This window comes from Phycodurus eques, chromosome 6, assembly GCF_024500275.1.
Source record: "Phycodurus eques isolate BA_2022a chromosome 6, UOR_Pequ_1.1, whole genome shotgun sequence".
Classification (NCBI taxonomy): domain Eukaryota; kingdom Metazoa; phylum Chordata; class Actinopteri; order Syngnathiformes; family Syngnathidae; genus Phycodurus; species Phycodurus eques.
This window is the reverse complement of record NC_084530.1, coordinates 5,174,064-5,308,791: the sequence shown is the minus strand read 5'-3', so window position 1 is coordinate 5,308,791 and position 134,728 is coordinate 5,174,064. Positions and strand designations below refer to the sequence as shown.

Sequence of the window (134,728 nt, the reverse complement as noted above, 5' to 3'; positions counted from 1 at the left end):
TTTTGGTCCTTGTTAACAGAAGCAAAGTCTTGGTTCCCAAACAAATGCCAAACGCCTACCTCAAACCTAAACAGATAGCTGAATTTTTCTAACATGATGATACATCTCAACTCCTGACTGAATGCTTGGATCCTGTGTTAACTGTTAAAGTAGTATTGATAATGGAACCTACCACTGTTCATTTGTCCAACCCAAAAGAACACAAATCTTTTGTGTGGTATGAAGCAATGGAGACTTCTTTATTATCTGTATTTTAGCAGCATGGTAACAGGCTAAGCCCAGTTGCTTATCTTTTAAGCTAAACTGTCAGGCGTATATTAATCATTCTAAATTTTTTTGGTACATCTAATGTATTGTCGTTTACTTGTTTTTCTGTTCCAAATTGTGCACATGTTCGGTCAATAAAATGTGTGTGATGTAGCCTTCACAACATGTTCCACGGTCTCTAATATTTTGGAGTTTGATTTGCACAATAGATTATAATCAAGAGAGTGATACGGTGGCAGGTGCACTTTGGCAGATGACATTAGACACTAGAATTGTGGATAAAGGTCCTATCTCACATGAGGGAAATGCTTGACACCACACAGATATCGGTTTCATCCACATGACTGTGATGTCACAATGTTACTCATAGAAGTGCAGTTAGCCGTTTGTGTTGCAGAGGGGAAAACTGTTGCTGCGTCAGGCAGCACAACCACACCATGGGCCGCCGTGCCCTGCCACTTGGATCCATGCCATTGCAAGAAAGTTCCACCGCTGACAGCACCCGTTTCTGGTGGAAACGAGCCCAGAAGTCATATGAGCTTTAGAAGAGAGCTTATCATCCGGCAAACTAGGATCCACTTTGTCCTTTCTAAATGCCGCTTTTCCCCAAACCCTTCCGATACACCTTTTGCCCTTTCAAGAATCGTTTGCCTGAAGGAATCTCTTACTATTTAGTAACCCGATCAACACAGACATGGGCGCAAGCCTCGTGCCACCTTTTCTGTAAAAGTGAGTACACAATACACATACATGCCCGTGACCAGCCTATATGTGCCAAAAATAGACCAACAATTGAACGTCAATCTCTATCCCCATATCCTCATGAACTCCTATGTGAAACAAAACAATACTATCACGAGATCCTTGTCTACAATGTCTACAACAGCAAATGCTTTTAGTATTACCTGTTTTCCACCTAACCGTAATCTAACTAGCCCGTCAAATATTCTACCCAATAAATACTCTAGCGGAATGGAATGAAATAAGAATTGTGCTTAATTTAGAAGGAAATGATGAGTTGGAAGCGGCGCCTGCGTCACTTCCGGGTTATCGTAATTTTAAATTACAACGTTATAAACCAAGATATTTGATATACATGTGGGGCACCACGTCCTATTTTTACAAGTTTAACTTGAGGCGAAATGACGACAAACCTTTTTAATCAGTCTCTTATCGGAAGGTGGCTACATTTTAGAAAGTTTGAGTTCTAGACTTTCTCAAGGTTTCGTTCCAAACCCAAACACACACATAATCAATGCAAGTGGTGAATTTTATTAGAAAATGTAATAATAAAAAGGGGTTTCTACAGGATAAAACACAGACAAACACAAACAAACAAGATACAGATGAACATTGGCGAAGGAAGGGATTTGTGACCTGAGATGAGCAGAATGGGTGTGTAGTGAATGGGTATAATTAATCAGAATCAGAATCAGAATCATCTTTATTTGCCAAGTATGTCCAAAACACACAAGGAATTTGTCTCCGGTAGTTGGAGCCGCTCTAGTACAACAAACAGTCAATTTACAGAACACTTTGGGGACATAAAGACATTGACAAAAAACAATTGTGCAAAAAGATGCAGAGTCCTCTAGCACTTAGAGCAGTTCGAACGACTAATATTGCAATAGTCCGGTGCAATGACCATTGTGCAAAGGGCGCTGAGACTTCAAGGAGTGTATGCGGTGACGAGTGACGAGTAGTGCGATCATCTGGGACAATGTTGGTTGTGCAAATGTTACAGATACTCCTCAATCAGTGTGCAAATGGAGCAGATGCTACTCTGGCATGAGTGGCCAGTATATGCAAATAGTGCAGCATGGCGAGACAACTACAGTGAGTGCACGAGTAATACATAATTGGCCCCACAGAAATGTGACAACGAACTCAAGTCAAAAAATTGCCAGCTTGTTGTAATGGAATTATAGGTTAGGTGTTAATATAATACTCAAATATGCACTAATCCGTACTTTTAGTAGACCGCAATGTTGGACTTAGGTGTCTGGAACACGTTTGAGGCAGGCGAGTCAGGCTCCCTGAGTGTTCGGCCGGCCCGGTCTGGACCGGGAACAGGTGGATTCGACGGAAGGGAGGAAGGAAAAAACAGAGGAAAAACAGGAGGCCAACGAGTTCCCAGGCAGGGCGTCTCTCGGGTGTCTCTGTTTACCAGACGTTCGGAGCGGTCGCGTTGCGTCCGCCTCCGTTCCCTCGGACTTTAGCTCGGGCCCCCAAGCAGGGTAGCTCGGAGCGCTTGCAGGAGGCTCTGCAGCCGGGGATCATCCGATGTGTCCTTGAGGTGGGCGTCCTGCCTTGGCCCGGTCATCGGCGAGTTGGTTGGGGTGACCAAAGGAAGACTTCTCCACCAAAACTCCCAAAAGCCTTTCCTCTGGTCAAAAAAGGGGGGGGGGGCGGGGGGCGAACCCTGCATTGTTCCACGCTCATCCTCTTTGTCATACCTGTAATGAATGTTTCAAATGTTGTGTGGTGTGGAGAACATTACATCTGGTTCAGTTAACAACATATTCGACATCAGACATTCCAGTTTGCAGCAATACAGTCACTAGTGGCGTTCATGTAAAGTTCTTAAAATATTAACTCCCAGTCGAGTCACAGACTGTCTTATGAACCCATGTCTGTAGTGTCATTCCGTCGCCCGTGGCTGTCGCTGTTGCCTGTTCCAACACCCAAGTGGCAGTACTCAACAGGTTGGAGGCGCCTTTGTTGGTGCAATCCTTCGACTGGAGGGGAGTTAATTAACTTAGCGTCCGTGGGAGAACTCGGCATCCTTGGGTTTCCGCTTTGAAGCGCCAGGCAGCCATGATTCACTAAGCGTCGGCATGGCAAAGCAAATGTCTTGTTGAAGATAGTTTATGGCGTTGATCCGTTTAGAGTCTGCGTGTGACTCTGGAGTTAACGTTTACCTCGACGGGGAACGGCGATAGCGCGAGACTGGTTTGCCCGGGTGGCATCTTTTGCGTAGCTTTCCGTTACATACCATTAAATCACGCAATAATGTGAATTGAATTTTATGTCAATTTAATATAAAAAGTAGTTTATTGTCATGAACACAAGTCTGCTAAAAGTGCTCCCACTACTGCTCTGTTAATCATAAGACCTTCCGGAGCACACACTGTATTATCCTTTCCAAACTTTTCTCTTCCATGCACGCAATAAAAAGACAAAAAGAATAGTCTTGCTTGCTCCCATTGTTTATTATGGTAATACAGTACACAAAATATTAGGCACAGCTTACCTTTATGAAGTCCCAACCTGTTTAAACTGACTAAAAATAGTGTTTGTAAATTACCTCTCTAATTGCTCTTCTGGAAAATTCATACTCAGCAACAGGAACAAAATGTATTTTGTGGTGTAACAATTACTTTCTCCGGCTTTGAAGGAAAAAAAAAAAATACTATAGGTTTATCTACCACGATAGGTGTGGATGCCATGATGTCCTTTCACCGCTTTTGTAAATTTGCAGTTGTGACTCAGCAAATTTGCTCATCAAATGACTTGTCTCATAAGTAAATAAGAACTAGTTCCAAAGGGGCAGGATAGGGATTACTTATAAAGATGACTTGAGTCTTTACTTATAACAACTACAAATTTGATTAATATTAATAAAAAAAAAATTTCATATACAGGTAGTTAAAAATCTATTTTATACCATTAACAATATTACAAACTCCTGGTAACATTATCATTAAATGTACAGTTTTGACTGAAAAATATGGAAACCTGACTGGCCTGTCAACAAACCGCCAAACCATCAATACCGTTGATGCTATCCTCTTGTTGGCGTGAACATGACAATGATGATGAAGCTGACTAAGTATTTATTTCCCCCCTCTGAAAACTCCTGCTATGCAGTTGCTGGCAGTTTTGTTATGAAAGTCTTTAGCACATGAATTCTTTAAACATGGATTGTCACCAATCCTGTTTCCAGGTGTCATGTGTCATCATCTACAAATGATGTAGAGTGTAGATGAATTTTTGCTTAGGGAAATCACATAAAGCTAGTAGGGCTAGTGAAAGTCAGCAGTTGACTTGTCAGTTGCCTTTCTGGATCAGAAAGTGAGGCTGCTGAGATGGACATTGCGTTCAGGGGAATGGAAAGACAGATTAAAGGTTTTGCTGTGAAAAGTATTTAACATTGCTGACTTTATCTGACCTCTGTATCTTCACATTCTTTGGTCTCTTATGTAATCATACATTTTCTGTACATTACATATATATATATATATATATATATATATATATATATATATATATATATATATATATATGTTGCTTGTATCAAACAAACAAACCACGCCTTAGAACGGTGTGCAGAACATACCAGTGGGAGAGATGTGAGATTTTTTTCTTGCCACATCCAGACTTCATTCCTTACATTTTGTCCATCAGTGCAGAAGACAAAGCAATACCTTTAAAACTACACAACAAAATGAAAAAAAAAAAAAAAAACACAAGGGAGTGTACAATGAGAGTAATTACACAATAATGTGTAATTAACTTCAGTAATTATTAAAACCCTTTCAATTCCATTTAGGACTGAGAAATAAAAAAAAAAAGTCAAGGCAATGAATTGTTGAATGAGTATTCCCAAGTGAGAGGAACTAATGGCTCCATTAATAGGTAGGTTTAATTTAATATGACCCACCATTTTCAGGAAAGATGAAGCATGCTGTGCTACATTATCGGGATAAGGTATATATATTTTTTACTGCTCCTTACAAGCAGTGAAGTAGCTGGGCAAAAACTGTTGGACCTGTCATGCGTTGATAGTTTGCTGAGTGCCTTAGGGTTACATACGCTCATAAAACAATTAAACGAGGCGTGTCACTGTCTCGCTACCATTGACTGTTATGTAGAATGCGGCTAGGCAAACAAGTCAGGACCAAGTTAGTTAAACAAGTATCAGCGTTTGCAGCAGGGCTGGTGATATTTCCATATTTTTTATATTGCATTGCATGTATGAAATGTGGTTTACAAACAAAGTTTGAATGATTGATTGACTGAATCAAAAAAAAAAGTGTACATTTTGTATGAAAATGAGAACCTGTGCTGTAAATTCACAGAAATGTTAGAATAAATTAGAAGCTAATACCTGCCTGGTCCCCAGACTGATCAGCAATCCAGGATGACACCCATTTACATTTACGAAAAAAAGTGTGAATCATGGCAAGTTTCCAAGACAGAAAGTATTTCATCCACTACAAGGGTCCCTGGCAGGTGTAATGACACTCTTTAAAGTCCTTCTGTTCTGATTGAGTACTGGAGCTTCTCTGCAAATGTTAGTTAGCATAAATTATGAGCCACTTCAGGTGTGGGATTATTATGTTTGTTTTGTGTAATGCAGTTAACAGCAATACAAAGAGAAGTTAACTGACTGGCCATGGAAAAAGGGCGATAGAGAATAACTAATTACACCAGTTTATCCAGTTTAGGAACAATCACGGTCGTCATCAATAAGATAATGGCGCTCCTGTTATCCAAGACAGTTAGAACACACCAGCACAAGCCAAACAAGTATGGTTGCTGGAACCTGATTTTTCACTTTGAGCACTACATGCTTGGGAATGAAATTTCCTAATGAATTTGTAAAATAGTTCAGAGAGAACATGTTTTAAGAGACACATCTCAGCATATAAAAGAAAACTTAAACTTTTTTGTGTTTTTTTTTTTTACATAGTGTAGTCAGTAATTAAATAAATAAATAGGATATAAAATGAATACAGTAAAAAAAGAAAATCTGATTTTAATAGCGTATGAGAGATTTACAACATTCCTGTTTCAAGAGAGATTGCAATTATTCTGAAATGACAGCCAATACAGTACAACGCTCTAAATACCTTCAGCAAAAAAAAAAAATGATTAACAACTTTTGCTTTTTAAAAAGCCTGCACAAAGTATGAACGAGCCTCTCCCAGATGCCGACAGCGGAGCTACATGACTTGCTGGGCCCCGCGTGGAATGTTGATCATTTTAAATAGTTTCGTATGACTTCAAATGCTCGCCTTCACATTCAAGTTACTCTTTAGCTTGGTCTTTTTCAAACTCGACTAAACCACTTTAACAGTTCATTTAGTTCATCTTGATAAAGACGATATCTTAAAATGTTTTTTCTAATATACTGCTAAATAAGAAACTACTACTATATTGGTGAGCGTGAAGCAAGCATAAATTCCTCCCATTTTGTGAACCATCACATGGTTATATCAGATATATCAATGAAGAATTCATATTTCACAGTATGTATGAATAAAATCCCGTACAATAAGGTTAAAATTCCGTTTTACGGTGGGCCAGGCTGGGAGTGGGAGATGTTGAATTGAAAGTCAGTGGGTGTCTCACGAGCCCAAACTCGTCGCCGACCGCTGCTCTCCGTGTGACACGCCCAGTGCAGAGTCACACGGAGAGCTTTGTCTCAACCCACCTGAAGCACCACCCCCCCCCCCCCCCCCCACATTGGAGCGGCCTATAAAATCCATTCTCTAGCTCGGCTCTAGACCATCTCCTCCTCGCCTTTCTTTGGCTTTGACACGTTTCAGGGAAGAACGCAGCCCGAGCATCTTCGTTCAGTAAGTCACCATGACGTCCTCAATCCGCACGGGACTGTCGGCATTGTCCCTGTCCTCTTTGCCAGTGTCCGGCTCCCGGCGGGCAATGAGCGTGTATGCCGGTTCCGGCGGTAAAAATGTGCAGGTGTCCTATGGCACCGGGCTCAGCTCGGGCATAGACTTGGGCTGGGCGTCTCTCGGCGCGGGTGTCATGGATGGAGGCAACTTCGCCTTAACTGGCAGCGAGAAAGTGACCATGCAGAACCTCAACGACCGTCTGGCCTCTTACCTGGACAAGGTGCGCTCCCTGGAGAATTCCAACGCCAAGTTGGAGCGTCAAATCCGCGAGTGGTACGACAAGCAGAGCCCGATACTGAGAGATTACTCCAAGTACGAGGTGATCGTCGCTGACCTCCGAAAAAAGGTGAGTGATGTCTGCACATTAAGGTATATTAAATCATGCGTAGTACGATTATGGTTGACTTTGTGCCCATGCTTTTTTTTTCTTTTTATGCCGTTTAAGATCAGTGATGCTGCTCAGATCAATGCCAGGTTGATGCTGCAGATTGACAATGCAAGACTGGCAGGAGAAGACTTCAGAATTAAGTGAGTGGGATGTATAATAATAATAATAATAATAACAGTTCTAAGTGACACCAGCCACTTCCTGAGTTCCACACACACACACACACACACACAAGTGACTGCATGAAATGCCTATACAGAGATAACGCTCGGTTTTGGTTGATTCTTACAGATCTTAAATTAACAATGTTAAGTGTGGTTGAAGTTGACAGTAGAACTTCACAGAGAACTGAGAGGAGGTTCTTGTGTTCCCACTCTCCTGTATTGCTCAAAAAGGTAAAGGAGATACGCCTTACTCTACTTATGAAGTCAAAATGATCAATGCAGCTCCTGCTTGAAAAAATAAAATGAAATAAAATAATTCTCATTTTATATTTTAGATGTACTAAATGAAGCGGTCAGAGAGTGTATTTAATCAGGGATGGTGTTTTGTCACACAGACATTAATTAAGGGTGGGAAAACTGGTCAAACTGGTTTTGATGGCGCTTCATCTTTTCTTTTGTTGGCAGTAATACCAATTCAGATCATGCCCCAACATCAGCTCCTCTGTGTTTTTATGACCAACAGGTTTGAGAATGAGCTGGCCGTACGCATGTCAGTGGAGGCAGACATTGCTGGACTGCGCAAAGTCATCGATGACCTGACTATGGCTCGCACAGACCTGGAGATGCAAGTGGAGGGCCTGAAGGAAGAGCTGGTCTACCTGAAGAGGAACCATGCTGAGGTAACACGTATACTCATAAAAACACCAAACGTATTCAGCACTCTTGATTGGACACACTATATCGTTGGGTCGTTTACTTTAGGTTGTTTTCTACAGGTAGTTTTAAGTGACCTATTTATTCATGGTCATAGCTACAGAGAGATCACATGAGACAGAGTCAGCTATTGACACAAGTCAATTATTTGCACTAATGCCTTCCAGAGACCCGTTTTGGAAACTAACAAGTCCTGAGGACCATCTACTGTGTCCATAAGTTGTGTACTTTATTGTGGTGATCCTAAGAAACCTTTATAGAGGAAATTATTATATATTCTAACAGTAACAGGAAGCTGTCATGCTCGTCTATTATTCTCGGTTACAAGGTGATCTACAGTATTTTTTTAACATGCAATAACATTTCATCGTCTCCTTGCAATGTGAGAAACACCTGAAGCTAAAATGTTCTCATGTTTGCACATTGACTGAAATAGCAAATGTGATGCAAAAAAGTATCTTAGTTAAACATACTGACATTTTTAAGTTGGCCCAGTTGGCACCTGGGTGAAATTCACTGTGTTTATAGTGCTACCAATTAATACCTCAAATGTAGAAATGAATATGATACAATGCAAAATAAAAGTGGTGTTATTTCCTATTGAAAAGCCTGTTTCATTTGAAACCAGATTTGCTCCTGCTCTTGTAGATCCAGTGCTTTGTTTTCCTGGTCTTTTACACCGACTGTGTGCTTCTTCCTGCAGGAGATGGCAGCATTGCGAAACCAAGTGAATTCCTGTGGTGTGAATGTAGAAGTGGATGCCAAACCCCAGGAGGACATGTCTAGGACCCTTGATGAGATCAGAAGACAGTATGACGGTATCACTGAAAAGAGCCGCCGTGATATGGACAACTGGTACAAGACTAAGGTCAGGAGAGCAAGATAAGCCATTGAACATTACAATGCCAGATGCCAAAATGGTTTCCAATAGTTTGAATAACTTTGCATCCCATCCACATCTTGCAGTTTGACGAATTGAACAAGCAAGTTGTAAGCAGCACGCAGACCCTTCAGACCTCCCGTACTGAAATTTCTGACCTCCAGAGACAATTACAGGCCCTGCAGATTGAACTCCAATCTCAGCTGAGCCTGGTAACAGCAGATCACACGTTTATTCTTATTTTAAAATCAAGATGTGACCACAACGTACTCTCAAATATCATATCTTGTTATATCTTGACAGAAAGCTGCAGTGGAGAGTCAGTTAGCAGAAACAGAATCCCGTTACAGCCTGCAGCTGAACCAGCTCCAGGCCATTATCAACACCCTGGAGAATGAGCTCAGCCAGATGAGGTTGGACATCGAGAGGCAGGCATCAGAATACCAGATGTTGCTTGACATCAAGACCAGGCTGGAGATGGAGATTGCTGAATACAGAAGATTGCTGGATGGAGAAGATGTAAAGTAAGAGAAAGACACTTGGCTTTTCTTAACTTAGCTCTGACAAAGAATAAGCATTGTGAATATTTTCTAAACTCCAGAAACCAAGCTGAAACTAATGATATTTTATACTTTTCTTACTTCCAGGACCATCCAAATTGTCAAAGAAATAAAACGTAAGCTGATGACACATCACAGTCAGTTAAGTTTTTTGTCAATATATATATATGTATATATATACATATATATATATATATATATCGGGTGATTGAAAAGTAACTCCCTATTTTTAAGTATTAATTAATTTCTTAACTGTAATTCTTACAAGAAATGAAGATGAGAATAAAGCGTATTGCATGGAGTTTTATTAAAATTCGATATGGGCGCCAGCATTAGCCACCAGTTTCTCAAGCCACCTGTGAACCGCATTAACTCATTTCACAAGGAACTCTTGTGGGATGGAAGACATAACTTCTTCGCCCTTCAACTTCTTCCAAAGTCGTTGGTTTGGTAGAATACACTTGCTCCTTTAATCATGGAACAAACACCAAACAATTTAGAAAAATATTACAACATATGAATCAATAAATATTTTAAAATAGGGAGTTACTTTTCAATCACCCTGTATATGTATAATATATACATACACACACACACACACATGGTGGTGTAAAAGAGTTTCCTAACTTCCTTACTTTTTTGCATGTTTTTCACACTTAAATGTTTCCCATCATCAAACTAATTTAAATATTACTCAAAGATGACACAAGTAAACACACAATGCAGTTTTTAAATTTTGTTTTTTATTATTAAGGGAGTTAAAAAAAATCCAAACCAACATGGCCCTGTGTGGTTAAAACATAACTTAACTGTGGTTTATCATAGCCGAGTTAAATGTATCTAGCCACACCCAAGCCTGATACTGCCACACCTATTCTCAATCAAGAAATCACTTAAACAGGACCTGCCTGACAATGTGAAGTAGACCAAAAGATCCTCAAAAGTTAGAGATCTGCTGAGCTATAAAGAAATTCAGGAGCAAATGAGAAAGAAAGTAATTGAGCTCTATCAGTGTGGAAAAGGCTATAAAGCCATTTCTAAAGCTTTGGGATTCCAGCGAACGAAAGTGAGAGCCATTATCCACAAATAGCGAAAACATGTATCAGCGGTGAACCTTCCTAGGAGTAGCTGGCTGACCAAAATTACCCCAAGAGCACAGTGATGATTCATCCAAGAGGTCACAAAAGACCCCACAACAACATCCAAAGATGTGGTTGTAGTGTGATGGTCTGGGGCTGTTTTGCTACTTCAGGACCTGGAAGACTTTCTGTGATAAATGGAACCATGAATTCTGATGTCTAGCAAAATACCCTGAAGGAGAATGTCCGGCCATCTGTTCGTGATCTCAAGCTGAAACGAACTTGGGTTCTGGGGCAGGACAATAATCCAAAACACACAAGCAAGTTTCACCTCTGAATGGCTGAAGGAAAACAAAATTAAGGCTTTGGAGTGGCCTAGTCAAAATCATGAGCTGAATCCTATTTAGATGCTGTGGCATGACCTTAAAAAGGCGGTTCATCCTTGAAGACCCTCCAATGTTGCTGAATTACAACAATTCTGCAAAGATGAGCGGGCCAAAATTCCTCCACAGCGGTGTAAGAGACTCACTGCAAGTTATGACAAACACTTAATTGCAGTTGTTGCTGCTAAGGGTGGCAATTATTTGGTTTGGAGCCAATCGCATTTTCACACGGGGCCATGTAGGTTTGAATTTTTTTCCCTCCCTTAATAATGAATACCTTCATTTAAAAACTGCATTTTGTTTACTTGGGATGTCTTTGACTAATATTTAAATTTGTTTGATGTCGAGAAACATAAGTGTGACAAATATGAAAAAAATTGGGGAGCAAACATTTTTTCAACGTGTGTGTGTGTGTTTGTGTGTGTATATATATATATATATATATATATATATATATATATATATATATATATATATATATATATATATATATATATATATTAGTATATTAATTCTTATTTTGAATCTCTCTTTAGCTCAACCAGTAATAACCCAGAGAAGGAAAGTTGTGATTGAGGAAATCGTTGATGGAAAAGTGGTGTCCCGCACAGAAGATGTGGACGTTGATTTCCACAAGTAGAAAGACCGGATCCCACCAGACATATGTCAAGTAATACATTTAAAAGTTATGTAACACCTATTATTGCTATTGGATTTCTTTGCGACATAATGTTGGTGTGTCATTTGAATATGTCAAAATTCACAAAAAAAAGTAATAGGAACAAAGAGATTATTGCAGATCACTGACTTGTCAAATGCCTTCTCTGTCAAATGCCAATAAAAAGATTTGTGCGAGAGTAAAATTGGCCGTGGCCCAATGGTTATGATCATTGCCTGCCACCGTGGGGGACTTAGGTTCAAGACCCCGACTGGACCATCTGCCAACATCCCCCGGACTCACGGCTGTGGTGTCCTTGAGCAAGACACTGATACCCCAAAATGCTCTCAGCTGCCCCCTGCTCCAGTGTCTTCCACTAACATGTGTATGGGTTAAATGCAGAGAACAAATTTTGTGCGCATGCATGTTCATGACAATAAAAGGTGATTCTATTCTATCAGAAAAAGGGTGTAGCCCAGCTCAACCTTCTGATGAGGTGGTTGTCAATCCAGGGTCTACCTTGCCTCTCACCCTAAAAAATAGGCTGGGAAAGCGTCCACCCCAACCCACTTATGCTTCATATTATACAAAATGGATATGTATAAGGCATAGCTAACATAAAACACAAATGTTTTTGGTTAGTATAAGAGGAAAAGAGCAAAAAAGTTCATAATACACAGATGGAGGAAACGGGCATCGCAAAGTCTAAAAAAATGTTTGTCGGGAGCGGGGGTGGGGGGGGTGGGGGGTCGTATTATTTTAGCCCCAAATTTCATTGTCAATGAGGGAGGAGGAGGGGGGGGTTCTTTGTGGCGTTTTTAGGGGGGCTAGGAAAATGAACCTTTGACCTTAACGTACCAAATATTTTTGGGGTGGCTTGAGAAGATTTTGAAGCCCCCCCTAAAATAGGCCTAACGACACCACTGGGAGGAACTATGTCTGCTTTACAGTGCACCATAAATCATTCTAGTGTTAATAACTCAACTCTCATCTCAACTTTATTTATGTTATTATTTTATTTTTTATTTATTTTATTTTATTATTCATTATGATATATATTATTTTTATTATTATATATATTATTTAACTTTTACAACAGCCACAGCTGTAACAAAGCGCTGTACACAATCCATTAAAAATAAATACATAAATAAATAAATAGACAATTTACTTTTCCAATCAAAGTAAAATATGACTCCCTTCAAATTGGCAATTCGCGTATAGGACGTGCAGAAATGTATTCCCTTTCACAAATTGTCTGAAGCTGTTAATAGAAGAGAGAGGAGCCAGATTGAAATCTCCATTAACCAGTATGAGGGTGCAGGCATCATAGATGCCGCAATCACAGTGGCGCGCAAAAGGATTTGTTGCTGGCCGGGCCACACAATGCTTTGGTGAAGGCCCTGAAAAGCAATTGTCAACGAGGTTGGGGGTGCGGATAGCAATTTTACATCCTCGAATGACAGGTGGAGGGGATTCTCCCCCAGGTGGATGTACGGTGCCACCGCCCACTCTGCCCCCCCACCACACCTTTGCACAGCAGTGTGTATGACGTCACTCACATTTACTCCAAGCTGACTTTGAAACTAAATAAGCAACTGTAGTTTCCTAACAGCTAATAGTTCGTTTGTGGCCGAGTAACATGTACAGAAAGATTGGTTCTATTTTCCTGTCCCATTTACCGTATTTTCACGACCATAAGGTGCACCATATTAAAAGGCGCAGTCTCAGTTACGGGGTCTATTTCTGTATTTAACACATACATAAGGAGCACCGTATTATTGGGCACACGCATGGTAAAACATACGCTAGCTTAAACCATATGGTAGCATGCATGCACCCTAAACCATACGCTAGCATGCATGCTAGCGTATGTTTTTAAAAACGCAGTGGGAGCAAAACTGAGTTCGGTTGTACTTTATTGAAGAATTTAACAATGTACTCACGTTATTTTTTGATCAATTCTCATCCACAAATCCATCAAAGTCCTCATCTTCCGTATCCGAAATGAACAGCTGGGCAACTGCGAAGCTCGTTTTCCTGCTTCCTCCACTTGCAAACCATGGATTCGTTGATCTTGAATTCTCTCGCGGCTGCTCGATTCTCATGTTCCTCCGCATAACTGATAGCTTGCAGTTTAAATTGTGCTTCGTAAGTGTGTCTCTTCGTAGGTGCCATTTTCGGGGGTCCGTATCCAAACCGTTGTTTTGCACAATGCACATACCGGCACTATATACCTACTGGGGGCGTGCCTTTAGCGTCCTCTTTCACGTGCACCCTCCCCCCTTTAACGTCCGCATGCTGTCCTCAGTCACGTCCGCCTTTCCTCTATATAAGTAGCGTGTCGGCAAGAAATGCTCCCAGTCAGTCAAGCGGCGCGCGCATCGAAGTCACACAACAACATTTACAGATTTTGGAACTCGGTGCACACATAAGAAGCGCCGCATTATAAGGCGCCCCGTCCATTTTGGAGGAAATTTAAGACTTTTAAGTGCGCCTTATGGTCGTGAAAATACGGTCGTTGTCTCTCTTGCTTAACTTTACATGGTAGTGCCACTTTGTAACTCATTTTACTACTGCGACCATGTGTTACAACCTCAATGAGGACCCTGTTTGTGAAGAAACCATATAAACCTGAGGCATGACATTACACAGTTGAGCTTGTCTTTGAGATCATGAACACATTTCTGCAAACATTTGCCTTTTCATCGCTTTGGCAAGGGCTTAGCAGTCCATGTATCCATGTTTCTTCATTTTTTTAGGCTTGCGTCTGTACTTTTTGATCGTTTTATTCTTCTTGCTAATGAGTGGTATGCATCTTCCAGTTGAGCATCTGTCCTTTTTATAATCTTCACTCCTGCTCTCTGGAGTTTATTGCTGATATCACTAACAATCTCTTAAGTGTCTCATATAGATATTTTGAGTCCAAATGCCTTTAGTCTACAGCGAAAAATATAAGGAATTGGTCTCACCATTCCAATACTTTTGGAGGTGGGTGTAACTTGGAGTGAGATATTGCTTTACATATAAATGTACAGCATTTTTTGTTAACATAATTGTGGCAACAGTGCACAATAGTGCTAGTAAAAATATAATTTTGCTCATTATCTCTTGTTACTATAACGGCAAGCAGATCAAGATTGTCTGAGCGGGAGTTCCTAACAATACGGTTAAGCTTTTGCTTCCCAAAGAAAAATGGCAGCAGCTCAGTTTGAAGTCGCACCAATGAACATCAAAATGTTATAGGAAAGGCGATTTGTTGATAGCTACAGTGCAACACTTCAAAGTTATTAGCTACGTAGTTTTAAAAGATTTTGCCTATACTCTTTAAAAATTACAGGTATTTCATGAAGAGTAGTTTAAATTGTTAGGCTACAGGTATAACCATTCATTTTGATACTTGGGTGAAAGTCCTACGCAGTCAATGAGTGCCTGAAGTCTGTAGTAAGTAGACATCAGTCTCTGAATCTATAGTATACCATTGTTAACAGATGGTTTTGTGAATGTGAATACAGGTTTACAACTCGTAACATAGTCAGAAAACATTTGAAAAAAGCATTCCATGTCCTGGATTACGGATTTTTTTTGCACGTCAACTTGAAAGACAAAAGTAAGTAGACGGAAATGGACAACTCAAGCTCCAAATCACACAAGGCATCAAATATAATGGAGGCATTGTTATGGTAAGGGTATGCTTGACTGCTCATGGAACAGGAGCCCATGTTTAAACTAGACGACGCACCTCAGAGAGGTAATAATTATTGTCCAAGGGCTCCAGACTACATAATGACATTGAATGTAAATTATTAATATTTTTTAAAATTACATCAATATTTACAAATATGGGTGGCACTGTGGGCAGTAGCGCAGCTGGCTTGTATGTTGTATGGCACCCTATGCAATGCCCCTAAATGCTCCCCCCTTCCCATCAAAGGGGGGAGAAGTGGATGCTGACGGTACATCTGCGATCAACACCGGGCCAACTACACATTTTAAATCATTCCGTATTCTGTCAACGGTGGCGGGGGGCGGCCAATCGTGTACCATGTGTACTTAGATTTGAATGGAATGTTCGAAGACTGGAGCGGTTCGCAAAGTGTGAAGCGGCTGGCATGAAAGTCAGCACCTCCAAATCTGAAGCCATGGTCTAGTCAGAAAAGGTTAGAGTGCCCTCTCTGGGTCGAGGAGGAGCTCCTGCTCCAAATGGAGGAGTTCAATTATCCTGGGGTCTTGTTCACAAGTGACACAAGAATGGAGTGGGAGATCGACAGGCGGATCAGTGCAGCGTCTGCATTGATGCGGACTCTGTATTGGTCTGTCGTTGTAAAGGAGGAACTGAGCCAAAGGGCAAAGCTGTCGATTTACCTGTGGATCTACAGTATGTTCCTGTCCTCACCTAAGGCCACAAGCTGTGAATCGTGACCGAAAGAACATGATCGTGGATACAGGCGGCCGAAATGAGTTTCCGCCGTAGGGTCTCTAAGCTCTCCCTTAGAGATAGGGTGAGAACCCCGGTCATCTGGCAGGGGCTCAGAGTCAAGCCGGTGCGCCTCCGCATCGAGAAAAACCAGATACGGTGGCTCGGGCATCTGGTTAAGATTCCCCCTGGAAGCCTCCCTGGTGAGGCGTTCTGGGCACGTCCCACCGGAAGGAGGCCTCTGCGACAACCCAGGACATACTGCAAAGAGTTTTTCTCTCTGCTGACCGGGGAACGACTCGGGATCTCCCTGGATCTCCTCCTCTTTGAATGCCACTGCCCCAAAGTCAGCTGGAATGGGCTCCAGCACACCTGCGACCCTAGCGAGGGAAAGCTGTACAAAGAATGACTGGATGGAGGGATTTACAATTGTGTCAAGTGCTTCTAAGTACTTCTATACTCTATAATACTTCTAAGGTTATAAAAATGGATGTACTCTGCATAACTGTCGTAAAATCGTATGGTATTTAGAGATCATGGTGGACATTCTGAGCTATTTTTAGATTTGGATTTTTAGACAATTTCTCTATTCATTTTATGTACAGTATGTCCTGTTCTTACCGAAATGCAGTGTTCCAATTTGCGCACTAGATGCCACTATATTCTAAGTGAATCACAAGGTAATTCCAGATGAAATAACCCACCAATGAAATGTGAGATTACATTTAATTGAAATTGAGACATTTGCCTTGTTTTTATCGATAGTGTTTACAAAACACATTGAAGTCTGTCGTTCTCCGATAGTTTTACTCACCTTTACTTTACTTTTGCTGCGTTCCGTTGCAGAGTCTTCAATCAACCTAGCACGCATGTTTTGGGGGATTTTTGGGAGCAAACCGGAGTACCCGGAGAAACCCCACGCAGGCACGGGGAGAACATGCAAACTCTACAAATTAACTTAAAGTGAATAAAACACAACTTTTCTCTTGCAAAACGATTTTCTAATACTGTAAGAATACAGTATACTGTACACACATTTCAGTCATATTACCCCCCCCCCCCCCCCCCCCCCACACACACACATATTTTATAGTCCCCAACTGTGCATCTGTTATCTAAATTTAGAAAACTTCCCAACACTTCTGATAAATTTGATTCCAAGGTACCGGTATAGGACTTCTTAAAATACCTATTAACCTACTGGAGTCACCTGCCTCTAAATTAAATTGATGTATTGAATTAAAATCATTCCTCAATATGCTAGCATTTAAAAATGATTTAGTTTATATATATATATATATATATATATATAAATTCCGCTCCGTTGGGCTGATGTTCCCTAGTCACGACCGATATGATGACAAAATAATGCACCACGGGAAGTTGACGTCATCGCGGGTCCAGCCACTTCTCGATGACGTCAATTTTACAAGCCTGGGCGTCACAGCGAGCCACGACATCAGCAGGAGAAAGCATTACCTCATCCCGAAAGCGAGGATGTGATCTGGCATCCATTTATTTCCACTGGAACTGCGCGTGGAGACTTGCAGGGATTATTTGGGCAAAAAAACAAACAAACAAACAAACAGTTCTTTGTCTGTAACTTGTGACGATTGGGTCGCTTAATAGCTGCTTCATTGATGTCCAACCTTGTTGAGAATATGCTGTCCTTGGTGTTGGGATGTCTTTGGGGGTGGACGAGTTCGTGTTAGGGGTTGAACGTGAAGCAAGGGACTGTGCGTAATATATGTGCGTGGGTGTTAAGTAGTCACGTCAAAAGACAGTCTGCAGATAGGGAGACATAGGCAGAGAGAGAGAGAGAGAGAGAGAGAGAGAGAGAGAGAGAGAGAGAACGATGATGACGATGACTCCGCCAAATATACCACACTAACATCCAGAAGCTCCACTTGAGAAAAGACGGCGGAGGCATCCAAAGGACGCGTCTCCTCCTCGGCCTTGATGGACTCTCTGTGAACCCGGGAAGTGGAGGTGTGCAGGTGGGGCTGGGCAAAAAAAAAAAAAAAAAAGCACAACCCGGGGGTTCCCGCGACGATGACCGGCTTGCAGTATTCGCCGCCGCCGCCGCCATGTCCGTGGAGCGTTTCTTGAGGTGTGGCTGAGAAAACGTCCGAAACGACACGACGAGGAAGACGAGGAGAAGGAGGAGGAGGAGGAGGAGGAGGAGGAGGTGGTGGCGGCGGTGGAGTGCTGGTGGAAAAGATGTCCGCCTCGGTGGGGCCACGGAGCGGCCCTCGCCCACCCGCGGTGCCGCCATCCATGCCGGACCTTCCGGACTTGAGCCATCTCACCGAGGAGGAGCGGGAAATCATCATGGCAGTGATGGCTCGCCAAAAGGAAGAAGAGGAGAAAGAACAAGCCATGTTAAAGTAAGAGCATCCCTTTCATCGCAACTTAATGCTGTGTCCACATCCACTGAGTTTACCAAGCTAATGTTTGCGAGTAACCCTCCCACCCTTTGCCTGTTTCATCCAGCCTCCAGTACATACAGTCAGTGTTATTATATATATATATATATATATATATATATATATATATATATATATATATATATTCCCCCATGGAGTATTACATAGGGGATGTGTTCTGCATGCTCTAAATATGCAGTCCGTCTGTGTTGAGGCACCATTGTAGCAACAGCTCTGATCAGTCACGTGTTTGCAGATACTATAGTGTGACAGCTCCACTGCCTGGATCGATACATGAAAACAACACGATGCCAGTGCCAGTTTGAGATGACCTTAAATCATCATCAGCAACCCATTACCATTTACATAGTTGGATCGAAAAACAGGGCGTGACACTGGTGGGGTTGCTGATGAATCATAGCATCATCCATTTTTTTTTTTTTTTTTATCAATGGGGACTGCACCCCGTGCTTCACTTTACAAATCCTAATTTCCCTCTAATCCGTACGTTATGTAGACTTTTATTTGTAAAACGTGGAGGTATCCTGTTTGACAATCACGGCAATAACATAACATTAAAACCCGTCGCATCATAGCGCTGCAAAAAAAAAAAAAAAAAAAAAAAAAAAAAGAAGAAGGGGTTTAAAACCCACCAGACGTTGGATGGGCCGTGTGCACGACCATTTGTGCTGCTCTCAGCGCAGAGAAGGAGATGGGGTGTGGTTTGGTATATTAGCAGGCCTAAACTGCCTGGACGCGGCACAGATTAGAGATGAGATGTGGTTTTTGTGAGCTTTGGAAATGCTGTCGGCATTGATGAAATGGACATTTGTCGTCCGCCTGTCACCTGCAGAAGGTTTGTCAGGTAGCTTGTAGCTCAGATTGATACTTGCTATAAACTATGAACCAGAGAAGGAGCATGATGGGAAATTATATGGATCTCAGAAGACGATATAATTCACCATGGCACCGACTATCTGTTCAAGTTTTTGATGTTAAAATGCTGTTTAATGAGGCTAGTAGTCTTACTTCCTAACACTACAGACATTGATAACACACTGTATTTGATAGCAGAACTACAGGCACAACACATGAAGAACCTAATCAAGAGTGATGCCATTGCAGGCCTACAGCATCTCAGCACTCTGGGTTGTTTCAATTCTAATGGCTGTTTTCATTTCCTGGCTGCAGCCGTAAGGGCAGAAAGCTGCTTTAAGCCCCTTGAGAGGAAGTTATGTATTTAATGTTCCGTGAGGCAAAGTTCAGGTTCCGTCAATAATGGCTTTGTTCATCTGGGAAATCATTGAGTAGATCAGCCATGCAAAAGAATTATGATTTAACCAAACATACAGCAAACCTTCGTTATTTTCTGTGCGGTACTCTATAATGTTGCTGTATGCTAACAGGACTCAAGTTGCCTCGAATGCCTCACGCCTCTAATGAAAAATCACAATCCAACAGTCATACAAGCTCACCACTGTAATACAAGATAAGAACATACCCTAACATAGAAAGTCTTAATTTCAACGTCAATTGACATGCAGCATGAGGATTAATGCTTGTGGCTGGGTGGTGAGTCTCTTCACATTAACAGGAAATACTGTTCATTTCGACCGAAAATATCTGCAAATTTTTCTGAAAAATTGTCGACAATAATATAGCCTTTTGCAGTATTTCACATATTGAACAGTCAGATGTTCTCTTTGCTTCAAATGTGAAAAACGTAAGTCAAACAATAAAAAAAGACAAAGATAAATAATCAAAACAAGATACCACAGGAGTAACTACAATGAACAAAAAAAAAGAAGAAAAGTCCAAATAATATTTAAATAATTTCTTAGGACAGATCAGATCAGACTTGACAGTTACACAAGGTTGCATTACATAGTTCTGTAAGATACAGACACAGCAATTAAAACAAACAAAACAAACAAAACAAAAAAATATATATATATATATATATATATATAACAAAACGTCATGTAGCCAAGCAAGCTAGTGCTAGCACTAACGGTTGTACCGGCGTTCTGTCGAATCATGATTTCGGTGTGTGTGTGTGAAGTAATTCAATAACAATCAAGTAATTTAATTACAGTGAGTTAGCACCCATTATTTCTGTCATGTTGTAATGTTGGTTTGACCTGACTGATTAGAATACGGCACGGGGGCCGACTGGTTAGAGCGTCTGTTCAGTTCTGAGGACCGGGGTTCAATCCCCGGCCCCGCCTGTGTGGAGTTTGCATGTTCTCCCCGTGCCTGCGTGGGTTTTCCGGGCACTCCGGTTTCCTCCCACAATCCAAAAACATGCATGCTAGGTTAATTGAAGACTCTAAATTGCCCCTAGGTGTGAATGTGAGTGTGAATGGTTGTTTGTTTGTATGTGCCCTGCGATTGGCTGGCAACCAGTTCAGGGTGTACCCCGCCTCCTGCCCGATGATAGCTGGGATAGGCTCCAGCACGCCCGCGACCCTAGTGAGGAGAAGCGGCTCAGAAAAAGGATGGATGGATGGATGATTAGAATACATGACCTGACAAGATATTTTTGAAGAAACTCAGTATACAGTACGCAAGTACATACAGTAAATGAACAAGTCATTTAAATAGACACATTGCTCCATCTTGTGATCGGATCGGTGATATGTTATCGTTTTTTTTAAACTCTGATCGACCCCAAAAATCCTGATCGTGTAAAGCCTAGTAAAAATCAAAATAAAATAAAGACTTGCTAGGTTTATATCCTAATTACTAATCTTGTTTCTTCTAAATATGTAATGAACTGATTCTGCATTTTAAATACTACTGTCGCCCGAACAATAATCTCACTGTTGAAAGCAAGTTTCCTTTTGTCAGTGTTCTTCTTTCTTTTACATAAGTCCTACATTTCATCAGTTATGAAGGACCAAGTGTGCCAAAATTGAATAGATACATTATTGAACAAATAATCAAATGTGTCATGTTTAATTATTTCAGTATTTATTTCTTCCACGGGATTGACAGTGAATTAGTTAAATAAATATTGAAATAAATACAAATTTAAATCAGTGAATATAAATTGAAATAATAAATAAAAATGTAAATTAATATCTAAAATTTAAATTAATATCTCAAATTTAAATTAATTAAATTGAATAACTGAAATATTACATATTTTATGACACATTTAATATTTTTTAAAATTATGTATTCATTTAATAGATTTTGGCACTCTTGGTCCGCCATAATCAGCACATCAGATTCAAATGAACACAAGTTGATTTGTTTCGTATTTATGACAACGCGACTCCCCCAAAATGTTATTATAACGCTATGTATTGTTCTTTTTTGTAATACAATTTTTCAATATTTCTCTACAGCTATATGCAAAATATACAGAGAAATGTGTTTATTTTAACATATTTTTACCGTAAAATGTACATTTGGGGAATGATTGACTAATTTACAAAATTAGTCGTGGGCTGCTGGAGCCTATCCCGTGTATCTTCGGGTGGGAGGTGGGGTACACCCCGACCCGGTTGCCAGCCAATCGCAGGGCACATAGAAACAAACAACCATTCACACTCACATTCACACCTACGGGAAATTTAGAGTCTTCAATCAACCTACCATGCATGTTTTTGGGATGTGGGAGGAAACCGGAGTGCCTGGAGAAAACCCACCCAGGCACGGGGAGAACATGCAAACTCCACACTGGCGGGGCCTGGATTTGAACCCCGGTCCCCAGAACTGTGAGGCAGATGTGCTAACCAGTCGTCCACTGTGCCAATTTACAAAATATTAATGTACATTTTTAATTTGTAATGTTTTTCTGTTCAGTATTTTTCCTGTCATGATTTTACAGCATTTCGTTGTTTTTTACAGCGTAGTCACAAATGTAATTAGTTGAAACATGCCACCAAGTGGAAAGAAAATACTGTCTGTCCTGTCACCCAGTTCCAGTCCTATCTTTCTCAAAAACTGCCATGAAGAGAAAGGTTGATGACGAGCACAGTCAATTTCAGAAGAAGCGGAAGATGGAATGTTTTTTTTTTCGTTTAGTACAAGGCAACCCCAACGTGTCTTATATGCACAGAGAAAGTTGCGGTGCTCAGACATCATTACGCAACTAGACATGCTGAAGAGTATGCAAAATACCAGGGAGATGAGAAAGAGGACCAGGTTACCAATCTTGTTCCTGTTCTGAATAACTGTACATGTTCTGAACTGTTATTAATAAAAATTGAAAAGATTTGATTAGTTTTACGATTTTTGAATAAGTGAAACCCTTTTTTGTGGAAAACCTTAAGTGGCCCAGACTCACCCGGACTCTATCTTCAGCGGCCCCCAGATAAGTGGAGCTAGAGACCCCGGGTCTAAATTGTTGCCATCATAAAACCTTTATTTACTGTACACATAATGTTTTAATTAACATTTACACAATGATTATTTACCATCTACTGTAAGTATAATCAGACCTTAACCGTCCATCCATCCATCCATCCATTTTCCGTACCGCTTATCCTCACTCGGGTTGCGAGTGTGCTGGCGTCTGTCTCAGCTATCTCTGGGCGAGAGGCGGGGTACACCCTGAACTGGTCGCCAGCCAATCGCAGGGCACATATAGACAAACAATCATTCACACTCACATTCACACCTACAGGCAATTTAGAGTCCTCAATCAACCTACCATGCATGTTTTGGAATTAGGGGAGGAAAGCAGAATACCTGGAGAAAGCCCAGGCAGGCACGGGGAGAACATGCTAACTCCGCACTGGGGAAGCCGGATTTGAACCTGGGTCTTCAGAACTGTGAGGCAGATGTCCTAGACCTGAACCGGTGTAATATAATTACCGGTAATTGTTTATAAACTCAATGATACTTTTACATCTTTCTCAAACATACCAGTCAGTGAAAAAAAAACTTTCGAGTGTCTATATAACCGGGGTCTTGAAATCCTGGATAAAAACCAATTAGACACCATGACTGCCATGTCGTAAACAACCACAATACCTAAAGTTTTAGTCATTTTATTAAGTTTCATAATGTAAAGTATATTTTTAAATGCTTAAATGGGCTAGCTCCCCCACCTTTTAGGGCATATACAGGGATCTCGTTTGATTTGTGTCCAGCGTCTGAGACGCACAAAAAATTAGCAGGGAGGCATAAAGTAAGATCAATTTGCATCAACATGGGTGCACATTATTCACGAGAAATTATGGTAATCCTCTTTAAACAATGATAAACCTCACATCACTTATGCACTTCACCCATCTCATTTTTTTTTACCTGTAATTGTCAGATAGTAACTTAAGGGCATATTTACAGTATCATATTCATTTTGGTCATACTTCAAATTGTATGCCATTTGGAGCATTTGTAATTTTGAATACCAGCTTTCACTATTTTTCCTTGACTTCTGATTTTAAAACGTGTTATTCATCAATTATCCATCCATTTTCTGAGCCGCTTCTCCTCACTAGGGTCGCGGGAGTGCTGGAGCCTATCCCAGCTGTCATCGGGCAGGAGGCGGGGTACACCCTGAACTGGTTGCCAGCCAATCGCAGGGCACATACAAACAGACAACCATTCGCACTTCACAGTCATGCCTACGGGCAATTTAGAGTCTCCAATTCATGCATGTTTTTGGGATCTGGGAGGAAACCGGAGTGCCCGGAGAAAACCCACGCAGGCACGGGGAGAACATGCAAACCCCACACAGTCGGGGCCGGGGATTGAACCCGGGTCCTCAGAACTGTGAGGCTGACGCTCTAACCAGTCGTCCACCGTTTCATCAATTAGTTTTATACAAATATTTGAATGCAGTGGCCTTCATGTAATAATGTATGAATGATTAAAAGTTACAGATACATTTTTAGGGTTTAACAGTCATAAACATCCCTCTGCTGTAATTCTGGTGTTGCCTGCATATGAGTTTGACACCTTGCTCTTAACATACAGTGTAAGTTTGTAAGTTGTTCTATCACTTTGTGCTTGCCTGCGGTACATCTTAGAGTTGAATAACTCCCATAACGTTTGGTGACTCATGCATGATGTTTTGCTCAATATTGTTAACTTGAGGTGCCTATGAGTAAGATTAAGAGTGAGGACTTTCTCTCTTTTTCTAAAGCGAGCTCTCCACTGAACAAGTTGCTCATCAATGATTTATGGTGACAAACAAGAAAAAAAGATAACGTAGACAAGATTGTTGCAGCTGCACACACATAGCTGATACAAAAATAACTTGACCAATGATCTCAAGGTGACATGTAAGGTAATGCACAAACCCGTTTTAATGTTTAAAGGGTTACAATGAATACAAAAAGTTCATCTTACATCTTTTACAATAAAACCATACACGTTAGTTTGGATGCTGCAGGCCGATCAAGAGTTGGGGGGGATACATGTGTCCAAAAAGCTTCGCTGCATATCTTTTTCATTGTGTGTTATGGTTGTTGTCTTCACCCTGTCTCGTACACACCTGCTCCTGAGAGCATCTTCCCCACCTGTGCCTTGTTTACCCTAATTACCCCATGCATTAAAACTCAGGCCTCATTTTTTCTGGTCGCCAGTTCGTTGTACCTTGTTGTCACTTTCCAGCATTCTTTATTTCCACGTCGTTGACTCATAGTAAGCCTAGACCCTGTTTTGATTATTGACCTCGCCTTTTGCCTATCGTTTTTGGATACCGTTGCCTTTGAGGATTGCCCGTCTGTGTACCGACCGCTACCTGTTTATTAAACTACTCTTTTTTTGACACTGTCCATTGTATTGGAGTTGTACATTTTGGGTCCTGTCCATTGTTCCGTTCATGACAATCTTTGCTTGACGTTAGCTGGCAACAAACTTGTATATTGTGATAAGTCTCCACAAAAACTAGGTGAGGATGTGTCTTTCTTATGTTAATTCATTCATTCATTTTCTGCACCGCTTATCCTCACTAGGGTTGTGGGTGTGCTGGAGCCTATCCCACCTATCTTTGGGCAAGAGGCGTGGCACACCCTGAACTGGTCGCCAGCCAATCGCAGGGCACATATAAACAAACAACCATTCGCACTCACATTCACACCTATGGCCAATTTAGAGTTTTAAATTAACCTAGCCTGCATGTTTTTGCACGGATGGGGGAGGAAACCACGGGGAGAACATGCAAACTCCACACAGGTGAGGCCGGATTTCAACCTGGGTCCTCAGAACTGTGACGCAGATGTGCAAACCAGTCGCCTACTGTGCCGACCAGTCATAACATGTGTTGCTTGTTACCTGCCATGGAGGTGCTCAGGCGAGGATTAGAGTGTACACCAGGATGAACTCCCGGACTTTTTTTTTTTCACCTCCCAACTTCCTCGCTGCTCCGCCAGTACCCTCCACCCCTGGTACATGTACACATTCGCATCCTCGAGTACGACCCAGCAAATCGACGGGCGACTTTTTTTATGAGTGGTTCAGGACTGTGTGTTAGCCGCTAGCTATCTAGCCACAGCACGTACTGTGCTGGCTCATGCAGCACAAGCAAGCATTCCCATATTTCTTACCCTTTCTGAGCAGCCGGTAAAGCAGAGAGTAATGTACGTGGACGCATTGGTCGTTTAACCAGCTCGGAGCTGTTAAAACAACAATGACAAAAAAATAACAATTTACGTGAGACCTTTTTATACTGAGACAGATATAATGACATTATCAAAAAGCTTTATCACGTCTGGTCGGTTAAGTCCAAATCGGTACCTTCGCTCAAATTTAAACCTTATACGAATTATACCATTTCTACCCCTAGCTCTAGCTCACCCTTGACCTTAAGGTAGATAGGCGGTGTAGAAAATGGATGGATTAAATAAATAATTATTTATAATTCTTTGTATTATACTCATAAACCTATTATCATCTGTCATGCTGTAGGCAGTATATAGTATTTGTAGCTCCCTTCCCTCTGGGCAGCAATGTCCAGTCAGGTGGCAGCTTTACCTGAGACTGAAACAGTTGTTGGTGATAAAGGTGTACTTCTACTGGACATTATCTGTGATGACTTAAACTTCAAATCTGGAAAGTTATTTTTTGTTCCTTAATTTGTTGTGGTCAGGCCTGAAAAGCGCACATCTGGACTTTTCGTGATAGTTCTCAGGCATACCGCACACTTTTGCCCATGTACAATACTCATACACAGTACCTCTGAAATCCCCCAGTTAGGCTGTGTTCACACTGCAGGTATATTCCTCTTTTTTTTTTGCCCAATGTGACATGCAGCTACATGTTCTTTTGTCATGTCAATGCGAACAGTACAATTCCTTTTTCCCCCCCCATATCCAACCCAGGCCTCTTTCACATGTGGATATTAAGCAACAACAACAATTTAGCAAATTTGAATCATGATCACGATTTTGGCTGCCATGATTAAATGAGCCTGATTGTTAGCAATTTTTTACTTTTAAAATGCGGGCACTGTTGCATATGAAAACAGCTTCATTTGCAGCAGTGTCCACAACCCAGTCAGCCAGCCACCAGGGGGCGAACGTATGGGTAAGGCTTTGTTAAGGGCCGGACCGCGTTCCATGGCCAACTGCAAAATAAAAGCGGAAAATGGCATCGATGTCCAATGTAGTAATATATAAACCCTAACATGAAGAATAATTGTGACTAGGTGAAAAACTGTTTGCCCCCTACTTACTTTTTTGCATCTTTGTCACACTTTGTTTCCCATAATCAAACAAATTTAAATATGAGTCAAAGACAACACAAGTAAACACAAAATACAGTTTTATATGAAGGTTTTCATTATTAAGGGAGAAAAAAAATCCAAACCTACAGGGCCCTGTGTGAAAATGTGATTGGCTCCAAACCTAATAACTGGTTGGGCTACCCTTAGCAGCAACAACTGCAATCAAGCGTTTGCAATAACTTGCAATGAGTCTCTTTCAGCACTGTGGAGGAATTTTGCCCCACTCATCTTTGCAAAATTGCTGTAATTCAGCCACATTGGAGGGTTTTTGTGCATGAACCACCTTTTTAAGGTCATGCCACAGCATTTTAATAGGATTCAGGTTAGGACTTTGAAAAGGTCACTCCAAAGTCTTCATTTTGCTTTTCTTCAGCCATTCAGAGGTGGACTTGCTGGTGTGTTTTAGATCATTGTCCTGCTGTAGAACCCAAGTTCTTTTCAAACCAGAGAGTATTTTCTCATGAGCCCAAATGTTCCTTTTGCTGAGCAGTAGTTTTCGTCTCGAACTCTCCCATGCAGGCCATTTTTCCCCACTCTCTTTCTTATAGTGGAGTCAGTTCTTTGGATGTTGTTGTGGAGTCTTATGTGACCTCTTGGTTGAGTAATCGCTGCGCTTATGGGGTATTTTGGTCAACCGGCCACTCATGGGAAGGGTCACCATTGTTCTATTTTTTCGCTATATATATATAGTGTAGAAGCTGATCAGAGATCATCTTCTGTAATACTTGACATGACTGGGAGAAGACTAATTGGGCTATAGTTACTCATCTCATCAGGATTCCCAGATTTAAGAAGGTAAGTAGGAGGATGAATCAAAATACTTTTTTAAAATTTTTTTTAAAACAAGGTGTCCATGTTATATAGATTCTCAGAGAAGGTGGACCTCAATTCTACTTACAATTCTGTCATGTAGCCATGTCTCACATTGACATAAAAAAATCAAGATTGGAGTCAGTTACCAAAGTTCATATTTCGTCATATTTGAAAACCTAATTAACTAACTACAAACGAAACTTCTAATATTTAAATGTCCTCCAAATATACCTTTCAGTTTCACAGTTTCATCCCAAACAACTTTATCGTGATTGACAGTCTGGCAAAATTGGCAGTTGTCTCTGTTTAAGTGTGTGTAGTTCTTTTTAGTCTTATTTTATCAGAGCCGTTCTGAGGACGTTTGTGACTCACGGTGACCGCCACATTTTCCAAGCAGATCTAAGTGTTCCAGGGTTCCTAGGAGAAAAATTTTAATGCTGAATTATGGATCAGGTTGCAAAAATAGCACACACTTGGAAGTATCTCCTGAAATATTTAAATATTAAATTCACTGGGTGCTGTTGTTGCGCTCAATCTCTTTTCTTCTTTGAACCATTTTCATTTTTTGCACCCTGTAGAAGGTAGGGGTGGAAAGGTTTACAAAATCCACAGTTCAGTCCATATCTCTGTTTTGTGGTCATGGTTTTTGGTTCGGTTCGGTATACGTTAACTCTTAGGACAATCAATTATTCTTGTATAGTTAGGTTAAAACCGAAAGTATATCTTCACGAGTTATTATTAATTTCTATTATTGCATTATTATGGCGGCACGGTAACCGACTGGTTAGCACATCTGCCTCACAATTCTGAGGACCTGGGTTAAAACCCTGCTTCGCCTGTGTGGAATTTGCATGTTCTCCTCGTGCCTGCATGGATTTTCTCCGGGTACTCCGGTTTCCTCCCACATCCTAATATCAGAATCAGAATCAGAATCATCTTTATTTGCCAAGTATGTCCAAAACACACAAGGAATTTGTCTCCGGTAGTTGGAGCCGCTCTAGTACAACAGACAGTCAACTTACAGAACACTTTGGAGACATAAAGACATTGACAAGAAACAATTGTGCAAAAAGATGCAGAGTCCTCTAGCACTTAGAGCAGTTTGAATGACTAATATTGCAGTAGTCCGGTGCAATGACCATTGTGCAAAGGGCGCTGAGACTTCAAGGAGTGTATGCGGTTTAAAGTGACGAGTAGTGCGATCATCTGGGACAATGTTGGTTGTGCAAATGTTACAGATACTCCTCAATCAGTGTGCAAATGGAGCAGATGCTACTCTGGCACGAGTGGCCAGTATATGCAAATAGTGCAGCATGGCGAGACAACTACAGTGAGTGCACGAGTAATACATAATTGGCCCCACAGAAATGTGACAACGAACTCAAGTCAAAAAAATTTCCAGCTTGTTGTAATGGAATTATAGGGTAGGTGTTTAAGAAGTTGATCGCAAGAGGGAAGAAGCTGTTGGAATGTCTACTAGTTCTAGTTTGCGTTGATCGGTAGCGCCTACCTGAGGGGAGGAGCTGGAAGAGCTGGTGACCGGGGTGCAGACGGTCCGAGAGGATTTTGCACGCCCTTGTCTTAGTTCTGGGAGCGTGCAAGTCCTCAATGGTGGGTAGGGGGTTACCGACAATCCTTTCAGCAGTTCTGATTGTCCGTTGCAGTCGGAGTTTGTCCTTTTTTGTAGCAGCACCAAACCAGAGTGTGATGGAAGAACACAGGACTGATTCGATGACCGCTGTGTAGAACTGTTTCAGCAGCTCCGGTGGCAGGCCGTGCTTTCTCAGAAGCCGCAGGAAGTACATCCTCTGCTGGGCCTTTTTGAGGACGGAGTTGATGTTAGTCGCCCACTTCAGGTCCTGAGAGATTGTAATTCCCAGGAACTTGAAGGTCTCGACGGTTGACACAAGGCAGCTGGACAACGTGAGGGGCAGCTGTCGCGAAGGATGCCTCCTGAAGTCCACGATCATCTCTACAGTCTTGAGCGTGTTCAGCTCCAGGTTGTGTCGGCCGCACCACAGCTCCAGCCGCTCCGCTTCCTGTCGATATGCAGACTCGTCACCGTCCTTGATGAAGCCGATGACAGTGGTGTCATCTGCAAACTTCAGGAGCTTGACAGTCGGGTTCGCTGAGGTGCAGTCGTTCACGTAGAGAGAGAAGAGCAGCGGAGAGAGGACACAACCTTGGGGTGCCCCAGTGCTGATGCTGCGTGTGGATGAGTTGGCCTCCCCCAGCCTGACCTGCTGTCTCCTGCCCGTCAGAAAGCTGTAAATCCACTGGCAGATGGCAGGTGAGACGCTGAGCTGGAGAATGTTAGGTTAATTAAAGACTCTAAATTGCCCGTAGGTATGAATGTGAAAACAAATAAGTCTTGTCTTCCTGCAAATATATCCGCTTTGTTTGTTGTTCAGTTAAACAAATTTGATACTTTTTATATTTTTGTTTCGGTGGTTTACCATGACTTAATCATTATGCCGGACTGGTGCATCAAAGTGAAACATTTGTTTTAGTGGGTGAAAATATGTTCACAAGTGCCCCTCTTTTGGCCACAATAACCTCACCCAAACGTTTCCTGTATTTGCAGAACCAACCTAAATTTTCATTCATCTTTACATAAGTAACAAAATTCAACAATATTCTTGGGATGCCTAGTTTGACTTGGTCGCTTGAGGATATGCCAGAGTTTCTCAATTGGTTTGCGTTCAGGACTCAGACTGGGCCACTCTGGAAGGCGTATTTTCTTCTATTGATGCCATTTAGTTGTTGATTTCCTTCTTTGCTTTGTAGGGCTGAACGGGTTATCGTTTCCTGATCAAAATTGTGATTTCAGACAACGCGATCATGTGATCGCCAAAGCTGCATTTTTTTTTTTTTTTTTTTTTACAGCTCTCCCGACTGACCCAGAATCAACTATAGTATCCTGCCAAGTTCACCAATCATGCTCCTCGTAGACAGGTCACTAGGGCTGGGCATTGTTAAGAACGTCACGATTCTCTTTGATATTGATTCTTTAGGGTTGCATATCGATTCGATTCGATATTGATTTCAATTTTCAGTCAGAAGTAAAAATACACAAATAATTATAAGTCCATTTTGACAATTTTGAAATATTTATTTTTAATGCCATGTAAAAATATGTCGTATGTTACAACACATGGCACCGTGGCCGACTGGTTAGAGCCTCAGCCTCACAGTTCTGAGGACTGGGGTTCAATCCCCGGCCCCGCCTGTGTGGAGTTTGCATGTTCTCCCTGTACCTGTGTGGGTTTTCTCCGGGCACTCTGGTTTCCTCCCACATCCCAAACACATGCATTAATTGGAGACTCTAAATTGCCCATAGGTGTGACTGTGAGTGCAAATGGTTGTTTGTTTGTATGTGCCCTGCGATTGGCTGGTAACCAGTTCAGGGTGTAATCTATTTTTAGCCTTTTGTTTTCAAACAGCTTCTTCATTCAGTCATTTTAGTGGATAAAGAAAATAATGTTTCTGTACGGCACTATGCCTGTGTTTTTGTTTTTTTTCCACTTAAAATTTAAATGGTGGCAGGTGTGTGTGGTCTTCCATGGAACATGAGTTTGAATGTGATCTGTTACTTCTGAACACAGTTATATCCCAGTTGTAAGAGGGAGTACATCCTTGTGCAACCAGATTTCCTAACCAGGTAGAAGACCAGTTAAAACAGAACATCTCTTTTGCAATGGTGACCTGGCCAAGAAGGCAGCAAGTTAAGTCGTTCAAGTCAATCACATTCAAGTGTATTTCAGTTGTTTATGTTCTCCCCCTCTCTCAAAAAGATCAGTTGAGTTATACAAATTCTAGGTCAAATTAATGGTCAGAATTCTTTTACAACACAAAAACCTATCCCAGGTGACTTCGGGCAAAAGGTGGACTACACCCTGAACTGGTTGCCAGGCAGTCTCAGGGCACATATAGACACGGACAACCATTCGCACTCACATTCACACCGTCACTGAAACTCCGCTGCCTGCACCAAAGTCACGGAAGTGTACCACTATACCATCAGTGACCTACATTGTCTTTTTAAAAAAAATCAATTTAGCTTTGCTAACAGACTATATGTTATGTTAAATTTATTTCATTGCATAAAAGAAAAAGAGGACGTTTACATGTAATTTCAAAATTTGAATGAAAAAAAGCAGAGTAGAAAAATCTCATACTTTCTGCCCCTTAAACCAGGAAATATATACATTTCACATTAGATTAACCCATTTTCAAACACTACTATTATAACTTTTACACTAATGTTTTTATCACGATATATACCTTTACCTTGAAGGGATTCCTTTTATACCATGAAATGAATTTTAGGCCATATCGCCCCGCCCTCAGTCTCCATTTGAAGCAGTTAGTCTTTGAAAAAAAATATGTACATGTACATTACTGCAAACGTTTAAACATTTTTGGTATAAAAAGAGACATTTTTACATACAATATTACACAAAATTACAGGCAAGCGGGCCAGTGTTCTGTTTACTTTAATACAAAATGGAACAGATTAAAACTCTTATGGCAGTATAAGGATGTGGACAACGGTCAACTACACCAGAAGATGCAATAACAATTGCAGCCTCAGGGAGCCAATTTAACTGTTCATCGGGTTAACCAGCTTCGTGGTTTGACAGTCCTCGGCTTCCAGAGCCACATGACTCTTCCATCGGAACCATTATCGGTACTGTCCTGCCAGCTTGACACCCTGCAGGGGGATCTGTCACCCAACTCCTTCTTTCGGCCCAACCCTTAAATTAAATGTTGTAATGAATACTCCCTTCGACCAACCCCTTCCCCCTTCATTCCCCCTGTTTCCTTTGTTCAGTCACCACATGGCGCGAGCGACCCCGGACCACGACAGTGCGAGCGACCCCGGACCATGCGGGCGGCACTGTCCCATGCGGCTTCTATCTATTTTCCCAGCCTTGACTTGTTCTCAGGGCTCAGGAGAGACACTCCTGGTGTTACTACGAGTTACTCCTGCAGCCTAGCGCAAAAGCTTGGACTGCAACAATTCTAAACGTCAGGAAAAGTTACAGTATGTGCACACGCCCCCATGTGAATAACAATTTTCTTTTTGCATCTTTTTTGTTTTTACTTTTTGTGCATCTTCTTCTTCAACTAAACCTGCCTCCGTTCCTCCTGAGATAACTGAGAAAGACCAGACCCGGTGAACTATCAGCACTTTTCCCCAAATTTACAAATACAAAGAGACATGGTGCCCTATACGAGACAAAGATAATTTGATTGTAACCTTCGACGTACGTCGAATTACACCAGAAGTAAATGCAGCTGTTTACTTTCTGATGTATTCCTTTTCCAAATTAATTTCACTTTTATCCAAAACCAATATACGCTACAATGTCATGCATTTGATTGACTTCCTGAGCTACTCATGAGATATTGGGCTGAGCTATTTATGATGACAGCCCTTTACACACCAATGAGTTCAACGAGCGCACTCTGGGGGCAATGGAAAATGCATATCAGCCTCGGCCTATTATGGCAGCTACGACTGTGGCTTTTGATAGGACTTTTAGACCATATACCAAGTGCTCCTCAGTCCAATGTAGGCACATTGATGGCTACCTTTGTAAACCTATGATACGACAGCACGTATTGGCAGGCTGGGGAACACGCTGTCTCAGATAGTATGCAGGCGCTGAGACGGTCTACCGTCCCAATGGCCCCTCCAAGGCCCAGAACGGATGGCAGCTACTCCCAGCAGAAGCTCAACTATCTGCTTCTCAGAGCTTTTAACAATTTCCAACATGACTCAGGGCTACGAACTGCAAGGTTGACGCCAGCACCCTTCCTACGGCGGTGTCTGACAGACTGTCATCAGTGACCCAAGCGCTTGCTTGGGACTTAGCTGTGACCTCCTAGTTAAGTGTTTAATTGCGAAAGTGGGTCCTCTTTTGGGAACCTGAGGATTCTACTTAAAGTACTTCCTCACTGAAAGAAAGGTGGCGGATTTCGCTCCATCTTGGACCTGAGACCCTTATGAATGCTTACCACATGGAATGTAGGTGATTGATCAAGGGGAATGGCTTACGACCACGGACTGGAAGGATGCTTATTTTCACGTACCAATCGCTGCACAGCATCAGGAGTTTCTGATTGCAGCGTCTACCAGGGCCACCAATTCCAGTTCAAAGTGCTTCTGTTCATAACTCCCCCTGTGCCCTGGGTTTTATCCAGTGTGTGGCAGTGGCCCTCACATTTCTCCGGGCATGGGGAATAAAGATTCTGCAACACATGGACAGACCAACTGCTGCATCAACTGTTATACCCCTGGGCCCACTTAGGCCTCACCCTAAAGAGACAGGCACAAACTGGTCAGAGTGTTGCTAGCATTAGTTTAAGATAAGGCGTACCTATTAAAGGGTGCGCGCATTGTGCCTCCCTTTTGGCCAGGGTAACACTTCCACTGCAGCGGCCAGGGTAACACTCCCACTGCAGCGGAGGCTCTGGAATTCTTCATGGTACCTCCCAATCAGAACAGGCGCTCTATCACCGCTGGGCGTTCAGATTTTACATCCTGACCCCCATGACCTTCACCTACATTAGTTGGCTGAGTCTTTAGCTGTTGGACAACTCATTAAGAGTTCACATTCTTTTTCCACACTGTACTGTTTATGTTTACATGGTGTGCCCAATAACAATATGAAAACATCATTGTTCTTGTGGAATTAGTTTAAGATGATGGTTCATTGTTGCATTTTAGTTAAAGATCAGATCAAATTTTATGATATGATCATATGATGATATGATTTTTGCAGAAATCGAAGTCATTCCAAAGGGAGAGAGACAAAGTGAGCAGAGCATTTTAATGCTTCCAGATGTCACCGGCATTAAATTTTAATGAGTAGATTGACGAGTCCATCCCTCTCCCTCTCCTCCCATCTCATTCTGTGCGTGGTCAGCGCTAGCGATGGGTCACATTATAAGTCGCCAAATGTAACATGCGTTAGACACTGGTGTGTGCTATTTCATAGCCCCTATTGAGCATCATATAATAAAATGACAACTGATTTCGAATGTCCATTACAGGCGATTGTCCGTTATACTTTTTTCTTTCTAACTTTTTTTTCATGGCCTAAATACAACCATACAGAACAAAATTGTTATTTAAAACTTTTTTTCATGGGCTATAATACATAATAGAGAAAAAAATGTAAAGTGATTGAAAAGTCCATCCATCCATTTTCAACACCACTTATCCTGGTTCTGGTCACGGGACGCTGGAGCCTAACCCAGCTGACTTCGGGCGAAAGGCGGACTACACCCTGAACTGGTCGCCAGTCAGTCGCAGGGCACATATAGACACGGACAACCATTCGCACTCACATTCACACCGTCACTGAGTGGGAACTGAACCCACACTGTCTGCACCAAAGTCAGGCAAGTGTACTACTACACCAACAGTGACCGTGTTTGAAAAGTTTTAAAGTTTATCCAAACTCACCTCCTAAAGGTGGGATTTGAAACCAGGCCTGCCGCTTTCAAGACCTCAGCGAGCCAGCGCACGAGTGCAATTTACATGCGATTCGCATGTGTCTGCATGTAAATTAGCCATGTGGCTCACGGCACCTGTCTGTTACTTCCGATAGTTAAATCGGGGTCCGTTAAAGCGAGGTTCCACTGTTTTGTGTTTGATGCCATGTAAAAATATGTCATGCCACGTCACATTTTTTAAGCAATATAACATCTAAAAATAAAGATTTGCGCATATCTTACAGTATTTGTTGACAGTTGTATTTAAAATATATAAAGGTAAAGTGTATGTAGACTTAATATTTATTAGAGCTGCACGGTAGTGGAAAAAAATACGATATGCAATATGGTTGTTGAATATTGCGATATTTATATTAGTGCGATATTTAAAATGCCTGTAAAGAAAATATATTTTTATTATCTAATGAAATAAATACAGGGTATATGTATTCTCCCATATTTCAGACGTGTTATACATTTTAGGCACAAGTTGTTTGTTGTTTTTGTCCTTGTTCATTTCCTCCTCTCCTGCATCTGTCATTCTTCCTATTCCTGCTGCTGCTGAGATTCTCACTGGACGCCTGTGGGTCTGCTCTCGCTATTAGGAGACCAGTATCTCGGGGGGTGGATGCCGATGTGCATTTAAGGTCACATCTGATTGGGAAAACTGACCATTCCATTACCACAATTATGATATTTGCTCGATATATTGTGCATATTTATTTTCTCTTGGAAATTGTAATAAATTTAAAAGCATGTGCACATTAACTTATTTGTACACATGAACTACACAAGTAAAGACATGACAGCTCTATATTGAAAAAGTAAAGTGCATGTATATTTAAACAATATTTCTTTACTTATTAGGGTTAGGGTTAAAGTTATTATTTGCAAAGTTTTTAATAATACCTAATTAAGTAGAATGTTTGCAAAATTGTGACAACTGCGAGTTGCCAGTACTTTCTTCGTCAAACCCCATTAATTTATTGCTTCTGTCAACAAGTTCACTGTATTGCTCCCCTCACTGTGTGACTTCCATGCAGGGCTCTAGTCTGCAGAACATTTGACACTAATGCTCATCCATCCATCCATCCATCCATTTTCTGAACCGCTTCTTCTCACTAGGGTCGCAGGCGTGCTGGAGCCTATCCCAGCTATCATTGGGCAGGAGGCGGGGTACACCCTGAACTGGTTGCCAGCCAATCGCAGGGCACATACAAACAAACAAGTTTGGAGTTTGCATGTTCTCCCCATGCCTGGGAGGGTTTTCTCCCACATCCCAAAAACATGCATGGTAGGTTGATTGAAGACTAAATTTCCCCTAGGTGTGAATGTGAGTGCGAATGGTTGTTTGTTTCTATGTGCCCTGTGATTGGCTGGAGACCGGTTCAGGTTGTACCCTGCCTCCCGCCCGAAGATAGCTGGGATAGGGTCCCGCGACAATACTGTAGTGTTGTGGTAATTGTCTTATACTTATTTAATTTATTTTAAAATAAATAGTACTTCTATCTGAACTGAGAACTAAACTTTATCTATCTATCTATCTATCTATCTATCTATCTATCTATCTATCTATCTATCTATATGGCGGCACGGTGGGCGACTGGTTAGAACGTCTGCCTCACAGTTCTGAGGACCGGGCTACTGCCCGAAGATAGCTGGGTTGGGCTCCAGCACTTCCGCGACCCTTGTGAGGATAAGCGGCTTGGAAAATGGATGGATATATATATATAAATATCTCCATCTATCCGAAGTTCCAGGAAGTTCAAAGCAACAAGTCATGCTATAACCTCCCACTGTTCACAATTTCAATCTGAAACCTCAAAAAAGTCCTTGTGACCTTGTGGTTAGCATGTATGCCTTACAACTTTGTGGTTCGAATTTAGGTTCTGACCTTCCTGTGTAGAGTTTGCATGTTCTCCCTGTGCTTGAGTACGATTTGTCCAGGTATTGTGGCTTACTCTCACATTCCTAAACCATAATAAATTGTAGACTCTAAAATTTTAATAACCGGCTTGTGGCGGCCAAGCGTTCATAGTAGAGCTGCAGCTATCGAATATTTTAGTATTCGAGTATCCTACTAAAAATTTCATTGAGTAATTGAGTATTCAAATTAATACAATTTTTTTAATTTTAAAAATTTATATTAAAAATGTTTTTTTTATTTTTCTTGGTTAAAGAGCAATTATAAATACACAAGAACAAAATAAGCCATTTCACTTAATAATTAGCGACAAATTGTTTTTATTTTTTATTTTAATTTTTTCCCTTAAATTCACATTGAGTAGCAAACTGTATTTTCTTCTTTCTAAACATTTGCAGTGTAGCAATCTCCAACACAAATAAATTAATTTGTGTTGGAGATTTTAAAATTTTCTGTTTAAATTTAAGATTTCTTTTAAGTCTAAAAAAAAACCATTTCATGAATTAAAAAAAGGCATAAACAGCCTTTATGTTGTCCACCTTCACTTGAGGAGCTAGCATTTTAGTATGTGACATAATACAGGATAGGTTCATGTGCGTTTATGAGCTTACAGACCAGCTGACTAAACTCAAATGAAGACACCACGAGAGGAAGCACAAATAGTGTATATATAAATTTCACAATGGTATAACATGAACCAATACTTTGATAGTAATGCGTAGCATGGAACAACATGAAACAATCTTAATTGTGGGTCGACTACGGCTGCAGGCTTCACGTATTGCCATGGAACACGCATGGCCAAACTGATAGCAAAAGTGATGTGCCAAATGAATACTCAATAATAAACAAACAAACAAAGCACTACATTTGCTTAAGTGGGTTGCGCTCGAGTATAAAGGCAAACTACGCGCGGGACAGCTGCAGTGACGTCAGCGCGGTCACCGTCTGCGCGAGTATTAAGAAGCCTTACTTGAGAACTGTACCTCTTGATTTGAAACCAAACAGTACAAAATGATGTTGTATGGAACAATAAGTTGTTGATTTGCCAAGACTAAAGTTTAAACAATCATTTTATATGCTTGATCTCTGTGTTGAGACAGTTCCAAAGTTGGGAATCGTTTATTTGAAAATGTGCTGAGTTTCAACCCATGCTTAGGGCGTGACTCACTCAGATAGAATGAATAATATGGAAACCCGAGTCAATGGGTCTGGTCTCTTTCTCAACCTCAGAAGGTACAAAAAGCCTCGAAATCCTTTCTTCTTACCTCTTTCTCTTCTTCTGACTAACATCTCTTCAGCTCCTCTACTTGGTTCCAGCCAGCCCCCCCTTTCCTTTGTTTTGAAAGGAACAAAGGCGCCGTCCGATGAGAGAAGCCTACCATGCGGCTTCTGTTTGATTTCCCACCCTGGACTTGTTTTCGGGGGCTCAGGAGAGACACTCCTGGCATTACCACAACATACGGCCGCAGTCTAGGGCAAGAGCGTGGCCCCCAACAAGTCCAAACGGCAGGAAAAGTTACGAGTGCACCCGCGTGTACAACAATTTTCTTTTTGTCATCCCTCTTTTGTTTTACTTATTGTGCACCTTCTTCTTCTTCAACTAAACCTGGCTCCTTTCCTTCTGAGACAACTGAGAAAAGACCATCCCAGACCATGTGATATGCGATCGTGAGTAAAACATGGCAGTTATTGTTCTCTCTCAACGCATTAACTCCTTTCATGGTCACACGACGAGTTCAGTCATTCGCCCTACATCTTGTTCTTTATGTAGGTTTACCTGTGATTTTTGTGTGTGTAGTAAAGTCCCTCTGCATTTCCCCCAAGTTCCCCCGTAGTTTTCATTAAATTTCCTCTAAAATTCAACCTCCTGTTGTGCACTGTGTTTGAGTGCAACAGTTGACCGCTGAAATCGAGAACTATCATTCTATTAATGTAGCAAGCCTTTTAGAGAACAGAGATGGATAAAGAGGTTTTTCGTCACTTTCCTTCAAATTTGCTAATATAAAAAGAGACGTGGTGCCCTATACGAGACAAAGACAGCTTTGATTGTAACATTCTAACGTTTGTTGAATTACCTCAGAAGTAGGCGCAGGTGTTTACTTTCCGAACCTCCTTTCCAAATTAATTACGCTTTTATCCAAACCAATATACGCTACACTAATGTCTCCAGTCAAATCCTCAAAGCTGTCTTGGAAAGTCTTGCCTTTGGGTGGCGTGTTCCGAAAATATATCTGTCATCTAAAATTCTGTTTGCATGTGGAAAAAAGGTTGAGAAAAATATGGTCACACACTCATTGTAGTGTACAGTAAATTGGAAGTGGCTGCCCATATCTAATGATATCATCCATTTAACAAAGCCTTGAGTAGCAGCTGGTTTAATACAAATCGATGATTAGTTGCAGTTGGGTTATTTGGGAAGATAGACCAGAATGATTGAGAAACTCTTGCCTGTCAGATAGACACAGACTGGCCATCTGGGTGCTTTAATTCTGTCTACATTCTGAGATGAGAATTTTAAATCCTGTAAACAGAAGAGAGAGGCAGATATGTAAAAGTCACCATAGCATTGTGGCAGAAAACAAGAACACAACAATGATGTTTACATTTAGTTAATCACCCATCTGTCATTCTTGACTTTATTTTCTTTACTCTTTTCATTACTTTTACACGTGATGAAGAGTACGGGAGTACTATCTATTCTATTGCTGTCTCTTCTTCATCTCATTGTTCTTCCCATCCTGTTTCTATCATCTTTCCATCATCTCCACCCCATCTCAAGTATTATTCATAGATACTCAGGAAGCATTGGGTTCTGTTTTCCACTGGCAGGACTCGAGACTGCGACCAATTGCAACATTTTTTTCAGTTTGTGCGATTAAAAATGTAATCTTGTCGCATTTGAGCGAGTGCATGTTTTAATGGTTCAGTTGTCTTTTTTCAACAGCAATCTCCTCCACCTGTCCCAAAGAGAGAGAGCGGGAGAAAGAGAAATAGACAGAGCGAGAGAGACAGACAGAGAGACAGAGAGAGCGAGCACTGTGACGTTGTATCGATTATTCTATTTGCATTAAAAGCAACCCGCTGCAATATGATTGGGTGCCTGCTGCAACATAATTGTCTGCTTCTTCCAGATAGGACACGATATTATCACAGCACCGTTGCGTACATGCGCTCCACATATTAATGTCATAGACAGGATAGTACGCCGTTGTATCTTACCAGTTGCCACCATGTACCTATATTGACGTTGGTCCGCTACTTATTCATTTCAAATGACAAGCGCGAGCCTTCAACTCATCTGGACTACTGGTGGGAAAGCTAGCGAGCCCGCACCTACCCTGTAAAGTCTGGTAAGCCAGTAAACTGCTCCCACCGCAAGCCACCTGCAGCTTTGTCACGGGAATAAAACCAAAAGTTTTTTTCCTCAAGTGACGTCACGTACGAATCATCCCAAAATTACGAGAGTGTGTGTGTGTGTGTGTGTGTGTGCGCGCGTGCGTGTGTGTGTTTGGTGGGGGGGCTATACAGCTAACTGCTAAGATTGCCTGTTTAATTTGTCTATCTATCTATCTATCTATCTATCTATCTATCTATCTATCTATCTATCTATCTATCTATCTATCTATCTATCTATATAAACCCTGTTTATAGCACAGACATATGAAGATACTGTATGTGCAACGTTAAAAAGCCCACAGTCCTTTAAAGAATATTGGAAAGGAAAACAAACTATCATTCAAATAAAGTGCCATATTGTAGTAGTAACGATTTAGCCATGTTCTGTTTGGAAATATGATTTTAAATAGGTAAATTGGTTTGAATTGCTCATAAATGATTTGCTAAATAGTGTGACTGAACCATAAACGATACTTTCATCATCATTGTCATAAATTATAATTTCATCATCATTTTAAAATGAACAGTATGTCCATCATATGGTTTTCCCAAGGGAAGAGGGTTAGGAGCCCTCACGATAAAAACTGGCCCCTCTGAGTCGAACAAATGGTCGAATAAAAGTAAAGCCTTTGTTTGTTTTGTTTTGCTTTTTCAATTTAATTGACCTGTTTTGTCTGCTACCGCTTGTTGCGGACAACCTGTTCATCAAGAGATCAATTGAATAGAACCTGTTTGGCAAAATGAAGTTACCCGAAAGAGCTCAAAAAGCTGCAACAAAATGCCAGGATCCAAAGAATTTCAAGAGCAGACGAGAAATTCAGCAATCAACATCTATGAGTCTTAAAAGGGTTAAAAAACCATTTTAAAGCTTGAGAATTCCAGCGACCCACGGTGAAAGCCATTGTCCTCAAATGGAGAAAACATGGAACGGTGGTGAACCTTCCCAGGAGTGGCTAACCTACAAGAATTACCCCAAGAGCACAGCGAAATCCATGAGATCACAAAGAAACCAGGGACAACAGCTAAAGAACTGCAGGCCCGGCATGCCTCAGTTAAAAAAACTAGTTAATGGTGAGAACATTGGCACTTCTTCCATTGTTCTGAACTTAAAAATGATGTCTGCAGAAAAAATTCACCCCAAAATAGACTCAGTAGTAATTTTAGGCTTGTTTTCTCATGAAATATTTGATAGCCCACATTTTGAACATATCAGCCTGTCACAGCCTGACACGTAAACAGCTGAAGGCGAGGACATTTCCTCATTGAACCTCTGTTTTTTTGTACATTTTTCCTTATATTGAAAGTCCATCCATCCATCCATTTTCAACACCGCTTATCCCTGTTAGGGTCGCGGGGTGCTGGAGCCTATCCCAGCCGACTTCGGGCGAAAGGCGGAGTGCGAATGGTTGTTTGTTTGTATGTGCCCTGCGATTGGCTGGCAACCACTTCAGGGTGTACAACGCCTCCTGCCCGATGACAGCTGGGATAGGCTCCAGCACGTCCGCGACCCTAGTGAGGAGAAGCGCCTCAGAAAATTTATGTATATATGTATATATGTATGTATATATGTATATATATATATATATATATATATATGTATATATGTGTATGTATATATATATATATATATATATATATATATATATATATATATATATATATATATGTGTGTGTGTGTATATATATATATATATATATATATATATATATATACGAAAAGTCCTTACAAATTAAGTTTGTTTGATAGATTGATCATTTCTTCTGGTGTTTCGGCTTTCGGTTTTCAAACCCTGTGCTCATCAGTTCGGTTTCGGTCAAGAATTTTCATTTCGGTGCATCACTAATTAAATATAAATGTAACAATATTTACGATATCGCAAATTTAAAAGTGCCTCGATATCGTCGTGGTCTTGTCTCACGATCAAATAATGAGCCGTTATGGTTAAAATTACTGTAATAAAACTGAACTGAGATATAGATATTGTTACATAAACATTTCGGCTGGTTTTGTTGGACTCGATAGCAGAGAAAGAGAGAGAGAGAGCGAGAGAGAGAGAGAGAGACAGAGACAGAGAGAGAGAGAGAGAGAGAGAGAGCGAGAGAGAGAGAGAGAGAGAGAGACAGAGACAGAGAGAGAGAGAGAGAGAGAGAGAGAGAGAGACTGGTTATTCTGAACACAGCCACATCCCCAGTAATATTATAAGACGGCGTTTGCACCCAATTCATCTCAAGGCTTGCAGTTTTGCTTGTGGCACATCATTTCATTAGATACCAACTAACAACCAGCCGTATCTCTTTAAAAGAAGGATATTGGGTGGCACGGGCTACTGGTTAGCACATCTGCCTCACAGTTCTGAGGACCTGGATTCATATCCGGCCACACCTGTGTGATGTTTAGATGTTCTCCCCATGCCTGCGTGGGTTTTCTCCAGGTACTCTGGTTTCCTCCCACATCCCAAAAACATGCATGGTAGGTTAAGTGAAGACTCTAAATTGCCCGTAGGTGCGATTGCGATTTTGAATGGTTGCTTGTTTATATGTGCCCTGCGATTGGCTGGCGAGAAGATCAGGGTGTACCTCGCCCAAAGATAGTTGAGATAGGCTACAGCACGCCCACGACCCTAGTGAGGATAAGCGGTACGGAAAATGGAATAGATGCACATTGATCATTTTGTTCCAAATTGTCGACAGCTATATCAATAAACTTGGAATAACTTCTATCGGTAACTAAACTACAAAATGGTGCGATTGCAGGGCTTGGCAGAGCACAAGAGGTATTGAAATTGACTGGCTGAAATAATGTGTGCCACAGGTTTTACAGTATTTTCATACTTTTATAGGCTATATTATATATTGTTGACCTGTAAGTTTACCCTTTAACCCTTAAATAATTTTGTTATACTGTACCTATTTTGTGTAACATTGAATGGGACTAAGCACTAGCTGCGTTTTGAGACATTTTTTCAATTTATCAAGTCCTGATAATGAATTCTAACATTAGAATATGAATTAATCCAAATATTTTCAGAGGATTGCTGTGGAGCTCGTATGTGATGGTGCCAGATGTATTTTTTCTTTTTTTTTTTTTTTTTTTTTTTTTTTTTTTTTTACTAAAAGAATTACTTAGTGCAGCATTATCTGCTGTAAGCAGTATAAAAGAATGATGAAAATGTGGCTCTAAGAACAGGAACAGCTGGTGCATTGACACCCGCTGACACGGAGCAGTTGACGCCATGTTACCATGACAACTGGCCGTGAACCCTCTGTTTCTGACAGCTGTTCCCATGGTGCTTGGCCTTGGCTGAGCCGGTTCCCATTGGCAGGATAGATAGCTTTGTGTGGTCATGATAATAACGTCGCTACCATATTGCTTTTCCTTTAGAATTATGTATGGTTACATCCATATGAGGTCTGTCCAAACTCCAATGTCAATGAATTATTTTTTAAATCTATACCAGATCCCCGAAACACAACACTTTACTGTAATGTCCAACTTAGCGATGGGCATATGTTTCCTTTCAGGGTACATATTAATTAAAATAGTCTTTTAATTGCTTTTATACATATAATTAGGGTCTGGAGGGCCTCCACAACCGAGGAAAAGTTTTAAAAGGTGCATATTTCCAAAAATGTATGAGAAGCTGATCAGATTTTTTTTTCCAGTTTACATTTTGGTTAATTCACAGTACATAATAATGTACTGACACTGAGTTTCTCTTCCCATGACTTGGTTGCTAGGCTGAGTGAAAATCCCCCATTTTCAAGCAATTACTTTTTTTCTTTTTAATTAAAAAAAGAAAATCGATTTCCCCCCCCCCCCCTTAGCGTCTTAACTAGTCCCTTGATGAGCACTGTTTACACTGAAGCCATGGCAGCTAACAGAGAGGAGGTTGTTCATTAAAGTTGTGATTAAACTACAGTACATACTGTACATTCAATACTGTTGCTTATCCAAGTGCATGACACTTCACTGGGGTTTATTTCTGTCAAGTTGCAGTGTATTACTTTTTACCTGACTACTTTCGTTAGTGTCGGCGTCATTAATGTGTGTGTGCTGAGCGTTTTCTTTTTTTTTTTTTTGGCAGTAAAATATGCCCCCCCGCTCTGTGCGGACCGACTGCTGCCCTGTCTGATGTGCTCTGGTGTCGACACTGACTACCGGTGGTGTTACTTCACATTAAGAGTGTCCAGAAGTTCCCCAAACGTTGCAGCAGTATGACATAAACTTCCCACGGGGGAATAATTTAAGCTACAAATACTTCTCCTACCTCTATTTTCCTGAGCAAAAAAAAAGTTAATTTCCAAAATTGTTTTTATTTTATTTCAAGGCAAGGCAAATGTATTAACTATATATAGTGCATTTCATACTGTAGCATATATTGGTTTTGGATAAAAGCGTTAATAATTTTGGAAAAGAATACGCTGGAAAGCAAACACTTGCCTTTACTTCCGGTTTAGTTCGATGTACGTTTAACGTTACAATCAAACTCTTTGTCTCCGCTACAATACACAAGGTAACTCAGTGTGCTTTACAATATTACAACACGTATAATAACAAAGAGCAAAACACATTTAAAAACAAAGTACAGAAAAATAAAAGACAGCTTACTGAAATTACCAAAAACATTCAAGATAATTTAAAAATAGAAATGCTCAATTACAAGCATGAGGAAAAAAAACAGTAGTTTTTAGCCTGAAACATTCACGCTTGGGGCTGACTTGACTTCTGTTGGCCACTTATTCCATTTGTGTGCAGCATAACAGCTAAATCCTGTTTCACGATGTTGGCTTTGGACTCTGTGCCCCACTATTCTACTACTCCACCAGTCTGTAGATCTCAGAGCCCTACTGGGTTTATACACTGTTAGCATTTCTTTCGTGTGTTCAGGACCTAAACCATTTAGTGATTTATAGACCGGTAGCAGAACTTTTTAAGTCAATTGTATAGCTCACTGAGAGCCAGTATAGAGTTTTTAGAGGTGGAGTAATATGCTCTGATCTCTTCATTCTGGTCAGAACCCGAGCTGCAGTGTTCTGAATGAGCTGCAGCTGTTGAATGTTCTTTTGGGGGAGTCCACTCAGAAGACCATTACAATAATCAAGTCTACTGGAGATAAAACAATAGAGGAGCTTCTCCTTTTCTGCTGGGAACATGCAACCCTTCACTCTGTATATGTTCAAGGCCATACCAACCAGCCCTAGGTATTTGCTTTTGTTTGTGTCACATGCACAGATCCGCACAGTAATTTAATCGGCCAAATTACCTCCACGCTGCCTCCGGGAGTGAGAATACAGTCAATGCTTTTAAGGTCTCTATGGGGACATATGTTCGTCACTTTTGTCATTCGCTTTTTTTTTTTACTCAGGGTTCGATAACCACTAACCTTGAAAAGTGTAATATAACTTTTGCTCCTCCTCCTTTTTTTTTTTTTTTTTTTTATAAAAATGCCACAGACATGCTCGCAAGAAATCTGGGAACTGCTTTATATTGTGAAAAAAAAACACCACTTGGAAAATTAACAGTTAATTAATCAATTCCTTGAAAATTGTTTTTAATTGAATGAAATAATTTCTTCCTGTTTTGAGTCCAGTTTGTTGTAGGTCAACCGCCTATAGTCATATGCTGTCATATTCCGTTTTAGACCATTATGTAAGACTGAACAAACAGCACCTCTCCTGATTGCATCCACATAGTCCACTGTATTTTGCCAGATTTGATTGAAGACACAATAAATAAAGACTCAATTACAGTCAATGTTTGATGAGTGGTTAGCAGAACCATGTCACAGTTATGAGGTTGGGCTTGTATCCCGTACGGAGTTTGCATGTTCTTTCGTGCTTGTGTGAGTTTTCTCCGTGCGCTCTGGCTTTCTCCAACATTCCCAAAAATACCCATGTCAGGTTCATTAAAGATTCTATAATTTATTTTAGTCATGAATCTGAATTGTTGTTTGTCTGAATGTGCCCTAAGATTGGCTGGTAACCTGTCCAGTGTTTCCTCTTTCCCAAACTCAGTTGGGATAGCTCACCCGTCCGTGACCCTAATGAAAATAAGGTGTATAGAAAATGGATGGATGTAGGTCTGTCAAGATATATCGACTTATTGGTTGATAAATACAATACACACACTAGTTTTTTCGATAAACTGTCATTGTAGTGGTGAGCCGGCGTGCGGATCACACAGCGAGCCGACAGAGTTGGACGGTTGTGTCGTTAGCCACTTGTGGGCTCATGAAATGCCGGAAAACCGGTACACCTACCGGTGTTGGCTCTGTCCGATACTCCACAGCCTGCGCAATCTGGCAAAAAAAAAAGATCACAATTATTTTTTTCATATCGTCTGATCTTGATTATTATCAGGATTTAAAAAAAAAAACTTTTAACGGAGCATGGGCGAAGAGTGACCGCCAAGGACGCGGCATGCTCTCTGTGAAGATGTCTGAGTTGGACCCAGAGTTTGGATTTTCCCAGCCGAGGATGTGCACTTTCTGTTTACTCCCAAAACTAAGAACCGGAAGTGGAGCAGGAAAAGGACAACTCTGATTGGCTGTTGTCACTCACATTCTCGCTGTGTTAGAGTGAGGAAATACGCAAACAGTTGATAATAGAGATTGACAGGAAATGTATCCCGATCTTCAATCTCGATCATATAATCGCCCAGCACTAGCCTTGCTCCATGTGCAGCGTGGAGATTCATACAACAGACATTTAAGGGAAAGTGAATTGTTTGTTGTGCTCGCTAGCCCATGATGCTAGCTAATGCATGCGTTGTGCTTTGATTTGGGTGTGATGCATTGTTTTATCCAAAAAGTGAAGGCCAAAGTCCTCCTGGATTTTTGTGGTTCGGACTGTTATTAATTAATCAGGTTATTTTTTATTCTCTTGCGGCACGGTGGGTGACTGGTTAGCACATCTGCCTCACAGTTCTGAGGAGCGAGGTTCAAATCCGACCCCACCTGTGTGGCGTTTGCATGTTCTCCCCGTGTCATGGACGGCAATCCCGTAAGGGCAGATCCCAAAAAAGAGACTCTAGGAAAGAGGTCTGAGCAATTTTAATTCAATGACAACATGTGATGGCGAGACATACGAAACTAAAGGGACTCACCACCAGAGAGAATAAAAAAACAGATAACGCAGGGAGACACGACAAAAGGTCCGTGTGGTATAATCATATAGAACCTAAATTTTGACAGCGGTCAGAACGGCGGCAAAAACGAGTGAATATTCCGACGCCCACACACTGTCACGGTGCCCCCGAAAAAGGCTGATGCATGACAGGTGCGGCACCGATGTCAACGCCCACCTTCGGTCACCCAGACACTGCAACACAAAGAAAAACAATTTGAAACACAGGGGCATGACATCCCGGCCCCGCCTGTGTGGAGTTTGCATGTTCTCCCCGTGCCTGCGTGGGTTTTCTCCGGGCACTCCGGTTTCCTCCCACATCCCAAAAACATGCATAGTAGGTTAATTGAAGACTCTAAAAGTTGCCCGTAGGTGTGAATGCGAGTGCGAACAGTTGTTTGTTTCTATGTGCCCTGCGATTCACCGGCAACCAGTTCAGGGTGTACCCTGCCTCCTGCCCAAAGTAAGCTGGGATAGGTTCCAGCAGTCCCGTGACCCGCTTGAGGAGTATTGGTTCAGAAAAGATTTTTTATTTTCTCTCTCTGCCTAAAATCTCATCTCAACAGCCAATTTTACCAGTTCTTTTTTTTACCAATTTTACCAATTTTATTATTGGACTAACTTTGTTTATGTTTTTGTACATTTTAAATGAATGTTTACAGAATTTCTAAAGTAAGTGTGAGAGATCAGTTAACGAGTTTGTCTTTTTCCACACAGCAAACTGAAAAAGGCAAGAAATCTCTCTTCCACGATATTCATAGTAATTCTGCATGTTTCTAATATTAATATGGTATACTAACCTACGCCTGTCACAATAACACATGTTTTAGAACGATATATTTTCCCAAAAACTGCTTATGATAAACGACAGTATAATTGTTTTTTTACCCCTCGGAAATCGTGAAAAATATGGCCCACCTTTGAGCTGCAGGACTGTGTGGTTTGTCCTCTGAAGGTGCTGGAGACAAGCCCTTCACCTGTCAATCAAATGTGTTCACTGTAATCAACTACTGGCTGAATAATAGGGGTGTCTCGATTCGGTCTTTGAGAACGGAAATCGGTCCAATTTCAGCAAATAAACGAGTCAGATCAGACTGGCTCTAAAATCTCAGATTTTACCACTCTTATACAAGCATTTCAGGGTCTGCTCCAGCACTGCTATCCAGTATTGCCCGACAGCATGCAGAGCCCAGTGATCACATTAATAGGTTGTTTCAGGTGCTACCATAGTAGCAAGGACTAAGGGTGAATGTTGCCTGCTTAAAGTTGTTTATTGACACTGCAGTTGACGTTTACTGTAAAACTCAACACACATAACAAAATAATTGAATGCTCCAAAATATCACAGACTTAATTTTTTTCATAGTTTTGTTTACAAAAATCGCTATCTCAACGCTAACACATATTGGATGAAAAAAACCTTTTGACAAGTGAACAAAATTTTGCATTGAACACGTGGCACTTATACCTCTCAAAATAAGGAATATTGCTACACAAACGCTGTACAAGCACTTACAAACAGACAATATAATACTTCCTGGCGTAGTTATATGAACAATTTTCAATCGTGACTTACTTTGTTACTGTAAGTGGGTATCTCATTGCATTCATCACACTGCCACTCATAGCCATGCACATTAGGAACAGCGATCCCAACAATGAAGGCATACACAGAGAGAGCTAAGCACCCCGAGACTCACAACATGATTCATATCTGCCACGATATTGTCAATAAAATTAAACCCCAGTTGCTTCAAGAAGTTCAAAATTGTATTGCCGCACATGTGGAGAGAGCAAATGGATGTGAACTCCCATGCATCCTCGAGGACCCTACTGATGGTGTAGAGCTGGTCCATTGATCCACGGCCAGGACGAAAACCACACTGCTCCTGCTGAATCAGAGAGCAACTTCCCGACGGACCCTCCTCTCCAGCACCCCACAATAGACCTTACCAGGGAAGCTGAGGAGTGTGATTCCCCTGTAGTTGGAACACACCCACCGGTCCCCCTTCTTAAAAAGGCGGACCACCCCATTCTGTCAGTCCAGAGGCACTGTCCCTGATGTTGCAGAGGCATGTCAACCAGGACAGCCCCATAACACCCAGAGCCTTTCGGAACTCCGGGTGAGTCTCATCCACCCCAGGGCCTTGCCACCGAGGAACTTTTTAACCACCACGGTGACCTCAACCCCAGTGATAGGAGAGCCCGCCTCAGAGATCCCAGATTCTGCTTCCTCATGAGAAGGCGTGTTGGTGGAATTGAGGAGGTCTTTGACGTATTCTCCTCACCTACTCTCAATGTCTCGAGTCGAAGTCAGCAGCGCCCCATCCCCACTATACACAGTGTTGATGGTGCAATGCTTCCCCCTCCTGAGACGCCAGATGGTAGACCAGAATTTCGTCGAAGCCGTCAGGAAGTCTTTCTCCATGGCCTCACCGAACTTCTCCCACGCTCGGGTTTTTGCCTCAGTGACAACCAAAGCTGCATTCCGCTTGGCCAGCCGGTACCTATCAGCTACCTCAGGAGTCCCATAGACCAAAAAGGCCCGATAGGACTCTTTCTTCAGCTTGACGGCATCCCTCACTGCTGGTGTCCACCAACGGGTTCAGGGTTGCCGCCACAATAGGCACCGACTACCTTACGGCCACAGCTCCGGTCGGCCGGCTCAGCAATGGAGGCGCGGAAGATGGTCCACTCGGACCATGTTCTTGTTCAGCTCGTGTAAAAAACATTTAAATGCCAGAAACAAAAATGATAAGCAATGCATTTTTTCAACTTCTGAATGATCTCAGGACTGACTTGGAGCCAGTCACCGATAGCAAAATTCCTTTCAAATTTCATAGCATCTGTGTAATTTCTGTGTCTTCTACTAACACTTCCTATTTCATCCAAATGTTCCATGATTGAAAACTATCAGCACTACCTAAACTAATCTTTTAAATACAAGGGTACCATCACGTTTACACCTGTTGCCACCAGTGCACACAATCTGTTAGAGTGAGTGAGCATTAAATTTAAGACCTGCTATTTGGGATCTTAGTGAATCATAGGTTTATGCTTCAGAGTGAAACTGAGCAAAAATCTCAGTTAATTGGACAGTATGTGTCTGTTTTTGGGCAAATCATTCACTTATTCCTAAAAAATATATCACTTTTATTTACGAGAATGTTTTGACAGTATCTCTGTTACGTTTGTCGAATGTACCAAAAGTTCCTCTCCTTTTCTCACAGAACACTGCACCAGCAGTTTGAGAGCTATAAACAGGAGGTGCGGCGCATCGGCGCGGAGACACGGCGTCAGCAGACACAACAGAAGGATGACGCACCCACCTGTGGCATCTGCCGTAAGACCAAGTTTGCGGATGGCTGTGGTCACCTGTGCTCCTACTGCCAAACCAAATTCTGTGCCCGTTGTGGGGGCCGAGTCTCCCTGCGCTCCAACAATGTGAGAATACAAAACATCTCTTTTATCGCTTTCAGACTCCCACTCACATACTCTTCATTTCTGCTTTAGCTGCTGTTCAGTTGTGAGTTTAGCATCTGCTTCTTTGTTTCCTAGTCAAACTTTGGCGAGACCAAAGGGTATTGGAGAAATGTCTTGGGATCACTACAACAGTTGCCATTAGGCTCATTCGTTTTTGGGAATGGTTAAAAAACTGAAAAACTGAACCTCACTTGAATGCAAAAGCTCATGTATCACATCTGACATCTGTGTTTTTCTGTCTCTTGCATTTTCCCATCATGCAAGCATGTAAGGCAGTGGCTAATCCCACAAGCTGTGTGTCCAAACGAAACACAGGACAGTATGAGAGTGATGGCTGCACAGTTTTACAAAAACAACAAAATAAGAACAAAAATCAAAACAAAACACAGACGTAATTCGAAATAAGGTTCAATGTTTATTTTACCTGAGGGAAACTGGTTGAACGTAATGTGCCGGATTCGCAGTTGTTCTATATATTATTTGGACAGACTTTCAACTTTTAAAGTTTAGATTAGATGTTATGTTGCTTTTTCGACTATATTCAATGTAATAAGAATTACAATTCAGTTTAATTTGATCAGACTTTAAAACTTTAGAAATACCTGCACGTACAGTCTGAACCAATTCAGCCACAACTCATGACATTGCACAACTTTCTGTCTTTTCACATCCATACATCAAGTAAACGTGAATGTAGGGAAAAATAATAAATAATTACAGAGTTCTGGACCTCAATAGCCTCATAATTGTTTACGGCCACTTTGGGATCATGAAATGTCTCAAAAGAAATAAACAGATAGTTATTATAATTTCCATAGCCTTCTGTATGTCATGTATGAACTGAAATAAAACATTCAAGACAAGGTCAAGACAATTTTTACTGTTAAGATGAATCAGCAGGGCATCAGTGCTTACAGTATACATGTTTGTGCTATTTCAAAGACCTGCGCTTCTTCCATTCAATCTGAGGACTCCTCCTTGGTGTAGATGGCCATGAGACTTACCCTATGCCTGCTGGTGCCCAATCTGCTCAGGATCCAACCAACCGAACTAGCCTTGACTCACACTGTGAACAAATGTAGGCTGATCTGGAAGACTGGTCAGATTAGGGGAGAGATTTAGTTGTTTCTGTCTTCAGGCTCGGGTGTAGTGAACCTGAAGACAGAAACAGGAGGTGAAATGTGGTGGTCCCCTACCTGGCTGCTTTGTCAGAGAAACTTTCTCCAAACATGATATACCAATGTATTTCACACCGACCAACACCCTCATACAAAAACTGGTTCATCCCAAGGACAAAATCCCAAGAAGCAAACTCAGCAATGTTGTTTCGGTGGTGCAATGCAGGAGTGCAACGATCTCTGCATCGGAAAGATGAAGCAACCACTTCATGGCGCAGCATCGATGGCCGGCTTCTTTAAGTCCAGAATCAGCGGTTCATTTGCATCTAAAGAATAATGGACATTCCTTCGAAGACAATAACCTCCAAATTCTGGACAGGAAATGCCCCTGGTTTGAAAGAGCCATCTCCCATATGCTTAAGTCAGAAAAGGCGCGCACCTCTGCACTTTTCTAACAGTGCCCATTCCGCCGTTCACCTAATTGTATCATTTGCATACCTGGGCATTTAGAGCAAGGAGCAACCCTGAAGTGTGGGCGTTCCCTCTCATATCTGGCAGAGCGCGTATTCTCTCAAAGACTTAAGTCTATTTCCTCATCTGCACTTCTTAGGCATGTAGTAAGTCAAGTGTCCCGGAAAAGCGAAACATCCTATTGCATGTTTTGATTCAGTTAACTGCTCCCGTGCTCCGACTGCCGGCGACGGTCCGCCAGGCATGGTGGCTGACTTGCGCTGATGTTACTGGAGACATCTGGCCCACTCACAGAGTGCCCAACGGCCGTTCAAAGTGTGTTCAGTTATGAGCACAGTATTGTGATTTCCGATTGAATTACTTTTATTGGATATTTAAAATACAGAATACAAAAAAACAGGCTCCGTTAAAATAGCCTGTTACATGAAGGAGTGCACACATCTCACTGACAATGATTGACTTATGCGCTACATGAGTTAATTTCACGTTTAAAGTGTGACATATTTCCCAAATGGATTTCTATGGCATTCTTGTGTCTCAGGAAAACTCCACGATCTGGTAATTCCAGCGAGCCTTAGACTTCAATGAATCAGACCTTTTGCGTTGGTGCGCACATATTCGCCTGGTATGCATGGTGGGTGTGTCAGAAGTAATTACGGGAGAATCAGCGCACCTTGACAGCGTACAAGCCAGGCGTGTAAAATGTAGACTTATGCACCAACGGGAGAATATGGCCCCAAGAGCAGGAAGGGCAGCGGTCTTATCACTTTGCTTGCACTGGCGGCTCAAAAAAAACCCCAAAAAAACAAAACAAAAACAGCTGATACTTCTGCTGGAATGTCTAAGCGGTTTTGAAACCTTGACATTTTAAAACTGCCGTATATCTTGAAACTGGTTATCCATGTATATTAGCGAATATACTACTTTATCTGCTCATCTGCTTGAGTACTTAATTGCTCAAAAAATTATATTTACAATAAAACGTAGGCGGCACAGTGGGCGACTGGTTAGAGCGTCTGCCTCACAGTTCTGAGGAGCGGGGTTCAATCCCTGGTCCCGCCTGTGTGGAGTTTACATGTTGTCCCTGTGCCTGCGTGGGTTTTCTCCGGGCACTCCGGTTTCCTCCCACATCCCAAAAACATGCATGGTAGGTTAATTGACAATGCTAAATTGTCCGTAGGTGTGAATGTGTAGTGCGAATGGTTGTTGGTTTGTATGTACCCTGCAATTGGCTGGCAACCAGTTCGCGGTGTGCCCCGCCTCCTGCCCGATGATAGATGGGATAGGCTCCAGCACGCCCGCGACCCTAGTGAGGAGAAGCGGCTTAGAAAATGGATGGAAGGATAAATCATGTATATCTTTGTCCCTCTATTTATGCGAGTGACGCATAGTGACAGACAGAACAAATGAATGCTCTTCTATTAGATGGCAGGAAGTAAATACAGTAATTAATGTATCCACTTTTTGTGACATTTTTGTCTGTTGGTGTGCCGTGAGATTTTTCTATTATAAAATATGTTCCTTGGCTCCATAAAGGTTGGAAATCACTGCTCGAGTCAGCTCGTGTATTCTAAACTGTCAGGTCAAACCAACATTACATGATAGAAATAATGGGTGCTAACTTACTGTAACTTAAATTACTTTATTGCAATTAAATTACTTCACCCACACCGAAACTTTACAGCATGATTCGACAGAATGGCGGCATGTTTACGTAGAACCGTTAGCGCTAGCACTAGCTTGCTTGGCTACATATCGTTTTTGTTTCCTGCTTGCGAGCCATATCGTATTAAAAGTACGTGAACATACCTCAAGCAAGCCTTAAACGAATGTCCTCTCCTGTCCTGAGCACCGGTGACCACCAACACACGTTTTCCCCCATTTTGTTTTTATAATACAGTGGTTTTGCTCCACTCTTGTTGTCGTCACCACGGTAATGAGTGTCTCCGGTCGCATTTGAGTTGACATGGCAAAGCCCAATGATCGTAAAAAACGGGATGCGGTGGTATCGGAATACAAGATTTTATTGCAGTAGTCTGACAGTGCAATCGTGAAAGAGCTAATTTGTCTTGTAGTTTGATCCGGGCATTGCGTGTTGTCTGTCTCAGACATGTTGTCTGTTCCACACCGCCGACATGTTTTTAAAAAAAAAAAAATTAATAACTTTATTGGCCGTCAGATATTTCCAATACTACATCAAAAGACACGAGACAAGGCTAAAAAGTAAAGTAAATAATAAGCTTTTGGATTCAAATATACTGTGCACGCAGCGACGCGGAGTAAATGTCTTTTGCAGAGCCGATCAATGACGTCATTGATCGGATCGGTGAATTATGACATTAAAGCCGATTAGCATAAAATGCTAAATATCGGCCGATACCGATCACCCCAATAAAATCGGTGTAAAGTCTATTGGTCATTTCACTTTTTGTCTTCAAGTAAAGTAATGTGGTGAACACTATCAGTGCTAGGGCGTTAGCACCTCTATTTGACCAACCCACACTGACAATATATATTCTTTTATTAGGTCGGATGATGGTCTACAGCAGGCACTGATTTAGCTTCTTAGCTGAGTCTGAAATGATTGGAATGAGTGTTATCGTGACCCTTCCCATGTCAGACATCATCCCAGAGAGTTCAGGTATCGGGAGGCCTTCTTCACAAGTGAGAGTAACAGAATTACTGAAGCAGAATGGTGTGGTATCGTCAATAATGTGGGTTGTATGGCTCGCTTAAGGTGCTCAAAAGAGGAGCCTTTCCTCTTTGTAATCTACCCTGATTCGGTGATTTGGGTATCTGATTAGAATGCCTGTTGGATGGCTCCCATAAGAGGTGCTTACCTACCAACCGGGAGGCGATTCCGAGGTTGTCCAAGAACTGCTTGGGGAGTCGATTAGGTGATGCAGAAGTGTGTGAGTGATGATTTGAAGATGCAGAATAAATTATTTTAGTTACGTGTTGAAACTGTGACTGTTTCAAATTTTTTTAGTGGTTGGTTTGTGGAGGTTTGAAGTTTGGCAAAATTGGTCTGAAAATGTGCATACAGACACCTGTATGCTTGCTGTGCTTTGTGAACACTGAATTGACTGCTAACATATCATCTCAAAAAGAATTTAATGAAAAAATCTTTAATTTACCATCATGCATTCATCCATCCATGGATCCGTCCATGCATTCTTCCATCTGTCTATCCTTCCATCGATCTTCTACTTACCAAGGGTCGGGTGGAGAGGGCAGCAGCCGAAACAGATTTCCGGACCAGACTTCCCTCTGCCCACCTCTTCCCAGTGAATACTGAGGGATTCCCATTCCAGCCAAGGGACATTGTCTCTGCAGTGTGTTGGGTTTTCCTTGGTGGGGTGTGCCTGGAACACCTCACCAGGGAGGAATCTGGGAGGCATTGTAACCAGATGCACCACCCCACCACTTCATCTGGCTCCTCTTACTGTGGAGGAGCAGTGGCTCTACGATGAGCCCCTGATAACCATAACTCTCACCCTAACGCTGAGGCCTGGTACACACAAGGATTTTTTAAACCTAGAATTTTTTTTTTTTTTATGTTACTGACCCCAGTGCCCCACACATGGAGATAAAAATAAGGCATTTAACAGTTTATCATACAGTGTGTGTTGTGCTCCAATAATCTAAACACAGCACACCACATACTGTACAAAAACATTCTGTTCCACCACCAATCATAAGTCTAGTGCTCCAAGAAGGAATGTCGCTTGATCAAACATGATCTAACAAAAAATAAGAAAAAGCAACAGCCGGGAAAAACGAGCCACAACCTGAAAGAGGACAGGAGAGGAATGCTGTTTGTCTTAGGGGGGGAAAAAAGACTGCTAAAAATCTTGGAAACAGGGATAAAGCAGACTTTATATTCTACAGAGATGTTAAATAAGCACTTGAGGGATTTCCACAACTCCACAAGCTGGTCCTCCAATTTCCGAGGTCGACCGGACTTTGTGTTTCATGTCGGACATGTTTTTTTTTTTTTTTAATTTAGGGCTGTTTAATTGTTCCTCAGTCTGGACGCTTTTTTTTTTGTCCTGTACAGCTGTTTGGTCAAGCAGAAAGGAAGATCTGTATCCCTTTTATGCCAGAACTGTTTTAACACTATGGTTCTTTGTATTTTGCTGAATTTTTATTAAAAAATTCAGTTGGACAGAACAAAGTTTTAAAGGGGCGTGACAGAAAAAACAACAGGGAGAGAGTAAAAAGATAACATGAATAATATAGGAAGAGAAGAAAACAAAAGACAGGACATTAGCTTTAAGAAAGATGAGAAAAATAAATCATTATATGCCTAGTAAAATGACACATCAGAGTCGAGTGTTGTATGGGCAGTAGTGCTAAACCTGGTGAAGGAAGGACCGGACAATATCGGACAGGACTGGACAGGACAAGGACTGGAGGGGAAGCATGCACGACAGAGGCAGTGGACCTGGTTGTACAACTGCAGTGTGGTGGGAGTGGCTATGCAAACTCTAAACATTGATGGAAACAGAGTGCAAGTGAGGGGAAACCCAGGAAGTTCGCATAGTTATGAGTTGTTTATCGCAATGAGTGTGTGGCCCCCCACCAAACGAATAATTCCCAGAAGTGAGTATCTGAGGACACATGCAAGTGAAGTGACACCGTCTCGCATGCACTGTAACCTTCAGAGGTGACCTGTCCTTGCTGAGCCTGCACCGCGGGGGCTGAGGACACCATCCCACCCACCCGAGAGATGGGGTCGGGCCCAGGAGCCCACCCGAGAGCAGCCTGGTGGACGGGACACCACCCACACTGAGGGACCCAGGGTGGTCCACCGGCCCCACTGAGGCGCCCCAAAACCCAAAGCCACCCCACCGCCCCACGCACACGGCCACCACCACTCTCCCCACCCCCAGGAGAACGAGATGCCCTCCACCAACTCGCAAGACCCGCCAATGTAGCCAGTCCCCACCCAGCCAGAGGGCGAGACAGTGTCCCCTATTAGGTAGAAAGGGTGGCAGATAGGGATGCCCAACAGAGGAACAATAAGGTGGGTAAGGGGGGCTGGAGAGCAGCCATGAGAGGGTAGCCCCCACCCCGAGCAGCCATCCAGCCAGAGGGCCCAGGAGCCCAAGAAACCCACCTCCCCCCCTGTTGCTATGGCTGCCAGGTCCCCAACTGGCAGTCATTGGCCCTACCCCGTGAATAAGTGGCCCTTGAGTGGTGTACTGCATTAAAATCTGGAGTGGCCCATGAGAATGGGGGTGAGGGTAGGGCTGTCGGACACTGTTGCCCCGCAGCCAAATTCCCCGAACCCAAATACCACCGTCCCTCAGAGATCAGTGTATCTAGTGCATTAAAACAGGGGATGGGTGTGTGTGATGCATTAAAATACCTGGGGGGCAGGTAAGGTGTCGCTAAACGTCTAGACTGGGAACTAGCACTGACATACTGAATCCCGGTCCGACGCCCACATCCCCCTGACCCTGCACCAGCCCCCCAAGAAACCCTAAGTATGTGTGCGTGCCCAGATGTGATTGGTGAATAAATATGTACAGTGAATGGTGTGTGTGTGTGCTGAGTGAGTGATTAAGAGGCATGGCTCCTGCAGGCCGGGCCCATCGGGGGGAACAACCACAGGGAGAGAGGTTCGTCACACCCAGCCCCACAGTACCACCGCCCCCGGAACACCCCCCAACCCATCCCAGTCAGCGCCCACTAGCCGCCCCAGAGTGCGGGAGGTGGACCCGTCCCCAGAGTCTGGTCACTTCTTGATTGGCTACCTGATTTTGATTCTTTTGCATAATTCACAAATTCACAAAATCATGACTCATGAGTTGTAGTCTTTCCCTGCATGCGAAGATATTTGGTCGTAACTATTGAACACATTTAATATTTACGATTGTCAGCCTGACTCGTTTGAGTCCTAGTAGCCAGTGCAAATTCACCGCAGTATAATCTTATAACACATGAGAATATAATCTGGTGTGTGTCATCCATGGTCTGGAAAGCTGGAAAATTGGGACAAAAACCGTCCGATTACATTTACAGGTGTGTGTGTGTGTGTGTGTGTGTGTGTGTGTATGTACCAAGCCTAACGGAGACCAAACACCCTGTGGTAGAAGCTCATTTCAGCCTCTTGTATTCTTGGATCTTTTTCTTCACAGAGTATTTTTTTTTCAGTCACTACCCACATCTTGTGACCATGTGAGGGTGGAACTGTAGAGTAGTAATTTGCGAGATTTGTCTTTCACATCAGCTTCTTCACATCAACAGACCAATGCAGAGTCCGCACCGCTGCACCGATCAGCTTGTTGATTTTGTGCTCTATTCTTTCCTCACTGATGAAAAAGGCCACAAGAGATTTGAACTCCTCCACTAGACGCAAGAGCTCATCCTCGACCTGAAAAGGCGATTTTCGCAGCTCAGGATCATGAGCTCAGATTTGGAGGTGCTGATTCTTATCCCAACTGTTTCACACATAGCTGGCTCCAAATGAACTTCACGCTCTGATGAAAGCTAAGAGAACCACTGCCAAAAGCAACAAAGCAATACCGAGACCACCAAAACAGTGCTCCATGACAGAAATCTTGCTTGATCAAATGTGACTTAAGAAAAATGAAGATACAGCCACAACTGGGAAAAACAAGATGCAACCTGGAAGAGGACACACGAGTGGAGGGAATGGTGGTAATCTTGGGACTATTTTTTTAGTCAAGTGAAGATCACGCACCGACGAGAGAGAGAACCACTGCAAAAAGCAACAACACAATACTGAGGCCACCAAAACAGCCTCCCTCAACTCCGTAGCTGTGGCTAGAAACTCTCTGTAAAGTTTACAACACAATAGGTGACAAGGGGTAGTATTTGCAGAGTCCAACCCCCACTGGAAACCACATCAACTTACTGCTAGCAATGAAGCTCAAATCTTACATTGGTTGTATAGGGACTGACTGACTCATGTCAGTGGTTCCGTACCCCATACTCCCAGAGCACCCACTTAATTGAAACTCTATTTTACCTGGCCTGACTGGCATCTCCCACCAGCGGAGCCAACACACCATAGAATGGTGATCAGTTGACTGCGCCGCTCTTCTCTTCACCCGAGTGTCTAAGACATCCAGCCATAAACCCAGTGATATAACCACAAAGTCGATCAACACCTCGGATGCTCTGGTGCCAAGTGTAAATACTATAGCTTCTGTAGCCAGGGATCACACCGACAAGGTGCCTGCCTTTGGCCACCACATACCTCACACTGCACCCAACCCACTTGGCCCTTCACGTGGATGTTGAGCCCATGAGAACGGAGACCCATGCCCACCCATCAAGCCATTCCCAGCATGGCCCCATAGGTGGAGGCCTAGCCACCAGGCTCTTGGTTCCAGAGAGGACCACTTTATTTTTAATTAGAGAGGGTCTTGAGCAGCATTTCGTCTGTTCCCTCACTTATATACTATTTTCCCTGGGTAACCCTACCCTGAGCTCCTAGGATCATTGGAACATGCAGTCCCCCCACTGCAATAAGTGGATGGCACATGGATGGGATTATATATTCCAAAATGGTATTTGAAGTACTCATATTCATACAGCCCATATTTATTGTGATGTGATCATGGTTGGAAAAAAATTAAAAGCTGCAGTAAAACTGATGGTTTGATGCTGGAAAATTGGGCCATACATCCATTCATCATTTTGCTTTTGGTATTATACTTAACACTATGTATTTTTTAATGGCAGTAATAATTAAACAGCACACAGAGAGATACTATATATCAAGTGTTATCTGGTGCCTAAACCTTCAAGTTCAAGGGAAACCTCAACTTGAGGTCTCAGGACCTCAAGTGGGAGACCAACATCAACGCCATCATCAAAAAGGCCCAGCAGAGGAAGTACTTCCTGCGGCTTCTGAGGAAGCACGGTCTGCCACAGGAGTTATTGAGGCGGTTCTACACAGCAGGTGTCAAAATCAGTCCTGTGTTCATCTATCACAGTCTGGTTTGACGCTGCCACAAAAAAGGACAAACTCCAACTGCAGTCGGACAATCATGACTGCCAGAAAAATCGTCGGTACCCCTTTACCCACGCTTAAGGACTTGCATGCTGCCAGACTTAAGACAAGAGCGTGCAGAATCCTCTTGGACCCTCCACATCCTGGTTACCACCTCTTCCAGATCCTTCCCTCAGGCAAGGCGCTATTGATCAATGCAAACTAAAACCAGCAGACATTCCAACAGCTTCTTCCCTCTTGCCATTAAATTGTTAGAGGCTAAGTGACTCTCTGTAGTGTTTTTTTTAATGTTTTTATGTCTCAAAAGTATTTATTGTCAAAATGGCTGTCTCTTGTTGTACTAGAGCGACTCCAACTACCCAAGACAAATCCTTGTGCGTTTTTGACATACTTGGCAAATAAAGAGGATTATTATTCTGATTCTAATTCTAAAGAAAGCTTTATCCTAGCATACTCAAGCATAAATACCCTTTTTAATTAAGTCAAGTTTTCACATTTTACAGCTTTTACTCTATAGAGCTACAGTACTTAATATTGATTAAAGCAATTAGCCATTGTGATGAAGATTTTTAAATACCATTTTCATTGTAGTGTATTCCGAAGGAGCAGTTGTAAAATTTAAGATATGTGTGCAGGCGTTCACAGATAATAATACAAGATAAGTCCCAATGTCATTTTGATAAGTCCCAATGTCTTTTTGCACAAACACCGTGACACATCATGATAATGTCAAACTTAAAACCTTAAAATTAAAACTCTTATTTTTCTCACCCAAAAAATATTTCCCATTTTAATTTTTTTCTCTTTGCTTACTGAAACAGCAAATGACAATGACTTTCAAAACAAATGTTGTTCTTTGTTTTGTTCCCCCTTGTGTGATTTGTTTTATTTCTCATGATAGTTGAATACCAAGTTTTTTCCCCCCATCATTAACTTGCACCGACTTATACAGAAATAATCATAAATATAATAAAAAAAACAATTCCTATACAGATAGTAAGTGCATTATTTGGGTAAAAATGTCCCTTTTGTCAAAACATGTATGGAAACAATCCTTAATAAATTAACCTTTTAAATGGTCAGGAACTTAACATAATAAAATGAGCTATCAAACTGCATTTATCAGCTGGTCCATAGGTTGTCTAGTACATAGTAACGCCACACTCCCTCCAGCTATCTCATGGTGTTTTCTCAGGTAAAGTTACACAGGTGAGGCAAGGCAACTTCTGCAGGTTGGAAGCACATACCTCGGTTCAAAAGTTTGGATAACTAACTGCTTTTTTACAATGTGTAAATGCACACCATGTCTGGTACTAATGTTCAGCGCAACTGACTCCGTGAGTGCCTTCCGCTGGGCTCCCTTTCTTGTCATACGGAAAATGATGTGTAAACAATTCAGTTCATGTTGTTTGTTTCTTAGCTTAAATTGAAGTTGCTAGTTGAAAAAATCGTTGGCTAGAGTCGGTAATTTGGCAACACTTACTGTGCTTTTGTAAACAAGTTCAGCTCAGCCCGCAGCCATGTTGTTAGTGGAAGCAGTGCACATCAGCCAGGACAGGCTTGGAACTATGGAAGCGGCATAATAAAAAAAGATGAAAACATTTCCTCCAGACAAATAAACTCAAATCTATTGATTTAATGGATTAATTGCCCAGCCCTATATCAAATCAAGGTCATGACAAACATGTATGACTGCAGCCATTCCTGTCAATGTTCATATACATGCCATCCACTTACATCTGTCTTTCACTAAATGTGAAGGGATCTCTATTTTGCAGGATTTAATTAACAAATGTTTGCAACACCTCTTCTCCCCCTTTTCTACCTTACTTTTCTTTGTTTTCCCCATATCTGTCTACTGTATCATCACAAATTTAACCTCGACATATCCTTTTCTTTTATTGGATTCCTTCTTTCTTTCTTTTGCTCCACTTCCCTACTCACTCCTTCCAATTCTCACTGCAACCTGGACTGCATGCCACAAAGGAGGACAAAGTGGTTAGCATCTTTTTTTGTTCTATGTGTGATGTGCCTGTAATGTGTGTGTCTCTTCTAAGTGAAACCACGGGCTGCATTTGTCCAGTGATGCAATATTGACTTATTTTTTAAAAGTGAATCATCTTTGAAAAATAGTAGCAGAGGCAAAAGATGTGTGTGTAGGAGAGTTACTATGTGTACAATTTGATGCATTAGTTTCCAGCGTTAGTCCATATTTTGTCACTGTGTATTTGTCAGGAGTGGAAACTCCTGTACTCAAAATCCACAAGTTTAACCCATGACTAATACTACGTTTATTGTCTTTCTCCTCCCCCTGCAAAGTGTATCATAGTAAAGGACAGGGTAAGGCTTCCTGGGTGATGGATTTGCTGCATGAGTCTCATGATTTACCCCCTCCACATTTTAGTCTGTATTCATTCGCAGACATGAGGATCAGAATCCAGTCCAATTGTCTTAAAGAAGATTATGAATAACAATGTGTCCCAAGGTAGTGGACCACATCATTTATCTAGTTCTGAGAATGAATGCAGACCCTTAAAGTCAACTGGCAAAATGACCATGAGCAGTGACATAGGATCTCTACAGGGGCAATGACTCTTCTGAAAAATCCTGACCCTTCTTCCGATGGCTGTAGGCATAACAGTGCCACATTGGGACGTTTCAGGGGACATGGATAATTGTATACATCTTTTAAAATGTTGGGATTGGAGATTGGCATTAAGATGGCATGCCAATTAAAACAGAGAAAAAAAAGTAAACTTTGATATAAATGTATAACGTAAACTCATGCGTGTGCATGCACCCCCTGCCTGTTTTTGAGATACAGTTCATCTTTGAACAGGACAATGTGTCTTATAGTTGTTGCTATTTCAGACTAATTTCCCCCTCAATATGTGCACTTAAGCGTTATCTATGAAAAACATGTGGTGTTATCACTTTACAACAAATATATCCAGTGAGATCCACCCATCTATCCATTTTCTACACCGCGTATCCTCACTCGTGTCGTGGGGTGTGCTAGAGCCAATCCCGGCTGACTCTGGGTGAGAGTCGGGTTACACCCTTAACTGGTTGCCAACCAATCGCAGGGCACATATAAACAAACAACCATTTGTACTCACATTCATACCTATGGACAATTTAGTCTTAAATGAACCTACCATGCATGTTATTTGCATGTGGGAGGAAACCAGAATACCCGGAGAAAACACAATAATGTGTTGTGTGTTCTTGTTTGCCCATGAAGGAAAACAAGTTGTGTTTTTGTTTTAATTGCTTTTTTAAAAAATAAAAATAAAAAAAAACACCATTCAAGCAAGATTTTCCACGTTTTTGAGATTGTAGGGTCAAAGCTGCAGCTGGCTACTAATGTGGACTAAATGGGTGGCAATAATGTGGAAATGAAATGCGAGTATTTTAAGGGTACGAGCCCGTCAGCAACATCCATCCATCCATCCATCCATTTTCTGTACTGCTTATCCTCACTAGGTTCGCTGGCGTGCTGGAGCCTATCCCAGCTATCTTCGGGCGAGAGGCAGGGTACACCCCGAACAGGCCGGCAGCCAATCGCAGGGCACATATAAACAAACAACCATTTGTACTCACATTCACATCTACGGGGAATTTAGAGTCTTCAATCAACCTACCACGCATGTATTTTGGATGTGGGAGGAAACCGAGTACCAGGAGAAAACCCACGCAGGCACGGGAGATCACACAAACTCCACACAGGCGGAGCCAGGATTTGAACCCCAGTCCTCAGAACTGTGAGGCAGATGTGCTAACCAGTCGCCCACCGTGCCGCCCGTCAGCAACATACTGTAATGAAAAAAACAAACAAACTATGAAGTAGTTTGTTTTTGGACCAGTGAAATTTTTTAATTATGAACTAAAGTAGTTCATTTTTGGAACGATGAACTGACCTTTGAACTAGTTCCCAACACTGATCTTGGATTATTTCACAGCGCAATATAGAATATATATTATAATATAATATTTAAAAAATATATATATTTTCCAATATCGTGCAGCCCTAATATGTACCCTAATATATATATACATCTGCGATTGGCTAGCAACCAGTTCAGGGTGTACCCCGCCTCCTGCCCGACGATAGCTGGGATAGGCTCCACCACGCCCGCGACCCTAGTGAGGAGAAGCGGCTCAGAAAATGGATGGATGGATATACATACATACATACGTATACACACTTATATGTGTATAATTACAAAGAAAAGCTAATTTTAGGAAACTTCAATTGCTTCCGGCTGCGCAAGTACACACATCACTTTTTGATATGGTTACATCCATCCATCCATTTTCTGAGCCGCTTCTCCTCACTAGGGTCGCGGGCGTGCTGGAGCCTATCCCAGCTGTCATCGGGCAGGAGGCGGGGTACACCCTAAACTGGTTGCCAGCCAATCGCAGGGCACATACAAATAGACAACCATTCGCACTCACAGTCAAACCTACGGGCAATTTAGAGTCTCCAATTTATGCTTGTTTTTGGGATGTGGGAGGAAACCGGAGTGCCCGGAGAAAACCCACGCAGGCACAGGGAGAACATGCAAACTCCACACAGTCGAGGATTGAACCCGGGTCCTCAGAACTGTGAAGCTGACGCTCTAACCAGTCGGCCACCGTGCCGCCGATATGGTTACAGTACCGGTAATTTACAGTATTCCATCTGGGTGTCACGATTGGATGTTAACTGGACCCAGAAAGGTTTATTGAAGCGGATCATTGGGGCGTATTGCAAGTTGTCGAGGTGGGGAACGTGCAGCAGGCGGTGGCGTGAGCAGGTGGATGGCTGGGCGGCGTGGTGGAGGAGGCCAGCATGGCGGGGAACATGGAGGGAGCACTGTGGAGAAGGAAGAACACGGGTATCAGCAGGGAATCGGAGACTGGCGTATCTTACATGCAATTTGAGAGCCATTGTACCGGAGGAGAAACGTTAATACTCTGGCGAGGATTTCTGGGATCTGGCAGGCTTTAATGCGGGTGGTAACGAAGGCTGATTGTTGACAGGTGCACGGCCGAGGATGGGCTGATTACTTAAAGAGAGAGGGGAAGGGCGAGTGAGAGACGGTGAGAGAGGCGCAAGGCGCCACCCGAGCTCCAACAGAGCTACTGCAGGGCAAGCTCATGACAGTACCCCCCTCTCATCGAACGCCTCCTTCCGTCCTGCCTGGCTTCCTCGGGTGAGCCGCAGAAAAGTCAGAAAGAAGGGAGCTTCTGGGAAATCCAGGAGCGCTCCTCCAGACCATACCCCTCCCAGTCTACCATATACTGGCGACTCCTCCCCCTGGTCCTCACATCGAGGATGCGCAAAACCGTGAAGGCTGGATGGTTGTCGACAATGCGGGGGGGGCGGAGGGGGCACGGTCGGAGGGCTAAGTGTGCAGGTGTAGACAGGCTTGAGTAGTGACACATGGAAAGTTGGACGAATCTTCAGAGATTGTGGAAGTTTATGTCACCTATGGAGAGGAGCTGGACCCAAGAGCAGGCGAAGGCAGATAGATTGTGATGAACAGTTTATTTCGGAAGGTAATGGAGGTGGTACTGGGTGCATTGGCAGGCAGTGGCATGGACAGGTGGCAGGCAGTGGAGAGGACAGGAGGCTGGCTTGGCGGCAGGAATGACGTGGATCAGGAACACGGGGAAATACTGGCAACGAGGAGAGACACAAGAGTCAAAAAGGGAAACAAGGAACAGTGTGCCTTACGTGAGGTAAGTGGGCCGTGGTACCGCTGGAATAAGCTGCAATACTTTGGTGAGGATTTCCGGGAACAGGCAGGCTTATATGTAGGTGGTGATGAGGGCTGATTGTAGACAGGTGCGCGGCTTGAGGAAGGTGCTGAAAGAGAGGGGAGGCGAGAGAGAGGGGGCGAGAGGGCGCAAAGCGCCATCCAGGCTCCAAAAACAGTACTGCAGGGCAGTACATGACAGTATAAATTGAACTAACGTGGGATTGATTATTTTAGTGATGGGGAACGGACCAATAAAGCGCGCAGTGAGTTTGCGGGATTCAGTCCGGAGTGGGAGGTCGCAGGAGGAAAGCCAAACGGTCTGACCCACCTTGTAATCAGGCGTAGGGGAACGATGAAGGTCCGCGAGCTATATATTCTTCTCCGCCGCCCTGACGTCCTTCCACACGGACTGGACCCTTTTAAGGTGATCTTTTACAGCGGGAACTGCCACCGCCTTCTTCTGTTCCTTAAATAACGGAGGTTGGAAACTGTAACAGGCCATGAATGGAGATATACCGGTGGCTGAACTGGTGAGCGCGCTGCGGGCGTACTCAATCCAAGGGAGGAATGAGCTCTAGGAGGTGGGGTTGCGTGTGGCAACGCAGTGAAGAGCTGACTCCAGAGACTGATTTGCCCGCTCCGTCTGGGTGGTACCCGGAAGACAAGCTGGCTGCTGCGCCCACCGCTTTACAGAACTCCTTCCAAACGATTTGGGAGAACTGAGGACCTCGGTCTGAGACGATGTCTATGGGGATACCGTGGAGTTTAAAAACATGAAGAACAAGGAGGTTAGTTGTTTCAAAGGCAGAAGGAAGCTTGGGAAGGGGAATGTCATGAATGTACTTCGAAAATCGATCGATAATAGTGAAAAAGGTGACGAAATCCAAAGCGAAGTGGGACCAAGGGCGGCTTGAGATGGGTAAGGGGCGCAGCAGAATGGCCTCTGCCCCAGTATCTGAGGCGTCCACCTCTACCATGAACTGGAGGGAGGGTTCTGGGTGACATAGGATGGGAGCACTGGTCGAAAAGGGTTTGCAGCTGGTCGAAGGCTTGGGATGCGGCTGGAGTCCATTGGAACGGCGAGCTGGTGGAGGTGAGACTGGTGAAAGGAATTGCGACTCTACTATAATTGCGGACGAAGCGGCGGTAGAAATTAGCGCATCCGAGGAAACGTAATTCTTTGTGGGTGGTGGGATTAGGCCAGTTAACGACTGCTTGGATTTCGGCAGGGTCAGGTTGCAATTGTCCTTTGGCAATGATGTAGCCTCGGAAGTGCATGGAGGAGAGGTGGAATTCACATTTTTCTGGTTTGACATTCAGGTGGTTTTCAAGGAGGCACTGGAGGACTTGGCATACATGACTGCGATGTTCTTCGGGAGAGCAAGAGAAAATGAGGATGTCGTCCAATTAAACAAAAACAAACTGATTTAACATATCACGGAGAACGTCACTGATAAAGGATTGGAAGACTCCGGGGGCGTTGGTTAATCTGAACGGCATGACCAAGTATTCGAAGTGTCCGAGCGGGGTATTGAAAGCAGTTTTCCATTCATCCCCCTCTCGGATACAGATGAGATGGTAGGTGTTTCGTAGGTCCAATTTGGTGAACATCTGGGCGTCACAGAGGGGTTCAAAAGAGGGGTCAATGAGGGGTAGTGGTAATTTATTATTCACGGTGAAGTCATTGAGTCCACGGTAGACGATGCAGGGGCAGAGAGTGGTATATTTCTTCTCAACAAAGAAGAAGCCGGCCCCAACTGGAGATGAGGAAGGTAGAATGAGTCCGGAAGCCAGAGAGTCACAGATATAGTCCTCCATTGCTTTTTTTTCGGGGCAGGAAAGGTTGAAGGGGGGTGGCCAGGTCTTTGCTGAAAACAGGGGAGAGATCATGGTATTCCTCAGGTATCCGGGAGAGGTCAACAGGTGTGGCAGATGTTGGTGGTTTACAGGAGGGCGGTATGGCAGAGAGCAGGCAGTGGGAATGGCAGTGAGGGCTCCATCCAGTGATTGACAAGTGCGTCCAGTCTATGGCGGTTATGTTTTTTGAGCCAGGGAATTCAGAGGACAAGTGGGTCTCAAGGGAAGGGATGACAAAAAGAGGGATGTTCTCACAATGATTTACCGGAAATAAGCAGGGTGAATTGAACTGTTTGCTGGGTGACAGGAGATATGACGCGGTCATCCAGGGCTGTAACTTTTTTGGGAGAAGTGGTTGGAGAGGGAGTTGGAGCTGAAGTGCCAGTCCTTCATGAATTAAATTGTCGTCTGCACCAGAATCAAGTGGGCACGGTCATACGGGAAGAAGAGCTTGAGGAAATAGTTTGGCTCACCACGGCGCTCTCGGGTCATGGTGAGCCTGGTCCTTTGGACGTAAGGTACATGAAGCAGTGAAGTGACTGGATTTGCGGCAATAAATCGACAGTCGCTGGGTGACGCGATGCTGATATTCCTGAGGGTCTAGTCGTGTGTTACCTAGTTGCATGGACTTATCTGGTGCAGTGGGGGGTGACAAAGGGGCTGTCGGAGGTGCAGAAGGCGGGTGAGATGCTGACCGTGCCGTGCCCACGGTGGACGTGATCTTGCACGCTCTATCCCGTAGCCAGTTGTCAAGACGGATGGAAAGTGAATTGAGATCCTCCAGAGAGGAGGGCTCATCTCGCGCAGCGAGCGCGTCCTTAAGCTGCTTAGACAGACCGTTCAAAAAGATTCCTCTAAGCGCGGCATCGTCCCACCCGCATTCACCCGCAAGAATTCAGAATTCTAGGGAATATGAGGCAACGGAACTAGTGCCGTGAGTGAGCGTAAGGAGGTGGCGGGTAGCTTCTCTTATCTGAACGGGGTGATGAAAAACCTTCTTGAGTTCGGTGGAAAAGAATCAAATGACTGGAGTACCGGAGAGGAGTTGTGTCATAACGCCGTTGCCCGTTAAGCTGACAAATACGACCTTGGATTTTTCAGTGGGATAACTTAGCAGTTGTAGGTTGAAAACAAGGGAGCAATTGAGGAGGAATTGGCTGCAAGCACCTAAGGCCACAGAATAGGGCTCGGGCGGAGGGATGTGAGGTTCTTTGTACGGGGGGCGGGGAGGCTTGGAGGCTGCGGGCTCGGAAGGATTACTTACGGGAGGATGATCGGATTGCATTTTCGTGGTAAGGAGGGCGACTTGTTGTGTGAGGGAATGTAAGGATGCCATTGATAGAGCGAGGGAATGTAAGGATGCCATTGATAGAGCGTCTGCCTCACAGTTCTGAGGACCGGGGTTCAAATCCCGCCCGTGCCTGTGTGGAGTTTGCATGTTCTCCCCGTGCCTGCGTGGGTTTTCTCCGGGCACTCCAGTTTACTCCCCCCCAAAAAAAAAAAACATGCATGGCAGGTTAATTGACGACTCTAAATTGCCCATAGGTGTGAATGTGTGTGCAAATGGTTGTGTGTTTATGTGTGCCCTGCGATTGGCTGGCAACCTGTTCATGGTGTACCCCGCCTCCTGCCCGAATATAGCTGGGTTTGGTTCCAGCACTCCCGCGACCCTTGTGAGGATAACCGGCTCAGAAAATGGATGGATGGATGGATGGATGGAGGAGAAGAGAGAAAGAGAGGGCGAGAGAGGTGCAAGGCGCCACCCGAGCTTCTACGAGGTACTGCAGGACAAGGTCATGACACTGGGAATAACATGGTATCGCACATCTTTTGCACATCAATTTGCCCAGTTTTCGTTGCAGTGCTTGCAGTGCTTCTTCTAAATTACTGAGATTGTGAGTGCATCTCTTCGGGACTGCCCTCCTCAGGTGAACCCACAAACTTCCATTGCCAGTGTAAAATATTCATTTACTTCTGGAGCCATTTTTTAAAATTATCATACATGCTTTAGGTGACTGAATTGTTGACTCTATATTTAAAATCATGTCAAAAAGGTTTGATCTCTGTAACACCATAGTATACATATACAATGACTTATTTTCTCCATACTCCATTGCCACATGACATATGAACCATACAAAAGACTGTCACATGTATGGCACACAGCCAGTACCATATTGGTGCCAATTTAAATGTTTCAGTTGACCATCGTCCGTGACCAGTTGTCTTTTTGTCTGGTCTTCTTTTCCGCTAGTTTTTATTCATTATCTCTGGTGTAGCGTATTTGGTTTTTGATAAAAACGTAATTAATTCAGGAAAAGAATATGCCTGAAGCGACGCCTGCATTTAATTTGATTTACGTTTAACGTTATAATCAAACTATCTTTGTCTCGTAAAGGGGCATCACGTCTCTTTTTATATTCATAAACTTGAGGAAAAGTGATGAAAACCTCTAATCAATCTCTCTATCCTGGAAGGTTTGCCACATGGACAAAATAGTTATAGATTTATTTTTGCACTCAAACACACAAAACGACGCACTCAAACACACAAAACGACACAAAAAGTGGAATTTTAAAGAAAATTTAATTATATCTAAGCGGGAAAACTACAGGGAAACAAGGCAGCGGGACTGGACTACAAAGATTCCAAGCAAATGTACGTAAAGAACAAAATGTAGGGTGAAAGAATGAACTCGTGATGTGAGGGTGGAATGAGCAAGCACGGTGACAATGTGAGAGTTGCGAACTTCTGTGACCGTTATTATAATCCAATTATGCACCAATTTGTATTTAGGAAACAACATGTTGCGCTCAAGTTAGAACGGAACTTAGACAGGTTGGTCGGTCTTCCACATGGATGAGCCGGGGTGCCGAACAGGTGTATTTGAAGAAAAAGGGAGAAAAAAAAATTTAAATTAAAAATTCCTTCCTGACAGATCTTTTCGCAAGCTTTCCCCACACACAGAAGTGTAGTTTCGGGGCACGGGCAGAATGCTTGTGCGGTCCCCAATTGTCAGTGCGGCGAGGAAGGTTTAGTGCATCTCTGCCACCTCGTGGTGAGAGTATCTTTGGCTAGCTGGAGAAACAGAACAAAGGGGGCGCCGATCTTTTATGCACAGGAGACCAAGAGGAAGACAGACCTCACCTCTTAGTATTAATTTCCATCCTACGATTATTTGTGGTTTTAAAACCATTGGAAATAAGAGATTAATGAATTCATTCCCAGCTTCTGCATTGTCACACACACACACACCCTGGTTATATATGCAATGCGTGTTTCAATTTTATGTGGTGGCTAAAAACACTTAATATTTGTGGTGTCACATTTGTGTTGTGTGAGGTAAAACATCTCAGCTGATTCAGTTGACAAACAGATTTGACATCAGACGTGTGAAAAAGCAATCATTACTGACATTGGTGTCATGATATATACTAGGAGCATTCATGCAAAGTTCGTAAAATCACGGCGGACATTTAAAGTCTGAAAATCGTTGGTAAATGTCGAGGCTTGCAGTAACTCTGCACCGACAACGGGTGTCGCTTGTGTTCCATCAATTGTCCCAGAGCCCCTGGCAGCACCTTGTGTGCATGTTTTAATATTAAAACAAATAGTTGATTGCTGTATTTGAGTTCCTAAGAACAAAACAAAAAAAAACAGTGATTAAACCTAAATCAAGGTCCGGGGGTAATAGTTCAATCTAGTGCCTGTCTAACCAATAAATATATTGTTGTCGATCTGGCTCCAACAGTCACATTTGGAAAGAGGTTCTCCCAACCTTTTGGTCAGCATCTCAGTTCTACACAACATGGGGTTTTTGATGAATGGAAACCCGTATTTCTAGGGGAGCTGTTAATTAGATTGTGGTCCGGGTGACATAAGCCAGGATTCGTGTGACCGTCTGGCTCAGCGAGGCAGTAGGCAAGAATGCAGAACGATCAGAGGTTGGGATTTGCTGGTCTTGTTGATAGCTTGAATGTCAAGGGAAATTATGTATTTATTTATTTCTATCTATCAGACCTCTCTTGGCTCCATTCCATTTATAAGTGTATGTATTAAACATTTCTCCAAAGTGACATTTTATCGGTGGTAAGTTGATTTTTTTCCATGTCCAATTAATTTCTGGACATTGAAGTAGAACAAGGTGTGCTTGAAAGGTTTCTCTGACAAGCTACTCTGCTGTTGCAGGTGCTAGAACTTGTTGCCAGATGGCATCCAGAAAATGAACAAATGCTGATAGTCTGTCTTGTTTTTAGAGGAGCACTGCCTCCCAGTGGAAAGCAGTCAAGCGCTGGTCCCTACCACACACGGCTGTGAACACACATAAACCCTCACCCACCCTGAAACATTTTTGGAAGCATCATCAGTACATTTTATAACAAATAGCTCGATTACCTGTTCCCCTTCCTTTTCTCTATTTTGTACCACAGGTGGCACCAGATACTCAAGTCAAAGTTTATGTAATCATTGTTTCATTACAGCACATATAGATTTGGAAATATTCTGCATGTCATACCACTTGGTATACGTTTGTAGCAACTGTATTGTTGAGTGGGTGCATGACATTAATTAACAAGGATAGATATGTACACTGCACTGAGCAAAGGTATTAGATTAGCATTGCTGAAATTACCACATGCAATTATTGCTTAGTCTCTGTATTAGAATACAGCATGGAAATAAAACACAAAGGGAAATTATGAATGACTAAAATGGCAATTATTTTCTGCAAACGTCCCTTCACATTCCACTTGTATGTGTAAAATTCCTGAAACTGTGCAGTATTATCTAAAAATGATCTGCTGCAATATGTGACGAGAGTAGTTTTTTACCCTTTGCTTTTCTTCTATTATGGAGGGAAACTAGGTTGTTGTTGAGTTATTTGTTTACAAGACCGACTGTACTCCACAATGTGATATGGCTTGAGCAGTGAAACAAGTTTGTATTTCCATCAGGGTCCTTTAGCGCTAACATTCAACGGTGACACGTTCTCTCTCTCTCTCTCTCTCTCTCGCTCTCTCGCATTCTCGCTCTCGATCTCTCTCTCATGTTGAAGCTTATAGTTTGCAGCGTGAGAAGCTGATAGCACCAGATGCTCTCTTTCGCATGCACATCACATAACCACCTTGTAACATCATGTATATTTCGATTAGAACATTGCATGTTATCATGTTGCCATTTTAGAAATGCAAGTGCCATTAATCGTTCAGACCTTATGCATTTTAACCAGATGACTGGCACATTGTTTTGTCATCCTTCTCCTTCATGTGCAATACATTGCCCAGCTCAACTCATTTAGTGTTTTTATGTTATGCTCTTTAAAAACACAATACAGGAGAGTACTTAAGCTATTATTAATGATTGTTCAATACGTTTTTGTGTTTATAAAGTGTTATTTTAAGCTGGAAGCTAGTATCTCTCATTTCATTCATTAAAACACATATGGGGATGCTTTGAGCATTTATTCATTCATCTTCCGTTCCCCTTATCTTCACTAGGGTCGCGGGAGTGCTGGAACCTATCCCAGCAATCTTCGGGCGAGAGGTGGGGTACACCCTGAACTGGTTGCCAGCCAATTGCGCTCACATTCACACCTACGGGCAATTTAGAGTCCTCAATCAACCTACCATGCATGTTTTTGGGATGTGGGAGGAAACTGGAGTGCCTGGAGAAAACCCACGCAGGCACGGGGAGAACATGCAAAATCCACACAGGTGGGGCCGGGATTTGAACCCCGGTCCTCAGAACTGTGAGGCAGATGTGCTAACCAGTCGCCTGCTTTGAGTATTGCTTTGTCTGCTTTCTCTTTTTAGAGAACCAACTCTTTTGGATTGGCTCACTAAAAAGAGCCAACTCTTTTGGCTCCAGAACGGCTCTTCAGATTTGTTTTTGTTATTTTTCATTTATGATGCAAAAAGAATGTAAAATTATGCATACTAATGTAAAAATGTGCAATATTTTCCATTATATTTATTATACAAATATGGCTTTATTTATTCACGTTACTTGGTGCTACAATAAAACAAAATACAAAAACAAACATAACTATTTAGACTTCAACTAATAAATATTTTATTTTTGTTTTTATTATTTTGGTATTTATTTTATTCTTTTAATTTTGTTCTATTAAATTCAAATTGAGACAACACAGAATTGCTGCAAAACACAACACAACAAAACATGAATTAAAATATGGAAAACAAAAACAAAAAGATAACTTATCTATCGTTAATTTTGGCATTGAGAAAACAAGTTGATCAGCTTTGAGGAGCTAATCTGGTTTCTTCTGTCAATTATTTTTTGTTTCCAATTTTGGAGAAGGTTCTCTCAGAAGGGACTGACATTGCTACAATGTGCAACAGTTGCATTAGACACACTGGAACCTTCATTAATACCAGGTTCAAATGCTTGTCTTTTATTCCTCTCATTGCACAGTGGTGCCTAAGCAGGTTGTGCAGCCAGCCCGATAAGAGATTTTTTTTCCCTCCACACTTTACACTGCCTTTGTATTGTCAATGAAATTTAAAAATGTCCAGATTTTACTCCTTTTCCTGCTATCACTCATTTTCAAAACTATTCCTTACCAGCACCTTCGTGTTTTCTCTTATGACCCCTTACTCTGCTTCTCACTCATCTTCCTTCCTCCATTTGTGTACTGCTGTGTGTGCTCCCGCCCCTCCCCTTCTCTGCTAGGTGCAGTCAGAGAGAGAGAGAGAGAGAGAGAGAGAGAGAGAGAGAGAGAGAGAGAGAGAGAGAGAAAGACAGTGCCACACATATTGACCAATCATGTGCGGGCTCTCTTTTAAGTGAACAATGAAAGCGGCTCCCAATCACGAGCCGCCTGTTATCGTTTAGTTCAAAGATCCGGATCTTAGAGCCATTTTGTTCGCGCCTGACACATCACTACTGCTTAACTCACAGAAATTCTCTCGGTTTTGTGAATAATTCTTGCACTTTGGTGGATTTACAGCCACAGTCAATCAAGTTTGTTCTTTTGGATTTTAACATCAGTGCAGCTAGGATGATAGTTAGGGTTGGGTATCGTTTGAATTTGAGCGATTCCGGTTCCGATTCTGGTTCCTTATTTCGATTCCGGTTCCAAACGATTCTTGAGTCCGACTCTTTTAGGGGGCTGGGTCAAAAATGTTTGCAGGGTTAAAATAAAGGGTGTCCTAATGATGTGTGTGTGGAACTAACCCAATGGACGTTTCAGCTAAAAGTTAAATTTAGCATTGTTAAAATAGACTATTTCATCACGTCAAATGGTTTATATGTGAAAGTTTTAACTTGACTTCCTGTTTTAAGCTTGTACCTTTTTACTTTGAATCGTACGCACTGGAACGCAGCATTTTGGCACGAAAAGTAACTTCACACAGCACCGGTGATTTATTCTTTTTATATTTTTTTTTTATGGTTGGAACCAAATGCTATAAAACGCTGATTACTTCCCTACCCACCGATGAGGCACAAGGTTAGTGTTTGTGAGACAGTGTGACAACGTTTATGTGAATTTTGTCCCAATTCATTACGATGTAATATTACTACAGGGACGTTTTAGCCCAATGTTCAGCCCCCCCCCCCCCCCCCCCCCCAATCGGCTGTTACGTTGGTTTGAAGACTAAAATAAGCGCTAAAACACACGTTTATCTTGTTAACTATGTCAATGTTTGCATAGATATATTTTATTGTTTCAATCACACAGTTGACTGAGAGTTGACTGAAGCTCCGCGCGGTGAAGGCTGAGGCTTGGAGCGCGTCAGACGCTACACATCGTGAAAGCCTCCTTTGCACAATGTAATCTTATTCCAAGTGTTGCACTGAGGTGACTGGTCATTAATTTTAACGAAGTTAAGACACACTTTTGTTCGCCGCAGCTGCCATTGGGCACAAGCACGCCATCGTGCATGTTCGTCTTCGTTGGTTTATGCAGCTTCTTCGTTGTTTTTCACCACTTCTTTTTCACGGCTGGAAGACAAGGCATCATTCTCTACACGAACGACTGCACCTCAATGCACCTGGCTGTCAAACTCCTGAAGTTTGCAGATGACACCACTGTCATCTGCCTCATCAAGGACAGTGACGAGTGTGTGAGTGAACACTCTCAAGAGTGTAGAGATGATCGTGGACTTCAGGAGGCATCCTTCAGTATCTGCAACATTTGCACAATCAACATTGTCCCAGATTATCGCACTACCTGCTTGAAGTCTCGGCGCCCTTTGCACAATGGTCATTGCACCGGACTATTGCAATATTAGTCATTCGAACTGCTCTAAGTGCTAGAAGACTGCATCTTTTTGCACAATTGTCAAGAAAAAATGTACCGGCATTACCAGATAACTAGCAACCCTTTTCTTTAGGTCTCAAAAGTGTTCTGTCAATTGACTGTCTGTTCTCGTACAAACTTCTTTGTTTTTTTTTGTACATACTTGGCAAATAAATATGATTCTGATTCTGATTGAAACTGGGAACCGGAATTTTTTAATTTAAACGGTTCCTGGAGAACGGTAGTTCTCGATGCCCAACCCTAATAATCATAGGTGAGGGTAGGAACAATGTAGAGACTTCAATTAACCTACCATGCATGTTTTTAGGATGTGGGAGGAAACCGGAATACCCGGAGAAAACCCACGCAGGCACGGGGAGAACATGCAAACTCCACACAGGCGGGGCCTCAGAACTGCGAGGCAGACGCTCTAACCAGTTGTCCACCGTGCCACCCTTTTTTAAAATATCAAATGAATTATTTAAATAGACCACAACAATACAACAATTTTGAAGATTTTCTCTCCACAAACAGTATTTAAAGAGCCATGGGGGGTCGTCTCGTACACCATTCAAGCTAGGACCACCATTTTTAATTTTTTTTTATTTTTTATTGCTGCTTGCTGAGTGCCGACTAAGTTTTTTAACTTTTAAATCATGATGACTAGCTTAGTTCAACTGGTGATTATTGTGTCAGCTTCGTGATATACCTGGCTGTGTGTCCTCTCGGAAGTTTCTTTTTAGGATTGCACAGTACCACTACGAACGTATAAGTGGACCGCGAGGACTCGAGAAGAAGCATTAGTTTTCTGTGTGATAGCCCAAGGTAATTGCAGAGATGTACCTACCTTTGCCATATTGTCTGCATGTTTATAATATGCGCCACATATTTCGCCGCCGGCCCCGATGTCGACGGCGGACTTGAAATAAGGTACGCAACGTGACGTTGCATTCAATAGTTACAACTCCTCGGGGAACGTTACTTTGCTATCGCTGTGACCACGACATTAGCTTAACTACTCAAAAGCTATTTGATATTGAAATACTGACGCTACGGAGAAATGTAGTTCAACTAGTAGTGTCGCTAGTATCCACCACTGCTGTGTTTGGCTTTAAACATAACGTTACTTGCGGAGCAGAGCGTGAGACCTCTCGTGCTTGTTTTACAAGATGAAAACCATAAAGCCTCAGGCAACCAATTCCTAGCCTCGCGATATCCAGTCCACAGCCCTACAACTGATGTAGTTAAGGATTCCTGGCGGATTTTGTATCTAGTGTGTCTGGTCTAGTCCAGTCTAGTCTAACGATACAGGTCCTTCATGAAGGGATATCTGGTCGTATCGGTTTATCGTTACCAACCCTAGTGTAGAGGTGGTCCACTGTTCCACACCAAGGAGGAAGACCACACTGCTCCTCCATGAATCTGAGATTCGACTTCCTGACGGACCCTTCTCTCCAGCACCCCTGCATAAACTTCATCAGGGAGGCTGAGGAATGTGATACCCTGTAGTTGGAAAACACCCTCCGGTCCCCCTTCTGAAAAAGGGGGACCACCACCCTGGTCTGCCAATCCAGAGGCACTGTCCCCGATGTCCACACAACGTTGCAAAGTCATGTAGCGCATAGCATTTCAAGAGTCAATAATTTTTTAATGAGTCTCTCTTTCTGGGTTCTCACACCTATGCACACGTGCATGCATGGAAGCATTCACACAAAAACAAACATGGGAACAAATGCTCTTACTGGGTTGTAAAACTGAGATGTGTCACTGTTATAGAAGCATTCCATTGATAACTGAATATAAATCATCTTAGTTCATATTTTTAGGATAGCTGAAATATTTGATACTAAAACTGAGCATACTTATTTTTGTAATGGCATTGTCTATACCATTCTTTGACAATTTTACCAATATTATCCTACAGTTTTCAAGAAATACCAAGCCACAAAGGTAAAAAAATAAAATAAAAAATGTAATTCTGTACCAGGAAAATGGTGATTTTGTTTCCTCTGGAAGATACCTTTTTGATTGCTGGATCACACTTTCTATCTGGTATATCCTGGAGTTCATCAAATGAAATATCTTTTGTGACAGATTAGTTTCACTTTTTTGAGATTATAATTTTTATTTTTTATTTTATTGTAAAATATTGTATTACTTTACCATTTAGTTTATTGTTATACAAATACTCTATTGTGGTTCCTTCTGGTTTAATCTCCAGTTTTTTTCATTATGCATGAAGGAATCACAGGGGAACGGGGACTTTACATTAAAGTGAGAACTGGACGCTTTTATTGTCATTTGATGATGAGTTAAAAAAAAATAGCGAGAAGCTGAAAGGATTACTGGACAAAGATGATCTTCAACCTCTCTTCTGACGTAAAGAGGTGGAGAACGACATGAGAGTGACTGTGGTGTGTGGCTGAACGTTTGCTTGTTCACTGTGGACCTTGTTACCAGCTGATTTATTTTAGATTAGTCTGGACATGCGCCAACTGGGATTCAGGATGAATGTGCTCTGGCAAGCGTGATGCTAACTACTAAAATGGCTGCTACAAGTCCATCCTGCTTTCGATTGAGAAACATCATCAAATGGATTGCAGAATTAATAGTAGTGCCCTGTTTTTAACTTATGTTTCTGCTGTGGAATACAAGCGATCACTGCTTTTCTTTGGTGCTCTGGATTGGTTTGCTGAGAAATAAATGTTGGGATTATAAATACGGAGGGTGATTAATCCTGCTTTTGTGCTGTTTAAGTGAGGCGATATCCTGTAACAATGCTTCCATGTGAGTATTTAATGTTGTCTCTGGGTCTGATTTAGAGGATGAGGAATCAAATTTGATCATTTCACTGCCCATGATACTCAATCATCATGTGTGATGTTATGTGGTGTAGCAGCAGGGCTGAGTTATTGTTAAAATGCATAAATTAAACAATTTTAATCATCTGTCTATTGAGATGAAACCAACAAACTCCCTAAATACTTTAGATACATTTTATTTCATCACCAATGATGACGTTATTATCATGAAATGCTTTTTTATGTGAATGACTTACATTCACCTGTATCAAAGCCAGTACAGTATTTCAATGGCTTCAGAGAAAAGGTCAGCAATATATTAAAAACTTTGCGCTGGTTGTCCTGACCTCTTCATTCAGTAATTTAATTAATCCATCCATTTTCTTTCCCGCTTATCCTCACTAGGGTTACGGGCTGCTGGAGCCTATCCCAGCTATCTTCGGGCGGGAGGCTGGGTACACCCTGAACCGTTCACCAGCCAATCGCAGGGCACATAGAAACAAACAACCATTGGCACTCACATTCACACCTATGGGCAATTTAGAGTCTTCAATTAACCTACCATGCATGTTTTTTTTGGGGGGAGGGGGGGATGTGGGAGGAAATCGGAGTGCCCGGAGAAAACCCACCCAGGCATGGGGAGAACATGCAAACTCCACACAGGCGGGGCCGGGATTTGAACCCCAGTCCTCAGCACTGTGAGGCAGATGTGCTAATCAGTCGCCCACCATGCTGCCTTTATTAATATTAATTTTAATTTAATTTATAATATAGTAGTTAAAAAAAGCACGTCCGAACACTTTTGGAAAATAAGTACATTTATTGTTATTAATAGAACGAGCCTGCTAAACACATCCTTTTACCCCCCTACAGGTAATGTGGGTATGCAACCTGTGCCGTAAGCAGCAAGAGATTCTCACCAAATCAGGAGAATGGTTTTCAGAGTCAGGAGTGCGGCCTGGGAGCCTGGGCTCCACCTTGAATGACCCAGCCACAGGGGGTGACGTCCAACGGGATAGGAAGCTACTCCGCTCCAAGTCTCAAGCCCCGTCCTCTACAACTAACAGCAATACAGAACTGCCACACAGGACACAGGGGCCTGCTGGCAGTACTGCCTCTCAGGCTCCAGACACCATGCCTGGTACTCGCTCCCAAAGTGTACCACCTCGAGAAAAGTAAGATACATTCTCATTACAAAATGTATTATATTGCTTACATGTAGAATGTATCGCTATTAGGGATGGGTATAATAATACATTCATAGATTGGTAAAAATTCTGTCGTGTGGAACTAATTGAGTAATCCTGTCTTTGAAATAAAGCAAAGCAAAATGTGAGCAATAAGAGTGCAGAGGTACTCTTAATTCAGTCTCCCTTAAAATAAGAACAACATGATGTACGTTTGGGAAGATGAGCACTATCGGTAAAGACCTCCGCTATAGCAGATGATGCTTAACAACACTGGCACCCAAACAGGAGTTCAAAACATTCAAAGAGAGATTCTCACATAACTAATAATAATAAAAGGCAAAAAAAAATATTTTCATGAACACTTATGTTTTCACCCAAACAGTTTTTGGTTCAATTCTTAACCATCCATCCATCCATTTTCTGAGCCACTTCTCCTCACTAGGGTCGCGGGCGTGCTGGAGCCTATCCCAGCTGTCATCGTGCAGGAGGCGGGGTAGACCCTGAACTAGTTGCCAGCCAATCGCAGGGCACATAGAAACAAACAACCATCGGCACTCACATTCACACCTGCGGGCAATTTAGAGTCTCCAATTAATGCATGTTTTTGGGATGTGGGAGGAAACCGGAGTGCCCGGTGAAAACCCACGCAGGCACAGGGAGAACATGCAAACTCCACACAGGCGGGGCCGGGGATTGAACACGGGCCCTCAGAACTGTGAGGCTGACGCTCTAACCAGTCGGCTATCGTGCCGCCTCAATTCTTAACCAAGTAATAATAATAATAATAATAATAATAAATCATAATCTTTACAGAAATTTGGCCTTTGCTGACTGGTTGAAAGGGAGAATCCAGCTCAAAATTGGCTGTCTACCGGGCTTTCCTGTCAGAGTTTGTGCAGGTTGCAGGCAAGGAGGTGGTGGACCCAAATGCAGGGAAGCAGTGAGCCACGGCAGGAGTGCGGGCAACTCAAAAGAGGATTTATTTCCAAACAATAATGGCAAACAAGGATCATGGAGACAAACAGATACTAAATTAACAAAGTCAAAACAGCAAAATTCAATGTAACAAAAAAAAAGGGCTAAAAGCACTATAACCAAAAACATGGGAAACATGACCGACAGCGACAGATGACATTTGACAATGAACCAACCCTGACTGAAAGAAAGCAGGGAACTCAATAAAATCAAACTGACGTGACAACGAGGAGCACCTGCAATATGGAGAGACCACCAAAAACATTCTTTAGTTTTACCCCTCCCACATTCATTGAAAATGTTTAAATTTTTTAAATCACACATTTTAAGTATCCCTAAGTACAGATTACTCTCTCGCTGTCAAGAAATGGGAGACTATTGTATAACATCACTCTGAGAGAAAGAAGAAGACCCTTTAAATAAGCAAATCATGCTTGCTTCGAGCTTTTTTGTCACTCCAAGTTGAAGTTTACGGTAAAAATTAAACATAAAACAAAATGGATTAAGCATTATGTATTCAAACAAACATTTTCAACCAAACCATATAATATTCATGTAATACTAACTCCAAAAACGTTCAGTGGCAGTTTATATCCGCTTATTCAAGAATGTTTGGGTTTTAGAAAAAAAAGAAAAGAAAAGCAGAAACGCAAAAGCAAAAAAGAAAGCAAAGCGTTATTTACCTGCGGCTTTTCGCTCTTCCCAGTCTGGTCCAGTCCCTATCCCCCACAATTAGTGTTACGTTGAAGGCTCGCAACTATAAATTTGGACTTGCCTTGCCTTAATATAAAAAAACCATAAAAACCATTGCTTAAAAATCTGCAATTTTGCGGGCCAGGGGGCATGAACCATGAACCACAATATAGACTTTACATAGAGATAGAGAGTTTATATGTTGTTTGTTTATTAACCTTTTATTTTTTGGCAAATTGGACAAGAAATAAGATCTTCACTGTATTTATTTGGGGGGAGGATCAAAGGTTTCAGTAGTAAACATTTTTAATGTGGAAATAACTGTATAATGTAAATGATTTCATGACCAGTAATTCTACTTCACTAATGATGCTTCACCGTTATTTTTCAAATATTTGTTAATCCATGCCTAGCCCCTCAAGCTAAATGTAAATTTGCTTCTTAGTGTCACTGTAATCCTATTTAAAGACATAGAACGAGTGAAACTCATTGTGGATGCATATGTGTTTATGTTTGTGTGTCTGTACACCATAATGTATTATCTAATTATCTAATTTTTAATCTAGAAAACGGCCAGTTTCCTACCATGAACAGAATGGTAGAGGAAGCCTGGGGCATGGTACCGGCCGGAGGTCTGCCGGAAAGTTGCCATCTCAGTCATCTTTGGATGAGAGGGTCAGCCCTGGGGACCGACGAGAGAGACAACCAAGAGATGCTCACAGGCTGGAAAAGATCCATTCTCAGGAGTATAATGATGGGGAAGACAACTTGGGTCATTTACAAAGAAACCGGAGACGACCAGAGGATGATGAACAGAGGGAGCGCCAGCTACGTGAGGAGGAGTTCCAGAACCGTTATCGTAGTGACCCCAACCTTGCTCGATACCCTGTTAAGCCACAAAAGGAGGAACAGGAGATGCGCATGCACGCCAAGGTATCAAAGGTCCGCCACGAACGTAGACACAGTGATCTTGCAATTAACGAGGTCGGACTGGGGCCTGGTGACGGAGGAGGCTGTGAAGCGCAGGTGACTGAAAGCCGTCTGACCAGGAGAGGAAACCGCAAAGCCCAAACAGAAAACTATCGTGCGTACTCTGTGGAAAGGACCGTGGGGGAACCTGGGGGACGGGCACCTCCTGATAAGAAGGGCTGCTTTGAGCCAGGTTTAGCACACACGGCAAGAGACAAAGGTGGGGACAAGTTGTTGAGGAAGGACTCTCAAAGTTCGGAACAGTCTGAGTCTTTGCGGCCGCCCCCTTCGCGCTCGTACAAGAGCAAGCGCGGAGTAAACAAGAGGCAGATGTCCATCAGCAGCTCAGAGGAGGAGGGCGGCTCCACGCCTGAGTACACCAGCTGTGAGGACGTGGACATGGAAAGCATCAGCGAGAAAGGTCAGTCACACAGATGTGCTCTCTCCACTAGTTTTATAAAGTTTCTTTGGAATTATTTTAATATTTGCTTTCATCCGTTTTCCAACAGATTTCTATTATTAACAGCACTGCATTTCTAGCCCTAGTTTATAGTGACCAAAATTCAATGTCCTGTTGAAGCAGCTTTTACGGAGCTCACACGCTTATCCATAATCTTGCAATCTCTTCTCACAAAAAATGTCTCATTCGTTGAATTCTCATAATCTTCATAAGCACATTGAGGTTATGCCTGTATTTCATTTGTACTGTATATGCATCAGTGGTGTGGCAATAAATTTCAAGGTCCATTAAAGTTATTACAAATTTCCCCATTACGGGACTAATAAAGCTTATCTTATCTTTTTAAAGCGAGACGTGTTTTTAAGAGAATGAAGTTGTCGATGCGACTTTCTTTTTCATTTGCGTTGTCGTTGCTTTTTTTTTTTTAACTTTTCCCATCAAGCGTCACCACAGCGAGTCACTCCTGTTTGCCACAATTTTTATGCCGGATGCCCTTTCTTTGCAACCTACCCATTTTTGGTGGTAGAAAAAAAGTGCTGTGAAAACTTTTGAATGACAATGACAAATCTTGTCTCTTCTCCTGGAATGTACATGCATAGCGTATACAGTAAATCAGGATATTGGGGAACAAAATCTCGACATACATCATAGAATTTGCATACAGCACATTGTGGTGCAGTGTCATTTACACCTCTGTGGCGTGGCTATTGCTGCTCTAAGGGCAGTGCTCCTTTATTTGGAGAGACCCTGTGATTTAGGCCAGCAGATTTATGGAATTAGGTCAGTGTTTCTATTGCTATGTAATGCTTGACAAACTGCCAGATGCAAAAGCTAAAGTCAAGGCACGGTCGCATGTTGTATTAACCAGCTCACTATAACACCTATGCAAGTGATAATCAACTGTGCGAAAACTCACCATATTGGGGATCAGTTTTATGGAGGCCGTAGGTAGAAATAAATAGGCTCCAAAAGTTTAGCTCTTTCATTGGTGACAGTAAGGTTGGGTTCCAGATGTTTTAATCCAGATTACTATAACTCAGGTGGGTCAATAGGTAGACGGTGTGGTTTGTGATTATTACCTGTTTTTAAACACGCTCTCATGAATAAAAAATGTATCCTCCTCTGTAACTCTCACCTGTGTCTTCATGGAAATTAGGTAAGATTTATGCTAACAATATAAACAATGACTCTTGCTTTGAATATACAATATTGTAAGGCAAATGGTAGTATGGTATGTAATCAAAATACACCAAAACATTAAGTAAAACCTTTAAAACGATATGGCCTTTTTTTTTTTTGCCAAGCAAAATAAAATGGGAACACTCTTTCGATATCTATAAATTGTTTTTTGCAACACAGCTAAGAGTGGTGACGTATTGTGAATACATTGTATATCCAATGCTATAGGATATACAATGTCCAATAGCATTGAATATTGGACATAGTCCTTCCATACACTCCATAGATATAATGTGAGCCCAGTTTAATTTTCCTTATAATGGTCAATGATAAACAATATTTAATGATCCATCCAACCATCCATTTTCCTCCGCTTTTCCAAGGCCTTGTCCCGGGGGGAGCAACTTAAGCAAGGAAGCCCAGACTTCCCGCTCCCCAGCCACTTCGTCTAGCTCTTCGGGGGGGATCCCATGCGGTCCCAGGCCAGTTGAGAGAGAAAATCTCTCCAGCGTGTCCTGCGTCGTCTCCAGGGACTCCTCCCGGTGGGACGTGCATGGTACACCTCACCAGGGAGGGATCCGGGAGGCATCCTAACCAGATGCCTAAGCCACCTTATCTGGCTCCTCTCAATGTGGAGGAGCAGCGGCTCGACTCTGAGGCTCTCCCGGATGACCGAGCTTCTCACCCTATCTCTAAGGGAGAGCCTGGACACCATGCTCTGCTTCCCCCTCCTGAGACGCCGGATGGTGGACCAGAACTTCCCCGAATCCGTCCAGAAGTAATTCCCCATGGCCTCACCGAACCCCTCCCACACGGCCCGATTTTTTGCCGCATTGACCACCAAAGCCGCGTTCCGCTTGGCCAGCCGGTACCAATTAGCTGCCTCCAGAGTCCCACAGGCCAAAAAAGCCCAATGGGACTCCTTCTTCAGCTTGACGGCATCCCATACCGCTGGTGTCCACCAACGCTTTCCGGGATGTTGCATGAGCCTGTAGTGCTACACCCTGTGAGGGAACGACAGGACAAGACAGAATAGGACAAGGACAGGAGAAGAAGCATGCAGGACTAGGTTTGTGAACCCGACTGTACAACTGAAGTGTGGTGGAATTAATTATGTGGATTATAAAAGTCTACAGAACAAGAGTATAAGTGAGGGGATACACAAGCGATTTGCATATTCATTAGTTATTTGTCGCAATAAGTGCATGACCCCACACCCAGTGAAAGAGTCCTAGGGGTGTGTGTCTGCGGATACATGCAAGTGAATTGATACCGTTTTACATGCACAAAGACTGACAGAAGTGTCCTGTAATTGCTGTGGCTGCACCGCAGCGGCTGAGGACCCCACCCAATCAATCGAGGGGCGGGATCAGGCCCAGGGTTCCCCCCGAGAGCAGCCAGGCGGACGGGACACGTCCCACACCGAGGGACCCAGGACGGTCCGCTGGTCCCACCAAGGTGCACCGACAGCTGGCCACCCGGTGGGGGCCGCAGGGACCCAATGCCACCCCCCCTACCAACCACCCCACCCCACCCACCGCCCCACACGGCGCAAACAAGTCAGGATCCATCACCCCACCCGAAGGCGTCATCACCAAGCCGGAGGGAGGCTACCATCTCGTCCACCGGGGTGAACCCCAACGTACAGGCACTGAGCCGAGGGGCAATCAGTCCCCACACCTGCTCGGCGCCTCTCACCATGGGCAACTTCAGAGTAGAAAATAGTCCAACCCCTCTCAAGAGGACTGCTACCGGAGCCAAAGCCGTGTGTGCAGGTGAGCCCGACTATATCTAGTCATAACTTGGCAACCTTGTACACCAGCTCAGGATCTTTCCCTGCCAGAGAGGTGACAATTCCACGCCACTAGAGCCAGTTTCTGTAGCCGGTAACCAGACCGCCAAGGTCCCCGCCTTCAGCCGCCACCCAGCTCACTACATACCCAACCCCTTTGGCCCCTCCCACAGGTGCCCATTGGAAGGGGGACCAACGTTGCCTCTTCGGGCTGTGCCCGGACGGCCCCATGGGTGTAGGCCTGGCCACCTGGTGCTCGCCTTCGAGCCCCACCTCCAGGCCTGGCTCGAGAGGGGGCTCCCGGTGACAACCGTCCGGGCAAGGGAAACTGAGTTCCATTTGTGTTCACCATCATCAGGGGTCATTTGAGCCGTTCTTTGTCTGGTCCCTTACCGAGGACTTGTTTGCCATGGGTGATCCTACCAGGGGTATAAACAAAATTTAGCTCTTTGAATCATCGGGACACACAAACCACTCCACAACAATAAGGTGACGGCTCAGGGAGGGGATATATTGAATGATATGTTTTAAAAATATGGTTGCTACATATTGTTTTTCTTTATCTTTTCTGTCAATTCCAATTAATCGGTCTTGCGTAGTCTTGAAACGTCTCCTACTTACATTCAAAGTCCGCCATGCTTTGGCCACAACCACACGTAACTGACCTCCTCTATCTCTATACACCCAGAAACTGTGTCCATCTGACGCTGTCCTGCTCTCTCCTCTCCCCCCCCCCCCCCCAAAAAAAAAACCTAAAAATGTTTGGTGACTGAGCCCACAGTGGAGAATCAGGAACATGGCATGCTCGAGGCTTCTGTAGAATCAATTTCATAAATGTATTGTAGTGGCGGCTGGTGGAGTTTTCTCCAGGGGAGCATATACATACATACGTACTGTATATGCATACATACATACTTTATATATATATATATATATATATATATATATTAGTGGTGGAGGGGGGGGGGGGACTCATTCACCAGAGGCTTTGTCACTAATTAATCTTGATTAATCACATTTTAATCATATAACAATATTTGTCCCCAAAAACTTTTTTTTTTTTAATTTAGATGGATTTTTGTGCTTAACTGAATAAAATAATAGACATTGATATGAAAACTGTTACCTCTGGAAACATTTTTATTTTGTATTTCAATACAAAACAGTACAAAAACAAATATTTCCTGGTCAAAAGTCAATAAACCGAAACCTAAAGTGTCATTTCAGGGTAGTTTGCATCTCTAAATCAACTACCAGCAAGGCTAACAGTGATGGCTCTTTTTAAGATGTGAGCAATACAAAGCATGTGTTGGAATGGGAGGTGTCTTGCTGCAGCTATCAATGTTTGTGCAATGTCTGTTCTGGTTACCTTTTGTAGAATTCCCTATTCATCTGTAACAGAGAGAAAATGCTCTGCACAGTTTTCAGCATAGTGTCTGGTGGTCATGGCAAAAGACTGTAGATACCATGTCCTGTCTATGACATGAGTAATGCGTGCAGTGACGCCGATGTAATTTGTATTAATAACAGAGTCTTTCTGCATGGCAGTTGACAACTTGGATTGCATGTCGCTATCAGTAGCATATTTTCTCATCTTCTACTACTAGTAGTGGTCGACAGTCCAGAGCAATCCACTTTTCCAGTGAACTTGTGATTTTCTCCTATGATGACTTAGTAGATTTGGTCCTGAATCCGGTCACTTTGCTCGAGTTTGGTTTGCCGACAAGCCGTACTGTGACTGCTAGTATTAACAGCTCCGGCTTTCTCTGTGCTTGCTCTGACATGCTTTGCATTTAGATTGTACAGGAGGGTCTACGTGGTCTGTAGGTATGCAAACTCCTTTTTGCCATCCTTTTATCGTGGCTTCCATGGGGTAGTTTTTTTACGTTAGGTTTGCCTCCCAGTAGTCCTTCATCCGATTCCTTCATTGTGTGAGCCGTAAGCCACGTAGAGATATGGTTAAGCAAATGTTCGATGTGTTCATCAGTGTAATCGGTGTACCAGGAAATTGTGCACTCACAGACAAAGGTTCCGCGTTTGTTTAGAAAGCAAACTGTGATGTGCGTCAATATTTTTCGTAATTAATTAATCATGATTAACACGTTGAATATATATATATATAATATATATATATATAATATATATATATATATATATATATATATATATATATATATATATATATATATATATATATATATATATATATATAAAGCAGTACAGACAATTGATGTTTATATATATATATATATATATATATATATATATATATATATATATATATATACAGTATATCCTGAATAGTCAGCTGAATGGCAAGATTAAGATAACACATATGCCCTGCCAGTAATCAGATAGCTCACTGGCATAATACCCTGGCTACTCGAAGAGATGCAAGCCACTGACATCAAGACAAGAATGCGCCTTACAATCTTACAATGCAGGGAGGGTTCCACCCCAAGTCCAGCATCCTGAAGCTGTACACAAAGCGGAAAGAGAGGGGGCGAGGACGAGTAAGCTTCACAGGCACTATCCAGGAGGAAACAACAGGTTTCCAAGAATACATCAAGAAGATGGCCCCCAGGGACGAACTACTAAATAAATGCCTCAGGCAACAGAAGCCCAGTAAGGAGAAGGAGGCAGATAGGCTGTCATGAAAAGAAAAGCCCGTGCATGGCATCTACCACGGACAAATTAAAGAAGTGGTTGACATAGAGAAAGCATACCAGTGGCTGGAAAAGGCTGGATTGAAAGACAGCACAGATGCAATAATCATGGCAGCACAAGAACAGGCCCTAAACACAAAATCAATAGAGGCCGGGGTCTACCAAATCAGGACCCCCAGATGCAGACTGTGCAAAGAAGCCCCAAAGACAGAGCAGCACATCACAGCAGGGTGTAAGATACTGGCAGGTAAGGCATACATGGAGCGGCATAACCAGGTAGCAGGAACAGTGTACCGTAACATCTTAACCAAATATGCTCCCAAGCTGGGAGGATGGTTCCAACAGATACCAGGAACAACATCGGACATCTCCGTCCAGAAGAGCGCAATACTGGGAACAGTGAATAGCAGTCCTGTGCAGAACCCTCAAGCTCCCAGGCTTCTGGTAGACGACCCGAGACAAAGATGGGGACAACTTGTTGAGGAAGGACACTGAAACGCCGCAGTCCGTTCCATGCTCTGCTCCAGCACTTCTATCCAGCAGTGCCCGGACGGCACGGGGAGCCCACAGGATCACAACAACAGGTTGCTAAGGTGCTAACATAGTAGCAAGGAGAGTGAATGTTGCTTGCTTAAAGTCGCTTATTTACACTCCAGTTGAAGTTCACTGTAAAACTTAACTTACAAAACAAAATAATTACACTTTTTGAATGTTCAACTACATCACGGACGTGGTTTCTTTACAAAAATCGCTAGCTCAAAGCTAACACACAATGATTGAAAAACAGCATAGACGGCTAGTGAAAATTTGAATGAAACTCGCAGCACTTAAATCTCTCAAAACAATCAATATTGTTACACAAACGCTGTATAACCAGATACAAACAGGCAATATAAACAATACTCTCTGGCATACAATCCCGTGAAAAAGTATTGGTCTGCTTCTCGAATTAAAAATGTAAATATCAGACAAATATAACCCAAGTGAACTCAAAATGTTTTTAAATGGTCATTTATTAAGGGAAAAAATATATTCAAAGTTACCTGGCCCTGTGCGAAAAGGTAATGGCCGGCTAAATCTAATAACTGGTTGGGCCATCCTCAGCGGCAACAAATGAAATCAAGCGTTTTCATTTTCACATCTCTGGAGATATTTTGGCTGCATTTTGGCAAAAATGTAGGGTTTTCGAAGATGAACTGCCTTTTTAATGTCATGCCACTGAATTTCAATTGGATTCAGGTCTGGACTTTGACTAGGCCACTCCAAAACCTTCATTTTGTTTTTTTAAGCCATTCAGAAATTGACTTGCTGGTGTGTTTTGGATCGTGATCCTGCTGTACAACCCAAGTGTGCTTCAGCTGGAGGTCACAAACTGATGGCTGAACATTCTCATTCTGGATTTTCTGTTAAAAGAGCAGAATTAGGGTTCCATCAATCACAGCAAGTTGTCTAGATCCTGAAGGAACAATTCAACCCAAGACCATCACACCACCACCACCAAGTTTGACTTGGTGTGATTCTTTTCTTTCATCTTTTTCTGAAATGCTGTGCTACATTTACACTGGATGTAACGAGACACACACCTTCCAAAAAGCTCAACTTTCATCTCGTCAGTCCATATAATATTCTCTCAAAAGTCTTAGGAATCATTCATGTTTTAATTCACAAAAGTAAGACAAACGAGCCTTTATGTTCTTTTTGGTCAGTAGTGGTTTTCGCCTTGCAACTCTGCCATGGATCCCATTTTTACCCAGTATCATCTTTATTGTTGTGTCATGAACAGTGACCATAAATGAGGCAAGGGTGGCCTGCAGATCTTTAGAAAGTTGTCCTGAATTCCTTTGTGGCCTCCTGGATGAGTCATTGTTGTTTTCTTGAGGTCATCTTTGTAGGCTGGCACTCCTGGGAAGGTTCACCACTCTTCCATGTTTCTCCATGTGAGGATAATGGCTCTTCGCAATGGTTCGTTGGAATCTTAAAACTTTAGAAATTGTTTTGTAACCCTTTCCAGACTGATAAATGTCAAATACTGTTCTGAAATTTCTTTGGATCATTGTCTTTGGTGCAGCTTTTTTGGATCTTTTGTCCGACTTGATTTTGCTGGTAGATATTCTGTTTAAGTGATTTCTTGATTGAACAGGTCTGGAGGCAATCAGGCTTGGGCATGATCAGTGAAATTTAACCAAAAATTATGATTAGCCACAATTAATTCATGATTTAACAAGAAGAAGAAGAACAATCACCTTTATTGTCATGAACATGCATGCATGCACACGAAATTTGTTCTCTGCATTTTAACCATCACAGTGAACACATATACATACACATGTTAGTGGAACACACTGGAGAAGGGGGTAGCTGAAGTGCCCGGGGAGCATTTCGGGGTATCAGTGTCTTTCTTGCTCAAGGACACCACAGCCGTGAGTCCAGGGGATGTTGGCGGATGGTCTTTGAATATTATTTTTCTTTAATAAATGAAATCACCATTTCAAAACAGCATTTTAAGTTCACTTGGGTTTTATTTGTCTGATATTTACATTTGTTTGATGATCTTAAACATTAAAATGACGATGTATATTTATCAAAGTCTGTGAAAACAAGTTAAATTAACTATTGATCGTGACTTCTTTTACTTTCTCTGTTACTGCAAGTGTGTATCTCATTGCGTTGCCCCACACTGCCCCTCAGAGGTCAAGTGCACAGGAGGAACAGTGAACCCAACAAGGCACACGCGGAGACCGCTAAACACCATGAGCTTCACTGCATGATTCCGAATTTCCTATCCGCCACGACATTGTCAATAAAACTAAACCACAGTTGCATCAAGAAGTTCAAAAGTGTATTGCCGCACAATTGGAGGAGGCAAATGCTGTTCCCACCATATACTGACAGTAAAAAAAAAAACTAAATTTAACTTTATTTGCACATTAAAAGTATAACGTATTTATTTATCATATATTTTTTATTTTATTCTAATGTAATACATTTTTATTTTTAAAGTTACTTTATGTAACCCATTGGCTAATAATAAATGGGCCAGGTTATCCTAATACCAACTGTTGCTAATCATTGCTCTCTGTTTGAGTAATATCAATTGGATCAAGACTTTTCTAACATTCCACCCTATAAAATAAGTAATGTATGTATGATTATTGCTGATATTGGACAGGAATCGGTCAAAACTCCAGACTGCAATATCGGTATCAGATTCGAAGTGAAAAAGTTGGATTGTTGCAGCCCTAATTAAAAATATGTAACGTGGATATTACCTCAAGCTCTCCTTGAAGAAAGGACAACCCAAACTGTCCTCCCCAGAGCACCCAGGGACAACACCAGACGTCGTTCCTCTTTTTGATCTTTTCTTTACAATACATTACAATAGTTGTGTTGTCACCATGGTAACGGTTATATCTGGTGGCATTGACACGTTTTCTGGTCCCTCTTCCCCGACAGTGTTTGATTTAACAAGATGGAGCCCAATGATCGTAAAAGACGTGATACAGTGATATCGTAATGTATGTCGTGTTGTGTTGCCAGTGCCTGACTGACACACGGCTAGATTTTATGGCAGTAGTCTGACATAGTGTCATCGAGAGAGACGAAACTTGTCTTGTAGTCTGGTTTAGGCAGAAGGAAAGGTGATATAAAGGTTAGAACTTTGACTTGACGAAGTGGCCCATTGGGTAAAGGTTTGTGCACCCCCAGACTGGAAATACAGTACGAGATATTCACAAAATCAGGGATGAATGAAACATCTTTACTCATCAGTAACTATATACTACTTGTCCTGCTCATCTAAAGATAGATATTTTGAAATATTTGTATTTTATTATTTCATTTTCATGATTTAAAGTTTGTCTTATTCAAATTAACTCAGCTGAGTGTTGTGCGACCCCCTATTGCGCCCTCTCTTGACTAGCTGTCACTGCTATATGGCTACATACTTTTTCTTGCAAATCTGTCTCAAAATCTGCCCAGCGATTTCGATATTTCTACCCATAACAGTAACCATAGCTTGTCTTATTCCATTTAGAGATTTAGAAATATGCCTAGGCGGAACGGTGGACGACTGGTGAGCACATCCACCTCACAGTTCTGAGGACCTGAGTTCAAATCCGGCCTCGCCTGTGTGGAGTTTACATGTTCTCCCCGTGCCTACGTGGGGTTTCTAAAATTTGGGGCTATGCGGACGCCACACGGAAGGGCGTGGTTCCTCAAATGACGTAATTTGGTCGCACGGAGGCATGTGAACGTCACGAATGCATCAAGCATAAACCAAGCTTTAGGCTGGATTCTATTCCGGCTGACTTGTGAAAAGTGGGGGACACTGATTTAATGTAGAGTAGCATTAGTCAGAGAAGCAGCCCAATTCCCCGGATTCAATAACCAGTGTGTTTTCATCCCAAACCAAAATGGTTTATTCAGCAACACAAAGTGTCAAGTCAGCATTTATTCTCCCAAGCATTGTCATGGGACTTTTCAGAATAGAAGCACCACGGTCCGTTATGTCTACTCAGACAGTATTTTCAATTTCCCAACCTGTGTTCTTGTTGAGCCTGGCAGCCAGAGAGGTATTTTACAACCCAATTCCAATGAACTTGGGACATTGTGTTAAACATCAATAAAAACAGAATACAATGATTTGCAAATCATGTTCAAACTATATTTAATTGAATACACTACAAAGACAAGATATTTAATATTCAAACTTTATTGTTTTTAGCAAAAAAAAATCATTAACTTTGAATTTTATGGCTGCAACACGTTCCAAAAAAAAGCCGGGACAGGTGGCAAAAAAGACTGAGAAAGTTGAGGAATGCTCATCAAACACCTGTTTGGAACATCCCACAGGATTTACACTGTTTACGCTGTAGATGCAGACCACACCCATGCAGGCGTATAAGGAGAGATGTCAGAGTGAAGAGTGCTGCGCCTCTTGAGCTAATTAAGCAGCGGTTCCGCTGACTTGCTCAAATAAAGTAGTCAGGAAGCAGACTATCATCTTTCTAATAGCTAGTGGCCATATATGGTTTTGTTTGCAGAGGCACACGAACCACGACCCTTCTGCTTCCCAAATAGTGTTTGGGTTTTGTTCCCTGTCACTCAACATTTCCATCCAGACATTTATATTTGACTTATCTTCTAAAATGAAACTTCTGGGAAGGCTTTACGTCTTCTTCTGACATTATAACCTGTTTGTTTTATCTGAAGATGAGAATACTATTGTGGCAATGCATTTGTCAGATAATTGTCCAATGTTCAGAGTATCATGGAGGTGTATTACACCTCCTTAGACCAAGTTATTCCCATGAGTAATTTGGATATCTAACCGAGGTTTTATACTAGAGTTTGTTATCACCCAGTTAAATGAGTCTTCCGAATTCTGTTTGCCATAAACACATGCCAGGAACCAAACATTCAACACTGTGGAGAGGGGCATTAAGAGGTGTGGGTCAGAGCATATTATTTTTCCAAACACGAGGAAAGGTTTGACTAGAATCCTTAAAATTCTGTTGGTCTCAATGCTTTTAGTCAGGTCTCCTGCTTGTGGGCGTCTTATCCAGACCACTTCATCCTCTTCAAACTGTAACCATAGTTCTAAACATTTTTTTTTGGTCTTGATTTTAATTATTTATATGAAATAACAAGTGAAGCTCCTTATCTTTTTTTATTGTGTCTAGGTGATTGGGACTGTCATCAGCTTGATCCCACAGTGTGGCATGTAAGTTTCAGCCGAATATTAATTTTTGTCTCATTTTTGCATGGTATGATTTGTAAGTTATTAACTTTATCAATTAACTGATTAGAATGTGAGCAGAAAAACAAATTAAATAGAGCTACTGTCAAACAGTACTTTCTTAAATGTCTTTCTCTTTGTGTCACAGTATGTTCACTATGTGACACATCATCTAAAATGTTTTGACATCACTGTATTTGGTCCCTTTAGCATCCAGTAACGTGGCAGCCATCGAAAGAAGGCGATCATCTGCTTGGACGTATCACGCTGAGCAAGAGATCGGCCATGCCACGAGAAGCTGGCTCCCTCCTGGGCCTAAAAGTAAGCAGAAATACATTTACAATAACAAAGTGGATGTTAACACTGGCAAATGATTGATTGATCGACTGATTGATGATGTAACTAATCAAGTACCTTATGAGTGTGCATAAACAATAAATAATAAAGCATAGACCTACGCCATGGTTTAATGCTAACAAAAGTATATATAATTATAATTTGTTTAACACCATATGACTTTATGACCATTGCAGTCATGCCAGTTTCTGGAATCAGCAGCATGTACAGTAGATGTAGATGACAATGAATGTTCTTTATTGTGAACTCACACGCAAATACAGTATTTTTGTATTTATACAAGACATTAGTTTGTCCGTTGGCGGCATGGTGTAAGACCGGTTAGAGCGTCTGCCTCACAGTTCTGAGGACCGGGGTTCAATCCCCGGCCCCGCCTGTGTGGAGTTTGCATGTTCTCCCCGTGCCTGCGTGGGTTTTCTCCGGGCACTACGGTTTCCTCCCACATCCCAAAAACATGCATGGTAGGTTATTTCATTTCATTGCCAGTTTCATTCAAAACAGCAGCAATAAAAATGAAATTCATCTGTCTGCATTTTTATCTATTTGAGCCAAAATATCAGTTCTTGTACCACAAAATGTTGTGAGAATCTTCCATCTTTTTTGTGTGAAGTCCTGTGCACAAACAAACTAACAAACAGCTATCAAAACAATACAGTACATGTTACCCTCAGGGGAGGTATTTGTGATCTTAATTATGTCTTGAGTCTCAATCTTTTTATTTGTCCAGGTTGTTGGTGGGAAGATTACAGAGACCGGAAGACTTGGGGCCTTCATCACCAAAGTAAAAAAAGGAAGCCTGGCAGATGTCGTGGGACATCTAAGAGCAGGTTAGCAGGTTTACTGTCATCCCCCAGCTATTTGCAAATTTGCCTATTTGAGTGTTGTTTTTTTTGCAAGTTTGGAAAAAGTCAGAATGTTTTTATTTTTTGTAATGGCGTATAAGACATTCATAATTATTTATGAATTCTCCAATAATAAAACATAAATACAGCAAAATATCAATATAAAATACAATACTACAATCCTGTAAGTGTGTTTTTCTTGGTTAAAATGTCACCTGACAAGGTAATTTACATACTGTTCGAGTGTTTCATTGTCTCCACATATTTTTGTGCTCTTTCTTTAATGCCTGAAGATGCTGTCTGAATGTTGTGCTCGCTCTAGATAGAGAGATAGACAGAGCGAGCGATAGATAGAGAAAGCGATCAAGGGAGCAAGCAATCGATAGAGCGAGAGGGCGAGCGAGAGATCGAGCAAGCAATCAATCGATCGATACAGATAAGTTTGAGGTTGATATCAACGCTGATTGTGTTTCTATTGGTGTGAGACCAAATACCCAAATTTGACAACTCTTTACGGGCCAGTAACAAGGCACATAACTGACACAGAACATTTAGAAACATCATATTTTCTCCACTTATCGAAGCAACACAACCCTCCATATAGTCATTCATTGTTCCTTCACATCGTCCCACAACACCGGGACGCTCACTCACATTGGCAAGTCACAGGCAACCAACAGCAAGTTACTTCGAACACAATGTCCTCCAGATACTCTGTCTGCCAACCCAAGGCCACCACTGGAGACCCGCTGGAACTGCAACCTGGTGTAGTTGGTCGGCGTGCCATTTTCCAGTCGATAGGTTACTGGACCCAGCCATTGGAATAATTCCAATCAATAGGTCCCAAGCTTGTATTGGCAGGTAGTCCAGGTCTGTTCTGTGCCCAGCCCAGTCTTTGCACGCTACCTCAGTTCTCCTCGAGTCATTAGTTGACATAGAGATGCCCCAGTTGTTGCTTGCATGGTAGCCTGGATGGTCCGGAGAATCTGGGTAAGCACCTTGCTGAATTTGTGCCCCTTATCCAGGCAAACCGTAATTTAGTTCTTCAAAATTCTAATTAGCCTTTCCACACCCCCGTTGTTCTCTGGGTGGTACAATATGGTTCTTTTGTGCACAGTGGATCATATGATGGCATGGCATGCACTTGCATCTGAAAACCCCCCCACATACAGTATTTTAGGCCGACGTTATACTTGCTCAGACAATCGTCAGATGTCATCATCCCAGACAGGGGTCCAGTTCCATAAAGCCTCTTTACTCACAAATTGTACAATCCTAATACCCACAGCATTTATAAACACTATAGACTCAATTTTGAATGCAAAAATCATCAAATGGCATCATTGAATGAAGACTCAAGGAAGTAGTAAAGCATCAAACAGTATACCAACTACTGTATACATTGTTTATTGGCTGAGGATCCCTTGTTCTCAGCACGCCAAGACTGACTTGGTGTTACAGCTGAGGAATACACAACCAGAGGCTTAAAGTAGTTTTTACATTTCATTATATCATTTTAACTTGATTATTTGCATAGCTGTAATATTATTTAATACTATTAAATATTCCTAAAACATTGTTCCCTTGCTATATTGTGGCTCACCTATTGCAGATTCACTGCATTGCATTTTTTTCAGACGCATATCACACAGAATTGGCCATATTACAGGGTTTTGTGTGTATGCTGTATTTTTTTGTTTCCTAGCCTAAACCATTAAAACTGTAAAGAAAAATTCATTAAAACACATATTACAAGGTACAAAATCTACGTAGTGTACAATACAACTGTGCATTGCTGTATTTGTAAGAGTTTAAAGAGTATAGAAAGTGTTTATAAAAGTATGGTAGGGGTCCATAAGAGTATGGGCAAAATTAATCTGGGGAGCTTCGTACACCTTTAAAATATGCACAAACAATCAAAAAATTGTATGCTGACTACTCTACGGATTCCACTCCACAGGACTATGGATTACGTATTCACGTTGCTGTTTCTGCAATCTTTGTTATAGGTGATGAGGTGTTGCAGTGGAATGGGAAGTCATTGCCAGGGGCAACCAAGAAAGAGGTGTACAACATAATTCTTGAATCAAAAGCTGAACCTCAAGTGGAACTTGTTGTTTCAAGACCCATAGGGTAAGAGTGGCTTCATTAATGTATAAGAATCATTATAATAGCAGGGGAAAAAATATCTGACAGATATTTTTCATTTCTCCTTTCTTTATCTAAAAGATCTATTCACCGAATTATGTCCAAAAACCTCTTGAGAAAAGTATATAAAGCATATCAGTAAGTAGTGTTGAATTTAATTGGTGGAACCTGCCCCCCACAATTTACCTCAAATCCTTTACATTATAGATTTTCCCTTGTCATTATTTTTCCTGCTACTTCCCTCCATGTTAAACATACATACATACATAATTTTTTTGCTCGTGTAGCTGTTGCTTGGGATTAAATTGATACCTGTGCTTCGAAAGATGACAGATGTTGGGGATTTTTTTTTTTTTCATAGGGACATTCCTAGAATCCCAGAGTCATCTCATCCTCCTCTCGAATCTAGTAAGTATCTAATATTTGTAATTATTCTTTTTTAAATTATGAAGTTAAATGTAGCGGGACGGTGGACGACTGGTTAGCACATCTACCTCACAGTTCTGACTACCCAGCTTCAAATCTGGCCTTGCCTGTGTGAAATTTGCATGTTCTCCCTGTGCTTGCGTGGCTTTTCTCCGGGTACTCCGGTTTCCTCCCACATCCCAAAAACATGTATGGTAGGTTGATTGACGACTCTAAATTGCCCGTAGGTGTGAATATGAGTGTGAATAGTTGTTTGTTTGTATGTGCACCACGAGTGGCTGCCAACCAGTTCAGGGTGTACCCCATCTCTCCCCCAGAGTCAGCTGGGATAGGCTCCAGCACACCTGCGACCGTAGTAAGGATAAGCGGTTCGGAAAATTTAATGGATGGATGAAATTAAATGCGAAAGCGTTTGTCTATTTTAAGAACAAAAATAACTTTATTATCTTGGAGTGGCTGTTTCTATTTTTGTTTTACATTAGTTGGTGCTGTACTCCCTATTCTTTAGCAGGTTCTAGTTCCTTTGAGTCACAGAAAATGGACCGTCCCTCTATATCAGTGATGTCCCCAACAAGCCCAGGAACCCTCAGAGACCTTCCTCTGGTACTGCCTGGACAACTGTCGGTAAGTACCTACCTCAGGGATATAAGCCAAATGATACATCATCTAAATGGCCATACTGTATGTACTGTATACAGACAGGGGTTAAATGCCTCCAAATAACATTACAGGTGAAACTTTGGTATGACAAAGTAGGCCATCAACTCATCGTGAACGTCCTTCAAGCCATAGACCTGCCATCCCGACCGGATGGACGCCCTCGGAACCCATATGTCAAGATGTACTTCCTCCCAGACAGAAGGTGAGTACTGCACAGACGTCATTTTGTATCATACATGAGCATGTACCCCTCCTTGAGCCTTCACCTTATCGTGGTGGAGGGGATTGTGCATCCCAATGATCCTGTTGTTGTGGGCTTTATGCCCATGTTAGGGTCACCCAGGGAAAACAGGTCCGTGGTGAGGAACAGGGACAAAGCATGCTCAAAAACCCTCTATGACGATGAAAATAAATGGACGCCGTTTTCACTCGCCCGGATGCCAGTCACCGGAGCCCCGGATGGGGAGCGCCTGGTGGCCAGACCTGCACCCATGTGGCCCAGTCAGGCAAAGCCCGAAGAGGCAATGTGGGTCACCTTTCCCGTGTGCTCACCACCTGTGGGAGGGGCTAAGGGGGTTGGGTGCTGAGAGAGCTGGGTGACAGCCAAAGGCAAGGACCTTGGCTGTCCGATCCCCAGGTACAGAAGCTAGCTTTAGGGACAAGGAATGTCACTTGTCTGGCAGGTTTGTCGTGAAGCATTTTGTACTCGTGTTGAACAAATCCTCCGCACCGTTGCCGAGAGTCAGCCGGGATAGCCTCCATCTCGTCGGCGACCATAATGAGGACAAGCAGTGTCGAAAGGATGGATGTTTCTGACTGACCTTTGCTGACTGTATTCGTAACGTTTCTCTGCTGCTGTCTTTTCACTGCTGTGTTTTGCACCAGAATCTTTTTTTTTTTTCAAACACCACTTTTAATGCAACAAAATGTTCTGCAGTTCATACTGTCTATGTCCCATTGTAATAGTAAAGGTAGAATATGCAGTTTTCAAACTGCTCGCAAGATTTGAATGTACCCTCACTTCACTGCTCGCTTCCCCTTGCCCTCGTGTCTCGAGCTAAAGCCACGTCCCTCACTAACGTGAACATGCACGTTACTTGTTTACCCTTGCTTTGTCTCGGAATCTGTCCAATTCGTTCTTTTTAACTTTTGCTGCTAACCTAAAAGTAGAAGTCTGCGCAAAGCTGTTGGGTGTGCAGACAGTGAGGCTGCTGCACGTGCCCGAATGTGTGGGTGTGGAAATGATCATCGGTCATTCCTTCTGTCTCTACAGTCTCTGATACGCTGTTCCTGTTGCGCAGTGACAAGTTGTAAAATAATAATTAAAATCAAATTGGCCAGAGAGGGATGATTTTTCAAAAGATCATTTTGTAGATCATTTTCTACTGTCAGGTCATACAGACATTTTTCCCATCCATCCATCCATTTTCTTCCGCCTATCCAGCTCTTCCGGGGAAATCCTAAGCTGTTCCCAGGCCAGCCGGGAAATTCTCGGGCGTGTCCTAGGTCGTCCCCGGGGCCTCCTCCCAGTGGGACATGCCCGGAACACCTCACCAGGGAGGCGTCCAGGGGGCATCCTAATCTGATGCCCGAGCCACATCTCACACTATCTCTAAGGGAGAGCTCGGACACCCTGCGGCGTAAACTAATTTTGTCTGCTATAAAAATATTGATTCATTAATGCATTGCAATTCTCCGCAATTCAATATCGATTCAGCAAATCCTCCGAAACGATTCACCACCTGGTGCTTTGCATGTGATTCGCATTGTATGGCTTTTGCTCCGGTGAGATTGTGCCACTGCTCTATGTTCTCCTTCTGTGCGTCTTCTAATGATCAATACCACCGATTTCCTTTGTGATACGGTCCTGCAAAAACAGTTCCTCAAATGACTGAAGTATCAAAAGTATGGACATTTATTTTTGAGGATCGGTCCTCTGGTATCGGCGGCATGGTGGCCGACTGCTTAACTGCCTCACAGTTCTGAGGACCCGGGTTCAAATCGGGCCTCACCTGTGTGGAGTTTACATGTTCTCCCCATGCCCCCGTGGGTTTTCTCTAGGTACTCCGGTTTCCTCCCACATCCCAAAAACATGCATGCTAGGTTAATTCCATCCATCCATTTTCTATACCGCTTATCCTCACGCGGGTCGCGGGCATGCTGCAGCCTATCCCTGCTATCTTTGGGCGAGAGGTGGGAAACATCCTGAACTGGTCGCCATCCAATTGCAGGCCAGGTTAATTGAAAACTCTAAATTGCCCGTAGGTGTGAATATGAGTATGAATGGTTGTTTGTTTATAAGTGCCCCGCGATTGGCTGGTGACCAGTTCAGGGTCTACCCCGCCTCTCGCGCAGAGTCAGCTGGGATAAACTCCAGCACGCCCGCGACCCTAGTGAGGATGAGCGAATAAAAAAATGGATGGATGGATCTTCTGGTATCAGAGGCATTGACATTTCAGACACTGTCCATACTTCCCCACGCCAGTGACGCCGCTCCAGCTGATGTAATGGTCACACTCGGCACGTTTTATTGTGTTTGCCAGTATTTTTGCTTGGAAACGGCACACCATTTTGGGAAAACAGTCGTCAGGACCTTCTGAGTTGGATTATACCGCAAAAAGAAGCAAAATAAAACTGCAGCCCTGGAGCCATTTTTGTTTTGTTTCAAATTGCACCCTAAAGAATCTAAATCAAATTCAATTGTGTGGCTCTTACCAATGCCCACCCCTAATCTTGTTATTTTGTTCACGACCCACAGCTGGTGACCATAGGTGAGGGTAGTAACATAGATCGACTGGTAAATTGAGAGCTTTGTCTTTCGGCTCAGCTCCTTCTTGACTACGACAGACCAATACAGAGTCCGCATTACTCCAGACTCTTCACTGAGCCGCCTGGTGATCTCTTGCACCATTCTTCCCTCACTCATGAACAAGACCCAGAGTTACTTGAACTCCTCCACTTGGGGCAGAATCTCATTCTCAACCTGGAGAGGCCTCTTTATCCCAGCTGACTCTGCGCGAGAGGCCTCTGGTCTCAGTTTTGGAGGTGCTAATTCTCATCCCAACCGCTTCACACTTGGCTGCTAAATGCTCCAGTGAGCGTTAAAGATCACGGCTTGATGAAGTCAACAGGACCACATCATCTGCAAAAAAACAGATGCAATACTGAGGCCACCAAACTGGACCCCCTCAACGCCTCAGCTGCGCTTAGAAATTCTGTCCATAAAAGTTCTGAACAGTATGGGTGACAACGGGCAGTCCAACCCTCACTGGAAATGAATCCGACTTACTGCCGGCAATGCAGACCAAACTCTGACACCGGTCGTACAGGGACCGAACAGCCTATATCAGGGTGTCCAGTACCTCATACTCCAAAAGCACCCCACCCCCCCACAGAATACCCCGAGTGACAAGGTCCAAACGCCTTCTCCAGGTCCATAAAACACATGCACAAATCCCATACACCCTGAGGACCCTGTTGAGGGTATAGAGCTTGTCCACTGTTCCACGGCCAGGACAAAAAACCACACTGCTGCTCCTGAATCTGAGATTCCACTTCCTGACGAAGCATCCCCAAATAGACCTTAACAGGGAGGCTGAGGAGGAGATTAAACAAATACCCTATGACAAAAGTTGTCTGTTTGTTTTTAAACTGCATATTCTTTAATGCTTCCGTTACAGTGACAAGAGTAAACGTCGGACTAAAACCGTGAAAAAGAGCGCAGAGCCCAAGTGGAATCAGACCTTCATATATTCACATGTTCACCGCAGAGATTTTCGCGAGCGCATGCTAGAGATCACCGTCTGGGACCAACCCAGGGTCCAGGAAGAGGAAAGCGAATTCATGGGCGAGGTAGGTTTGAGGCCCACCACCCTTTCCAGTCAAGTCCTTTTTAACTGGTTTCCCGCTGTCTGAATTGGTTCATGGTCATAGCTAGTCTATGTATGCTGTAATATAAGAGCACATCGAGAGATTATAGTGTCTTCCCTTTTGTTCTGTGCCTCCTCTCAGATCCTGATAGAGTTGGAGACCGCTTTGCTGGATGACATTCCTCACTGGTATAAACTCCAGGCACATGATGTGTCCTCAATACCTTTGCCTCAGCCTTCCCCATACCTTCCACGCAGACACGTTCACGGAGACAGCCCCAGCAAAAAACTACAGAGTAAGTCTTTTAACAACATTCTGTTAGCTTGAAAACCAAAAGTATGCTTGTGTGTGGGATCTTTCTTGATCTAGATTTTTCGCTTAGTGCACAAGATCAAGAACCTCCCAATCTGATCGTCTTTTGTACTGTATGTGTGTGCGTGAGTGCAGGGTCTCATCGCATCATTGATACAGAGTTTGATGATGGTTTGATGATAGTGACTAAAGGTGGGTAGGGGGCATGGTTACTACATGTTGCCTTGTAGCAGCCTATGGGCATCCAGCACTGGGTGAGAGAACAGATTATTGCCCCTAAACCTCTGAAATCCAGCAATTTGCACCCAAATCTTCTATTATATAAGTCATTATATTTCTATTGGGCTGGTGGTGTACGTTATTATGACTTTATTTTATTGGTGTGCCGTATCCCAGGGGCTACAGTAAAACGTTCTCCTCCTCTGCTGACTGTAGAAACACTTGTCACACGAAGTGCATGTAGAACTGTAGGTTTAGCTCACTCACATTCCACTTAGTCTCCCATTATTGCTCTGCATGTCTCAAATATCTGACAGAAATTAATGGTTTTATTTATTTTTTAAGACACTTTTTATGTTAACTGCTTTATTGTTTGACTGTTTTGGTTGTGGCCTATTACCTGTCATTTGTTGAACTCTACAGTATATTCACATAATTATTAAAAAACTGATATGAGTCATTTTGATGTTTGAAATTGCTGTGCAGCTGTCCATCCATCCATCCATTTTCTGAGCCGCTTCTCCTCACTAGGGTCGCGGGCGTGCTGGAGCCTATCCCAGCTGTCATCGGGCAGGAGGCGGGGTACACCCTGAACTGGTTGCCAGCCAATCGCAGGGCACATAGAAACTAACAACCATTCGCACTCACAGTCGTGCCTACGGGCAATTTAAAGTCTCCAATTCATGCATGTTTTTGGGATGTGGGAGGAAACCGGAGTGCCCGGAGAAAACCCACACAGGCACGGGGAGAACATGCAAACTCCACACAGGCGGGACCGGTGATTGAACCCGGGTCCTCAGAACTGTGAGGCTGACGCTCTAACCAGTCGGCCACCGTGCCTCTGCTGTGCAGCTGTGTTTTTTTTTTTTATTCTTTTTTGTTTCTTCCTTTTAACCCAATGCAAATAGTTTTCTTACAATCACAATAATAGTAATCCGACGTGTGTGTGTGTGTGTGTTCGCTAAATATTGTATCGTGATGGGTTTCAAAGGATTAGGCTGCCTTTGCAGGTACCCCACAAGACTTCCAGGGCAGTACAGCAACATGAGAAACATTTCACCTGCTAAGCTAAATTCTGTTACGTGAAAGGAAAAAATGGTTGATTTTTAGTCCCTAAATTGAAAGAGGAGACAATGTCTGAGGTGAGCATAAACCTCCACAAAAATATCATCCAGGGGAAAGCAGGGATAGTCGAGCAGGGGTGGCTTTGACCATTTTTTTTCTCTTCGGAGAGGCTCAAGGTTCCACACTTTGACAGCCCCTGCTGTATGCAATTTGAAGTTTTAGCAAATGCTAAGTACACCCTCTTGTCTAACAGAACATTGCAGAAAGAGCTATTTAGGATTGTTTGCAAATTGACCATTTGCCTGTGAACCATCTTGATGTTTTACTAAAGCATATCACACCTTAGGGTAATTAGGAGCGCAATGCTCACAATAATGTGTCGGTATCAAAGGATATACATTTGATCTTTTGGTGTGTATTTGTTTTTCGATCGTTTTGTAGGAGGAGAGCATAGTTCCAGAGAACGAGAACGAGGCAGTACGTTGGCTGTGCCCGAACAGCAGCGTGCCTCTCAGCATCGATCTCGCTCTGTATCTCCTCACCGAGAGGATTCGTGCAGGGCGAGGTCGCGGCCTGCACATGTGCCCATGCAAAGGTCAGTGTAACCTGCCGCCGCAAATTGGTCACGTATCACTTTCACTGTTTGTGTTGACAAGATATGATCATCAGTCAGTGTTTTATATGTTGCAGATCAGGGGGCCCCACTCATTTTGGTTCAGGACCCACATTCAACCCAGTTTGATCTCAATTGGCCAATACAAGTATATTAGTGGCCTAATAAGCCATACATAATGACTATTCGAAATTTTCCCCCCTTTTTTTGTGCTAATAATTACAAGTAGAAATTGAAAACAGCGCTTTAACGCGTTTTCCAGGGAGAGGATTGAGCAAGCATGTTGACTCTTTTTCCTACCTGATGAGTTGTGTGAGTTTGTCAAGGGTGAGAATGTAATGTAATGTATTTACCTTCGTGCTGGGTTTGAAGCAAAATACCTCCAGCTCAAAAACAAAAATGGCATAAGAGCAAAGAAACTTTATAGTTTGAATTTATTATTTTAACTTTTACTGTCAGCACAATTTATATTATATTTTTAAGGTTTTTTGCATCAATGTTCATATTTTGCATTTGTAGAATTTTAACAAGCATTTTTATGCAGAGCAACATTTGAAGTTGATTCATTTTTTAATAATATTGTATCCTGTCTGTTTTGTTTAACTTTTATGTTAAAAAAACATTTCACTTTAGTCTGTTCAATAAATGTGTATCGGCCCGCGACCTGGTGTGCTTCAAATTTTGGCTCCCTGTGCATTTGAGTTTGAAACTCCTGTCTAAGATTTTAACAAATGCTAATTATATTCATAATTAGATCGCAACATACATCATTTCAAAAGCAGTAGCGGAATTTTAGTCAGACGTTACAACTTTGTGTCAAACTTGAAACGGTAGCAGTGTACTGACTACACCATTGAAGTTTCTGACAACCACCAGTTATTTGTGATGAAATTGTTTTGACATTGTCAGTTATTGGAAAGAAAAGCCTCATGTGGGCTTGTCTTTGTCTATCAATGATGTCGTCACTGTTTTTTATTGACCTATACAGACCACATTTGAACGTTTTCATCAAAAATGCCAAATTACACAACAGGAATACATTTCCATTCATTTTACTCAAACTGTATGTGTTTGTGTTTGGCGAAAGTAATTCAGCATTTTTGATATCAGGAGCCTGGATGAGATTCATCAGAACCGCCACCACTCTCGGTCACCTTCCCATGACCATGATTCCCATTTGGAGCACCAACGCTCTGGTGACTCAGACTACGAGTACTCTGAAGACAGGTAACCTTTTGGAGATTTCGATTTGGGGATGACACTGTGCTAAACATTTACTTAATAATATGTTGATGAAAATAGACAAAGACAACATAGTTTAGAGATTCATTTTCCTTGCGTTTCATTTCGCATTAAAATCACAACTCTTAATATAGATATTAATATTTTCAAAATACAGCCTAATTTTATTTGCAAACTATCTTTTACTAATACTACTAACAGTGTGACACTAGTGGTTGTATCATGCTGCATTTCAATATCAGTCTGCTGAATATTATTTAATGACGATTTAATGATCCAGTAAATCATAAATTATTTCATGGTTTTTCCCATTCATAAAATCACATGCCTGTCTGAGTTGCCATCCTCTTCTGTTGTGTTTTTTCGGGTGATATTTTCATTTGTTTACCCATCGTCATGGCAATGACAGTGAGGCCCTGGAGATGCACAGGTCAATCCGAGGCGGGAGTGCAGAGTGCCTACACACAAACAGGTAAAAACAGAAGCTAACAATGATCATCCAGTTTTATTTGATAGAATATGCCATTTTCTAACCATTGTCATCCTCAGTATGTTCTAACAAAGACATTTAACACACTCAATGTTTGTATTGATGCAAACTCTGTGTGTGTGTGTGTGTGTGTGTGTGTGTGTGTGTGTGTGTGTGTGTGTGTGTGTGTGTGCGCGCGTGCGTGCGTGTGTGTGCATGCATGCGTGCATATGTTTGTGAGTGTCTGCGTGTATTATCGTGAATGTTTTGTGGGTGTCCACAGGAGAATTACCACAAAGTTCTAATACTCTTGAATTGTACACATTCGTATCCGCATGTGACGAAGTATGAATGACACAAAAGACACTGTGTGAAAATATTACTAGACAAGTTGTCCTCATAGAAGTAAAATTTATTTTGTTTAACTTGTTTCATTTTTATATGTTATGTTGTCACTCACAGGAGTTATATATATATATATATATATATATACAAATATATAGTCATTTTTTTTATTTTTTTTTTGTCTTTGTGTGCATTGCCTTCGCTCATACAACCAGGGGTGCATGTAGAGATAGCAACACACTCCCCCCCAAAATGCCCCTGTTAGTAAATGGTATCCATAAAGACATGTACAGGTAAGCGAGAAGGTTACAGTAGTCGTTGTTTCCCTTTTTCTTCCTTGTTCAGTTTTTTCATGCTCATTTGTGCAGTTGGTGAGCCATTTTGTTGCTGCAGCTTTTTTTCTCAACACATGAAATGCCCCCATGTCCCTCTGTCTGCTTGTGTTGGTGCCAACTCACTTTGCCATGTAGTTGCTTTTGCCAACAAAAATGGTACCTGTACCTTCCCTATACTCTATATCTGTTCATCATTCGACCTAGGCAATTAATGCAGATTAGGATTTCATCAAAACAACTCTATACATGGGTTAGCTATGTGAAACATTTGTAGGTCGGTCAGCAAGGTAACTTCTGCTTCCGCCTGGGATTTTTATTGTCCTGAAGCTTTGGTTGTGCTGTTATGAAGTACAGGCTATGGTCAAACTCACTTCAGAGCCATCTTAAATCAAGCCAGATTAACTCCAGGTCCAATGTATTTTCAATTTTCATTTTCCCATGAGCCAGAATGATAAAGTTCATATTTTTACCAAGTAGATATTACGTCAGGTTAAGAGTGCATAGGACAGTTAAGGAATGTGTACAATCTTTTTGGGATAACACCATACAGTAAAACAGGATGCCTGGAATTATGCTGGAGATACTCCTGAATTAGATTTTTATACTTTTTTTGTTTTGTTTTCAGCTATAGATTTATATTTTAGTGACTACAAATCAGGACATTTTGGCCTTTGCTGTGCAATTGTTTTTGTTTATTTAAATCTGCCTCTCACCTGCATGTCATGTCAAATAATGTTTTTATTAATCAGCAAAATTAATGTTTTGTCCAAGAACTGCAACCCGAAAACAATATCGTCTTCCAACATGATTGTTTGATTTCACTTTGAGATTTTTTTCAAACTGATAAATTGACTGACAAGCTATTACAATTGAACAAATATATACTGTGTATATATATATATATATATATATATATATATATATATATATATATATATATATATATATATTTATAATAAACATTGAACTTTCCCTTAAAGATTCCAGTTGTGGTTGTGTTGTAAACGGCGTTCTGCCAGCGGCTTGCTGCTCCACGTTACCACAACAATGAAAATTCTAATGATAACCCGTCCCACTCTGCCTCTGATTGGCTCGCACCAAGGATTCCTACTTTTGATTCGCTACGTGTTGTGGAAGCTCTCCACAGACATACGTAGGGCGGGTCTTAAACCACGTGTGTGCAGACGCAGAATGAATAGGTGTGTGTGTGTGTGTGTGTGTAGGTGTGTGTGTTCGTGAAGACCTACACAGTGAATCGAAATTATGAATTCTGTCTTTCTTGGGGCTAGCCAATCAGAGGCAGAGTAGGGCATGTTAGCGTTCTATACGATGGACACAGGAGTTTTTTCTGAACTTGATTAAGTTGTCTGTTTATTCCATAATAAATAAAGTCGAGCTAGTCGAGCTAACAAGCTTGCGAGCTAAGGGCTGGAGCTAAAAAGCTCATTCGACCGCGGCGATATTGTTAAAATGTCAGCGCTCGGAGTCGTGTGTGTGTTGTTCCCCACATCACATACATAACCCATAATCATAACCACATCGGCACATGTTATCAATACTCAGGCAGTAGTTCACTTCAGCAAACTCATATTCAGTGTCATTTGATTGACAGGTAAAGGTCTGACATGGCAGTACAGCAGCTTGGGGGCGGGCCTTATTTACATTTTATCTCTCCTTTATTTAACCAGGTAAAAGCGTATTGAGAGCTAAAATCTCTTTTTCAAAAGCCAAGACGCAGCAGAAATTATACAGTACATAACACAACAACATTCATACAATAAATAAAAATAAAGACTAAAAAATAACTAATATTAAAATGTATAGCATCTGACTTAAAAGCAGTGACAAAGATCAAATGCTTTCTAGTGCATACATGGTGTTTTTGTTGGGGTTTTTTTTTAATTCAAATTTGGCAGGCTTTAGGAAATCTCTTTAGTGGGTTAATGACACGATACCTACAGTATTTGACAAATATTCACCATTTTTTTAAGTGCAATTTTTGCAAGCAGAACCAGAGTATGATTTATTTGTATTTATTATCGAACATATTTAATTTCTTGTTCTACATTCCAATGCCAATGTTTTCTTTAGAATTGAAAGTTAATTGTTATTAAAACTATGTACTTTATGGTGCTCTATAATATCATTATTTCAGTGGCATTAAAAAAAAAAAGAATACTATCATTTATCGTGATAGTTTTTGGGAAAAGATATCGTCCTTAAAAAATGTGCCATCGTGGCAGGCTGAAACATACAGTAATATATTGAGAGAGAGCAGAGAGCAATGGATAACACAAACATATTGTACAAATAAAAATCTCTATATATAGCAGGACCGTGAACCAACAACCATCGTATAGTGGAAGATTACTTTATCTGTCCTCCGTGATGATAAGTTGCAGGGACTCATTGTTTCCAGAGAGACAGAGAGAGCGAGAGAGAGGATATATATATATATATATATATATATATATATATATAGAGAGAGAGAGAGAGAGAGAGAGAGAGAGATCATTTATCATGTCATTCATTTTATATACTATATATATATATATATATATATATATATATGTGTATATATATATATATATATATATATATATATATATATATTAGGTGAGCAGCATTAAAATATATGATTTTGACTTCATTATAATCCGCATAATCACCTGTCAGACAGAACTTCATTTGCATTTTTTTTCTGATCAACTCTAAATACTGAGCATGGCTTCATCTGTCTATGCATTTCACGGCTGTAGTTTGTTTCCTTCAACACATGGTGACTCAATAGCTTACTCTTATTATGTAATCAGCATTACGTTTTCGCCGCCGATATGTAGGAAGTCAGAGACGGAAAGAGAGAAAGTCTGGATTACGCTTACATTATGACTTTCTCACTCTGATATTGGCAACCTAATCCAGCCATTCTCTTTTTAAACATTCCCGTTTTCACAAAGTATAACAGGTGAACGGGGAAGCAAATAGGAAATCATGTTTTGGTGTTGACCATTGATATGAGTGGTCCTTAAAGCCTTGTCATTTCCACACTCGTGTTCTGTTCACACATTTTGTTTCTACTCATATCCGTTAGCTGCATGTATCATTTTGTCTTTCCTTGCTTTTCTTTGTATTTGTCTTGCCTTTTATGGGCGCGGACGGTGTACAGCTCCACCCTCCCTGCATGCCTAAAGAGCAAGGTGCCCCAAAGGCAAGAGGGGGGCAACAACATGCATCGTAGCATCTTTGCACACCGTGTGCTCAGGTTCACTGATGAGGTCACAGTTAGGTAAGAAATGCCCCTTCACGGTTCCTCTCCCTGTCTTCTAACTACCCCCAACATGTCCTTCCTTCCTTTTACGGGTGACAACACACAGAGGCTTTAGCTTGTACTTGAAATTGCAAATGAAGAGCATTAAACAAGCACTCAAATCTTAAGCCCTTGGCATCCTCCATGTGAGGCCCTTGGCACGAAACCATTATGTGCAATGTCATGCGATGGTACTGAGCCAACCATCTGTTGAAAATAGCTTTTGTCCTAGTGCGGCGTGACCTGACAACAAAAAGCAGAAGCAGGCGTATGCATCTGATAGTAACGTGGAAGCTGTCTTCCCTTCTCTTTCCACTCTCACATGAACACGAGAAGAATATATATATATATATATATTTTTATTTTTTTTTTACTTAGACCTGGTTCCCATGGCAACTCACTCATGTGAGTGGTCTCACAGTGGATGCAGGAATGAATGGCTATGACAAATGGAGATTCGGAGTTATTACATGTTACTGCACTGTCTGATGGCCTTTTTTATTCTATCTTTGACTCCTGCTTGTTTCTCTACTTTACCTGTCATAATTATTTGATTCTGTCTGATTTGTTTTTTTCCCTCATTTTATATCATTCTTTGCAATCACGCCCACCTTGTCTCCTCTCCTCCTTCATGTCTCCATGTTGATTTCTACCTTATTTCTCTCTGCCGCCATGCTGTGGTGGTGCAGTGACCTGCAGCCATCGTTGGACAGAGTGAGGAGTGCCAGCACCACATGTCTGAGACCAGACACCAACTTTCACTCTCCTGACACAGACAGGTATTAAGAATAAATAGCTTTCATGTCCAAATACCTTCACAATATTATTTGCACATTTAAAAAATGTGTGTCATTCCTGCATCATTTTATGTCACCACTCTAGTTTGTGCCATTGTTACAATCCATAAATTGTTTATTTGTCATTGGCATCACAATAACTCACCTTCCGATGTAGAAGGTGGACTCTTCAAAATCTTTTTAATTTCAAAGAAACAAGTGTTTGTCTCATCCAGTACATACTCAACACATTGTTTAAGTCAAAGTAACGTCTGGCTAGTTTTGCGCAACATAATGGCAGAATGAATTGATAGTGAATAATTCTGACAATTTGTAAAATTGTTGATTAATCGCTTCTCAGGACAAATAGAGTGAACCAATGAGGCGCTGTTGAATCTGTAACAACTAGTGAGAAGGGAAGTTGAATTACATCCACGCAGACCTCCGCTATAGCAGAACTCCCCAAGGAGGAAGTACTGGCATTAAAACAGGAGTACAGAAGATTCAGGAATAAATCCCCCCCACGCCATAAAAAATAACATTTAAAAAATTTTTTTGTAATTAACTACTGTTTTGACTCAAACTTCACCTCTTTCTAAGTTTCTTTTGTCTTCTACTGAACAGTCCCCTTAACCACCGGGGCTCATAGTTGATTTTACAGTTCCACCAATCTTGACAACGCAAACAATCTGCATCTTTGAATCACTTCTATTGTGGACCCTCACCAAGATCCACTACATTCTCTACAATTGCCTAAACAATACTGCATATACAATATATACTTACTAAATGAGAGCAAACCTAAAAACCTCAGATAATAAGCTTCTGAGTGAGTTTGCACTTTGTGTCTCAAATTATTAACACTTTGATTTTTTTGATCAGTTAAACCAACTACTGATCTACTATATACATTGGATCGTTCTTTAGACTAGTGATGGACCGAAATGAAAATTCTTGACTGAAACCGAAAATCGGAAATGAGGGGTGTGGGAACAAAAGCCGAAACACCGAAAGAAATTACTATGCCAATGGCTATGACTGCACAGCTGCCAACATATGGAAATTCACTTCCAGAACAATTTGTCTGAATTTCCATATTTTTTTAATTATGTCAAGAACATTACTCTGGGACAGTTATTTTAGTATATTATGTAATAGGATGAAAATAATTCTGCATACTGTTCAATTGAACAACATAATCACTACTCTGGAAACATAACTGAATAAATTTTGGCTTCAATATTTGTTATTTTATTATATTTGTTGCCTTGACCTTTAATGGCGGACACATTTACAGCCAAATGTCTTCTCATGGATGCTATTTTTGTATTTCCTGTATCCACTATTGCTGCTGAACTTATGCAAATTTCCTCATTGTGGGACTAATAAAGGTTATCTTATTAATATGTATTATAATTTATTATAATGTACTTTTAACCTGATAGGCCCATTTTCTCAAGTGACATAGTGCATTAGCAGTGACGTACTAATTCATTTCCGGTTTCCGCTTCAGCTCCTTATGTGGCTGTCGAGCGTTATCATGTATTGCAGTATTTTTCTCCAAACCCTTATTCATTTGCCTAATATTTCGCTCTTCAAAGTTGGTTACTACGTCTTTTACGTTAACATTTAGTTCAGTGATGACATTTTCTGTCCGATTTTGAAATGTCTTATTGTGTGAGTGGTCTCTATTTCCCTTTGCTTTTTCCCACGCAGTCATTAACCGTTCGCGCCGCAAACTCTACAGTTACGGATTACCTGCATTCCCTCACGTTTTGTATGTGGGTGTGTATGTGTGTGTGTCTAGATGTCAAAGGACCACAATAAACAAACCAACCAATCTGTGTTCTCTAACAGGAGCACACCCCTCTCTCTGTATCTTGGCACTCTAAAATAGCTGGAGACATCATACTCCCTTTTTTGATCCTCTCCACTATAACGTGGTTCCAGCCAGACCTATGCGATACGTGTACTTATCACCCAGACACATATTTTGGTGTTTTGCGACTTCATGTCATGATACCTTAGCAATTAGCATGGCATCCCCATCTTTCGCCTGTTAATTACTCCTCGTCCTCGCCGTGATAACGTGTAGCTTATTCACAGCCATGTAGGCGATGATTAGTGACTTTTTGCTGCGTTGACACCAGACGGCAAACGAATTTTCGCCTCTGCGTCTCGGCATTGTATTTAGCTGTGTTAGCTGTAGCTCGTAGATAGCTGGTGCAGCACACATACTAGCGTTAACAAGCATTCCCCTTAGAACAGCGGAGAGCAATGAGTTTGGGCAACCGTTCCATTTTCGGCAGAAACATGCGACTGGCCGAAGTTTCGATGCATCACTTCTTTAGACTGAGCCACACTATCTGTCTTCTGTCATGCAGTAGGTCTTGACTGTTCCCTCAATATAAACCTCTTCAATGCATCTGGTTTCTTCACCTTCCGCTACTCCACATATCTCCAGGTGCTCCAATTCATTGCCCTGCAAGATCCCCTCAAATCCCAGGATCTTAGTAGAACACGTGGCACCTGAAGAAGACAGGTATCAGGCCTGACATTTCTGCTATCCCCGTCCCAACATATGTTGTCGCTCTGCTTGCTTGCTTATATCTTTCTGACCCAACATGTTGACACTGGTCCTGCAGACTATTTATGACTCATATGGAATCTCACTATTGTTGTGATTTGGACTGTTTTGAACCCTTTCTTGTAAACTTTTGTGGGCTGAGGCTGTTGTAATCTTCCATTTGTTTTCACCCATGCTTACTACTGTGCACTCGATCCGAATCTATGCACTGTCTTAAAAGCACTTTGTTATACAATGTCGGCGGAATGTGCAATGATTGTCTATATTCATTTCTGACTGAACACAATCCTCAGTCTGAAATATCTTTCCACACAAGTATTGATTATTTAGTTTCATCACTGTCATTGGCCATATTATGTTTGTTTGTCCTCTTCTCTTTCTGGGTTGTCACTGTTTACCAAAGCAGGCAGTGTAGCAATACATCAAGTCCAGACTGTCTAAAAGGCAGCAAAAAAAACCTGGAGGGTGACAGGTAAGAGCTTTCAGCCAACCACACTTCATTTTCCATATTCTATTTGCCTCACTGTTTATTTTGATTCACTTAGTTTGTAGCTTTGACTCGTTAGAAAGCATAAACTAAAGCTCTTCCAGCTTCCAATAAACCACAATAAGCGATCATTCAGTGTTTATGAATACCTAGTTTGCATAAAATATGCATACCTGTACATACCTCTGACTTTACCAAAGTATACACAATGGTACAACATCAGCAACATGTATTTCAGATATTTTTTGCAAAATGTCTTTTTAATTTCCATTATTTTGCAAACGGCAGTCGAATCCAGCCCACCTCTATCCTCAGGGGCAGTAGGGGCAAAGGGTGGCCACTGAGACCCTTTGGCCAGACAGCCTTGGCTGGGTCCTCTCCAAACTCTCCGCAGACAGACAGGTGCATGCTACTGTCAGCAGGAGGCCTTTCCTACTGTGTGGTCCTGTTGTTGCTCACTGTATATGCACAAGAACCAAATTTATTCACCACATCTCAAAATTGTTATCGTTCCATCGAACCTTAGAGTTAGCTGGGTGTGTGAAATATACTCAAGCACTTCCAGAATGTTGAAACCTTTCACAAATATTTCTTGCATATGTTAACTGTCCTTTCTATATACGTTCTCATCTTGTCAATTCTATTTAGCGGTGTATAGAAAAGTGGGTATATTGTGTATACGACACATAAACACACTCAGTGTCTCTCTCGAACCTCTCCCCTGCCTCTTTGCTGATTTATGGCCTGTTCTCTCCAAGTTTTACCTCATCTTCAGTTTTTGTTTTGTCTGCCTGTGATACTGTTTCGTCCCCCGAAAATTAAACATTTATGGTACTGTATGTGTTTTCCCCCATTCCTTCATCTTTTTATATTTCTGTCTGCCAGAACACACCCTCACGGTAGCCCCTCTTCCCCAGTGGGGACTAACTCATCAGGTCGCAGGGGCCGGCAGCTTCCACAGCTCCCGGCTAAAAGCAGCAGCATAGAACAAGGTATGGTGTGCGGTTGCAAGTACAATACTCTGTTTGCTTAGATCATGGGGCAGTGAAGTCAACAACAACTACTACTTCTAATACTACTACTACTACTCAGTCCACGGTGTACCCCGTCCTTCGGACAGAGTCGCCCGGGATAGGCTCCAGCTCTTTGAAAAGCTTTGAAAAAACAATAGAAAACATTTCTAAAAAATCCACCAATGTGTGAATCCGCAACTGCCAAACCGCGACTATGTGTGGGTCAGCTGTATGTCTTTCTCATTCGGAGTATGTAATTGTTGGTCTATATACTGTATCATTATTTAGGGCAGAGGTTCCCAACCTTTTTTGACCCAAGATCTACTTTTCAAGTAGCCAACCTCCCGGGATCCACCAGTTCAGTGTCAACATCACAAACCCACACACTTTTTCCAGCCTGCAGTACCTAACCTCACAACACTTTCTTTTGGATCTTTTGGATCAACCACTATAGAGAGTGAAACCTCAATAAAACGAACACCAATATATCGGATATCGGATAAAACCGCCCGTGGGGACTGAACAAAGTGTCTAAAAATAGTTTCCATTTGTCACTTAAAATGTGTTGACAAAGTCTCTTAGTTCCAGAATTGACTGCTGTTGTTTACTGGCGTCGCTGCGCAATGCAGGCAGAAAATGGGACTGACGTATTTCCTGGTCACAGATATACAATATGACTAGATCCATTTCCAAAAGATGTGCCTCATGTGCCTACGTGGCAGCCATGTTAAACATGGGGCATTGCCGTGGCAGCCATGTGATGACGGTTATGTCTATTGTCTACTGTGCATAGAGCGCAACACAGAGAGAGAGAGCAGCATAGCTTCAGTGTTAACTCTGAGGAATACAAAACACTCAAAACACTCAGTCGTTTAAGTCTGGAACCTGATATTTATGGTACAGTAACAGTTTTTTTGTCACACCGTTTACCTTTGGCAATGGATTTGGAACTAGGAAGCACACTAATTCCTCACGGCTCATGAAAGCGACGCGGCTATGATGACTATTGTATGTCAACAATGTAAACAAGTTTGGATAAAATGTGAAACTTTTGAACATTTTCAAGCTTTTTTAAAAAATATTTATTTACAATAACTTGGAACTGTACTTGTCATTTTAGGCCACAACAAAACAATAATTTTGTACTGTACATTAATATGGGTGCATATGGCCTCAAAAAAAAAAAAGGGCTTCAATGAAATATCGGCGATATTGGACTAATCCCCCCTTCCACCCCAAACAAGTAGATCTCTGAGTTTTAAAAAAAAAATGAAATAACTTCTTACCTTAGTGGGAGACCTGCCACTGGGACGAGGAGGCTAGCTTCTCGTATTCAGGAGTGTAGGAGCCGTTTCGAAGACGTAGGCAGGCAGCAAGGTGGTCATCAGATGCATGTCTTCAAAAACCATCCTGTTAAATACACATAATTGTGGCACGTCTACCATATCAGTCGGCTCGTCAAATTGGACGGAAAAGCACTAAATTGCGTCAATATCTATACTCAGTTGCTCCTCCAAATCGACAGCTATTCCCTTACATCGCCTTGTAGCAATATTATGGGAGAGATGCACTTCTTTTTAGCCTTCACAATCTCTGTTTTATTTTTAAAGTCATCAAAGAGGCTATCGGCTGCGTGACGTAAGGCTTCCCTCACAATATTCCGTCTTTGAATGATTTCTTGTATTTCGCAAGGACGTGACTGAAGCGACAGGAAGTAATAGTAATAACTGCTTTGCTTCAAGCTGTGCTAACAAATCCCGCACTTTTGTAGCGCGTAAAGCTGTTGTTCCCATGTAGAGTTTTAAAATGCTGCTCCAAATTCCCTTTCTTTGCCGATGCCACTGCTGCATTGCAGATCAAACAAACAGGCTTTGAATGAGAATGAAAAAAAACTCACGGTGAAAATGGTAGGTTTTGGCTCGTTTCCCCGCCATGTCAACTTTTAGAAATTGATCTTTGGCTGCTAGCTACTGCTGCTGTCAACTTCCTGTCAGGCACGAGCTGCCGTAAGTTAAAGGTTAGTTTTTTATTTTTTTAATACTATTTTTTGTGAGAACGTGAGACTGCTATGGTGTGCAGGCTGGAGTGTACATTATTACAAAATACATAATACGCACACCCTCACACCCCAAAAAGAAAATAATTTTCCTACAGCCCTCACAGTCGACTTGGGATCAGTCCACAGTTTTCCAGGAGATTACAATCGACTGGTTTGGCACTCCTGATTTAGGGGCTTTTGCTCCCATGCAACAGTTTTTCTTATTTAATGCCTGCAAAAACAATTCAGTTTTTTTTTCTGTTAATATAGAGTGCTGTGGTGTACATTAATGTGGAAGAAAAATGAACTTAAATGATTTTAGCAAATAGCTGCAATATAAAAAAAGAGTGAAAATTTTAAGGGGGTCTGAATACTTTCCATACCCACTGTAGTTACTGCAACTGCTCCAACTAGCGGCAATGTTACGTGCCCACCGCTCCATTCATAAGCAATACTGTGCTTGTGACTGAATGACTCAGTTCCAGTGAAGGCGCCAGTGACGGGAGCGAAGATTAACTTCCGTATCTGCTATGGAAGTCAATTTCACATTTAAAGTGTGACATATTTTTCAAGTGGATTTCTATGACATTCACATCTCAGGAAAACCCCACTCTCTTGGAATTACAGCCACCCTCAGACTTGAATGAGGGTCTTCAGTACTTACGCAGTACTTAGGCCACTTATGCACAAGTGTGTCAGAAGTTATTACAGGAGAATCAGCATACCTTGAAAGTGTGCACGCCAGGTGCGTAAAAAAAAAAAAGATTTACGCTTGAATGGGAGAATATAGCCCAAAGTCAGGAAACAGACCTAGTTATTTTACTTGGTTGAATAAAATTATCATTCCTGGTTTTATCTTAGCCCTTGCAGTTGAAGAGCGAGCCCGACAGCTGCATATGAAAGTACATTCCTACCGGCCTTCAGCCTCCCATGACCCTGAGTCAGACCTCAAGAATAAACGGGAGGTAAGCCTGCTTTTTGTTCATCTTTAGAAAATCTAAATAAGGTTGAACTGTTAAAGTAGATTATCGAATGTCAACATATTTGTATTCATCGATATACAAATCCCAATTCAAATGAAGTTGTGACGTTGGGTAAAATATAAATAAGAACAGAAAATGATTTCCAAATCCTTTTCAACCTACGTTCAATTGAATGCACTACAAAGAAAGCAAAAACTGATTAATTAGAGACATAATGCACCTCACAACATGTTTATGCTGATTACAGCTAAAACATTTTACCATCAACAAGTATTAACTTTTAACACCTGACATTTATGACAGTTAACAGTGTTAAAATGTTACTTTTATGATGGCCCTGAGCTCGATCCAGCCTGTGTTAGCCTCGAGAGATTTCACCTTTAAATTATAAATCTACTCTTCCTGTCCATAGATGTTTGCAGAACAGCGACGAAGCAGCGACAACATGTCTGCAAGGTCATCAGACAGCGATATGAGTGATATGTCAGCTCTCTCCCGTGCCAGCAGTGCCTCTCACCTCAGTAGCACCAGCTACATGTCTATCCAGTCAGAACGCCCTGGGGGACGTCTTAGGTCAGTCCTTTTGTTAATTTGTTTAATTATTACATTTTAGATTTAGTTTAGTTATGTTCAAGTACAGTTGCATGTTTGGAAATTAGTATCAATGTATTTTGTTCGAAAGTCATATTTGGTGAGATCATTTATTTGTAATATGCATGCTAATGGGGGTGTATCTTTTCTTTTTTGCATGGCAACTGCTGCATGTTTCTGTCCAACTGCATGCCCTTTCTCCTCTCTGTCACGCACAAACACATAACACAATGAATGGTGGGGTGAAAACAAACTTGATTCAGGTCTAAGTCAATAGAGGAGGAAAAAAAAGACAGAAGGATTTCATGGGGAGTGACTAGGGAAGAGGAGAGGAAGAGGGCGTCAGGAAAGAGACGTTTCTCAGAAGAATTGAAGCGCAGGAGACACACTGTAGCTGGAGAAACGGAGGAGTCCAGGTAAAGATAAATAGCTCTCAAATGAAGAGACTTACCTGACAGTCTGTCTGTCTGTCTGTCTGTCTTTCTATTGATCTATCTGTCTATCTATTTATCTATCTATCTTTTTACTTTGAAAAGGTAATCAGTTAATTACTCAGTAGTTACGAATTACATTCCCAAAATGACACACGTGCAGAGACTGTGTTGCAACGTAGAAAACCAAAAAGAAGTTGCTTGAAATTGAAAATGCTCATCATAGATGCTGCAAAATGTACAAGAATCATAGAGATGTTCGCTTGAGGAACTGTTGTAGCCTCCACGTCTGTGACAGCAATGCACCCTCAAAAGCAGGTTAAACACGCTGAAGACAGCGCAACAGGCGGGCAGGTAGGCCTGCCACAAATGCAGACTTTTTTAAACCAGCGGTGAGAGTGAGCGACAGAATTTAACTGCCGGTAAGCAGGTTGTAACGTTTGAATATAAAAAAGGGACTTTGAGGTGATGGATCTAGCATTCATTTCATGTCTTGAGCAATGGCGATTAATTAATATTACCAATTAATATTGATACTAATCAATTGCCATTGCTCAATACATTGTAATATTACATACTTTCCAAAAATCTGGCAGCCCCGGTACCTTATTTCTGATAAAATAGGCAATGGTCAATGATGATACGTATTGGATGAGGAGCAAGTGTTTAAAAAAAGGACACAAATATTATTAGCAAAAGGTATGCTCACTTTGAATTAAGAGTAAGACTGTGTAAAATACTTTTAAGACTTTGCTTTGCGTGGAGTGCTGCTGACCTCAAATCGGGACATCGGGAATCAGTGGGCTGAATACTCCGAAGACCTCAATTCTACAGACACGTCTTCCTATGAGGAAGCAGAGTCTGGAGACTCTGAGGTGAGCTATCCTATCTCCAGGGTTGAGGTCACCAAGCTGGTTAAAAAGCTCCTTAGTTGCAGGGCCCAGGGGTGGATGAGATCCGCCCGGAGTCCCTCAAGGCTCTGGATTTTGTGGGACTGTCCTGGTTAACACGCCTCTGCAACATCGTGTGGAGATTGGGGCCTCTGGATTGGCAGACACGGGTGGTGGTCCTCCCTTTTTAAGAAGGGGGACCAGAGGGTGTATTCCAAATATAGGGGGATTGCACTCCTCAGCCTCCCTGGTAAGGTCTATTCAGGGTTGCTAGAGAGAAGGGTCCGTCGGGAAGTCGAATCTCAGATTCAGGAAGAGCAGTGTGGTTTTCGTCCCGGTCATGGAACAGTGGTCACGCTCTACACCCTCGGCAGGGTCCTTGAGGGTGCATGGGAGTTCACCCAACCAGTTTACATGTGTTTTGTGGATTTGGAGAAGGCGTTCGACTGTGTCCCTCGCAGAGTCCTGTGGGGGGTGCTTCGAGAGTATGGGGTTGCTGACCCCTTTATATGGGCTGTTCGGTCCCTGTACGACCAATGTCAGAATTTGGTCTGCAGTAACGGCAGTAAGTCGAATACTGTACATTTCCAATGTTGAGTTGGATTCCACAACATTTGCACAACCAACATTGTCCCAGATGATCGCACTACTCGTCACTTTAAACCGCATACAATCCTTGAAGTCTCAGCGCCCTTTGCACAATGGTCATTGCACCGGACTATTGCAATATTAGTCGTTCGAACTGCTCTAAGTGCTAGAGGACTCTGCATCTTTTTGCACAATTGTTTTTTGTCAATGTCTTGATGTCCCCAAAGTGTTCTGTAAGTTGACTGTCTGTTGTACTAGAGCGGCTCCAACTACCGGAGACAAATTCCTTGTGTGTTTTGGACATACTTGGCAAATAAAGATGATTCTGATTCTGATTCTGACCAAGACTGCCCAATGTCACTGATTCTGTTCACCACCTTCATGGACAGAATTTCTAGGGTTGAGGGGTCCAGTTTGGTGATGTCAGTATTACATCTCTGCTTTTGCAGATGATGTGGTTCTGATGGCTGTATCAAGCCAGGATCTTCACCTCTCGCTGGAGTGATTCGCAGCCGAGTGTGAAGCAACTAGAATGACAATCAGCACCTCCAAATCTGAGACCATGGTCTTTAGTCAGAAAGGAGTGGAGTGCACACTTTTGGGGTCGAGCAGAAGATCCTGCCCCAAGTGGAGGAGTTCAAGTATCTCTTTCTTGTTCACGAGTCAGGGAAGAATGGAACGGAAAATCGACAGGTGGATCGGTGCAGCGGCTGCAGTAATGCGGACTTTGTATCGGTCTGTCGTGGTGAAGAAGGAGCTGAGCCAAAAGGCAAAGCTCTCAAATTACCGGTTGATCAATGGTCATACCCTCACCTATAGTCATGAGCTGTGGGTCGTGACCGAAAGAACAAGATCAGGGATACAAGCTGCCAAAATGAGTTTCCTCCACAGGGTGTCTGGGCTCTCCCTTAGAGATAGGGTGAGAAGCTCGGTCATCAGGGAGGGGTTTAGAGTGGAGCAGCTGCTCCTCTGCATGGAGAAGACCCAGATGAAGTGGCCCAGGGATATGGTTAGGATGAACCCTGGACACCTTCCTGGTGAGGTGTTCCAGCCACGTCCCACCTGGGAGGAGGCAGCAAGGAAACCCTGGAGAGAGTATGTCTCTCGACTGGGCTGGGAACACCTTGGGAAATAAAAACATATGGGCTTAATTTATAGGAAAAATGTACATGCTCCATAGAGATTACGGCTGTATTTTTTTTTTTTACAACTGATGACAAATAATGACAACAATTAATCAACTACTAATAGTAATCAGCAGCAAGGCTCCCTCTGATTACCATGTGGACCAAAAATCTAAGACAAACTCTCAAGTACAGTAGTTTAAAGGCTCAAGACAACAAAAAGAAGCAGTCACAAATCAATGCATTCTTACATCTTTGTGGTAATTTGTGTATTGTCCCACCGTCTTCAATTAATTTATTAAATCGGTATCACATGAGTTTTATTTCTTAAATCATCTGGACACAATTCACCAGGGAACACAATTTTTGTTGAGTTGACCGACAGCTGACCGACAACAAATTTCTGGGTGCAGAATCCAAAACTGATCTCAGTTTTTCTCTATCATGTCAAGTTTTTGAACAAAGTGAGAACAAATTGGAACAAAGGAAATATATACCTATGTAAATAAAACACTAAGATGAAATAGTTACAAGCTTTGAAAACGGAAAAAAACAGCATACAACAAAATAGACGGTATGCCCATGGTTAGCCAGCACAAATCCTCTTAATTCCTACTATGCTAGCTTTCTGTTTGCCGATATTGATAGTACTGACTTTTTGGGAGCTGCACACACTTCTCACTGTACTGTCTCAATTGTGACTGCACAAACAAGTTGCTACGTAGCTGTAGATGAGTCCAATCGTAATCAGCTGGCATCTAATCAGTGGAATTTTGCCTATCTGGACGGTAAACTGTGGAGGAAAAACTGATTGCAATTTTGGAATCAGCATGCTAATTTTAGCTGTGATCAGCATAAACATCTAACGCAACAGAATTATTTTTTTTCAAATTGTTCCCCAGTGATATCAGTCTTCCTGCCTTCCATCACACAGTTTGGCATCTGGCACTATTCTTTGGAACCAACCACATAATTAACATTTAGTTTTTCAGTTTATTTTTCGTTTTACACTATATGTGGACCTTGTTTTTGTATCTTTGTGTTTGTTCAGTGCACGTCTCAGATCCCTCATTGCATGCATCGCGTGCTGTGACAACCCAGACCCCCTCCAGCCTCCAGAGCAGGATCATCACCTTCCATCCTCCCCCACTGCTGCACAGCTTCCCATAACCTCTATGCATAGTACAATAGAAAGGCCTCAAGCCAGTATTCCCTTTCCTCTAACCCATCTTATCACAACAGTCAGAGGTCCACATACAGTAGATGCTGGTGGTGATGGCTACAGCATTTCCAGGTTCTCCTGTAGCACATTGGGTCCATCTGAGGGCATTGACATGCAGTGGCTCATGCAAACCCATCGGAGGCAGCGTCAAGCACTCAGTTGCTTCTGCCCATGTGTAGTTGCTTGTTTAAGAAGACTGAAATTGAACACACAATAAAAAACTGAAATTTGTTGCATGCTGGTCAACTTTGCTGGACTGGACTGTATTTGCCCTCAGGCGTCGCCTGTGTGGAGTTTTCTCCGGGTAGTCCGGTCTCCTCCCACATCCCAAAAACATGCATGGTAGGTTGCCCATAGGTGTGAATGTGAGTGCAGATGCTTATTTGTCTATGTGTGCCCTGCGATTGCCTGACGACCTGTTCAGGGTGTACCCCGCCTCTCGCCCAAAGATAGCTGGGATAGGCTACAGCATGCCCGCAACCCTTGTGAGGATAAGCGGTACAGAAAATGGATGGATGGATGTGTCAATGTGTTTTTTTTGCAATAGCACCTATTTAGGTTGTGGTTCAAAAGGAAAGTGAAGCTATCCCAACTGACTCATCATATCACATCATGTCTGTCAATTTATAATGTTAACATGTCCGTCAACAAACTTGTGCAGTGAAGGTACAGTAAACTATAGATACTATGTCAAACTTTTGGAACATCCCGCAACATCCAGATGAGAGACACTTGATGTCTTCTTTCTTCAGTCGGCAGATGAGAGCATCAGCGGGACGCAGCATGCTCAAGAGCTCCAGTGTGAGTGGGGAGATCTACACCCAGGAGCGCACAGATGGCAGTCAATCAGATACAGCACTAGGCACAGTGGGTGGAGGCAGCAAGAAGAGACGCTCAAGCCTCAGTGCACGGGTGGTGGCCATTGTTGGAAACCGCCGCAGCCGCAGCACTTCCCAGATAAGTGGCCCTGGTGAGTTGCCACAGCAAATGTTAACGGCTGACCTGTTTATACAACAACTAAAAAATGAAGACAACCTTCTTCTGTTTAATTGTTTAACGACTGTAAAGTAAATGTTTTCTATTTTAAGTCCAGGATATCATGACACCTCAAAAATGAAATGCACTTCTTGGTGGCGGGATGAAAAAAAATATATGTTCACATCGAGATTTCAAGAGAAAACGACACAGTTTTTACAAAGCCATGATTCAGTTGCTAAGGAGAGCGCCCATCAGCCCAAATCACATTTTGGTTTCCTTTTGGGGCTGCTTACAACAAACAGTTGTCAAATGTCAACTAAAAATTGAAAGAACTCAATGTGTCATCTATGTGACGAGCATTTCTAACTATTAGCGCATGTTAACGGAATGATTACTTCAAACAGTATGCTTCTTTACATACAGACAATGTTTTGAAAATGATCCCCGTCTATACAGAGTATCGACAAAAGTCGTGTAGACACCGTCATTTGGACACTGTGCCAACACCATACGGGAGCACCAACTGCTTCTCCTCCCTCTTATCCAAAAGCATATTTAATTCTCTTAATCTTAAAGCGGTGCATTTACACACAAAAACAAACACACACACAACAAAATGTGTGCATGTCACTTTCCACACCAAGTGCCACCTTATAAAAATACTCTCCGAGTAACACCACTATGACCAACATTAAAATACAGTAATGTTGTAGGCCCAAGTGTTCATTAAAAAATGAGTCAGAAGTTTTATTTTTAAAAAGCATGCCTCCATTTATTGTAAGTTACAATAAATGCACAGTTTGAACAATAAATGCACAGTTTGAACATCAAAACTTTCCCTCGATAATGATTCAATTAAAATGTATTGCACATAAAAGTGGAATCGAAATTGTAGTTCAATAAATGTTGAAAAATAAACAGTTCTTAAAGATTAAATGCAAATGCATTCTACTGTGCTTAAAACTTAGATACACCCGTACCTAAAAAAAATAATGTACTGTAATTGATTTTTAAAACATTTAATCATGCTGTATGCTGAGCTACAAGCTTCATTCTGTTTTATTGTATTTCCTGTTTTCAATGTTGTAAATTTTAATTCTGTTTAACTTGGTGATTTATTTATTTATTTTCCACATACCTCTGGTGGTACTCTTATCGCACTTTAGAAATCACTGTGCGAGGACATCCCAATGAATCTCAATGCCTACCTCACACTTACAAACAGAATGGAGTTTTTGTATTCATTGTTTTTTTGAGAGAATAAAAGGACAAAATGTGGGTGTAGCTTCATATTCAGATTACATTTTGTAACACAATGGCATTGTGAATGAACTACTAGTAACTCATGTAAAATGTATTAGTTGTGTTTCAGCTGTCCAAACCGATGAATCTTACCATCATTTACAATTTTATACAATATTATGCACATTTTATTAGGTGTACTCCATAAAGTTTCAGACCCCAGAACATCTGTGCCACACATAAAAACAGTGTTGCGCAACCAAACGGATTTGTCCTGGGGAGCAGACTGTACAATTGTAAATGTCCTTTTATTCCGTAAAAGGCTCATCCCTGTTGTCTCAGTATATGTTATCAAGCCCCCAGAGCTGAGCTCCCAGTCACACGTAGAGACTTGCCACTCTAAATCCAAGTCCCGTTCAGACAGACCCACCATGAAAGCCAAGCATTACATTCCCTTTCTTTGAATCAAACATTAAAAGCTATTTGACCACGTGAGGCCTGGAGGGGTGGGTCTAGTCTTCTGTCACTGAACCAGAGTGGAGAGATAGGAGGGAGAGGTATTAGGAGATGTAGCTCAATGTAAAAAAAAAAAAAAAACATCCTTTCTGTACGTGTTGGATGAGAGCAAAGGCAGGTAAGGAATATTTCAAATTTAGTGTATACATTTCATTTGTGTACATGTGTATATATAGATATGTATGCACAGTTTTATATATATATTTCAGTTTTGGCACAAGGTATTTTGATATTCTGTTACACCTTTTTTCTTTTCACAACTTGTGCCAATATAAGGAGTCAGACGAGATACTGTACGTTGTCATTTGGCTTGCTTTTCTAATAATGTCCAGTTTACTACTGACTGCTGGAGGGAGAGAGTAAAATTATACGGGTGACATTTGGCCATGCATCAAACGGACACATGACAGAATATTGTACTGCTTTAGTAGTCTGCTGTAGTATTATATTTTTCCATGTTTATATTTGTAGAGTCTGGGATATGGTGACTGCTCTTTTCTGCAAACACAAGATGGGAAACAAATTATAGTAGTTTTTACTCCAACTCTGTGGTTTGTCATGCGCCATATTAATAAGTGAAGGCTCCATGTTTTAAAATAATGGCCTGAATTAGAATATAATATTTTGGAGGCTGCTGAAAGGGTTTGTAAAAAAAGTTGATACATTTTCGTGGATTCGTTTTTGCAGAGGCAAAGACTAAAAAGGAGAAAGGAGCACCAATTCAGAGGAGCACAGAGACCGGCATGGCAGTGGAGCTGACCAGGAATATGAGCCGGCAGCCCAGCAGAGAGTCCAACAATGGCAGCATGAACAGTTACAACTCTGAGGGGAAGTGAGTAACATTTTCATCTTTTCATCACCGTGGTGCACTTTACATTAAGAGCATTTCTCACACTGTGACTAGCAGCAAATTGATTATTTTTATTGCAAAATGATCTTAAATAATGCTGACTTTTCAAGAAACAGTGTCATAGAGTACATAGGAGAAAAGCAACTCCCTGTGTCTTGACTAAAATTAATGTGAGTTTTTTGTGTATGTTGCGTTTGTGCTTCTCTTAGTATCTTTTCTGGGGTCAATCTGGGAGCCAGCAGCCAGTTCAGTGACTTTCTGGATGGCCTGGGTCCGGCTCAGTTAGTGGGCAGGCAAACACTGGCTACACCCGCAATAGGTGAGATTGTGGACATTTTCACATCTTTTAGTTGAGTTCGGTTCACTTTCGACAGCATGTAAATGATATTAATTGGGTATTTTAGTGCATTGTGTTGCCCCAGGATTTTACATACGTTGTTCTAGCATACCTTTGGTTGAATTACATTCAGGCAGATTAACAGAGGTAATAAAAAAAGCTATGTCTATTAAAGACATACTGTACAAATCCACAGAAAATGTAAAATAGAAACTTAGATTATCTGCTTATTTAATAGTCACCCAGTAGCTCGTCATAAAAAGCTGAAAACACAAACAGTGAATCTACATGAGGTTAGCATTAGTCAGCACAAACAATTGGCAACCCCTCTCCTATTACCATGCATCAAATTAGCTTGTAGCCTACATCTCACTATAGAAGTGACTTTCAGCTTTTTCCTGTCAGGGGTCTCCGCCACAGCGAGTCACTCGCATGATTTCTTTCTCTGACGTATCCCAACCATTTTTATCCAGGCTTTAATAAACCCATGTCCCAATTAACTTCAAAAACTTGTTTTTCACTCCACGTGTGCACATTTTCACATGAAATTACTTAACAATACAGGATATGATCTACATATATAGGCATTGCTTCACACAAAGTCTCACTCTCATATGGAGTGAAGGCGTGCTCCGCTGCGCCGATCTTTCGCTCTTTCTCTCTTTCGCTCTTTTGCTCTCTCTCTCTCTCTCTCTCTCTCTCTCTCTCTCTCTCTCCCTCTCATCTTCATGCACGTCACACGACTCACAGCAATTCCGGTTCTACAATGCTTGTGTCAAAATAAAAGCATAAGTATGAAAATAAGAGTCTAAATGTATAATTGAACTAAAACTTGCCTGACAGGCAGAACAAGGCCTCTTCTGGCCCCAGAGCCATATGTTTGACACCCCTTGATTACATGATGGTCTGGACAATATTCTATTAAGTTTGAGTTCAAACTGTATAACCCCATTAAAAAAAAAATCAAAAATACCACTGCCACACTCCCAGAGGCCAAATGCCAACTTCAAAATAAAATATTGGACATCAATGTTAGGCTTTTGCCTGTGAATGTTGTCATTCATCCAGGTCATTTCACTCTGAGAGCATTGACTCAATGGACTGCAAATGGACAAACAAAACAGTCCGTTTGCAATAGAGTCAATGCCCTGAGAATTGTTAGGCTTTATTTTGAAATGGTTCTGTAGGCTCTTCAGGCTTAGGCACAATGCTACTGCTGCCGCGGGCCAGCTGTCCCCAGTAGCAGTCCCACCGCTAGACCTACATTGGATGCTGTCCTTACCTCAGTTTATCTTACCATCACCTGTTTCCACCAACATCAAGACTATACTGAAATAATGCTCAATCGCTGCATCCATCCATTCATTTTCTTCCACTTATCCGTGGTTGGGTCACGGGGGCAGTAGCTTTAGCAGGGAAGCACAGACTTTCCTCTTCCCACCCACTTCATCCAGCTCTTCAGGAGGGATCCCGAGGCGTTCCCAGGCCAGCCGGTAGACATAGTCTCTCCAGCGTGTCATCTAACCCTCTCCTCCCAGTGGGACATGCCCGGAACAGCTCACCAGGGGGACCTCCAGGAGGCATCCTAATCAGATGCCCAAGACCGGAGACCCGAACAGTCCGTATCAGTGGGTTCAATACCCCAAGCCCCCGAAGCACCCCCCACAGGACTCCCTGAGGGACACGGTCAAACACCTTCTCCAAGTCTACAAAACATATGTAGACTGGTTGGGCGAACTCCCATACACCCTCGAGGACCTTGCTGAGGGTGTAGAGCTGGTCCACTGTTCCACGGCTAGGACGAAAACCACACTGCTCCTCCTGAATCTGAGATTCTACTTCCCGACAGACCACTTCCAGCACTCCTGAATAGACCTTACCAGGGAGGCTAGGCTTGCCTAAATGTAAGGGAAAATGCTAGCTGTGAAGTCACTTTCGGCCTGAAGGAGGGACCGTGTTACGTCACATTCTTGTGACGTTTGCACACGGAATTAATTACGTAAAAATGGCAGCATACAATGCAGTGATTTTAAAAGTATTTTTAGAATAAATACTTGCATAACCTGTTGCGTAACCTGCCTCTGATAAAGAAGATATGGACATTTGCAGCATCACAGCAAGTTTTGACCTTCTGACTTTACTTCCACTTTAAACTAGGTCGTAGTTTTACATTAAACTGCAATACAAAACAGACTTGTTCCTTCCTTTGTTTTACAGGTGACATCCAGATAGGTATGATGGAGAAAAAGGGTCAGCTGGAGGTGGAAGTCATCAGAGCGCGAGGTCTTGTGCAAAAGCCCGGATCGAAATCCCTCCCAGGTAAATCTGCACCTTGATTAATAATATAAGAGTTAATCACACTCTTCCTCCCAAGATATGCTTATCTTTTATATTAAGAGATCAGATTGGAGCGTGGTGCCTGCCATTCCTTCTTTCGATTGGGGCCAAAAATATTTACGTCTCGCAGGCCTTTGTTTTGGATTGGAGAGTTAAAGGTTCAAATCCCACTCAGCATGCACAGATGTTAGACAGATCCATCCATCCATCCATTTTCCTCTGTATGGGTGGCGTTGCGACAGCAGCAGTTTAAGCAAGGAAGCCCAGACTTCCCTAGCCCCAGCCACTTCATCCAGCTCTTCTGTGGGGATCCCGAGGTCTTCCCGGTGCCCTCTCCAGCCTGTCCTGGGTCGTCACTGGGGCCTTCTCCCGACGTGTCCGGGGGCAAAGAGATGTTCTTTGTATTTCTTCATAATAATCACTGTTTTTCTTTTAACTCCGAGTAACATTGTCTCAGTCCGAAAGGGGTGAAGTGCCCCCTCTGCGTTTCGGAAGAGATCCTGCCCCAAGTGGTGGAATTTAAGTATTTTGTGATCCTTTTCATGAGTAAGGGAAGAATGGAGCAGGAGATCGACAGGCGTATCACTGCAGTGTCTGCAGTGATGCGGCCTCTGTATCGGTCAGTAGTGGTGAAGAAGGAGCTAAGCCGAAGGCGAAGCTCTCGCTTTACCGCTCAATCGATGTTCATACCCTAACCTATGGTCACGAGCTGTGGGTCATGGATACAAACGGCTGAAATGAGTTTCCTCCTCAGGGTGTCCGGGTTCTCCCTTAGAGTTAGGGTGAGAAACTCGGTCATCCGAGAGGGGCTCAGAGTCGAGCCGCTGCTCCTGCGCTTTGAGAGGAGCCAGATGGGCATCCTGTTAAGATTCCCCCTGGACGCCTCCCTTGTGAGGTGTTCTGAGCACGTCCCACTGTGAGACAGCTCTGGGGACGACCCAAGACACTGTGGAGAGATGCTTGAGATGCTTGGAAGAGCTGGATGAAGGGGCTAGGTAGAGGGAAGGCTGGATTTCCCCTGCTTAAGCTGCTGCCCCCGCAGAAGAAAATCGATGGATGGATATTAACATGGATTAATATTGTTCCTAAAAAGTGTTGGCTGCACGTCGGACTAGTGCTTAGCACATCTGCTCAACGGTTCTAAGGTTTGGCGTTTGGGGTTCAAATATCAGCTCAAGGCTCAAATCTCTTGTGTGGAGATTGTATGCTCTCCCTGAGAACTCCGTGTATGACAGTTTTCTCCCACATTGCAAAAATGTTGAATTGAACTCTCTAAATTGTGTGACTGTGACTTGATTGCTGTTATGAGACCCATTTATGCTCTGCGATAGGCTGGTAAATACAGCTGGTGTAACCCGCCTCTCACCCAAAGTCAGCTGGGATAGGCCAAGCAAGTATAGAAAATGGATAGAGGGATATCCTTTGGTCTCTTGGGAGGCGCTTTGTCAATTGAAGATTTTTGTTTCTTTTCTTTTTTTGTGGGTAGAATTGCCTCAAACATATTACCAATTAACCTCCATAAACCCTTTTCCATTGTTTCATCCCGGCCCTCAGCACCGTATGTCAAAGTGTATCTGCTGAATAATGGAGCGTACGTAGCCAAAAAGAAAACAAAGATTGCACGGAAAACACTTGACCCACTGTACCAACAAGCACTGCTGTTCGAAGAAAGTCCACAGGGAAAAGTCTTACAGGTGAGTGAAAAACATACCATAGTATTTCATTCTCATGTTTATTTCTATATTCCCATGTTAAAATAAGGTTTTAGCTGGAGGAACTAGACCAGCTTATCAAATGATTTTCTTTGCCTGCTTCAGGTGATCGTATGGGGAGACTATGGCCGCATGGACCATAAAAGCTTCATGGGAGTTGCACAAATCCTCCTAGAGGAGCTGGACTTATCAAGCACAGTAATTGGTTGGTACAAGTTGTTCCCACCTTCTTCTTTGGTGGATCCGACTCTTGCTTCCCTCACACGGCGAGCTTCTCAGTCATCACTCGACAGCTCCTCTGGACCGCCCGGGGTCCGATCCTAGTGGATGAACAGCTCAACACCGCTCTGCGAGTAATTAACTCATGACATGCACAGAGAGAGAAAACTAAAGCAGAAATGTAGAGCAACAACAATCAGAAAACACATCACAACAAGAAAGCTTTGTTGAGATCTGACAATCACCCCTGTTGTGGTTCATTTAGTCTGTTCTGGGGGGCACCACTTTTCAGTGTTCCATAACAATTTCGAGAAGTATCTCAGTTTTCCTTTGTGTACGCTGAAGATTGGGGGCTGTCTACAGACAACCAGCAGTAGCTTTCAAGTTGGGAGATGATGAAGTTGATAAAAGATGAATGCCATGTGACAAATGAAGCAGGGTGGCTTTTAGCTGAATTAAGATAAGCAATGAATTGTATATAAGCGTTGGAATGTATGAACTCGAGACAGAGCTAACCTCCCTCCACACCTGCAGGTAGTGTAATGGCATCCTATGTGCAAGGGCCTCCTCTCGAACCCCATCAGACTGCCAGCACCTCTGACCACGAGTGGGGTGCTTCCACATGGGTATTTAGTCTGGAAGCACAGGGCCTTCTTCTGGTGCCTACACCCTGAAGCCGCGTCACTGGCCCCTCTCTCTGTCAAAAGATCCTCTATTCAAAATGTTTACCATGGCTGCTCTAAAGCCAAACTGTCTTAGTGTGTTTGCTTTGTCGTCTTATTTATTTTTCCTCTGTTACTATTGCACAAAATGATTTTATAGTGTGTTAAATGCTCATGATGTGTTGTCAGTCTGGTGTGTGCATGGAGAGAGAGAGAAAAAAAACAAGCGATAAAAAAGGATATGAAACAATTTCTTGTCTGCAAGTCTTGTGCAGGTATGGGAGACTGGTGATTAAGACACATCGTTGTTTTGTAATCATGAAATTGAATTAAGTTGTCCTTGTAGAGATGTGTATTAGGCCTCCCAGGAGGATGACCAACAAATAAACATTGGTGTCACTATTAATTAAATGTCACAGAAATGCATCGTCACTACAAAACCTGAAACAAGGAAATCTTTTATTTACCAAAGGAAAAGTTAGATATCGATCAAAATACCCTCACCCAAGCATGTTTCAATGTTTTTTTATGGAACCTTTATTTTATGTTCTTTTGAGAATTAAACACAAGCACAAGAGCTTGATTTTTTTTACAACTAAAAGTTTAACTTTTTAAATGAAAAAACACATAGTTTTGAAAAAAGAGAAAACTGACACAATCGCTGATCCGCTTCATTTTGGTGTAGTTATTAGAAAACACAAAAGAAAAATTGCTCACACTTTTTATGGTGCAACACTGTTCATGTGATCAATCAGACTGATGTGTCAGGACAACAACAATGCTCATTTTCCATTTGGCCTACGGACCCCTCTCACATTCTCAGAAGGGGCCCGGTATGACCTGTTCTGAGCTGCATGCAGATTTGTATTTATTTATTTTTTTTTCTTGAAAAAAGATACTGAACTACAAAAGTTTTTGGGTTTTTTTGTTTTTTGTTTCCCACTTACTGTAGGGCCGCTTGTGTGTTGCATGCAGTTGTACAGTTTGCTTGTAATTGAAAATTAAAGAGAAAAAAAAAAAAAAAAACAGAAACTAAAGCCATTCCCATTCCACAAATACATTGGAATCAAATTGCAGTCTATGCCATGTCCCTCGGTCAGGTGCTGAACGTCTCTCAAACAGAATCTGAAGATTACGTTGACGTTGTTCCTCATAACCTCCAACAAATGTACTGTACTGTCGTCCCGAGCAGACCTCACAACCCCTCCTGCTGTTATTCCACATGATTGTATACCTCCAAGGAGCTGGTGTATCAATAAACATGTACAGCGCAAATGCAAATCAGATCAGCACGTATGGAAATATAACTGCTGTTTCAACATAATGTTGTGAGATAGGAGGGTCATGCATTATGAAGTAGAAAAGCAAATGCTGAGCGAGTGATACACTGTAAATATTCAACAGCCATTTACTCTGGGGCCAAGTCATTTAATGAGGATTTATTCATCCACTGTTGGGGACAATGCAATGGGACAACTTAAGGTAATAGACGGGTTTGCAAAGTCTGTAAAAGA

General features: G+C 42.2%; 2 protein-coding genes across 24 annotated transcripts; both read left to right on the top strand.

Moving 5' to 3' along the window:
* Nucleotides 1–6,773: 6,773 nt before the first annotated feature.
* LOC133403639 (keratin, type I cytoskeletal 19-like) lies at nt 6,774–11,939 on the top strand. The gene is made up of 8 exons (XM_061678708.1): nt 6,774–7,254; nt 7,354–7,436; nt 7,984–8,140; nt 8,878–9,042; nt 9,141–9,266; nt 9,358–9,578; nt 9,702–9,730; nt 11,613–11,939. The coding sequence occupies exons 1-8, from the start codon at nt 6,862–6,864 to the stop codon at nt 11,714–11,716; spliced, it is 1,278 nt and encodes a 425-aa protein (XP_061534692.1). The 5' UTR covers nt 6,774–6,861; the 3' UTR covers nt 11,717–11,939.
* Nucleotides 11,940–17,629: 5,690 nt separating this feature from the next.
* rims1b (regulating synaptic membrane exocytosis 1b) lies at nt 17,630–134,251 on the top strand. Of its 23 annotated transcripts, none has more exons than XM_061678684.1 (33): nt 17,630–18,538; nt 51,261–51,474; nt 80,634–80,935; nt 83,185–84,008; nt 95,366–95,406; nt 95,632–95,742; nt 96,506–96,605; nt 98,630–98,753; nt 98,850–98,906; nt 99,130–99,176; nt 99,706–99,818; nt 99,926–100,056; nt 103,535–103,706; nt 103,866–104,019; nt 105,762–105,915; nt 107,044–107,160; nt 107,585–107,647; nt 108,205–108,282; nt 111,491–111,610; nt 112,321–112,410; nt 114,872–114,949; nt 115,398–115,466; nt 115,770–115,883; nt 116,367–116,473; nt 119,394–119,497; nt 119,928–120,088; nt 120,370–120,522; nt 125,114–125,331; nt 127,785–127,929; nt 128,157–128,266; nt 130,502–130,603; nt 132,176–132,315; nt 132,439–134,251. In XM_061678684.1, exons 1-33 carry the CDS (start codon nt 18,372–18,374, stop codon nt 132,655–132,657), a joined length of 4,899 nt encoding a protein of 1,632 aa, XP_061534668.1. In that variant the 5' UTR covers nt 17,630–18,371; the 3' UTR covers nt 132,658–134,251. The 23 variants fall into 23 exon arrangements, with proteins under 23 accessions (XP_061534668.1, XP_061534674.1, XP_061534667.1 ...); XM_061678690.1 differs by having other exon boundaries at nt 99,703–99,818; nt 103,625–103,706; XM_061678683.1 differs by having other exon boundaries at nt 99,703–99,818; nt 115,401–115,466.
* The last annotated feature ends 477 nt before the right edge of the window (nt 134,252–134,728 follow it).

What these genes read in the sequence shown, in the direction of transcription:
- LOC133403639 (XM_061678708.1), top strand. Translation starts at nt 6,862, where the DNA reads ATGACGTCCTCAATCCGCACGGGACTGTCGGCATTGTCCCTGTCCTCT. An exon ending in TGAAGAGGAACCATGCTGAG is followed by an intron (nt 8,141 to 8,877) that starts GTAACACGTATA and finishes TTCTTCCTGCAG; the next exon opens with GAGATGGCAGCATTGCGAAA. An exon ending in TCCAATCTCAGCTGAGCCTG is followed by an intron (nt 9,267 to 9,357) that starts GTAACAGCAGAT and finishes ATATCTTGACAG; the next exon opens with AAAGCTGCAGTGGAGAGTCA.
- rims1b (XM_061678682.1), top strand. Translation starts at nt 18,372, where the DNA reads ATGTCCGCCTCGGTGGGGCCACGGAGCGGCCCTCGCCCACCCGCGGTG. An exon ending in AAGCAGCAGCATAGAACAAG is followed by an intron (nt 116,474 to 119,393) that starts GTATGGTGTGCG and finishes GTTTTATCTTAG; the next exon opens with CCCTTGCAGTTGAAGAGCGA. An exon ending in AGTTACAACTCTGAGGGGAA is followed by an intron (nt 127,930 to 128,156) that starts GTGAGTAACATT and finishes TGCTTCTCTTAG; the next exon opens with TATCTTTTCTGGGGTCAATC.